The sequence below is a fragment of the Brassica napus genome, chromosome C4 (genome assembly GCF_020379485.1).
Source record: "Brassica napus cultivar Da-Ae chromosome C4, Da-Ae, whole genome shotgun sequence".
Classification (NCBI taxonomy): Eukaryota; Viridiplantae; Streptophyta; class Magnoliopsida; order Brassicales; family Brassicaceae; genus Brassica; species Brassica napus.
In genome coordinates this window covers 47,419,756-47,563,934 of record NC_063447.1, presented here as the reverse complement: position 1 = coordinate 47,563,934, position 144,179 = coordinate 47,419,756, and the positions used below count along the sequence as shown (strand labels likewise).

Below are 144,179 nucleotides of genomic sequence, written 5' to 3'. Positions count from 1 at the left end.
TACCTAAGAAGTGAGCTGCTTCATGTGCGGCAATACGTTCTTGATAATCAGGGAAGAATGTCGAAAACCCGGAAATGGCAGCTTGAAGAAGCCTACAAGCAAAAGGAGCAGAATATATCAATCTGTAACTTAGAGAACATAATGTTAGCAAGCATACAGTGCTTTAGTTGTTTTCTTACCCAGGTGAAACGCTTCCCACGGCCAAAACTACCAGTGAGATGCTCCCAACTAAGTAAGGCACAAAGAACCCCCAGTCCTGTCCAGGTTCAACAGTTGTTTCATAAGTCTAAGACCCATGTAGAATCTAACACAATCAACATAAACCATTGTCTTCAGGACATAGTTCTTGGTATAAAAACAACATCATTGTCCAGACAGAGTACTAAAAATCAATGAGATTGCAAAACCTCTTCTATCCGTATCATCAGAGAAGAAGAGATTTGAAGGGTTTACCCCGGGAAGTTGGCCGGCAAGTACAGCTATGAAACCGGTTGTTCCGACAACAGTGAAAAGAAAAGCAGCCTGCATTACAGGAATTCAATCAGAACAACCTCCATTACCATTAACATACACAGTCCAAGCCTTACAAGAAAAAAAAAAGATGAACTTACATCGTTCCTGACACTAGGGATGGCAAGAGTCTCTGCGTTTTTGATTCCTAGCGTTGTCAGCTCCCGAAGCGATGTCTGAAACAAAAAAAACAAAGACGCATGAGTTCTTCTTCACTCCAACTCTCATTCACTCATCCACTGAATATAAGGGTAAGCTTAGATAGAGAGATCGGATATACACCGTACGACGCGACATGTAAGGCTGAGAACTGTTGAGATAAGCATGAAATAGCTTAGAGTACAAGCTACCTAATCCTATTGTGTTTGAATTTATCTAAAGGATTAGGAAATAGAGTTGTGTTAATCCTAATGAGTTTAGGATAATTATAAAGTTATATAAAGAGATGCAAGGGTGTTTGCATATCTTATGAGTTTGAGAGCTTTAGTTTTTTTGAGTTATTTTCTAAAGCATTGAGAGAGTTTTAACAAAGCGTTCTTTGAGAAATATAGTTCTTTGATTCAATAATTGGTATCAGAGCATTCTATTGAGTCAAAGGAAATCATGGGAGATATCGTTGCAGCGAAGAGCAACATCAAGAGCAGTGGTACGTCCATTCAGTGTCCATTACTCAACGACACGAATTACACAGTGTGGACAATGAGAATGGAGGCGGCGTTGCGTGTTCATAAGGTCTGGGAGGCCATCGATCCAGGAGAAGCAAAAGGAGAGAAGAATGATGTTGCAAGGGCTCTGTTATTCCAGTCAATTCCAGAGGCGTTAATATTGCAAGTAGGAAACCTTGTAACTGCGAAGGAGATTTGGGAAGCGATAAGTACAAGACATGTGGGAGCTGATCGTGTACGTAAGGCCCGCTTGCAGACATTGATAGCAGACTTCAGTAGATTAAAGATGAAGGAGACTGATTCTATTGATAGCTTTGTTGGAAAAATTCGAGAACTATCAACCAAGTCTGCAGCTTTAGGACAAATCATTGAGGAACCAAAGATAGTTGAGAAGTTCTTGCAGAGCTTGCCAAGAAAAAAATATATACATATTGTTGCTGCGTTAGAGCAGGTTCTTGATCTTGATAAAACAGGCTTTGAGGATGTTGTGGGACGTCTAAAAGCTTATGAGGAGAGAATTGCTGAAGACGAAACAGAAAAACAAGAAGATCAGGAACAGAGCAAGCTCATGTACGCTAATGCTGATAGACCGACGCAGACACAAGAACGATATGACTCTTCAAGAGGCAGAGGCAGAGGAGGTCGTTATGGAAATCGAGGGAGAGGTCGTGGACGCCAATACTATCAGCAGAATGGAGGATATCAGAGAAACGGAGGACAACAGCAACAGAGTGGTGGCTATTATCAAGAAAGAGATGCATCCAAAGTTGTGTGCTTCCGTTGTGACAAGATGGGACACTTTGCTATGCATTGTCCTGACCGACTTCTCAAGCTACAAGAGACTAATGAAAGCGAGGTAGAGACAACACATGAGGCTGATGAGTTGATGATGAATGAGGTGGTATTCCTTAACGAACGCAACGTTATACCTAGCAAGCTCAATACCTCGTCCAACATTGATAATCTATGGTACCTAGACAACGGAGCAAGCAACCATATGACAGGGAATCTAGAGTTCTTCACCAAGATTGATAGAAGAGTGACTGGGAAAGTGAGATTCGGTGATGATTCGAGAATAGATATAAAAGGAAAAGGCTCAATCATATTCCTAACTAAGAATGGTGAACGCAAGGAACTTTCAGACATCTATTTTATTCCTGATCTTAGGAGTAATATCTTGAGTCTTGGGCAAGCTACTGAGTCTGGTTGTGAGGTGAGGATGAAAGATGATTGTCTACTCTTGTATGATCGTGAAGGGAGATTATTGGTGAAAGCAAAGAGAGCTCTAAATCGACTCTATAAGGTGGCAATGGAGGTTGAAAATACAAGATGTTTGCAGCTAGTACATCTAAAGGAATCATCAAAGTGGCATGCACGCTTAGGGCATATAGGCTTGAGTAACCTAAAGAAGATGGTGGACAAGAACTTGGTTATCGGAATGCCCAAGTTTGGAGTTGAAAAAGAAACCTGTGAAGCTTGCTTGCGTGGGAAGCAAATACGAGAATCGTTTCCACAAGCTAGCTCATATCGTGCTTCAAGGGTATTGGAGCTAATACATGGGGATTTGTGTGGTCCTATTACACCACAAACTGCTGGAAGTAACAGATATGTGTTCGTCTTAATAGACGATCATTCAAGATACATGTGGTCCATTCTCATGAAGGAAAAGAGTGAAGCTTTCACAAAGTTTAAACGATTCAGAAGCTTGGTTGAACAAGAGACGGGATTAAAGATTAAAACCTTTCGTACAGATAGGGGAGGAGAGTTTACAAGCCAAGAGTTCAAAGATTACTGTGAAAGCTCAGGGATTAGTCGTCATCTAACCGCTCCATATTCACCGCAGCAGAACGGAGTTGTCGAGAGAAGAAACAGAACGTTACTTGAGATGACACGAAGCATTCTAAAAGCTATGGATGTTCCAAATTACTTGTGGGGTGAGGCTGTTAGGCACGCAACGTACCTTATTAATCGCATTCCTACAAGAACCTTGGTACTACAAACTCCATACGAGAGCTACAGAGGAAAGAAACCGTGCATCGAACATATTAGAGTGTTTGGTTGCGTGGGGCATGTGAAAGTAGATAAACCACATTTGAGGAAGCTAGATGATAGGTCACGACCATTGGTGCATCTTGGGATTGAACCGGGATCAAAAGCATATAGGCTATTGGATCCATCGACTCGCAGAATAATAGTAAGCCGCGATGTCGTGTTCTGTGAAGAACAGAGTTGGAAGTGGAGAAAAACAGAGAAGGAGTCACATACGGAGATGGGTGTGATAGATTTTGCTAACAAGGAAGATAGGAACGATGACGCAAGTAGTGGGGTGAGTATTAAGGATGAAGAAAGCGAAGAAGATGAGAAGAATCTTGATCAACCACCAGAGATACTAAGACGGTCTACTCGTATCATCAACAAACCGAGTTATCTTGATGACTATGAGTTATTATGTGAGGAAGACGAGCAGTATGATTTACTATGTGAGGCTGAGTTCGAGAACCTTCTTATGCTTATCAATGAAGAACCGTGGAGTTATGGTGAAGCAAAAGAAAAGAAAGTGTGGAGAGATGCTTGCAAAGAAGAGATCAAGTCGATAGAAAAGAACAATACTTGGACATTAGTTGATCTTCCTTCAACCTGTAAGGCAATCGGATTGAAATGGGTTTTTAAGGTGAAGAAGAATGCCGATGGAAGCATAAACAAGTATAAAGCGAGGCTTGTAGCCAAGGGATACATTCAGAAACATGGAGTAGATTTTGACGAGGTCTTTGCACCTGTTGCTCGCATCGAAACAGTCAGATTGATCATAGGAATGGCGGCTTCACATCGATGGGAGTTACATCATTTGGATGTAAAAACTGCTTTCTTATACGGAGAACTCAAAGAAGAGGTATACGTTAAACAACCTGAAGGCTTTGTTGTGAAAGGTAGTGAGAATAAAGTTTATAAATTGAGGAAGGCGCTTTATGGGTTGCGACAAGCTCCTCGGGCTTGGAATGAGAAGCTTCATACGGTCTTGTGTGAGCTAAACTTTGAACGATGTCTTAAAGAACCATCTCTGTACCGGAAGAAGCAACACGAAGATCTCTTGCTAGTGGCTGTTTATGTGGACGACTTACTTGTGGCAGGGTCTAACATAGAGATGATTCACGAGTTTAAAAGAGCTATGGCGGCAAAGTTTGAGATGTCCGATCTAGGAAGATTGAGCTACTACCTTGGGATAGAGGTCATTCAACGAGAAGGAAGCATAATCTTGAGTCAGGAACGGTACGCTACTAGGATCTTGGAGGAAGCTGGCTTAATGGGATGTAACTCTGCGCATATACCCATGGATGCAGGAGTTAAACTCGGCAAAGCAGAGAAGGAAGAAGGAGTTGATGAGAGAGAGTACCGCAGAAACATTGGTTGTCTTCGGTACTTGTTACATACGAGACCTGATCTTGCGTGCAGTGTGGGAATCTTGAGCAGATACATGCACAATCCCAAGGTATCACACAACGTGGCTTTGAAACAGGTACTCCGTTACTTGGCAGGGACATTGAGCTATGGTTTGGTGTTTGAGGCAAAGTCGGATGAGAGTTTGGTTGGCTATAGTGATAGTAGCTACAATGTTGATCCAGATGATGGAAAGAGCACGACTGGTCACATTTTCTACCTCGGTGGTAACCCCATTACATGGTGTTCTCAGAAACAAGAGATCGTCGCATTATCATCATGTGAAGCAGAGTTCATGGCAGCGACAGAAACGGCGAAGCAGGCGATTTGGCTGCAGGATCTTCTCAACGAGGTGCTTGGTCGTCCCGGCAAGATTGTGGTGATAAAGATCGACAACAAGTCGGCAATAGCTCTGTCCAAGAACCCGGTTTTTCATGGACGCAGCAAACACATTCACACAAGGTTCCATTTCATTAGAGAATGTGTTGAAAAAGGACTTGTGAATGTCGAACATGTTGCAGGAGTAAGACAGAAGGCTGATATACTTACGAAAGCATTAGGAAGAGTTAAGTTTGTAGAGATGAGAAGTCTCATTGGAGTTCAAGACTTGAAGAGAGAAGATTTCAAGCTTAAGGGGGAGAGTGTTGAGATAAGCATGAAATAGCTTAGAGTACAAGCTACCTAATCCTATTGTGTTTGAATTTATCTAAAGGATTAGGAAATAGAGTTGTGTTAATCCTAATGAGTTTAGGATAATTATAAAGTTATATAAAGAGATGCAAGGGTGTTTGCATATCTTATGAGTTTGAGAGCTTTAGTTTTTTTGAGTTATTTTCTAAAGCATTGAGAGAGTTTTAACAAAGCGTTCTTTGAGAAATATAGTTCTTTGATTCAATAAGAACTCCATTTCTTAGCCCAACCTTCTTCACTCAATCGATCCAGAGCTTCCTTCACGCCACTACTATCTTTCTGCGTCAATTCAGAAACCCACTTCCAAGTTACGAGGATAGTTCATCTAGTTATAGAATTAATGGAAAAGGAGGGACCTTGTTAATGGCGGACTCGAGGGTACTCAAATCAACACCAGGAGAAGCAGAAGAAGAAGGCGAAACTGCTGCTTGAGTCGGAGGGTTTCGCGGACGTAAACAGAAGCTATAATGCCGGCGAAACGAAGCAATGCCCGAGGAAGAAACAGCTAATGCAACCATGTTTTTCTCGGAGTTTTACGAAACAAGAATTAGTTAATGCTTCATCGTCTTCTTCTTCTTCTCCCAGGAAGGTGAGGAAGAGAGCGCGTGGCGTCTTTCACACCACCGATCATGTTTTTCCGCCACGTCAGTGCTTTTAGATTACGGCAGTATCTCCGGTTTAATTCCAGTTTTCCATTTTTCAACCGGTTTCGTTAAAAAATCAAATCGAACCGGAAATATGTAAAAGTAGTGCAGTGTGACATTTTACGTACGAAATTCAAAACTGAAATCAAACCGCAATTCGTAAATACCACACTATTTTTATACTTTTGTATCGAATAAAATCAAATAAACATCCGAATATAAAAATATATATTAATAATAATTTTACTAAAAATATAAATAATTAATATTTTAAAATAAAATATGCAGTTTTATTAAAAAAAATTAAATATTTGGGACAAAAATATCTAACTAAATATTTTTATCCAAAATAATTTAAATAGTCTAATATTTTTATTTAAAACATTCAAATATATGCTACTTTATCTGAATTACTTGATACTTTACCTAAATTATTTTAAAAAAATCTGAACTAGAACTAAAATGAACCCAAATTGGCAAAATTGCTTATTTTACCAATTAAAACTTAATTTTCTCTTTTATTATCTAAGTCAAACCGAACCAAAAATTATTCAACAGAGCCGAACCAAAAAGTTTACGGTTCTTAAATTGATTCTAAGCTTTCCTTCACATAATAAACCGGAGCCGAACCAAACAGATACCGGAAATGTTCAGGCCTAAGTTCTCTCTCTCTCTCTTTAAAAATCTCGAGTCAGTGATCGACTAAGATCACATGGCGGCGACAACGAGTTCCAGCGACGATCCACCTGAACCGAAAACGCCTACGCAATTGATTCCGTCGTTACCAGACGACGTCGCTCTGAACTGCCTTGCACGCGTCTCCAGATGCGACCATCCAAACCTCTCTCTCGTCTCCAAGTCATTCCGATCCCTCCCCAAATCTCCCCTCCTCTACGCCATCAGATCCCTCGCCAACGCCACCGAAAACATCCTCTACGTCGCGATCCGCATACCGCCCGAAACAGGCGCCCGCTGGTTCACTCTCCTCCGCCGAGCCTCGACGAACTCTCACCTCCTCGTCCCCATCCCTTCCTGTCCTTCGCCCTCCCTCGTCGGATCCGCTTACGCTGTCGTCGGCTCGGAGATCTACGTCATCGGCGGATCTGTTAAAGACGTGCCTTCTTCTAGCGTCTGGGTTCTCAATTGCAAGTTCCACACTTGGCGACGAGTCGCGAACATGAGGGTAGGTCGCGAGTTCGCAGCGGCTGGTGTGATCGACGGGAAGATCTACGTGATCGGAGGGTGCGTGGTTGATAATTGGGCCCGTTCGATTAATTGGGCCGAGGTGTTCGACGTCAAGGCCCAGACTTGGGAGGCCGTGGCTAGCCCAGGGGTGGAGGTGCGTGAGAAGTGGATGCACGCGAGTGCTGTTATGGAAGGGAGAGTCTACGCGATGGCTGATCGAAACGGCGTCGTTTACGAGCCTAATAAAAGGGAGTGGGGCGTGCCTGAGAAGAGGCTTGATTTGGGGTGGAGAGGGAGAGCTTGTGTGATTGAGGATGTTCTGTATTGTTATGATTACTTGGGGAAGATTAGAGGGTATGATCCGAAAGAGAGGGTTTGGAGAGAGGTGAGAGGTGTGGAGTCGCTTCCCAAGTTTCTCTGTGGTGCTACTATGGCGAATAGGGGTGGGAAGCTTGCGGTTCTGTGGGAAGGGAAAGCTGGTAGTGGAGGTGCTAGGAGGATGGAGATTTGGTGCGCTGAGATTGAGGTTGAGAGGCGTGGAGATGGGGGGATTTGGGGGAAGATACTGTGGTCTGATGCTGTGTTTACGGTTCCTAATGACTCCGCCATTGTGAATTGCTTAGCGGCTACAGTTTGATTGATGATACATACATGTTTACTCTCTCTCTCTCGCTGAGCATCACCATACAGGTCTGTTTCTGATTGGCTCTGTTGTGTCTGTGAGTAAATATCTCACTGTGATTTAGAGTGCTTTGTCGGAAATGGTGGATTGAGCCAAGTATGAAACAACTGGCAAGTGTAATTTGGGTTTAAATCATCTTTTTTGCGTGTTCTTGTCCCATTTCGTTTGTTTTGTAATTCATGTGATAGTTTCTTTCAGATTCTTAATAATACCAGTAAGATTGGCTCGTTCATTTGTCTTGCTGCTTGCTCATCTTAAAAAAACTTTTATAGATAGCATATACTGAAAAAGAGCATTGTGGAGTTTTATATACATGTATTGCAGCATTGAATAAAGCATTATTTGTGGGTTTCCACATTCAAAATCAAACTCGTGTAAGCTTCAAAAGCCCAAAAAACTAGTAACTAAACAGGTCATCTTTGTATGCAAATCTCTCAACTTGCTCAATGGCCTGGCCATGAGTGATTGCTTTTTTGACTGGACTACAGATAAATGAAGAGAGAACTGGGGACTGGGATACTAGAGGTCGCCGTCGGGGATCTCCACTGTTTCTTCTTTTTCTAGAAAGCTCTGAACTTGCTCAAAGGCCTGATGATCAGTGATTTGTTTTGTTGAGTTTGATTGGACAGATTAATGAAGAAGACACAGAGAAAGGGCTCGACTTACCTCAATGGCGATTTCAGTTGGTGTGAGATCTGAGACGTCTTTGTATCCAAGCTTGACTGCAATATCTAACAATTGAAGTACAAAGAAAGAAATATCAAGTTACTAGCAGAAGTCTCTCAGCACAAAACAGAACATACTTTCTAAGGAGACTCTAGCATTTGCGTTTGTGTATGCTTCACCGCGCTCATCCCAAATCGTTGAAAGACGCTTGAAAGCCTGGAGAGAGAATAAAAAATGATGAATGATTTATTTAAGTATCCAAGGCTTATGATTTTGTACAACACAGTCAGGTGAGTACCACAGTGTATGCATCTCCTGATTCATCGTGTAACAGTGGCCGCGAATCAGTTCCAACAGCAGCGATTCTATGTGCTAAGGCTTCAAGAGGCACATCTAGCCAAATGCTGACTCCTTTGTTCATATATTTCCTGATAGTATACCATCAGATAACCAAATGCACTTAGAAGAGACCTGAGTTTCATATGTTTGTGACTTCAGATGGGATGAAGATAAACTCACCAGTTAATAGGTCTTATAACTGCACCTCCACCAGTTGAAACAACAACGTGATACATTGAAGAGAGCTTCTTTAGTGCATCAGTCTAGAAAGAAAGAAAGAAAAGTGAGATTTTTAAGCTTTTAGAAGAGCTTTGAAACATAAACCACAGAGATAAAAGAATTAGTCATAGAACTAAACCTCCTTTCCTCTAAAGAAACTCTCTCCATGATGCTCGAATATCTCTGCCACAGAAGCTCCATTCATCGCCTGCTCAATCAGAGTGTCACTGACACACATCCACAAAACTTAAAGAATGTTACAAATTTATAACATCACAATATTAACACAACTCGAAAAGCAGCAATATACATACCAGTCAAAGAAGGAATAACCGAGCACTTTAGACATTAACTTCCCAACGGTTGTTTTCCCAGAACCCATCATCCCTGTGTTCATCATTAAAACAATGAAATTACAAGAAAGTATTAAGAACTAAACCCATATGCAAAACAAAGAAAGGAACAGGCAAAGAAACTGACCAACAAGGTACATAGACCGTCCATTCAAATACGGTATAACCTCTTCTGCTTTTCTCTGTTAGAGAGGAAATTAACACAAATCTAACAGAGAAGATGATGTTTTATACAAGGTTTTATTAATTACTTGCCTTAAGGATTAGATCTTTATCAAATGGATGAACTCTTCCCGCCTCCAACAATACTACAAATAAAAATTAAAGATGGAATTTATTTTCCTTTATTTGAGACACTCAAAAGCTATCCAGATGTTTTCACAAGAACCTGAAGAGTTGTTGTCAGAACATGAAACCTCTGAAGAAACCGATCTCCGTTGATCATATCTTCTGTCAGGTTGCAAATGAGCCAAAGCAACAAGACCTCTGAACCTTTTCTCTTCCTTAACTCGCTGAGAATACCGCAATGATCCAAGCGGCTTCCCCTCAAACTTTCTGCAATCAACCCATGTTGGGTACTGAACCCTCTGAGCAATAGCTCCTTCCATATGCAAAACACTTATTACAAAGTATTCAAAATCCCTGCAAAAAAGCAATATTAACTCGGTTCAGCTTCCTTTGCAGCTACCAAACATCATTGTGACCTTTGTAAAGGAGGAGACTTTAGCTATAATTAAGGACAAGTATTGCTCTACAGGCATCAATGAATCTCAGCTTCCATCAAAGGAAGATTCTTTCTTTTCTTAAAGCAAAAAAGAAATCGATAAAGCTGTGGTGAAATCAATGGAGAAACAAAAAAAGAATGATTACCAAGTCAGAAAATTCGAGCTTTCTATGAATAAAATGATTATACAAATGAAATTGAGTAACGGAAGGGAAATAAGAATGAGACTTTTCCGAAACAAAAACATATAAAAGATCATAATTTTAATTAGCCCTAATAAACTCCATTACAGAACAGAAAATTATAACCGTTCAGAGTCGAGGATGAAAGACAAATTATAGAGAAAAATCAAAGGAAACAAAAGGGTTTCACCTGAATTCTCTCCCGCTGGCAGAAACGGACCTCTCTCTCTATCTCTCAGATTTAAGTTTTTTTTTTTGTTTAATTAAATAAGTGACTAATCCATTTGGGTGGACGAGTAATTAATACAGAACAAAGATGAGGGGGTTGGTGAAACCAGAAATGGTGCTGGCCTCATTAGTTGTTTTGACCACAAACATGTTTTTCCTTAATTATATTGTTTACATAATGGCTCCCTATAGTCAGTAAATGGGACATAAACAAAACATTTTTTCTAATACGATTTTTTTTAAAAAATTGGTCTAGACGTCCAACCAATCAGTAATCTCATATAAATCGTCTAACTACCGCATAACGATTCTTTGAACATCGATCACAAAGATTTTAGTCCGGAGCATGTAATTTTCTCATATCTAAAATCAGATCGCTTAATGTTAACTTCGCACAAACATGATATATTCAGATGTACATGCAACCTACTAACTAGGTAACTAGTTACTCGTGAATTTATATTTTTTTATTCACGAAAAAAAAAACAAGAATTAGGAAAGAGGTTGGTAGCTATCTATTCCAACAGCAGGTCTATTGCACTATTGAAAAGTTGGTGGTCGATGTTTCCGTCTTCGATGTTAGATTGCGACACGCTCCGTTTCTCACATGCTTTTGCCTTTGTCTGAACTACCCAAAACTTAATAGACACTTGCTTTGTCAATGAGTATTGACTTTTATATCTATGTGTATATTGAATATCAGAAAATATTAGGTTTACAAAATTTATTCCATGAATTTGACTCTCTTTTTTAATTATTTCTTAGTACATGCGAAAATGAATCCAGTTGGCAGTCAGTAGCTAAAACTAAAAAACGCAATGTACATCATATTCTCAAAAAGAAAATTATATGACATGGATCTGTTGAACTTTAGTAAAGAAGATCAAGAAAGATTAATAACACTTAGACATGGAGAGGAAGGAACTATGTACAGAGGATAAGATCATGAGCCAGTCGTGCAGGACCAGAGTAGCCGTTTGATTCAACTCATAAAGACAAAATCAACCTGCATTTTGTCGGCTATTGAACAAGAAGATAAGGACAAATTCATTAATGAAGTCCTACGTGGAAGAGCATTTGTAGTAGCACCCAAAGGGAGTCTAGGTCATGGTGGTCTTACTATATATATGATACATAATTCATAGAGATAGGCAGGAGTGTATGAAGAACACATTACAAAGCATAAACTTGTATTTTGTTCTTCGGGTAGAGTTAGAGATATAAAACGAGAGAAGCATTGTAAAAGGTTTTGGGGCTTTGGCATTCACTCTCTTATAACCTCTAATCTAGTGGATTCCGAGAGAGAGAGAGATCCCAGCCATACATAGAACCTTCGTTGACAGGTGTGAACTTGAGAAACTTAGTAATATTGTATGTGCCCTACTGCTCTTGCCATTTCTTTGTTCAGTTCTCGCTCTGTTTTCGGGCTTGAAGTTGAATCATCTGCTCTACTTCTCTGCATCGTGTTCTTGGTGTTTGATAGGAACATCTCTAATTATTAAAGGAGACGTCATGAGGTTGAAGTTTCTTCACAGGATCTTTCAAAATTACTTGTAGCGAGATTTCACAAACCTAAGCATATGTCATGCACAACTCCGGCATATCACTATCACTGATGCGAGTATACCATAGGCAGTATACCAAAAAAAAAATAGATGGAAAGACAAGCAAAACATTAAGAAAAAAAAAAATCAAGGCTGATGCTGAGGAAGACTAGCAAAACCAGTGGCAGTGGCGGAGGAATAAGAGCGGCATTCAATCTAAATTCGTCAATTCCATGAGGAAAATCAGCAGGAGGGTCTTGAAAGCAACTAATCAGGAGGATCATCTATTCTAAATTTCCCATAATTTTCTTTGGCCCCTTTGACTTGGTCTCATGAAAGCGATCATTCTCAGGTTCAACCTTGTGTTTTATCTCGACCACATCTTTCTTGAAACATCATACTTCGTATTCTCAACATTAGCCTACTGATAATATGATCGTCAGATTGAGCTGCCAACTCTTTAGGAACTGATCATTGTAATCATTTTAAGCTCCTTTTGACCCTAGCAAAATTAATGTCCGTCCAACGACGATGACCTTGCCGTTTGATATTTTTCTTTGTTCAGACCATGACTAACCCCAGTCTCTTAACTGGGGTTCTTAACTTCGGTTAAGAGACGGTTCTTAACTTTTCTTAGATCTTAACTAAGAAAAGTTAAGAACAGTCTCTTAAATAAGAGATATAAGAGCCGACTCTTAGCCGAAAAGTATAAAAAAAACAAAACACAAAAAATGTCAAATCATGAGTTAAGAACCCCGGCTAAGAGACCGGGGTTAATCATGCCCTTAGGGCATCATTATCGGGCGTCCTAAGGCCCGTCCTTAGTTTTTTGGGTCGAAAAATAAATCAAAAAGATTGAATAACATCACAAACGGACCTTAATTAAGATCTTTGGGCTTCGTCCTTAGGAGCGACGTGGCAGCGTCCAATTGGTCGCGAAATAGGGTTGGAAAAGTCGCATCGCGTCTTCTTTTTTCCAGCCTTCTCCCGATTCTCTTTTCTCCGCGGCGACAGCTTTGGCGATAGCTTCTCCGGAGATTTCAAGGACAAATCGACATCCCCAAATCGATCTGCTGCCTCATCCGACGCTTCTCGGCCGATTCAAAGCTATACGAGGTATGTGTTCCTCCTCCTTCATGGGATTTAGATGATTATGTTGTGATTCACTATTTGTAGCCTCCGTTTCTGGGATCCGATATGACCTTTAGATGATTTTGTTTTGATTGACGATTTGTATCCTCCGTTTCTTGGATTGGTTGCTTATGATGTGATGAATCGGATAGTCGTTTGTGATGAATCGGATTGTCGTTTGTGATTGTAAATGAAATAGAGTTAGGGTTTTCTTAATCTTGGTTCGTCTTCCTTGTATGCATAGAACAAATCTGACTGTTGTGGTTAATGCTTAAGTGAGATAGGTTTGATGCTTGATTTTATTTAGGATCGGTTTCTGTTGAATGGTTAATGAAAATGTGTTAATCAGTTGTTGGATTTGATTTCATATCATGCTTGATTTCATTTACGATCTATTGTTGTTTGTGAAGTTATATAGAGCAGTTTAGCAAATTCCTTGTAGAAACGCCTTAAGAAAGTGGGAGCACCATTTTCCGTCAATCTGGCTACAGATTTCGACAATACAATTGGTCGTCGAACGAGAGTTCGGAATAGACAAGCCCATCAAAAGTTAAAAAATGATTTGATTGAAAATATATTGACTAAATTTGGACATCTTCCAAATAACATATAAGTTTCTATTAATTGAATAAAATGTGTGTTTGCTTTTATTTATGATGTTTGTATGATTTTATGTTTTTAATTTATGTCTGAATGTTATCTTTTAGTTGAATAAAATGTTTGTAATTTGCTATGAATTGAATAAAATGTTTGTAATTTTTTTAGGTTTTCAATTTAAATGTTATATGTTTCTTTTCGAACACATCTTTGATATGAAATTATTTATTAAAATAAATAATTTATTTAACTGAGAGACAAAATAAGTCCTAGCTATAATCTACAACAATATTGTCCTAACTATAACAATACTAATAAAAAATTATAAGGACTCAAAAATAAGTCCCAGCAATAATGTTACTCTCAGGCATCTATTTAGTTCTCTAATTTGTAACATGTCCACGTCCTTTAACCCCATTTCTTTTTTTTCTTTTGCGCAAAACCATCAGAGCCGTGCGAGCACTAAAACAACTTCCCTAAGCGATACTATATTTTTTTTTATGAATCTACAATAATAAAAGCTATTGTAGTTTAGTGTAACAGAACCAAGAACAAATCATTTAACCATTTTTAAGGGGAAAAACAATTATTTCCATATTTTGTTTGGTTTCTTAAAGAAACCATGCATGTTTTCATTCTAATATCTGTTTTTAGCTTTTTGATTATCCATAAACTACTAACGATGCTATGTTTATAAAGTTGTTTTATATAAGATCTAATTAAGAGAATAAATCATAAGAAATGCTTAAAACTTTTAAAAAAATAGATGCCCTGAAACCAAGTTTTTTTTTGACATCTAATAAAAAAAATAAATCATAATAAATGCTTTAAACTTCTAAAAAATAGAACCAAGTTACAAAAAAAAAAAAAAAAGATGCTTTAGGCCAATGTTTTTTTTTTCGTCATGTAAGCACGCTCTGAAAACCACGATGATCACCTCCAAAATTTAATTTGTGACATGTCCACGTTTTTTCTGATAAGGAAATGTTTTTTAAAGACGGTCTAAAATCTTGAAATGTTCGGATAAAGATCGATGAGCCTTTTGGACTGGATTTACGTGGATCGGGCTCTTATACCGCATCAAATTCGGTAGGCTTCGAACCTAAAACAAATCAATGATATTTGGGCTGTATATTATTTATACATGAAAAGAAAAAAAAAGACAGCAAATGAGGGAAGAATAATGGGTTTTTTTGCAAGATTGACTCAAAATTCAAAGTCAAATCTAAAACTAACCCATGGTTTTCTTGAATTTTTCTTTTGTCCTATTCACCCCACAAGTTCATGATATTCACGAAAATGCCATCACATTTTTTTTATTTTTTTTTCCGAAAATGACATTTTTACTCTCTCACCCTCATCATCTTCAAATAATTACAAGATTGTCATTGTCTTCAATACCCCAACCACCATGAACAACCAATTTGAAGCTCTTAATGCACCTAAAATCGATTTACACTCTCTCTTTCTCACTTGTTATGAACTAAAAACAACATCTCTTTCACTTTGCCTCCATATTCATCCAAAAAACTCAAGCTTTTGATTCAAAATTTTTTATGGTTTATAGAGCCATTCAAGCATGCTATTCTTGGTGGGTTACTTTCGTTTGAGATTTTGGGTGGTCGGAGAAGACTCTGTGTGCTAAGGAAGTCATCTCACTAGTTTAAGGTATGAAACTGAAATTTTTTTCCAGATCTGTTTGTGTAGAAGACTTACCCGGAAGTAGTCTGGCTGTAGAAGACTTACGGGTAAGTCTTCTGGTCAAACGGACGACTTACTTTTAAGTCGTCATCTTTGTTTGTTAAAAAAAAATCTAGAGAATACCCTAGACGACTTATTGATAAGTCATCTAGGATAAATGGGTTAGTTTTGCATTTGACCGAATTGTGTCAGATATTTGACTTTTCCTGGACGACTTACAAGTAAGTCGTCTCCGAAAAAACAAAAATTTCAATATTTTATTAAATCTGGACGACTTATCTGTAAGTCGTCTCAGGTTACTTTTGAAATTGGAAAATAAAACTTAAATATTTAACTTTTCCCAGACGACTTACTCGGAAGTCGTCAAGTAAGACTACTTACTTGAAAGTCATCCAGGATAAGCAAAGTCGTCCAGATTTATTTCCTAGATTATGGTCAAATCTTGCTTATCTCGGACGACTTTCTTGTACGTCGTCTGCCTGGACGACTTTCAAGTAAGTCGTCCAGGTAAAGTTAAATATATAAGTTTCTTTTTCGAATTGCAAACTAACCTGAGAAGACTTACAAATAAGTCGTCTAGCTTTAATAAAATATTGAAATTTTTGTTTTCCCTGAGACGACTTACTGGTAAGTCGTCCAGGAAAAGTCAAATATCTGATACAATTTGGTCAAATGCAAAACTAACCCATTTATCCTAGACGACTTACCAGTAAGTCGTCTAGGTTTTTTTTTTTTAACAAACAAAGCTGGACGACTTACAAGTAAGTCGTTCTATTTAAAATTCAATTGCAAAAATGACCTGTTTGGACGACTTACTGGTAAGTTTTCCAGACAACTTACTGGTATGTCGTCTGCGTCAATGTTTAGTAAACTTTCATTTTTTCTATGTTTACTGATGTGTTTTATTTTGAATTTTTGTAGATGATGCGTCAGTTACATGCAGTGTATGGAGAATGGTTGTTGAAAGATTGCCGTTGGGATTTTGTGGTTGATAATGTCAAAGGAGCGAGAATCATTTTTTTGGGGGAAGGTTCGACACATGCTGAACTTCTTGCAATGGCTCAAGAAGATTATAACATGGACATGAGCATAGAATCTGTGAAGATAACCTACTCATTACCAGCAGAAATGATGCAGGCTCCAGACACCCCTCCTATTCATGTTACAAGTGATAGACAAGTTCGAAACTTGCTCGAGATAACCAAAACGCATGGAGTACGGCTTTGTGTATCAAGCCGTAGCAAGGTGGAAACGGTTTCAGAGTTCAGGGAAGCTGATGAAGCTGATGAATGTTTTGAAGATGATGATGATGATGATTTGGTTGAAGATGAAAATCATGATGGGGAGGAGGACGATGGGGAGGAGGATGCTGGTATCTCTATTGTTGTTGAAGCGGACGAGAATGGTGAGGATTACAGTGTTTATGGAAAGGTTGAAGATGAGGATGAGGAAGATGATGATATGTGTTTTGAAGATATCGAAAAGATTGAAGGAGGAAGATCGAATGGTAACAATATCTATGTCAACCAGAGTTTTGTTAGCAAGGATGCACTGCTTTCAGAGCTGCGGTTGACAGTAGTGAGGTTTAAGTTCTTCTTCAGAATATACAAGTCAACGAAAACTCTCCTCTTGACAACATGTCCGGTTAGTGGTTGTCAATGGAAGGTCAGAGCGAGTGTGAAACATGGGACAAACACGTTTTGGGTAACAAAGTATGTGGAAAAACATACATGCTCAGTGGGAGACCGACTCGCTCAGCGGAGACACTGTACTCCGAAGTATGTTGGTAGGCTTTTCATTGATCGTGTTGGAATCATTGATGGGTTGAATCCGCAGCATATCACTGATGCAATGAAGAACATGTTTGGCATGACGCTTGATTACACCACTTCATACAGAGCACTTTTATATGCACAAACATTGGTGAGAGGATCAGCAGAAGATGGGTATTCGCGTCTGCCATCATATCTCGAGCAAATCTCCTTAGCAAATCCTGATTCTATCACGGCTATAGAACTTGATTCTATCAATAGATTTAAGTATCTATTTCTCTCTTTTGGAGCTTCTATCAAAGGTTTTAAGTATCAGAGAAGGGTCATTGTGGTGGATGGGACTCACCTAAGTGGGAAATATGGAGGTGTTATGTTAGTTGCAGCCGCACAAGATGGGAATTTTCAGATATTTCCATTGGCTTTTGGGATCGTAGATGCTGAAGATGAACCTTCTTGAGAATGGTTTTTCACAAAATTGGCTAGTTGTGTATCTGATGAGCAGCCTCTGGTGATAGTCTCTGACCGGCACGCGGCCATTAAAAGTGCGTGTGATAAGGTGTTTCCTTGGGCAACCCGAGGAATATGTTATTATCACCTTCAAGATAACATTGTCAAAAAGTATAAAGGGAAACATCTCTTGTACTTGGTGAAAGGTGCTGCTTATGCTCATACGGTTTCAGATTTTGACCGGTACATGGCTGAGATACGGAGTGCAAACCCGGACCTTGCAACGTATTTGGAGAATGCCGACGTCAGCTTATGGTCAAAGGTTTATTGTCAAGGGGACAGGTACAACATAAAGACAAGCAACATCGCTGAATCTATTAATTCCGCTCTGAAGCGAGCTAGAGGATTTCCGGTTCAGTTCCTATTGGAGTTCATAAGGGAGAAGCTAGGAAAGTGGTTTTGGAAAAGGAGAGAAGATGCTTTGAGTCTCCCAACTCAACATAGTCGAGGTGTTGAATACTTGCTTGCTGTTCGATCGGAGATAGCGGATACGATGACGGTACAACCAATTGATGGATGGCGATTCTTTATGAAAGGTGGGAAAATGGACTGTGTGGTTGATTTGGAACATGGAAAGTGTGATTGTGGTGTCTATGCAGTGGAGAAAATACCTTGCTCTCATGCTATAGCTGCTGGAACATCTGTTGGTTTGCACTTGTATGTCCAGTGTACTCAAAGGATTTTCTGTTTGCAGGATACTCAGAGAATATATATCCTTGTGTTGGACAACAAGTTGAGGAACACACATTCTTTCCTCCGGATGTAAAACGTGGTCCGGGAAGACAGAATAAATCAAGATGGCAATCTTGGTAGGAGCTATGCAGGATGAGAGGACGCAAACCCCGGAAGCAACACATGGTTTATAGATGCTCAAAATGCAAGGAAACTGGTCATACGAAACCACAATGTAAGTCGTCCAGTGATTAGTCTTCCAGAAGACTTTCCATTAAGTCGTCCAGAAGGTCGTCCAGTTAGTCGTCCAGGGTTTTTTCTTCCAGAAGACCTTCAAGTTAGTCTTCCAGAAGACCTTCAATTAAGTCGTCCAGAAGGTCGTCCAATTAGTCGTCCAGGGTTTTTTCTTCCAAAAGACCTTCAAGTTAGTCGTCCAGTGATTAGTCTTCCAGAAGACTTTCAATTAAGTCGTCCAGAAGGTCGTCCAGTTAGTCGTCCAGGGTTTTTTCTTCCAGAAGACCTTCAAGTTAGTCGTCCAGTGTTCAGTCTATGTACTAAAAATTTGTGTTATGAACTTATCTGTGTCAACTTCTTTGTCAAATTGAACTACCAAACAAATTTGAGATGGTCTTGCCCTTTATATTATCCGAAATATAGTTACAAAAGGTCATTGCTCAGAAGACTTTCCAGACTACTTATAGTTAAGTCGTCCAACATTCCAGACGACTTAACTGTAAGTCTTCTGCGCAGAATATAGTTACAAAATAGGGATCAAGTTCAAATACAAAATAGGGATCAAGTTCAAATACATACATCAGCCTAATCTATCATACAAAATAAACTAAAGTGGCATGTTTATCACCCGTCATACGTACCCAGGATGTCATCCATGTCCTTGTTTTCGAACTCATGCGCGTCAGGAAGCTCTTAAAATATATCCACCGCCATCTTATCCCTCATACTCTTCCCGTAGGGCTTAGCAAAGTCTTTTTTACTAAACTCTATCCCAAGAGCATGACATTCAATGTACTTTAGAGTGTACACGCCACAATCACCAACTCGGGCCGGAGGTATATTGGTCGGTCTCTCATATGTGAATGGCTCCAGGCTGTATTGGGCACGTAGTTCGTCTGAGGAAGCGCACTCAACAAGCAGATAAGGGACCATGTAGAGAAAATGCTCCATTACCACATCGAGTTCTTCTGGGGAGTTACTGGAACAAATGCTGTCAAAGACGACTATGTGCCTCTTAGGGATCGATATCCACATAGCAATCCAATGACTGTCGGCGAAGTTTACTGGCGCATAGATATCATCAATATCCGTCCCCCAAACCTTGTTCGATTGGCAAAATGATGGTATAGTGCCTGCATAATAATTTCACGCCCCACCAGGAGTCTTCTTCCTAAACCGTTTTGATCGGGCTTCGAATCCTTAAAATCCTTGAAGTTGAATCTCCATTGCTGAGCAAAGAGATGATCAAGGAAGCACATTCTCTCGCTCCTGAAATGTTGTGGGTTAGTGTTGTACCTCTTCCTCAGCACATTAATCCAAGCATCAATATGCTGCATATAAAATAGAGTACAAGTCAGAAGATATCAGACGACTTAGTGGTAAGTCTTCTACGTAGACGACTTACCAGATGACTTACAAGTAAGTCGTAGACGAATTAAGTCGTCTACGTAGAAGACTTACCAGACGACTTACAAGTAAGTCGTCTACGTCATAGCAGAAAACTTACACAGTCTTCCAGCCACTCTAGGGAGGTTCAGAGGATTTCATACCACCAAGTTCTACTTTTACGTGGTTTTTTATCGACAGATGTTCTATAACAACTGCAAACACAAAATGTTGAAAAGCAATCAGGTTTTATGGGAAAAGCAAGCTATTATGGGAAAAGCAAACACTTACGGGCAAGATTTCAACCAATCAGCGAGCTCCTTCAACTTATTCTTGTCAATTGGTGCAAAAGGATTATAGCCTGGATAAAGCTTTCTGTTTGAAATGATCACTCTGGCCGTGCTGTTTGCCGTATAAGGAGATTTCTGTGAGGCAGCAAGTTTCCTTGTTCTATCACTCTTTGCACGGCAAAGTGCCAAAGCAGCATCCCTCTTTTCTAGATATCTAGCATCCTCCTTCTGTAAATATGAAACAGTGGATTGATTTTTGTCCAATAGAACAAGGCTCGGTTCTGGAGCTTTATCTTCCGAGGAACTAGCATCTGCGGGCACAGCTGCGGGCACATCTGCGGGCACATCTGCGGGCACATCTGGACCTTTAACCTCCGCCAAGATCTTCCTTCCCGCGTTCGTCCCATTGACACTTTCACTCTGCAATATACAAGATGGGTTTATACAATAATAACCAAAGATCCATTTCAAACAATAATAACCAATGAGTGTCTTCAAACATGAAACAAAATACATATATAAAATCCATACACTATAAACAAAGCACACATATTCTGACATACAAGAAACAAAGCAAATGCAACTTTTCAATTCTTATTCTTAAGACTTTGTCTAGTCAATCTCTTGTTGGGAGAGGATTTGTTACTAACCCCGGGTTCGAGCGTCGGTATAGGTGGAGAGGTAGTGTTTTGAGATGATGTCCCTTTCCGTTTTGTGGTGATACCAACCTTCTTCTCCACAGCTTCCACCATTTCCGACAGATACTTGATCTCCTTAAGGCACGTCCCAAACCCTTCCCTCATGGCATCAGCTATGTCCTTGAACATGGTTTTAATATCCTCTTTGGTCAACCCACCAACAGTCGTAGTCACCTCTTCACTAGCCTCTGCAGCTGCCTCTTCACTAGCTTCAGCAGGTGCCTCTTTACGAGCTTTCTTCCGAGGTCTTGGACTGTCTTCCTTCACTACCTTTTTCTTCGCTGGACTCACAACCGCCGGCTTTGTATTGACCCAAGTACCGGTGACTTCCCAGCAATCCATGGTCAACTTCCACGGTTTCTTCACAGACATGAGTTTAATTATGTTCTCCACGAGCGTGTCCTCAACATCAAACTCCCATTTTGAAAACATTTCACCAGTGTCCTTTTGAACAAAGTTGATCACCCTAGTCTGCAGTAAATAGAAGATATGAACTTAGATATTTGACGGATTAAGAAAGATGGAAAGAAAAGACTTCACAGACGACTTATAATTAAGTCGTCTGGAAAGTCTTCCAGCTGGACGACTTAGTAGACGACTTATAATTAAGTCGTCTGGAAAGTCTTCCAGCTGGAAGACTTAGTAGAAGACTTATAATTAAGTAGTCTGGATAGTCTTCCTAGACGACTTAATTATAAGGCTTCTACTAAGTCATCCAGCTGGAAGACTTTCGAGATGACTTAATTATAAGTCTTCTACTAAGTCGTCTAATTGGAACACTTATCAGACGACTTAATTATAAGTTTTCTGCGAAGTAGTCCAGATTGAAGTAAATACCTGACTGAGGATAGCCTCTTTAAACTGTTTGCGTCCTTTGCGACCCTTCTAAGCCAGTATCGGTGGAGACGAATTGCTTGGGAGAGGATTACCAAAAGTAGCACCCAATTCCAGAAGAGTTGTGTACACCCAGACCTGGAGAGCTTGCGCAAACCCATTAATAGTGTAACAACCCGAAATATCTCTGCCCTTCACAGAGTCCATCAGCACCTTAAACGCGACTCTCCCCCATGGATAATTCTCAAACCGTTCTAGCTCCATCACTAGCCTTGCCAGACTAACCCGTGTAGGGGTTGAATACTTTCTCCCTTCAATGTATCCAGTGAAGATGGCAAGGTACGCGAGCCGCTTGCGATCATCCCGAGACCACCCTTCGCATCTCTCAAGTGCTGCTATTATCTCCTGAGTAGATGGCCCAGCTTCGACATGAACTCCCAGCATCTCCCAAAAAGAAGTCAACTCCTTTGTAACAACAGAGTGAGGTCTCTCAAGGTCCTCGATGTACTCGCAGTTTAGACCAGTGAGGTGTTCAAACTTTAACAGTGAAAACCTCACAGGTTCTGGACCAACGAGACTCCACAGCTCATACTTCTTCTTTATGTCCAGCTGGAAACCGAGCATGTAGTGAACTAGCCTTGAAGCCCAATCAAATCCCAGCTCTTGGAACTTGATGAAAACTCCCAACTTCGACTCCTTCAGCTCTTCATATTCGTCATCATGAAGAGCTTTCTTTAAAGCAGCATGCAACGTCCAACAAGTATGATACGAAATGCTATGCACTGCGGGGGGGCTCTTCCCCTAATGTATATATCCTACGGGGGAGTTCTGGCATCTCCATTTTTTTTGCCTGCAAAACAATCAAAGACAACCATCTCAAAAATTCAAAGACTTATAATTAAGTCATCTGACAAGTTTTCCAGCTGAAAGACTTATAATTAAGTCGTCTGGAAAGTCTTCCAGCTGTAAGACTTTCCAGACGACTTAATTATAAATCTTCCAAGACTTCCAGTTTTATGTTCATATTTTCCTCAATCAATCACTCGACAGTAAGAGATATAACTTACCGGCGGCGGAGTTCAACGAGACGCCTCTGAGAGAATGCGCGCTAGGGTTTCCTCTCGGATCTTAAATAGAGGAAGCGGCTGTGAGAACGGTGGTGAGAACGACGGTGATAACGGCGGAGAGATAACCGGCGGTGAGAACGATGGATTAGAGAGATTCGACGGAAATCCTTCGAAATCGCCTTTGAGAGAAACGGCTTCTGATTTTCGATATACAGTGAAAAAAAAACCTTATATATGGCCGGTAAATAATCCGGTTAGGTTTAAAAGTACATTGTAAAATTAAAGGTTTGGTCCGGTTTGGACGACTTACTAGTAAGTCGTCTGTTGAATACTGTACATCAGACGACTTACTAGTAAGTCGTCCCAGACCCTAAATTTAACCTCTAAACTAAATTGACTAAATTAACTAACTAACCACGTTATAAACCCGTAGTTATACTTAAATAGTGTTTACTATACACAAAAATAAAAACACTTAGGTAAATTTTAAAGTTTTCAAAAAAACATTTATGAATTCCAAAATCTAACCCTAAGAACACATACAATACTACAACATATGTTAGCAAAACCTAAACCAAAGAATATCATGACTCAATACTTTCACTCATCTATGTTGAAAACAAATAACTTTTGTTATATCTTAATTTATATCTCTTAAAACATATGTCAATTACATGATTTCAATTTTTCACTTATCAAAATATTTTTTACAAATTTTTTAAATTATTTCTAAGTAAAACTAGTACAGACGACTTTCTAGTAAGTCGTCCAGGCAGACGACTTACGGGGGTTAGAAACGTAAAAAAAAATTGGTTTTTTTGTTTGTTCACAAGGGGTTGGTTGTAATTTCAATAGCCTTTTAGGTTACTTTTACATTTGATTTAAGTTTGGATTAACCTTTGTGTTTGAAATCAAGTTGTGAGTCATATTTGGCAATTTTCTCTTAGATGTAACCTCTTGCAAATATTTCTAAGAAAATTAGAAAACGACTCTAAATATTTGAGAAATTGAGATTGAGTGCTGGATCTGACTGTTATGAAAACACTGTGATTGATTGGTGGATCAATTACCTAACAATCCCCTTTTGAATGTGCACTCAGTTTTAATCTTCAAACAACATTGTTTCACTACAAACGAATCTTTCAGTTAGCCATATAGGATTATGGATTTGACTGGCAAATAGTAAGGTTTATATCAAAAGAAGTTTAGAACAAAAAAAAAGGTATAAAGTTTCTACCATTCAGCCATATGACAAACTCATTCACTACAAAATTCATATAACTAATTAAATAGCCGCAAATATTCGGAAACTCACTAACATCTTCCTGTTATATATGGTCTTTGCTCTTTCATCTAATATTTTAAAAGAATCTGGACGACCGACGACAACTGGTTGGTTCTTGTCCTCAAAACTTTGTGGTCAAGAATGTGCTTATGCCATTTCTAATTGACTCGTATAAATTAGATTGTACATTATACACCTACTCACTTTTAACAATTCGATATTTGAACTCAGTAGTGAATCATGTATGACGTTAGCTTATAATTTTTAATGATAGTTCTTGCAAATATTGCAAAGTAATATATTTTTAATTGCCATTCGTAATATACGGACACACAATTCTATACGACCAGCAAATCACAATTTCCAAAATTCAGTCAAATAAATTTGAGTTTATTGAATAGTCACATGTATGTGAGTTTAATATAACATGATACTAAGATCCGCGTCTTGCGCAGGATGAACGTTATATATATATATATATATTATTTTATGTATTATATGTTTTTATATTATGAAATAATAAATATATTTTGAATAATTAAAAGTCAGTAACTATTACATATATAATTAAATTAGTGCGCATATAAATCAGTTTTATTAATCCAAACAATTTTTTTTTCTATTTGATAGGATATATAATTAATTTAAATGATATTAACATACATAGTATATTTTTAATATTAATGTCTATAAATGATGTTTTCTACTCATATGGTTTTTTGATCATTTGTATCTTTTATAGCAAAAATTTTCAATTACTAATAACAAAATTTTCATTATGGGGATAATAGTTTTACTAATTTATAATTTTTTAAAAATTAAGTTGTCAATGTTTGTTCGAAGCTTTTATCAAAAAAAAATTGTTCAAAGTAGATTTCAAAATTAAAATATTTATGTATTTTATATGGTATATAGTTTAATTTAAAACGATATATATATATGGGCAATTCTCTCAAATAGCTCTTTTTTATTTTTAAATTTTTAATATTTATTTTTTATTTTTTAAAAATTTGAAACCATATCCCCAAAACTCCAGCCCTTAACTCTAAACCCTAAGTCTAGATTAGTTAACCCTAGGGTAAACTTTTTACCCTTTAGTAAAACTTTTTTTTTTGTAACATCCCTTTAATAAAACTTATTTTGGTCATTTTCTTCATTGAGAGCTATTTTTATGAAAATAAACTAAAAATAGCTATCCTAGGGAATTTCTCTCTCTCTCTCTCTCTCTCTATATATATATATATCTATTCATCTTAATAATTAATTAAATTAGACTTTTTACTTATATGATTTTGTATCATTTGTATTTTGTTATAACAAAAATTTTAAACCATGGATCACAAAATTTGAATGTGAGACTTTCAACAGTTTTAGTCATTTATATTTGTTTTTAAAAATTCAAAATATAACATACACAGAAAAATCTAAATTTTTATTATACGGTTAATGTGGTTGTTTAATTTATTTTAATAGTTTAAAACTAAACAAATATGATAGAATATACACTAATTTTTATCAAATCATTATTATTCAAAAATCATTAATTGATATATATATTTTATCTACATTAGGCAATTCCGTAACTTTTACTTAAGGAAATAATAAATAACACTAATAATAAATTTATGGTTAGTTTAATAAAAAATTTATTATATAATTAGATGAACCAACATATTTCTCTAATGGATCTAAGAATCATCTTAGTGATGACACATGACTACAAAAAGAAGTTGTAATGTTTCTCAATTAATATATAGGAAATATGAACCAAATGAAGTTACGACGTATATGACTATGATTTTTAGTAGAATATTAGATTTTTACATCAAATATTAGTTAACCAAGCCTAAAATACAATTAAGTAAAAGACAAAAATTGATTTTGGTTTTGTCAACCATATTAACCGAGAAGTTTCTTCAGATGACACGATGTCTAGTAGGCACAGCACTTCTCGGAGATTTGAAATTTATAGCGAATGAGTCAACGTGACTATGTCCAACACGCGACCGTTTATATATGGAAGATATTCAATATGGCATCACATTTTATCCTTACAAAACTCTCGCAACGGATGTTATACTGATCTTTCAATCATGTAAAAGTAGATATTTTATTGTAACAGTGAAAAGCACTGTGAAATATTCGTATTGTAGCAAGTAGCAAGTAGCATCGCCCAGATAGTGAATTCCCAACTTGTAAGTTGTAAAACACGCAAAGAATTGTTAACCTTCCTCCTTTTTTCTTTGTGGTCCAAAAGTATCAGACCTGAAATGATCATTTCATTAAAAATAGAACTGGTATTGTAGTAAATTGTTTATGTAAGAACCCCAAAATATAGAGCTTTATTAACAAACAAAAAGAACTGTTCTTTTATGTATAGTTAGTTGGTTTTTATCAAGATCGGACTCATATAATAAGTTAATAACCAATACTTTTTAAGGTGCAGAATGAAACTGCAACCACCGCGCGCTAATGTGAAATAGTTAACCTTCTCTTTATTTTTCCATGTTCGTTTACTCAGTATGTGAGATTCACCATCCATCGGATGATCGATGTGTTAATTTTGGAAGATTCAAACTACTTATTCACTAATTAATTATATATAAAATCACTACTTAATATTTTTATATGTTTTTGGCTCACTTAATATCAAACATCCATCGTTCTACAACTCTATCTCAAACATGTTTAATCAGATAATATTTTTTAAATAAGCAACCAAAAAGATAAATATACTTAGTGATATATATATAACCAAATAAATATCTTTTGGTTTTTTTACATTTTTTTTTGAAGAATACATGCATCATTTTTTTCTGCTATTGGGAGAATACATGCATCATTGATTATCAGAAATTAAGATTTTACAGAAACGTTGTCCAAACATCTGTTTTTCATCTTTTTTTTTCAGCAAACATTTACATACTTGTGTTGACTCTGTAAACCAAATCGGTAACTCCGCATCCATGTGAACGACGAAAGACGGTTGTTTCCTAGCACTGCGTGCTAAGCTATCCGTCCGTAGGTTCTCCATTCGGGGTACATAAACGATGTCTGAGTTGAAGAAACTTCTTTTTAAGTGCTTAATGTCCTCCAAATAACTTTCAAATGCTGGCCATTTTTCTGGTTCCGAAACCATCTATTTTTCATCTTTGTTCCCAGCTTCTCACTCTCGTTTTAATTACTATCGGTGTTTTGACTATTAATTGTCTTGTTTGCCATTTTTTGTTTATTATAGTCGTTTTGTTTCTTCTACTACTTGTTTTTTTTTTGTAACTTAGAAAAAAAAGGTTAAACTCGAGTTTATTAAAAATACAGACCTAACTCTTGGATGAAATGTGCATCCCACGGATAGACTCTCTTCCGGATATTCAAATGGACAAAAAGAAGTAGTCCATATCCGCGTAGAATGACTAAGAAAATGTAACTTAGTTTCGAATGACAGATAGATCGAACTTGAAATATGGTGATATCCCAAGCCGTACCCCTTGCCACTTGACCAGAAGCTCTGTTCTGCTACTTGTTTCGTCGATAACTTTTGTTAAAAAACTGAAAAGAATGTAAACACAACTCAAAAAGAGAAATAAACAGCTTAAGAAAACATAAGATAACGTATTCAGCCATAGTTGATGGATGAGGTGATAAGACTTGAATCAAAAGGTTTAAGTACTTTAACTTTAAAATATAAGCAGCCAATTGCAACTCTTTCACGCTTGTAAATTTCTCGCGCAAGATCAAGAAACGAGGAATATGCTATAAAGTAGGTCCTTCAAAAATGAAGTTTTCCACGTGGCAATCGCGAGCATCGTTGATCAGTCATGTGCCTCTCCACTCGGCCTACGAAGCACCAACGACAAAAGCCATATAATTATAAAATTATTTTTACTTAAAACTAATTAGCTCGGCTCCACGGCAATCAGCAAACGGAAAATGACGTAAGACGGTTGACGTCATCTCCCTGACGTCATTGCCTCCGACCTTATTAAAGTTAGAGGCTAAGAAGTAACCAGCAAGTTATATACACTACAAATATCACCATGCAATAAGATATTATAGCAAATACTACATCTCGACATTGGTTGCTAGAATATTCGAAACTTTATAATTCTAAAGTTTTGTTTATAAATCAAAATATTGGCAACATAAGGTGCGCGTCCTACATGGCTATAAAGAAAAGTCGCACTTTACATGTTTCACAAGCTTTTAAGAATAGTTTAGAATTTTGTTAAAGAGAGTTAATTAATTAACCACTGGCTCGAAAAAAAGAAAACTATCAGTGATGGTAAGTTGGTAACAATTTATTAAATTTCTTAAAATGTGATAGGTGCTTGTTTATATATTAATTTGGCGACGCATGCAAAGGTTGGTGTTTGACCATATATACTTCTTTTCTTTTAAAGACTACTTGCAGTGCCCTATAAGGCATTGAGTATTACTTTTAGAAATAAATAACCATGGAACTACTTGTCCTATAAGCATAAGATCCGTAAAAGATCTCTTTAAGTGTTAAATTTTTCATGTTATAATACTAAAACGGTTGTCACTCTTTTGATTAGGCCAAAGTTCGAAAGACTCAGGAGACATGGTCATATAGTAATTTCATTTGCAGCATACAGATCCATGATTATAAACAAATTGTCAACTACGAAAATAGTCATTCCTGCAATTCGATACATGTAGCATGAATACTCATGAATCATGATGCCTTTAAAACTGTATTTAAATATTTGACCACTTTCATGATTAATCAATATTACGATTTTTCTTTGTATCGACAACATTATATTACGATATCACTACAAGAAAACATGGAACATTCCGACGGCGACGAAATTCGTCGGAAATTTATGACGCATTTCTAACCTAATACCGAACAGTTTATTTTCGCATTCGTCGGTAATTTCCAACGAAATACCGACGAACATTACTTTATCGGTAACTTTCGATGAAATTCCCACCATTTTCCGAGGAAAGAATATATCTATTACGCGACATTTTTATATGTTTTCTATTTTTTTACTTTCGTCGGAATTTCGTATCGTCGGAATTTCATCGGACAATTCCTACGAAATTCCGACGAAAGTATATAACCGTTACGCGAGTGTTTTTTAAGTTTTTTATTTTATATTGTCGTCGGAATTTCGTCGGAAAATACCGACGAAATTCCGACGAAAATTTTTTAACCATTTTATTTCTGACGGAATTCCGACGAATATTATTACCGTTGACAGTTTCCGACGAATTTCCGACGGTTTGATGCTTTTCCGTCGGAATTCCGTCGGTTCTGTCGGAAAATTTCCTTTACAAATACGTGCTCTCCCTCATTTCCCTCATTCACAATTCATTCTCTCCTCATTCTCTTTACTACAATTCCAAAAAAAAAATCATGTCTTCTGGAAATTATTATCGTTTGTGGATGGATAAAACTCATTTGGATCCAAACACCAACTTGCTTACGGAAGAATATGCAGAAGGCATTGGAGAATTCATGCGGCTTGTTCAACAACAACCGGAAGCAAATACCGGTATGTTAAGATGTCCCTGCTCTTCGTGCAATAATAATCGGATTATAAAGGAATGGGATGTTTGGACTCATTTATATATGAGAGGGTTTACACGGAATTATAAGGTTTGGTATCTTCATGGGGAAAATGGTTATGAATCTGGTAGTACTAGCGAACCTCAGCCTGTTGATAGGTTAGAAGAACCGGATGTAGATTATGCTGTCGGTACTGAGCAGATGGTAAATGATCATTATAGAGGGGAAGAACCCAATGCAGAATCGAGGAGATTTTTTGACATGTTGGATGCAGGAAAACAGCCTTTATATAAAGATTGTAGAGATGGTCATTCACCCTTATCATCTGCAACTAGATTGATGGGTATTAAGACAGATTATAATTTGGCTGAAGAATGCGTGGATGCGATTGCTGATTTTATTAAAGGTGTTCTACCAGAGGATAATCTTGCACCGGGTTCATACTACGAGGTTCAGAAACTTGTAGCGGGTCTTTGTTTACCAGATCAGGTGATAGACGTTTGTATCGACATGCATGATCTACTGGAGAGAGGATGAGAACAGAGATAAATGCAAATTTTGTGGGAAACCTCGTTATTAGGATACGAGGAGAAGAGTTCCGGTGCCATTCAAAAAGATGTGGTATTTGCCTTTGACGGAAAGATGGAAGAGGTTGTATCAGTCTGAACGCACAGCCCAACCAATGAGATGGCATGCAGAGCACAGATGGTCAGATTAGACATCCTTCAGATGCAAAAGCTTGGAAACATTTCCAATCAACATATCCAGAATTTGCCCAAGAAAGAAGAAATGTTTATCTTGGATTATGTACTGATGGATTCAGCCTATTTGGAGACCATGGAAGACAATATTCTCTATGGCCAGTGATTCTGACACCGTACAACTTACCGCCGAATTTGTGCATGCGACGAGAGTTTTTATTTCTCTCCACTCTTGTCCCTGGGCCAGAGCATCCTAAGAGATCATTAGATGTCTTTCTTCAGCCATTGATACATGAGTTGCAACAATTATGGGTGCATGGTGCTGAGACATACGATATTTCGTGCAAAGAAAACTTTCAGATGCGGGCGGTACTTATGTGGACAATAAGTGATTTTTCCGCATATGATATGTTATCTGGATGGACAACACATGAGAGGCTTTCATGTCCATATTGTCAAGATAACACGGATGCTTTCCAACTTAAGCACGGAAGGAAAACATGTTGGTTTGACTGTCACAGGCGATTTCTACCATCCCGACCAACTTAAGCACGGAAGGAAAACGTGTTGGTTTTCTTAAATTTTTAGTTTAATTTTTTTATTTTTCAAAAAAAATTATATCTAACAAAAATTTTGTTTTTTAAAGGTTCAACAAGTCGAAAAATGACATTAGCAGGTGCATCAACCAGATGATGTATTCCATGCTCCGCAAGGGATATCCGACCTATAGTGTGATGCCTAACGACGAGCGCCATTTGTGGTTCCGTAACTTTGCGGTAATTTTTAAATTTTAATTTTTTTTTTGAGTTTTAATTTTTAATAAATATTATCTAACTTTTTTTTCTTGGCAGTAACATTTCAATTGGAAGTCAGGCCTCACGGAAACTGTTCGTTTAGCTTTCCACGAAAAGGTGACATAAACTTATACGAAGCAGATATATGAGTGGAAGCAGCTATGGCTCGCCGGAAAGACACCAAAATTCATCAACCCAACGGTTTGGTTAGATTTGCAGAATCATTGGGTGGACCAGGACACTATAGATAAATCCAACAAAAACTCAGCCACCCACAAGAGCGATTGTGGCGGGAAAGGCGTTTATGTCCACAACCTCGGTGCTTGCAGTATGTCTTCTAAAGAAGATGAACTTGTAAGTTATATATATATATATATATATATATATATATATATATTTCAATTATTTTTTTATATATGTGTTGATTAATATTGTATTTAGGGTTAAGCAAATGCGGGTAATCCCGTTGATCATCTCGAAGTTATGAAAGAGGCGTACACTAACAAGAAGACGGAGGAAATTCAGAATCTCGTAATCAAAGATGTCATAGACTTTGTGCAAATCCAGAAAGAAGCATTACTTGCTTCTCAGCCTATCTCAGATGACGATTCCTCTGCAGCATCCACGAACATGACCCGAGCTCGAATTAACGAAATGGTGGAAGAGGTAATTTTTTTTTATAATTGCATTATTATATTAACTTGATTATTATTATATATATATATATTTTGAAGGCGGTTCCAAAGAAGAAAGGTCGTTTGGTTGGTTTGGCTCGGCGTGCTTCTTCTTGTCCTTCCTCTTCACAAGCTCCGTTTGCTCCTCCTGATCTGATGATTATACAGCAGCTGCAGAACAAGGATGATCGGATTGTGGCGCTGGAGACGCAGAACGCCAGAATTCTTGCTGAATTAGCGGGTCAGAAGAAGACAAACGAAGAGATATTGGAGAAGATGAAATGTTTGTTTCGTGCTGAATTTTCTTAGTTTCTTTTTCTGTTTTTAAAACTTTTAAATGTTGTTTTAAATTATGCAAAACTTTTTTCTATAAAATTTTATATAAATTTGGTTTTTTAGATTTTTATTTTAAAGCAAAATAATTTTTTATAAAATAAAATTTATTAAAAAAATAATAAATAAAAAAGACCGACGGAAAATATATCGTCGGAAATTTGTCGGTTTTTTTCCGATCGACGTCTTCGTCAGAAATTCCGACGGCCTACGTTCCTCAGACATTTCCGACGACAATGTTTCGTCGGAAATTTTCGACGGCAATGTTTCGTCAGAAATTTCCGAGAGATGTGTGTCGTCGGAAATACTTTTCCGATGACAAATGTGGTCGGACATATTTCCGATAAATTTCCGATGAACATTTTCCCGACGAAATGTGTTGTCGGATTTGTGTCGGAATATCAGGCGTCGGTATCGCTCGGAATTCCGTCGGAATTTGCGACGAATCTCCGACGAACTTTTTTTTCCGACGAATCCATTCTGACGATTAGTTTCGTCAGAATTCCCCTAAACCGACGAATATAGCCGTCGGAAATCGCTTGTTTTCTTGTAGTGTATAAAGTACTTGGTATTGTAGTCTGTAGAAAAAAAGGTGAAAGCTTAAAATCATTAATATTGTTAACCAGAGCTAGGTTTTTGGTAAGATTTTGAAACCATTTTTTTGTCAAGAATGTGAATTTATTTCTGATGAAATAGCAAGGAGATGCAAGAAAATCCTGGATCTAAGCTGCATACAAGCAAATTCTATCTAAGAATCCCCAAAAAAGATTAAAAAAAAAGACTCCTAGAAAATATATTAGGTTTAATCCTAATCAAAAGATTTTGAAACCATCATCTATTGGTTCGCTTGCTAGCTAAATCCACTTAGGATCTAGCTTTTATCAAAAGTGATTAATTAGTGTAACATTATTGTCAAGGGACCCGTGACCTTAAACTCGAGGATTTGATTGGGACAAACTTCAAAGAAAATCTGTAAGACTTTTTTATAATCACTTGTACCCCGTTTCTCCATTAGTTCTGATAATTATGTTTTTTCTGGGAATTAAAACTCAAACCTCTCAGTGTATAAGCATTAATGAATCATTGGTCAATCCACTATACATGAGGCTTTCAAAATCTGTAAAACTTTTAAGATGTGAAATAGTAATAAATAATAATACTAACTAGATTTTGATCCGTGCGTCCGCCCGGGTATTTGCTTTTGTAAACGTTTAAAATTAAATACATACATTATTGTACTAATTAAATTAGAAGAGACTAATTAATTAAATATAACTGAGTTATTTTTATTATTCTAAAAATTTAAACGATTTTGATTAATTTAATTTTCAATAAACCAATAAATTAATCTGATAATTTAATCTATTTTATAGTTTTTTATGGATTGCAAAATTGAATTTTTGATTTTGATTTAAATTAAATGAAGGATTGCATATCTTCTAAATTTATTAGGTATCTAAATATTAGGCAATTTCGTAATAATTTTTATGGAAATTGCTATTTATAAGGTTAATGGTATTGGATAGTAATTATTGAGAAAAATTTAGGGTTAAAATTTATTTGTACTTCAGTTTTAATAGTTTAGATAAAGAAAAACACTTGTCGTTGTAGCAATTCCATTCAACAAGCTTCGTTGAATTTACGCGTGATAGTAGCCATAAATATTTATTTATCACTTATTTAAATGCAAAGACACTTTGGTTATGTTATATTATTTATTTGATTTTTTCCCTTAGATTTTGGTGTATATATAAACAGTATATCTGCTTAACAAGATCCCTCCTCCTCCTAGTTCAACAACGCCAAGAAACACTAAACAACATTCTTGAAAGAAAATGAACTACCCTTCAAACCCTAGCCCTAATTTCATAGATTTCCCTAAAACTTTCACATCCGATGATTATGATGATGCTTTTCAGATGATCATGGAACAAATCAGCCTCGAGGATCACTCACCCACCTTGAGTTGGACTTCATCTGAGAAATTACTGGCTGCAGAAGTCACAAGCCCCCTTCAAACAAGCCTAGTTACCTCACCTATGAGCCTTGAAATGTAAGTCAAAATTTTCTATCATACAGCTTAATTACCATATATGATAACAGTGATATATTTCAAACTATAATAATTTTATATAGAGGGGACAAAACTGATGAGATCAAGAAGAGGAAGAGACACAAAGATGGTCCGATTATTCACGTGTTTAAAACGAAATCTATTGAAGAAATTGCTTTAGATGACGGATTTAAATGGAGGAAATACGGCAAGAAACCGATAAGGGGCAGTCCATTTCCGAGGTAAATCATTGATTCTAACTTCATTAGGATGCATAATTATTTTTATATATAGTTACGATTTATCGACTCGTACATGCTTATATTTAAAGTTTATGACAACTTGAATAATAGGATTTGCATATGCCTTGTGCTATAGTTTGTGTTTTTGTCTTTGTTTTTTTGCTAAAAACTATAGTTTGTGTTGGTTTTGAGTATCGCAAATGAAATATGTCCACTTGATAATTAAGGAAGTATGCATCTCTTAAAGTGTGTGTATTAGTTAAGTGTCAAATAGCCAACTTGTTTACATGGTCGAGGCTCTGAGTTTTACAAGTTAATTACTGCTCTTTTTGCACTAAGCCACCGAGGTATGTCAAAATCAGACAAAACCTTGTTCATCGGTTTAGTAAGAAATAAAATAAAACCAAAGCCTAGGAGTTTCAGTTTCTCTGTGTTACACATTTATTCATTGTAGAAATTACACAACAATTTGTATGAGCTTGTTTCTACCTACAAAATTCGATTATATAAATATGATAAAGTGTGTTCCAAAAAAAAGAAGAAGATAAAGTTTCAATAATCATTATATTTATAATTAAGAATTAGCACCCCTCTATGAGTTTCGACTAATTAATAAGGTTTCTCATACACTATATAATATTGTTAGTGTTCCTTCTTCACAGGAGATGTTTCGTGTTCAAATACATGTTTCTATATGTATGTTTTTTTTTTTTTTTTTGTTCAACCTATATGTATGTTTATGTGTATAAAAGCCAACATGCAGATATATATACATATATATGCCATCAGCATATATATAATATATCTCAGTGTGTTTTGGTTTTATATATTCATGTGGACCATGTGTTCTAAATATACAATAAGTGTAAGGCATATAATATAATATATTAATTAACGTCTACTGAATATCTGTTAACTAAAATATTGTTCATATGCTCCAGTTTTATGTTCACTACTCACAAGTTGTTACTTAAGCTTATAACAATTAACACCATGGGAATATCATACTTAATTTCTTTGTTGTATGTTACCATTGATTTCAAGTGGACATATAAATGACGATATTGTTATCTGTAAGCTAACACTGGTTCAATTATTATTGGACCACACTATCTATTATATATAACTGATTATAACCAAACCATTATATTACAAATCATATAGAATCTGACAGAGTTTACTAAGCGATTTGTGTTAATTATTTGAAACAGGCATTATCACAAGTGTTCGAACCCCAATTGCATCGTGAAGAAGAAGATCGAGAGAGATACGAGCAATCCTGATTATGTGTTGACAACTTACGAAGGGAGACATAATCACCCAAGCCCTTCTGTGGTTTATTGTGATTCAGACGACTTTGATCTTACCTCTCTCAACATTTTGTCTTTTCAGACACGTACTTATAATTATTCACATTCAGCTCCGTGACCATACTTAAAAGTCTGTGTGTCCAGATGTGTATACAGTGTAAATATTCATCGTAATCACGCATCATATGTATCCGCTTGTACTTGGTTGGGTCGGTTTTGTAATGTACTGAATTGGGGGGTGGGTAAACTGGAAATCATCTTGTATGTGCATGCATTATGATAGTAAATGTTGTATATAAATATATTAACTGATTTGTAGATAAGACTCACTTAGTTCAGTTTATAAATGTCTTGGTATCTTTATTCTTTAAGTTAGCAAATTGAATGTAAACAAACAAAAAATTGGTGTGGGTAGCATACATATTATGATATTATGATGAAGGATTCAAACCGTTCATTTCAATTCTACCACAAATACTTCTTATGTAAATCATTTTAAACATAACTTGCACAGTATAACCAAGTGATGGTAGCCTAGTGGCAATCTCTTGGGGTTTTTGGTATGTACCCACATCAGTTCTGGGTTCGATTCCCTCTAGAAACTAAATTATCACTACTTGACCAGTCTGGGATTCGACTTCGGTCCAAGTGGTTTACATGGTGGACCATAACAAATGATTGGTCCAACTCCGGCATTAGTCGGAAGGTATTCCAAACTCGGGTCAGGCTGTGTGGTATGCTTTCGGGCTAGTCCACTTTGTAGCACTAAGAGCATCAGCATTAGTGAACCCCATCAAAGGGGTTCACAAAGTATTTTTTTATTATTATTTTTTTCTGTTTGATTTTTGTTTTTTTTTAAAAAAAAAAAATATTATTAATCGGACCAATCGCGGGCCGCCACGTGTCGTGGGGCCTGCGCTACAGTGATGATCCGGGTTCAGTGCAGTGAACTCCCAAGAGGCAGGTTCATTGCTTTTGTTTATTTTAATATTTTTTTTTTCGAAAACTGTGTGAACTCCCCATGGAGTTCACTGATGCAGATGTTCTAAGTGTGTTCTTCCCGGGCCGACCGGATCGGCCGATAGAGTTTATCAAAAAAAAAAACTTGCATGAGTATGGTAGTTAGAAAAGTGTGCTAGAAAATTGATTTCTATATATTACTTTCATACTAATGTTTACACCACCAAATGACTGCTTCTAGGAAACATAATTGCAAGTATGAAAGTAGTTTGTACAGAAAAATATCAATTTAGGATCTGATTGAAGATCTAAGCTTCATATTATATCTTTTCTGGATACATATTCCCTACATACAGTTCTGGTTATGGCATAAGGGTGCATTTGTACTAGGTCTCAAAAAACATCTGCACTTTTTGGGGCTTTTTAAAGTTGAGTCTTTTTTTTGCAAAATTCTCTTTATTATTCTTGCAAATCTAAAACCATTGCATACGGCCCACAAATAATAATGAGTGGGCCCTGTCAACATGCTTAATAGAAAAATGGGCAATAAATTATTTCCGTCCAAGAAGAAAACAAAAGAAGCTAGATACAACAGATTTGATCCAAAGCAAATAAAAAATATCGTGCGTGTGAAGCCATAAATATAAGGGAAAATTATATTTTAGACTAAAAAACAGATACATTGTCTCATAACACTAGTCACAGTGTAATTGTCTCATTACGTTAATACTTTCTTAATTGCTTATTATACTTTTAAATTAGCTTAATTACAATTTAAAAATTAATTTAATTTATTATATATGTTAAAAAAATAATAAATAAATTAAATAGAAAAGAATATTACTATTTCGGTTAGTATTTTTGTGTGCAAAATACGATTTTTCAAAAATGGTAACATAATATTTCCTAATATTTTCATAAATTCAATTCCCATATTTTCGGAATTGTTCATACTTATCCGTAGAATCTACTTACAGTTAAGCCGTTTAAAATATGTTTCTATAGGTTTTAGATTTTGATTAATGTGTAGATTGTTGGTTTTACATATTTTAGAAAGATAGATAAAGCGCAAAATGTGTATTTCAAATATTTTTAGATTACTGTTATTTCCGTAGATCACTTATTCTAATCTTAATAGATTTAATGAAAAATGTGGATGACTTATTCTAATTATAGTAGATATAATAAAAAAACGTGGATTTTATTTTCTACTTTGTAAAATGTACATTCTACCGTCCGTAGAACGAAATCTGAAATTTTTGTTTAAATATTTTTAGAACCAAAAAATACTTCTACATTGGTATATGTATTTACAATGCAGTTCCTATTTTTTCTAATTTTTTTGTTTGTAAAACTATTTATTTGATTTTTTTTATAAATTGGAAAAAGCTTTATAAAAATAGTATAAATTTGAGATTAGTCAAATAAGACGATATACCTCTTTTTTTTGTCTAAAAAAACAATTTTCTCTAAATAAAATCATCAACATGGAAATGAAAATATTAAATCCGTGTTCTATAAAACGGCTAAGAAACATATATATATATAAATCGTACGTATTAAATTGTAGAAATTTGCTTCAGTAATCATTTAATCTATGAATCACTTACCGATGATACATGTGTTACACAATATGACACGGACGTAGAGAGCTTATTTCCTTTTTACCTTTTTCTTTTAATCTAAGATAGGTATCCAAGGTCTCTTAGTCCACAGATCGACCTATCTACATCTATTCGAATGAACTATCGCTACAAGAAAACAGCGGCATACCGAGAGAAAAAATCGTCGGAATGTCGTCGGAATAACGTTATTCCTCGGAAATAACTCCTCGGAAATCCCTCAGAAATTTCCGACGGAATTCCGAGGAAATGAATTTCCAAAGAAACTCCGAGGACCACCAGTTCGTCGGAAAGGTCCTCGGAATATACCGAGGGAGAACTTCCTCGGGATATTTCGATGGACTTTCCGATGGTTCAATCCTCGGAAGTTCCGACGAAATGTTCCTCGGAATTTTCATCGGGAATTTCCGAGGAACGGAGCCCTCGGAAAATTCCGAGGAATGAGTCCCTCGGTATATTCCGAGGAAGGAGTCCCTCGGTATATTCCGAGGAAATGTTCGTCTGAAATTTCCGAGGGTTCATTTACTCGGAATTTCAAAAAAAAATTATTTTTTTTTAAAAAAATAAAAATTTTGAAATTTAAATTCGAAAATATAAAATTAAAATTAAAATTGAAAAAACATATTAGATAATATTCAAAGTTGTACAAATAAAAATAAAACATTCCGAGTTTTTGAAAAAAAAAAAAACTACGGGTCTTGCACGTTCGGGAACACCTCGTTTGGGTACACCTCGTTTGGGTACATCCTCTGCATCATCTCCATCATTTGCTGGTTCAGCCTCTTCTGTGCCTCCTAGCCCGCCTGTTGAGCCGCCATCTGGGTCTCCAACAAATATATGCGATCATCCTTGTCCTTCAACTGAGCCGTAAGTACTTCTGGATCAACAAAGGGCGGTGGTGCAGAAAAAGGAGGAACCGACCGGGTGCGACGACCCAAACCGACCAAACGTCCCTTCTTCTTTGGAACCGACTGAAATAGAAAATAGCCAAATTTAAATAATATAAAAAGATGATAAAATAAAAATCAAGAAACAAATGAATTGAACTTTAAAAAAAGAACTTACCGATTCAACGATTTCGTTGATTCGAAACCGGGACAAGTTGGTCGAAGCCGTCGAATCGTCATCCTCGGTTTGAAGCTGAGACACTTCGTCTTGCACCTGAGTTTGGACCAGGGTGACCACTTCCCTCACAAGACCGTCATCAATCTGGCCGGTCTTCTTATTGGTATACGCCATCTTCATTAGGGCGAGATCATCAACCGGCTCGCCATCATTTTCTTCCGCCTTGAAAAAAACATAAATTAAACAAACATTAGAAATTAGAAGAAATGCACAAAAAATAAAATTTCAAAACTTAAATAATTGAAGAAAAAACGGCTGAACTTACCTTGCGATCCCCCAGAGTGGCAATAGATTGAGCACCCAAGTTATGCTTGAAGACGCCCTTCCCTTTACGGTCGCTTTTGCGGTTGGTGGAATTGGTGGAAGAAGTTTCTTTCGTCACTTCCATATCCCAATGCGCACACAACTCCGTCCAGACCGTGTTGTACATCGACTTTGAGACCTTTTAATAAAAAAAAAATAGTTTAATAAATAAAAAAATAGTTTAATAAATTAAAAATTTGTTTAATAAATTAAAAACAACCTTGTTGATTTTCCACTTCTTCTTCCACTCGTGGATCTGCTTCCCATAGTTGCCCATAACTTTATGGACGAAGTGGTGATAGATAAAGAGCGTCTCATCGGAATTCCAGTTGAATTCTTGCTGAAAAAAAAATACAATTTGTAGAAAATTTATAATAAAGATTAAAAATATAAGTAAAAAATTAGAATAGTTACCGCAAACTGACGAAACCACAGATGCTGCTTCTCGGTTGGGAAGTCAGTGAAAGTCGGATGTCCCTTGTCGAGGGCCAAGTACATCATACGGTTGATCCATGCGCTGATCCCGTCCCCGGATCGGTTGAACATAATAAAAAGAACAAATTTTTTATAATGAATCAAATTTTAATATAAAAAAATACGTTTAATTACCATGTTTGACCCCGTCCATGTGGATACGGAGTGAGATAGGGAAGATGGTCACGACCGGGCTGTCGAACCAACTCCGCAACACTCATCACTCCCGGAGGACCCGGAGGAGCAGGAGCGGGTGCAGCAGCGGGAACGAGAGGAGCAGAAGCGGGAAATGGAGAGGGAGATGTATGGTAGGAGCTGTGGGGCGAAGCGAAATCCTGAATCTGGCTCGAATCCCGAGACTGGCTCCCCGTACCACCACGACCACGACGCTGTCGAGGCCGGGTCTGATCATCATTAGACCTGTAAATTAAAAAAAAAACATATTTAAGAATTAGTTCTAATAATTTAATAAATAAAAAAAACATATTTAAAAAATAGTTTAATCACAAATAAATAAATAGTTTAATAATTACAAAAATAGTTTTAATAAATAAAAAATAGTTTAATAATTACAAAAAATAGTTTTAATAAATAAAAAATAGTTTAATAATTACAAAAAATAAGTTTTAATAATATTAAAAATGTTTAATAAATATAGAAATTTATATTATATATATATATATATTTTTTTTTTCTAAAAAACAAAATCCCAAATAATAGTTTTTAATCACAAAAAAAGTTTTATAGATATTAAAAATGTTTAATAAATATATAAATGATTTTATAATGAAAAAAAAAAGATTTTATATACAAAAAAGGTTTTCATATTATATATACATAATTATCAATAAGGTTTTTATAACCACAAAATTAATAAAAACTAAAACAAAAATTACAAATCAAGTGAATACCATAATCAAACTCGATTTTACACAATCCTACCATTCACCCTAACAAAAATCTATAAATATCATTCCAAAATCATCAAATCTACTTAAAAACCTAACAAATCTAACCTAAGAGAGTGGGATAGGGTTCATACATGGGATTAGGGCGGATTCGCCGGAAATCGTCCAGAGAGAAGGGAGGAACGGCGGAAATCGCGAGAGAGAAGAGAGAGTTCGATCGGCGGAGAGGAAGAGAGAAGAGAGAGTACGATCGGCGGAGAGGAGGAAGAGAGAAATGGGGAAGAAGATCTAGTTTGACCTAATAAAATGAGGCGTCCGACGGAAAATGTCCGTCGGAATTTCCTCGGAATAATTAAATATTTCCGTCGGAATTTTCTCGGAAATCATTAATTCAATTTTCGCAAAATATTTGGCGGCTTGGTTTACCCGGTTAAATAAAAATATTCCGAGGAAACAGGGTTTGGGGTTTCAAAACGTCGATTTTTTTTGCCGTATTTTATTTCTTATACAATTGTAATGCATACCATTGAGGATTTTTTGTATAGATGATCATAAACCATGAAATAACAAAATTTCAAAAATAATTGTAAGTATTCCCTTTACCGTTTATTAAAGTGTATAAGTGTTTCTCTTATGTTGTGTGGTTTTCGTTCATGCAATCGTAAAAGTGTTTGTTATTGGGTAAAACACCAAAGTTTGACTTCATAATCTGGTTAAGACACTTAATGAAGGTTATATATGTGTTATTCAATCCGCAAAACGTTGTTTTCGGCTAAAAACCCCTAGTTCCTCGGAATTTCCTCGGAATATTCCGAGGGAATTCCGAGGAAACCCTTATCTTCCTCGGAATTCCGTCGGAATATTCCGAGAAAACCATGTTTCCTCACACTACCCACGGTAATTACCGAGGAAATTTCGAGGAAACAGGGTTTGGGGTTTCAAAACGTCGATTTTTTTTGCCGTATTTCATTTCTTATACAATTGTAATGCATACCATTGAAGATTCTTTGTATAAATGATCATAAACCATGAAATAACAAAATTTCAAAAATAATTGTAAGTTGGTGAGCAAATATGTTTGCAAATTACTACGCTCCTGCTCAGTAAGTCGACGGTCCTTTGGTTTTCCGCTAAGTCGTCCAACGTCTGTGAAAATGTCTGGAACCGTAACATGATATGTTGCCCGTTCGCCTCTATCATCATGCCGAGCAAGTCTTCTGTTTTTGGTCTGAACTTCTGCTGGAAAGTAGTACTCGGCAAAGTTTGAAGTTTCTTCATTGATCATCTGTGCGACTATAGAACCTTCCACCCTACTTAAATTTTTCACCATCTTCTTCAAATGGAACATATACCGCTCATACCGATACATCCATCTATACTGCACAGGACCACCAAGTTCCAATTCTCTTGCCAGGTGAATAACGAGATGCTCCATAACATCAAAAAATGAGGGAGGAAATATCTTCTCAAGGTTGTACTGAATCACGGCTATGTTAGTCTTCAAATTTTCAATACCTTCAAGAGTCACTGATCTCGTGCATAAATCGCGGAAGAAACCACTTATCCCTGCAATTGCTTCATGAACATTTCATGGTAATAGTTCCTTGAAGGCAAACGGAAGGAGGCGCTGCATCATTACATGGCAATCGTGGCTTTTCAAGCCAGTAAACTTTCCTTCCTTTCTGTCGATACAGTTACGCAAATTAGATGCGTAACCGTCTGGAAATTCCACATCGTTTGAAATCCAATCAAAGAACGCATCTTTTCCCTCTGCATCAAGTCGGTATATGGGAAAATGAGCCCTACCATTCTCATCAACATGAAGTTCTGAACGAGCACATATATCGACTAAATCCAGTCTTGACTTCAAAATATCTTTTGTTTTACCTTGAACATTAAGGATCGTGTTCATGAGATTGTCAAAAAAGTTTTTCTCAATATGCATGACATCTAAATTATTCCTTAGCAGATGATCCTCCCAGTATGGCAGATCCCAGAAAATACTTTTTTTGTGCCAGTTATGTAGGTCTCCAACAGCATCTACCGGAAAACGCTCATGTCCACCGACGTCTGGCGTCCTTTCTGCACCAAAATCTCTTAGTTGTGTCTTCAAATCTTTCCCACAAATTTTCGGAGGTGGACTGTCAAACACCCTCTTGTTCTTCGTAAACAAATTCCTACTCCTACGATATGGATGATCAGGTGGTAGGAATCTCCTGTGACAGTCAAACCAACACGTTTTCCTTCCGTGTTTTAGTTGGAAAGCATCAGTGTTATCTTGACAATATGGACATAATAGCCTTCCATGCGTTGTCCATCCAGATAACATACCATATGCTGCACTTATTGTCCACATTAGTACTGCCCGCATTTGAAAGTTTTCTTTACACGAAACATCGTATGTTTCAGCACCTTGATCCCATAGTTGTTGCAACACATATATTAGTGGCTGAGGAAACACATCAAGTGATCACTTAGGATGCTCTGGTCCGAGAACGAGAATCGAGAGAAACAAAAACTCTCATCGCAAGCACAAGTTTGGGGGTAGGTTGTATGGTGTAAGAATGACTGGCCATAGAGAATACTGTATTCCACTCTTGCCAAACGGGCTGAAACCATCAGTACATAATTCAAAGTAGACATTTCTTCTCTCATACGCAAAGTCGGGATACTTTGATTGGAAATGCTTCCACGCTTTTGCATCTGAAGGATGTCTGATCTCACCATCTGTTGAGTGCTCCGCATGCCATCTCATTGGTTTCGCTGTGCGTTCAGACAGATACAACCTCTGCAACCTTTCCATCAAAGGCAAATACCACATCCTTTTATATGGCACTGGAACTCTTCCACTCGTATCTTTATAACGAGGCTTCCCACAAAATTTGCATGTAACCCGCTGTTCATCCGCCCTCCAATAAATCATGCAGTTGTCGCTGCATACATCTATTACCTGATACGATAAACCAAGACCAGCTACGAGTTTCTGAACCTCGTAGTATGAACCAGGAGCTACATTATCCTCGGGTAGAATACCTTTTACAAAATCAACAATCGCATCCACACAGTCTTCAGCCAAATTATAATTTGTTTTAATGTCCATCAATCTTGTAGCAGATGATAAAGCTGAATGACCATCTCTGCAACCTTCGTACAATGGTTGCTTTCCAGCATCCAACATATCATAAAATCTCCTAGCTTCTGCATTGAATAAATCTTCCCCTCTAAAATGATCATTTACCATCTGCTCAGTACCTACACCATAATCTACATCCGTTCTAATTGGTTCTTCTAATCTAACCGCTGGCTGAGGTTCGCTAGTACTACCATGTTCATAATCAGTTTCCCCATGATGATACCAAATTTTGTAACTTTGTGTAAACCCACTCAAATATAGATGAGTCCAAACATCTCACTCTTTAATAACCTTTCTATTTTTACAATTAGAGCAAGGACATCTTAACATACCTGTTTTTGCTTCCGGTTGTCGGCGAACTAACCCCATGAATTCGGTTATACCTCGTTGGTATTCTTCCGTAAGCAATCTCGTGTTCGGATCCAAATGAGATCGATCGATCCAAGAACGAAAATAATTTGAAGAAGACATATTTTTTTTATGAATCAAATTCGTGTGTAAAGAGAGTAAGAGGGAGAATGAAGATATGGAGTGAATGAAGAGGAAGAGGGGTGCTTGTATTTATAGTTGAAATCCTGCCGACAGACCGAGGAAATTTCGACGGAATTCCGACGCCAACGGCTAGTTCGTCGAAATTTCCTCTTAATTTGTAAAATCCCCCAACGGCTATAATATATCCTCGGAATTCATCGGTTTTTTCCGAGGAATACATTTTTTCTCGGTATTCCATAAGAATATTCCGACGGATTGATATTTCCTCGGAATATTCCGAGGAAACCAAATTTTGTGTTTCCTCGGAATATCCTCGGAAATTCCTCGGGATATTCCGAGGATTTTATTTTCCGTCGGAATGTCCATCAGAATACCGCTGTTTTATTGTAGTGTATAAGCAATGGTATCTCTCTCTCTTCAGGCGACAAAACCCTACTCCATCTCCGTTGAAGCTGCCGCCTCCGCCGCGGTTTCGTCGCCATCTGTTCTAGTGAACTCAGTCAAAGAGATCTAAGCTCTTTTCACCTTTCGTCCTTATTCTCTTTCCATGGATTTAAAGGATTCTTCTCACGCTAATGTTCAGTGTGAAGAGGAACTCCATGATACTAGTGCTGTCTCCTCTGAAAAAATGTCTCTAGAGCCAGATCCCCGCTGGCCGTATCTAAAGAAGTGGTTGGTGACTGCCTCTCCTTCTCCTCAACTTCCCCGGTCCGTTCCTCCTCTTCTAAAATCAAAAACTCTTGAACCGGAAGAGGATGTACCGCAGCCATTAATGAACTCCTCTTGTTCTCCGGAATCGGGAGAGGAAATCATCACTTCCTCTAAAGAGATGGTCTCCTTGATACATAACCATTCGCAGATGACGGTTCAAGACCCTAAGAATGCTCGGGAGGGTATGATTGATCCTCAACAAATGTTACAACCTGACTCCAGCTTATCTCCAGCTACATCCTCGCCTTCTCCATCTCTAGGAGCCTGGACGATTCCGCTTAAGATGGCTTCTTTCAATTCGATGGGAACTGACAAAAAAAGGCAAGGGGCCATCTCAATCAAGCTTCTCGGACGACTCCCAGTGGCCTTGTTTGTCTAAGCAGGGGGATAGAAAGCTTCCAACACCTTCTGGCACTTTTGTTTCTGTGAGACAGTATGAGCCTAGTCCTTTTATCAAGGCTGCTTCCCAAGAATATCCATGGGCAGCAAAGATGAAATCAGTCTGCAATCTCAATAGGGTTACTTTCCCTGAATACTTGGAGGATGGAACCCCTAAGGTAACTGTTTCAAGTCATGTACTTCTTCAAGGAATTCAGAATCAAAAAGAATATGTGGTTGGTCAGTTCTATTGTTGCTCTGCGCCTGCTGGAGGTTTGATTCATGCTGTGGTAACTAGAATATGGGGGAAAAATGTCATATTTTCACAAAAAATTAGGAGAATCATCATACTTGTTTCATATTCCGGATGATGGTACTCGCAAGTTTGTTATCCAAAGGGGGATATGGCATGTTGATGACTGCTTGATGTTTGTTTCTGCTTGGTCTCCGGCTGAAACAATTATTTTACCAGAAATCAAGACTATCCCAGTTTGGTTGTCTCTCAAGAATATACCAAATCAACTCTACTCTTTTGAAGGAATCAAATGGATCGCTTCAGGTATTGGTGAGCCGATGCTTACGTACAAACCTTGGCTTGATCCTACTTTAATGGGAGAAGCAAAAATTTTGGTTGAGGTCAAGTTAGATAGGCCTTTTGCTCAGAGAGTAGCTATTGAGGATGAGAGTGGATCTGTCTCAATGGTTGATGTTGTGTACTCTTGGCTGCCTTCGAAGTGTGCAAGATGTGGTCAACTGGGCCATAAAGCGTCACGATGTTTGGGACAGCCGCTTGATCCAACTAGGAGCACCAAGACATCATCTCCAGTATCAAGAGATGTTGAATCAAGTGTTACTTTAGCAAATGAAGCAAATAATATGGTCAGGGACAAAGAGGACAGAGATGCTACTGTAACTGTCTCACACCCTCCAACTCCAAGTGTGGAAGCTACTTCTGATCCAATCCTGACTCTAGTAGCTACCATAAACAAGCCTATTGATAAGATCACCATTATTGAGAATGAATCAAAGATGGAAGCAAAGCAAGATACCACATTCTCACTAAAAGGAAAGGTTGAACAGAGCTCTCCAAATACTAACTCTGAACACTTGTCTACACACTCAATCACAGGTAATACTACAAGCAACTCTCACACACCTTTGGTTTCTTCAAAAGAAACTCCATTTTCTTCCAATCATGTCTCTACCAATTCTGCTCCAGCGGATTGTTCAATCCGCATTAGCTTATCAAGCTCTAAATTACTCACCAATCGATTTAGCTCTTTAATTTCATCTGACGAGTTGGACCCAAAGGAATATTTGTCTCCTCAAGGTAAAGTTTTTCTTCGGGAAAGACCTGTTAAACCCTCTACAAAGGCTAAAGAGATGCAGTTGCATTCCGTAGCTCGTGGACGTGGTAACCGCAACCGTGGTAATCGTGGTCGTAATAGAGGTGGTCGTGGCTAATCTAATTTGTGACGTCGTTGTGGAGGTCTGTCCTCTCCACCTGATTGAGTTTTCAAAACTCTTTAGTAATTCTCTATTTCTTTTCTAACTTTGTTAAGCACTAATATTGCTTTCAAACTTGTATGCTTCCAAACACTAGGTTAAGCTCTAGCTTACTCTCAATTTCTTTTCAAAAACTGTATGACTTTTGTCATAGTTGTACTGTCACTTGCATTTTAATAGAAAGCCTTTCTTTTTTTTTTTTTTTTTTTTTTAAACTATAAGCAATGGTCATATGTCCGCTTGGTCGCACAATTAAGGGTAGTGAAGCGCTTTCGAATCTATCATCACATGATTTATTTTTAACTGTTTGTTAAGTTTTTATGCTAATGTTACTTTTTCTTTTGGAAACTAGGTTTAACCTGTTCCATTTTTTTTAGTTGGACAAAAATCTGCTCTATAAGCTTTGTTTTGCCTAGTTGTTATTCAGTTTTAGAATTTAATAATACATAGTTTCTCTTATGTCAAAAGTTAGATAAACATATCAGATAAAACAAATATGATGATTTGACAGCTACACGTATTGTCATGTCGACGACTAAAGAGGAGATGAGAAGGAGTGAAGGCAAGCACGATCTGGTCGACAACTTACCAGCAATCAACGAACTCAAAGGACATTTCCCATTCTCAGTTATCATTTTTTTTTTTGATAAGTCTCAGTTATCTATTATCCTTAGGCCTGGGCATTCGGGTCGTCGGATCGGGTTTGGATCGGGTCCTTTCGGATCCGGGTCCTTTCGGGTCCGGGTCTTTCGGGTCTAAGAGTTTAAGATCCGATAGGGTAATTTCAGATTCTCGGTTCCGGGTCGGTTCGGATCGTGTCGGGTCCGGGTCGGATCGGGTCTTAGATAGTTAGACCCATTCGGGTAACTAGAATTTATCGGTTCAGATTCGGTTCGGTTTCGGATCGGGTTCGGTTCGGGTTCGATTTAAAAAAAAACCTAAAAATACAAAAACAATATCTGAAAATATTTATATATCTGAAAATATTTATATATCCTAAATATTCAAAATTTTATTCAAAATTTGTGTTTTTATTATATTAAAATGTGTATATATATTAAACTATGCGAGATACAACAACAATTTGTTGTTTCCTAGTGGTTGACCCCCATGCTCTCTAGACAAATAACCCGTTTTCGATTCCCTCTTGGTGCATTTTATTTAATTTACATTATTAATTCGGGTACCCATCGGGTTTCGGGTTTGGGTCGGGTCCAAGATCTGCGGGTCCTCTACAACAAGACCCGATAGGGTAATTTGATCGGGTCGGTTCCTACCCAAACCGGGTTTTTTCGGGTCGGTTTCGGATCGGGTCTTCGGGTCCGGATAAAATGCCCATGCCTAATTATCCTCTTCCTTTTTCAGACTTTTGCCTGTCAATCTTTTATTTCGTCTCTTATCAGAGATCCCAATAAATCTGACACTGTTATTTATTTATTTATTTTTTCATTTTTCTCCGTAAAAGATTATCACTTAGAAACCGACACAATTCCCCCCACCCCCACTGCGTGAAAATGCCTTTGTTAGTCATGAAATTTAAATACAATTCTTTTAAGAAATGACCTAATAAAAATAGGGAAATCGAGCCGTATGACAACGAAAAAGCATTATTCGGTACATAGTCAAATGCCTTAAATTTTCTATATACACATTATATTTTATGTAATAATGCATTTATGCTCTTGAAACTAACCGGTGCAACCTGTTGAGAATTTTTTTTTTTCAATTATTTACTGTTAAGTTACACGTAGCTTAATTATATTGACAATATCTATTTTAACTTTTTTGGTACATTTTGAGAAAGTGAAAGTCGAAAAGACTTTCCGTCGACGGTTTGCTCCACCTCCTCGAACTCTCTGTTTTGCTCTCCACCATCGGCGACGTCGTTCTTGTCTGCGTTTATTAGCCATCTCGAAGTGTATTGCGCATGGGATATCGTCTTCGCTTCTTAAATCTTTTGAGACAAGAGGTCGTTACAGTACAATCGGCGAGATGGAGCAACCTGAACTTCTTTTACTTCACATAGGTGATTCTTCGTATGAGAACTATTAAAACATTGTAAATTCTGGGTTTTGTGCCTTCCATTCTATTCGGCCAATGCTCTTTTCTCCTAATTGGGATATAGTCGGCGCAACTCAAGACATAGTTCTTAAATCTAACCCATCAATACTGTTGCATGTCGGATCTGGTAGGGTTAGTAGAAAGAAATGATTTAGGGTTGAACTTGTCCCGGTTGGTCTAACTCATCTGTATACTGTGAACTTTTGGGGAAATTATGTTTGAATTATGAATTCAAACTTTAGGGATTAGATCTATATTGGATTTCTATGCAGCATGAAATGGAATAGCTTGGATATTATGTTATGTTAAATGGAATGCTTTGTTAAATAGAATAATTTACACTACTTAATGTTATAGTTCTACTCAGTTGTACTATTTTTTGGAGTAAATTAGCAACCCGTATGAAGATTTCCATTCCATTCCATATTACTGTATGTTCTGTTCGATGCATATAAATACTATAATTGACGACTATGTTGATTTCCCATATTATTTGCATATCTCATCTGCTGACTTCACATATTATTTAACTATCTCAGGTTTGTCATAGATGAGTTGAGCCTTCTAAAATCTGTTTGCATAGGATTTGAACCAATTGGAAAGAAAACAATTAACAACTATTTCACTTGGTAACATATGTTTACATTTGTTATGTATTAGAGGATGCACATTTGGTGATGTTGAACGCATCCCAGTTTGGTAAAGTATTGTAGAAGGGGGCCCACACCTTCTCAGTCATGTTTGTGCATTACATTCTCTTCCGTCAGTTGGTAACTGAAAAAGACTTCGAACTATGGTGCCTCGTGTAGAGTGGAACAAAATATTGTAATATTTCCATGTTTTGCTATTTGGGTTGAAGTTTATATTTAAGTCTTGGGTTTAGTAATCAATGATTTTTGATTTAGTATGGAGGGTTTGGGTTCACTCTGGCAAAGCAGTAGATAATTCAATGTCAGCTAATAAAAATTACAGAATTTGAACAATCTCTCCTATCTTATTTTACCATTTTTTATTATGTGCGTATTTCATACTATTTTGAGTATATAGAATAGTACATATACACCACTCACTTGGTAACATATGTTTACATTTGTTATGTAAATGGACACAACTTTAATTTTAACATGGTAACCATTTTTCCATCTTTTTACTGCATTTGGTTAAACCATTTGTGCTAAATTAATCTTTTCAATTTGCTGTGTTTTGATATGTGATTCTTATAACGCCACGAAACCTACGACGTCATCATTTGTAAGATAAGGGAAATAGCAGAACCGGATGAATTGTGTGTTAAATACCTGACATTATATTACGACAAATCAATGTTATTTATCTAATTTACATTTGATATATGACTACTGTGCAAATTAACCCATAAAACTATACATATTGTTGGTAACAAACAAAAAAAACTACTTATAAAACAAATAAAGACAAATAGCGAAGTTGCACAACTTTATACACGTAATTTAACACAACTACCAGAAAAAGTACTTTGTACACGTATCCATTGACTTTTAATTCATGGCAGAAGAACATTCATATCCTCAAATTAACTGTTTTGCCGATAATTGTTAATGAATTGGCGACCAAATATAGACAATTTATTAAAAATTGTTCAGAAAAGAAAAGACAACTCAGTTCTCCTGTAAATGAAATGATTTACTTTGTCGTATATTACCTGTAAATTATATGATTTAAATAGGAAAAATATAGTATTTTTTTAATATTCAGTAAATTGGAAAAAAAAAACATTTTTTAGATTAGTATTCGCTGGCTTGGCCTAGCTATTTGCTTTTAGTTGGCGAAGGATTCACATGGCTTCTCTTCACATTAACCAATATCATAACACGTGATAACTGATAAAGAACCCTTTTTCTGTTTTCTCATATTATCTATCTCTTTCAAGAAGACAGAAGAAGAAAAGATCATCAAGACCGATCTCGTAGACTTTAATTTCTTTTCTTGTCTTCTGTCAAAAACCAGAAAGAAACTTTTCAAGCAGAAGAAACAAAAGAAGAATCTCATAGATTCGTGAGCTTCACGACGATGGAGTCTTTGAAGAACAGAACGTTGCTTAAGGTCATCGTCCTCGGAGATAGCGGGTAATCATTTCCCCAGACTTCTTTTCAAGAGTTTTCGAGACTTCTCTCTTGATAATGATACAAATGAATTATATTGTGATCATGTTCTTTTATAAGAAATAATAAAATAAACTTTCTCCTTTTGTCCTTTTAAAATCTTTATTTATGCAGGGTTGGCAAAACTTCATTGATGAACCAGTATCCTCTTTAAATCTTACCGTTCAAACTTATACATTGGTCTGATTTCTGTTGAAATTTCGGTTTGTTTTATGCTAAATCTCTAAATTTTCAGCGGTCTTTGTAAGAAACCCTAACTTGTGACTTAAGATACGTGTACAAGAAGTTTAATCGACAATACAAGGCCACTATCGGAGCAGATTTTGTCACCAAGGAGCTCCATATTGAAGACAAAGCTGTCACTTTACAAGTAAAATTTATAAATCATTCCTTGTTTCACAAGTAAAACATTTTTCTATTCAGAAAATATTATAAACTTTTTGTCAAAAAATATCTTATAAAAAACTCTGTTTGTAGATATGGGATACTGCTGGACAAGAGAGATTTCACAGTCTAGGAGCTGCGTTCTATAGAGGTGCTGATTGTTGCGTTCTTGTCTACGACGTTAACAATCTCAAATCTTTTGAAACACTCAACACTTGGCACATGGAGTTCCTCAAACAGGTTTTGCCTTAATCATTCATTTTCTTGCGAGAGAAGTTAGAGTTACCGTGCGTTTATATTCAAATTTCTGATGGATTCGATTCCTTTTACTGATACCTTCCAGGCAAATCCTGTTGAACCTGAGAAATTTCCATTTGTTTTGATTGGGAACAAAACCGATGTAGATGGTGGAAACACCCGAGTTGTAAGACTATATTCTCTATGAATCTCCTCTTTAGACCCACCAAAACGCTTAACTTCAGCAATTTTGCTTATGCAGGTTTCGGATAAGAGAGCCGTTGAATGGTGTGGTACGAAGGGAAACATACCGTACTATGAAACCTCTGCAAAGGAAAATATCAATGTGGATGAAGCTTTTTTGGGTGTTGCACACAAAGCTCTCTCCAATGAACATAAACAAGACTACATGTGAGTTTCTGTGCATCAACTTTGATTCATAGACACATCTAACTCTTCCAACTTTTCTCCGACATATCTAACTCTTCCAATTTTTCTTAAGGTTTCATGTTTGATTATTTTGTCTTTTAATTTGCAGATATTCCAGAGATTTGTCTGCATCTGTTACAGACATTCTTGAGGAGCCGTCAAGACCAGGCTGTTCTTGCTGATTCATAAGTAACACATCTGATCAATAATATCGATTCGAAGCTCTTGTCTTTTTATTTAATCATATGTTGGTGTATATCAATTATTGCGGTTTAGTAACAAAATAACTGGTACATGCAACGACCTGAGTGTTTTGATTCATGTGTAGCATTCTATTTAATTTTGTTCATGTTATTGTTGATACATTCAAACAATCAAAATCATTTGGAACATTCGATCTATTGGTGTTCCATTGTTATTTATTGGTTTTCTCTTAAAGTTGTGAAGTTGTTGGGTTTTTTTTTGTTGTTGGTTTATTTCAAACCAATCAGTCAATCAATCTCTCCTCATCTATTCATTACCCCAGTCTGATCTCATCTCATTGTAATGTGCGCTCTTCACAACTCCTGATAGTTGATTATGAATAACTAGGGCAAACCCGCCCTACGGGAGGCCGGGTGAATAAATGAAATGATGTAGGTTTTTATTATTTTCACTGGTGGGCTGCATGTAGGTGATATCTAGAGATTATGGACTAATGTTAATGTGTTTAAGAGATGATGTAGGTTTTGTTTTTTACTTTGCCATTGGCCGAACGTACTATATATTAATATTTGGTTGTGGCAGAGTCAGAGTAAAAGAAAATGAGAGAATTTAATCTATTAATTGAGGTTCATATTTATTATCTACCATATAAAAGTTTATGTCAGACGATTCGTTAAAACTAAATATCCTAAATTTACTCATATATAATACTTTCTTAACAGAAACAAATAAATAGTATACTTCTAAACAATAACATTCCTAAGAAAAGCTAAATATATTTTATGCTATTTTTAATTGTTTATCATGTTTAATCTAGACTAAATTATATATATATATTTTACTAATTAGTTTTAAAATTAAAAAGTACATTCCAGTTCTTTTGTAAATTATCATATTAATTTTTTTACTAAACAAAATAAAAAATAATTTATCGGTTGTAAGATTTTATGTTTGATTTTTGTAATGAAAATAAAAACACCAAACTGAAATATGATATATTAGAATAAAATTATATTTTAAAAATATAATATAAATAATTTAATTTAGTCACATACAAACATTTCGAGCATAAAAATTTTTAAACAAAAATTAATAAAATTTGTAATAATTCATGTAAAAGTAATGTTTAAATTAAACTATTAATATGATGTTGCATTTTTTAAAAAAATAAAAAATAGTATGTGATTAATATATAATATTTTCTTAACAGAAACAAATAAATAGTATACTTCTAAACAATAACATTCCTAAGAAAAGCTAAATATATTTTATGCTATTTTTTAATTGTTTATCATGTTTAATCTAGAATAAATTATATATATATATATTTTACTAATTAGTTTTAAAATTAAAAAGTACATTCCAGTTCTTTTGTAAATTATCATATTAATTTTTATACTAAACAAAATAAAAAATAATTTATCGGTTGTAAGATTTTATGTTTGATTTTTGTAATGAAAATAAAAACACCAAACTGAAATATGATATATTAGAATAAAATTATATTTTAAAAATATAATATAAATAATTTAATTTAGTCACATACAAACATTTCGAGCATAAAATTTTTTAAACAAAAATTAATAAAATTTGTAATAATTCATGTAAAAGTAATGTTTAAATTAAACTATTAATATGATGTTGCATTTTAAAAATAAAATAAAAAATAGTAGGTGATTAATATATGATTAGTACAATTTCATCAAAAAAACATCAAATATAAGACTTTCAAAATAATATTATATACTTAAAACTGATATTAAATGTATATCTTTATAAATTATTTTATAGTTTAAATATTATTTTTAATATATATATATATATATATATATGTATTTGCACGTACGCGCGGATTCAAATCTAGTTAAATATTAAAGTAGAGTTTGCTAGATCAATCTCATGAACATATTCGAAGTAAAAAAAAAAATTCGAAGTGGTTTAAGTTTTTTGGTATTTATTAATCTCGCGTCTTTTTTTCTTCATTGCTTAAAAGTTTGATCTGAGGAAAAACATTCATAGGTTTGCATAAACTTAAATCACTCGTATAAGAAGTCAAACGGCATTCATTAGATGGTTAAGAAATTATTTATTTTAAAGAAACTTTACCAAATGCTACATATTTTAAAAATTGATGCCGAAACATTATTCAAACAGAAAATAGTGGGTAGAGAGACTTCATGATCTTCGCCTATGCGACCCGTGCCTTCTTGCCAACCTTGGAAGTTGCTGTTGCGGGAGGCTTATTGGTGTGGACACCAGTTGAAGTAATTCCTATAGTTGGTGCTTCCTCACAGTCGTCACCATCAGTGTCCACCTTAGTAAGCACTGAGATATTCCCAGGCATATCATCGCCATGATCATCGTTGCCATCCTGTTATTCTTCATTATTTCCATACTACAAAAGGACCAGAATGAAATATAATTTAAAACATATATGGGCAACGAACTCAGAGAGTGGCAGACGGTCACGTTCGTTCAAGATGCGTGATATAGTGAAGGTTTGGTGATTGGCAGCGAAATTGTAGCTGCTTACTCTGACCTGGAAGGTGCAAGTCTTGCCAACCATTTGTGCAATAAAAGGGGTAGCTGTGTGTCCTCTGGATTTTCTCCCTCTCCAGCCTATGTCTCCAATTAATGAATTACAAATGAATAAATCAATAATTTGAGGATGATGGTGGATAATGATATGTGTTACGGTAGGCACGTACCAAGATATGCATTTTTCCCATTGAAATCAACAAATAGACTTTCAGCAATCTCATCAGCAATTGTTGTTTCTACACGATCCATAAAATAAAATGTTTAACATGTATGTTAGTTGCTGATGTGTCTATGGGACCTCATTTTAGGGTCCAACATACCGAAGGAAACCAACTGCATTGGTGTTACTGCAGGTTGCCAAGTAAAAGATGAGACCGTCCGCTGAAGCTTCTTTGTACATCTGGAGCAAGAGACATAGCACCAGCCTTTATCCATATTAAATCCAGTGACCTTCATGGGGCCAGACAAATTCAACCTCTACATTTTACATTAACATAATCACATGCAAAATACAATCATACTAAATATTATTGTACAACCTGAGGCTGGGAGTGAGGATAAACTCGTTTAGTTCAGCTATGGTCACATGCTCAACCTTGGATTAACCCCTCAGCAGTGAAGCTGATGATGTGTTCCCAGTGTCTTGAGAGACCAGCCTGTAATGATGGACAGTAACCCGTCAGAGCATGTAGTGGATAAGTCATAGAACAAAACAAATCTGGACGTAAAAGTGAAAGAACTACCAAATACTTACTTGTAAAATAGGTTTCCTCTGCATTAGTCTCCTTGTCAAAATAAAGTTGTCTCCCAGATGTGGCATTCAGGAACAGACGCCTGCAAATCAATAGTGTTGTAAGTGTTCCAAGAAGCATTAGGGTCGATCTTAGTTAAACAATACAGAGAATATGTGACAGAGTACCTCTTACTATTGTGGGACTTATGCTAGCCGTCCAGGTGGCTATGGAATGATACAGCATCTGAGTCAAACATACTCAACGTCCCAGAAACATCACTGTGAGGAAAAAAACAGTGTAAGGAATGCTCAACATTTATTTTTTTTATAGATGTGAGCTCAGCGATTTATTCCTGAAAAGGATTATCATTTTAAGATCTTAAATGTTGCAATGGTGAGTCTGTGAGAAACTGCTAGTAAGTGGATTACCTAGAAGCTGGGTATTTGTGTTAGCTAGGCCAAGCAGCTGATTTTGATTTCGAAACCTGAAGTGTTCTTCTGGAATTGAGGAAACCGGTTCGGTTAACTAATCAAAACTGGTTGAATCACTCAACCATATCAATAGAGGAGAGTCCGACAGACTAAAATTTTGATTACACCTAGTGACATCAAAGCCGCTCAAAGAGAACATAGAACCCGCCTTTAAGTGCCGTCTGTAGGTGGTGAGATGGTGAACTTCCTGGCATGAGTGTCGCCTGAAAATGAAAAAAAAACATAAGCAACAACAGGATTCGAAACCACTCCGAAAAAGGAAAAATTGAATTTCGCAAACATTTTTTGGATATATATGAGCCTAACGCAGCCGTGTGTTCAAAGAATACAATGGACATGAGTTTTAAGAACTGGGCAGAAAATTATAAAAAAAAAAACCTTAATCAACATCCTGATTCGAAACCATTTCCCAAAAATAAAAAAAACGTTATTTGAAAACAACCGGATTTGGCAAAATATGAACGAAAGAACAGTTTGCTCTGAGAACATATTTTTGATAACTATGATCCTAAATGCCGTCGCGGAATCACCTTGGAGTCGAGGAGGAGCATATCCACACCGATGAGCTCACCACCGCGTTTGACGTTACTAAGAACCAAGTTTTGATTGTTGTAGGATTGGTGAGGATGATGATTATGGAACGAATACTGCCTTTTTATAGGTAAAGTTTCACCGACTTGGAGAGAGTTACGAAGTATTGAATGAGATGGTGTGGGTCCAAAGAGTAAAGATGGCCGTAAATGACGATGAGCCACTTAATTATGTAACATATCATAGGCGTTGAATCGGAGACAGAACGACATGAAGGAAACGAACAGAGAGATTTGATACAAATATTTGATACAGAAAACCTCCTAGAACCTCCATGAGAGTTTGACCTAATCGGATTTTAAGAAATCGATTGAAGAAGACGACCTTTTACCTTCTTTTTTTTTAACAGAGCAAATATTGTGTCTCGTAGCCCACAAATAAATAAAAGATGTTGCAGCCCAAAGAAAACCAAACAATTGTAGATCGAGGCCCATTAAAAATACACGCAACAAAATAATCAAAACGAAAACTTAGGACACGTGTCAGCTCCTAAACACATGAATTATCTATGTGGAATCCGAGGTGGCGCTCTCACAGGAGAGAGAACCTTACTTTATAATAATAGATTTGATTATTAACATTTAGGCTCTGACTGTCTGGTATCTCCGGCGCAACAAAAAGAAGTGAAAAATTTATTACTCTATATTACGCTCTGACGTGTAAAATTACATTATTCTATATTTACTCTGCTTACTATTGAAACAGTAGAAAAGTAGACTCATTGTTACGCTCAGAGAGTAACTCTTCTTTTTTATTTTCCCTCTATTTTTTATTTCCTCTCGTTTCTACTTTTTTCATCTCTCATTTACTCAATAAGACCACCTCCATTGTTTAGAGCCTTTAATGGGTTCTTAAAATTATTTTAATAGTTAATTGTGTACTTTATGAAGTTTAGAACTCCTATTAATATAATTAGTTGTGTGAAGGTCCAATGGGAGAACCCCAATGAGGTTCTTAAATTTTTTTTTTTTAGAAATTTAATTATTAAATTTAAATATTACAAAACTTATTAATTATTGGATTTCATAGCGTTTACACAAATCTGACATAAAAACGTATGAAAATAAAAATACAAATTGATAATTAGAAATTTTAAACAAACATGAAAGAAATGCATAAACGAGAAAAAGCCGATTAATTTGTGTAGATTAATTGAATTTGTTCATAAAATGGCTAATCAAAAACCTGTTAAATCGTCCCTTAATTAAATAGTAGTAAAATTACTACAAGATAAATTATTTTTTAGCAAATTTTGTTTTAAAAGATGCATGGTTGATAGATAAACACTACATAAAACAATCAAAGCTCATATCTAAGAAACTTTTGATAAGCCAACGGGTTAACACACCAAATATATGAAAAAGTTTTGCCCACTGTGATATCCCCACACACAACATTACCCAATCAAATATCAATCGACACTCAGTTACTAAAAATGCCTCAACGTTGTTACAAACTCACTTTCCAACCCACAACCAAATTGAGATTTATCCTAACATCTTTCTATATCTCCCTCTTCCTTGTTTTAATATAACAACAACTCAGTTTCAGAGCTCTCCCTCCAGCTGTCTCTTTGTTGATTTCATCACCATCTATGACACATCCAAACATTCAACAATTACATGACGTGACCAAACACAATCTTTACATTTTTTCACTGGATGGGTGGTCAGAGAAGTGGCTACTTACGTTAAACTCCATGTATGAGGTGCACATTGAAAGCCATTGCTGATCCATTAGCTTGAATGCAATGCAATATAGAAGGTCAAATGCAGATTCATTCTCTGCTTACAAACGCAAACACCCAAAATCCAATTAAAACACCCATGTGTGCAATTAATGCATTTCAATCTGATGAAGTGGAACCGAAACTTTCCAGAAAGGAACTTCAAAAAAGTTGCCCCTGTTCGAGGTTTTACTGTATTTTTTTCAAATGATATTATTGTTAGTGAACCTCTCTGATTATCTCAAAAATGGTACTCATGCAAATAGTGTTTGAAGTCATTAGCGCTGAAACTGCAGCATTGTGGTATGGTAACATTGACTCAACACAGAAGCTCATCTCCACAGGATTTCTACAATCATCAAATCAAGCGATGATACATAAGGCTACAAAGTTTGACCTTTCTACTGCTTCGGAAAGTCCAATACAAATTAAGTATGAATAGAGATCAAATCAGCTAAACGGAGACTAACCGGAGAGGTGAAAGCGGTGGCTCGAAACGGCCAGTGGAAGCAGCAGCGACTCCCGCAGACAAAGCGGCTCGAACCATCGATCTTCGGTGAAACAAATCAGAATCGTCTTTGAATCCAGAGAGAGAAGATGGGGTGATCGAGATTGGATCCCCTTTGTAACCTGACGAAGATCGAGATCAGAATCGAATCGAGAGAAGACGTGATCGACATTGGAGGAGGAAGAGAAAGAACTGATTTTCGGAGGAGGAGGAGAGAGAGCCATAAATGTGAGGTTCAATACACAACTGACACGTAGGGGTCCTTATCAACCCTACAAATCCCACGTTAAACACCGGTTCTGTTATTTTTATTCCTTTTTCATTTATTGTTTTCCCACTTTTCGTTAACACCCCCTTTAGAAGACGCCGATGGAGCTGCTCTAAGCAACCGGTCACACTTTTAGAGAAACAATTACATTTTCTCTTTTTGGTTTCTTTCATTATTAAATAACTAAATTCAAACACAAACACATGTAAGCATTATTTTATATTTGGAATAAATGATAAGTACAGAGTTAACTAATTGTAAGTGGCTTGTCACCACCCATCTCTTGAAGCTGTCTTGGATTCAAATGCTAACCTAGTATAGGTTTAAAATATTTCGACAAACATTTATTATGGGCAAATCTTCCAAAAAATTTTAAATTTTTTTTTATTTGACAAAAATAGCACAAAAAAGAAAAAAAATAACAAAAAATTTCATTAAAAAAATAAATGACTCTTCTACTCTTACTTTATAGATATATACTAGATATGAACCCGTGCGTTGCAACGAGTTTTGTTTGATGTTTTAATTTAATAAAGAAATAAAAGTAATAAATCATTTTATTATACTTTTAGGATTGTCTGTGCATATGTTGTGTGAGACTTATTTTATAATTAAAAACTCGTTTTTACACATAAATTCCAGTTAATATTTATATTTTATAAGCATGGTGCATAAGTGAATTTTTATCAACTTTCTACTTAGTGCTAGAGAAAACACTAATACCTATAACTTTAAACCCAACCCGAATTAAGAATTAGAATGAAAAAAAAATTGAAAGTTAAATAAGGCCAATCGAGTCAATGACAACATCATACACTTTCTTATGTAATAATTTAATATTTTATTAAACTTATCTGATGCTTAATAATTTTCTTAATTCATTATTTCTTAATGATATATTTCCATAACAACATTTTAATTAAAAATGAAGTAGAAAAATGTTACATAGTAAAAACAAAAATGTAATAAGATGGGGACGAAGCTTGATTTTTTTAACAAAATACATATAAAAATCACTTCGGTGACAATAATAATAATCTATTTCTTATGACCAAACATGAAAATACATATCAAACATGTGTATGATCTTTGTATGACCAAACACATAAAAATATCAATCATGACAACATCCTAATTTTTTATTTTTGTTAATTAAATAGTTTTAACATCATACTTGTCATCGAATTCTTTTATTAATTATTATTAAATAATTTTAAAATTTTATTTTTGTTTAGATTGTTTTTAAAAAGTGCTCCTTTTCATTTACAATCAAATATATATATATCAAATACTATTTTACATTTATTTGTTTAGGATTTTAGGAAAGGAAAATTAATATCATATAACTTTTTACAATTATCTTCTGTTTAAAATTTTAGAAAAAATAAATTGTTATCAAATAAATATTCCTAGTTGACATATATCAAAAGATAAATCAAATAATAGAGAGAATGAATAAATATAAGTTTATCAAATAATTATTTCTAGTTACTATTAGAAAAATTAAATTGTTATCAAATAACAGTTGCATACAGGGCGCTCCTTTTTCGCCCAAATTAAACTTATGCATATACAAACTCAAAAGCAAACTGCACACTGACAACCAAATTTTTATTTAAAATTTGTAAAGTCGAACGTTTTTATTTATATCTAAGTAAAAGACATTTAGCCTAGAGAAAAGAAAGTCAAAACAACAAAAAGCGTGTGTTTTGATGATATCAACATGTGTAATATGATATTTTATGTGCATAAGAGGAAGGTCTAGAACTTCAGGGTGAGAACAGAGTTAGAGATGCCAGCTTGGTCGATGGTTTGGTCTAAGTCAGTCGTCAGTAGTTTAGGAGCAGACGACCCCATGATGAGTAGTTGGTAGTCTCTGGAGGCATCTGGTCTAGCCGCGTCAATGAAGTCTCGAACGTCTCTGATGGTATGGTGAGTAGTAGTGAACCGGGAGACAATGGGTGTGCCGTCTGCTAATATGACCTTGATAGAGGTCGTTGGCGCTGTGGGATTCATTGATGGTGTTGCTTCTGTGGTCAGTGAGTCGGATGAAGCTGGTGGAACAGAGTCTGGCTCGGCTAGAGTTCTTCCCACACCTTGGAATGAATTTGAGGAATCCTGTTGTTAGAGATCTAAGAAGCAAAGAGCTTTCAACATTTCAGTAAGAGAACATATAAGCATTATAAGAGAGAAAAAGTGATGTATAATGAGTGTGATAAGGACACGCCGTTTGCCACCTGGAGAATCGAGTGCACGTGGTGACTCCAAGCTTTCTACGACCTTGAATCGACATGGAAATCTATGTTTATAATCAATCCAAGCTAAACTGGAGAATTAAAAGCACAAAATTTGAACTGAACAGAAAAAAAAAAGAAGATAGTAAAAACCTCAAGAAACTCTGCACATTGGGGATCATCCAATGGCCATAATATATTATCATCATCGAAAGTGTAACCATTCCTATAAAGAGTGACAGTGCGTGGGATCTCTTGAGGAATAACCGAAAGAATTTCGCTTAAGCTTCTGAACTTTAGTCTTCTTGGTAATGATGATAGATCTCTTTCTACATCATCTGATTCCATAGGATCTTCGTTCCTAAAATACAAAACCTTTTGTTATCATCTAAAAGCAAGATGGTCGCAAGACTCAACATAATCGCATATTCGCTTTCGAAACTAAAGATTCATCTCTTGAAAGATTAAAAAGAAACTTACTCTTTTTCATCTGAATCGCTGAGGATGTTCCCATCGCGTTCCATCGCCTCCCTACTAAATGGATTACGAGCTGAGCGAGGAGAGAAGACACGAGATGGAGACCGTGGTGATCGCAACCGTATCGGAGAAGGAACATTTGGCCTGGCGGCGGCGGCGGCGGCGGCTGCTGCGACTACGGCGTCTCTGAAGGCGGAGACTGCAGCGGCGATATCCCATTGATGAGCTTCAAGAATGAGGATAGCGACTTGTTCCGAAGAAGATGTGATCTCAGTAGTAAAGGAGCTGATCATGTTGGGGAAAGTCACACGGTGCAGCGGAAATAGTAATGGTCGTGTTCCCCTGACCTTGTGTGAACCTGTGAAGAAAATACTTCGACGATGGCAGAATATAGTATAAGCGGAAACGTAAATGAGACAATCACAATTTTTACGTGGAAAACCTCCTCAATGTGAGAAGGAAAAATCACGGGACCGTAGTCCACTCAAAAATCCACTATATAAATGGTATGAGTACAACCACGTACTCCCTGTTCAACAGCCTGAACAGAACAGAGAGTCTAGCTACAAATAGCTATCTCCAACACAAACAACAACAACAAGAGAGCAACACAAAGCTTCAAAACCGGCAGCAACCAAACGATCTCAGCTCACAAAGATTCCGGCTTCCAGAAACTAATCCAACCGTACAAATCCAAGATAAACAAGTCGACAATACCTCTGCCAAATTTCAACTCAAGAAAAGAAGATTTCACCGTTGGATTTACCAAACACCCAAGACTGCTCTGCTGAAGAACTATGGCGACCAGCTTCAAGAAAACCCAGACAACAGAAGTTCCAACCGTTGAAATCCAAATCCCTTCAGTGAACCTCTAACCCACTGACTGAAGAAGCTTCCCACAAAATATCAGCTCGATCAGGATCCGTTTGACCCTCCAAATCCAGTCTTGAAATCACCTTACGAGTTTTCTCCTTCTCACTCTTTTTCTCCTTTCTCTCTCTTGTTTCTTTTTGTCAAAACTCTATTATTGTGAGTCTACAGTGCAAAGGGTCATGAGAATTATTATTATGTCTCATGCCCACTTGGTTCTCCCCATCTAGGAGGGACCCAACAAACTCCCCCTCCGACTAGATGGAAGAAACATCCATTCCGGCTATCTCTCGGCATACCTCAAGCTTCCCCCTCGGCAATGACTTCGTCATCATATCAGCTCCATTATCATCCGTATGAACTTTCTCAAGTTCCACTTCCTTAGAAGCAACCACATCACGTATCCAATGATACCTCCTCTGAATGTGTTTTGACTTCGAATGAAATGTAGAATTCTTCCCGAGACATATAGCGCTTTGACTATCACAAAGCAACACATACTTTTCTTGCTTGAAACCGATCTCTTCACAGAAGTTCTTCATCCACAACAGCTCTTTACAAGCTTCAACTGCAGCAATGAACTCTGCCTCAGTGGTAGATAGTGCAACACACTTTTGCAACCTTGACTGCCATGCCACAGCTCCACCCGCAAATGTTACCAAGTAACCCGAAGTAGATTTGCTAGAATCAGCATCTCCCGACATGTCAGAATCAGTGTAACTGACAAGCAATGACTTCTTACCTCCAAATGTAATCTTCAAATTAGAAGTCCCTCTGAGATATCTCAAAATCCACTTCACAGCATTCCAATGTTCTCTTCCCGGATTGGAGAGAAACCTGCTGACAACTCCAACGGCGTAGGCTAAATCCGGTCTTGTACAGACCATGGCATACATCAAACTACCCACTGCAGAAGCATACGGAACCTTCGCCATATCTTCCTTCTCCGCATATGTCTTCGGACTTTGTTGACTGCTCAGTCTTAAGTGTGGAGCAAGAGGAGTACTCAACACTTTAGACTTGTCCATGTGAAACCGCTTAAGTACTTTTTCAATGTACTTCTCCTGAGATAAGTGAATCAGCTTCTCACCTCTATCCCGAATAATTCTCATACCAAGAATCTGTTTCGCTGGACCCATATCTTTCATGGCAAAGGACTCACTGAGCTGCTCTTTCAACTCCTTAATTCTGTCCATGTTCCTGCCCACAATCAACATATCATCGACATACAGCAACAAGATGATAAAATCATCCTCACCGAACACCTTCACAAATACACAATGGTCTGAATCAGTCTCTGCATAACCATGCTCCCCCATAACAGACTTGAACTTCATGTACCACTGCCTTGGTGCTTGCTTCAATCCATAAAGGCTTTTCTTCAAGCGGCAAACCAAATTTTCTTTGCCCTTTTTCACATAGCCTTCTGGTTGTTCCATGTAGATCTCTTCCTCCAAATCACCATGAAGGAAAGCAGTCTTCACGTCCATTTGCTCAACCTCTAGATCAAGGCTCGCTGCCAATCCAAGTACAACCCGAATGGATGACATCTTCACAACAGGAGAAAAGATTTCATCATAATCAATTCCCTTCTTTTGGCTGTAGCCTTTCACAACCAATCTAGCCTTGTGTCGAGGTGGCAAATTATCATCCTCATGCTTAATTCTGTACACCCACTTATTAAGCAGAGCCTTCTTGCCCTTAGGCAATTCCACCAACTCAAAAGTATGGTTCTCCTCAAAAGAATCCATCTCCTCATCCATGGCTCCAAACCACTTATCCTTGTGTTCATCCTCCAAAGCTTCATCATAGCTTTTAGGTTCTCCCCCATCAGTAAGTAATACATACTCACTAGGTCCATACCTTGTCGACGGTTTAAGACCTCTCTCGGATCTTCTAACAATAGTAGGTTGGTTCTCAGCAGCTGGTGTCTCACAATGATCGTCACCATGATCACCACTACCATCTTCATGTGCGGGAGCATCTGCACTGGGTGTATTATCCTGAACTTCAACCTCAACCGATGTAGAAGGAGTAGCCTCTGTATCGATCAAACCCTCAAAAATCTGAGTTGGCTTTTTGGACTTGTCAATGTCCTTAATCGTTTGATCTTCCATAAACACAACATCTCTGCTCCTTACGAGCTTCCTCTCAACGGGATCATAAAGTCTGTACCCGAACTCATCATGACCATAACCGATGAACACACACTGCCGCGACTTCATCTCAAGCTTCGATCTATCAACCTTTGGGATATGAACAAATGCCTTACACCCAAAGACCCTCAAGTGACTGTAAGAAACATCCTTACCAGTCCAAACCCTCTCTGGAACATCACCATCCAATGGAGCACTTGGTGACAAATTCAGCACATGAACCACCGTGTTCAAAGCTTCTGCCCAGAAAGTCATCGATAAGCCTGACTGTGAGATCAAACATCTCATCCTCTCGACAATCGTCCGATTCATCCTTTCAGCCAACCCATTCAACTGTGGAGTATGAGGTGGCGTGAACTGATGCCTTATTCCATGCTCTTTGCAATAAGCATCAAATGGTCCAAGATACTCTCCACCATTATCACTGCGGATACACTTCAGCTTCTTCCCCGTTTGTCTCTCAACCAATGCCACAAAGAGCTTGAAATATCCCAGCACCTGATCCTTCGTCCTCATAGGAAATACCCACGACTTCCTTGAATGATCATCAATAAAAGTCACAAAATATGATGCGCCGCCAAGAGATCTTGTCTTCATTGGACCACACACATCTGAGTGTACCAAATCCAGTACCTCGGGTTTCCTAGAAGGTGCGGAAGACTTGAAAGATACCCTGTGTTGTTTTCCCGCAAAGCAATGCGAACACTTTTGTAGGTGCAAACCAAAGATTCCTGGAATCACCTCATTCTTAGACAACACATCCATTCCTTTCTCACTCATGTGACCGAGTCTCTTATGCCATAGCTCCATGGCATTATCATTCTCCACCGCATTAACAACATCTTTGGAGACCTTAGCCTGCATCCAATAGAAAGATGAAGACTTCTCACCTCGAGCCACAATCAAAGAACCGCGAGAGAGCTTCCATTTACCACCACCGTGCAAACTAAAATAGCCCTCATCATCAAGTCTTCCCGTCGATATCAGATTCATCCTAATATCAGGAACATGCTTAACATCCTTAAGCACCAGCCTAGTACCAAGACTAGTCTCCAAGCAAACATCACCAATGCCAGCAACCTGAGCCATCGCATCATTCCCCATCTTCACAGAACCATAATTACCCGTAGTATAGGTAGAAAACAAATCCCGCTGTGATGTAGCATGAGTAGTAGCTCCACTGTCAATCACCCAACTGGTGTCCTGGCATGCGACATTAATGGCATCACCCTCAAGAAGAATGAGAAACTGATCTTCGGTGAGAGTCACCCGATCCACCTTTTCTTCTTGATTTCCTTGCTGCTTGTTTTTCAACTTCCAGCAATCCTTCTTCATGTGCCCTTTCTTATGACAGAAATAGCACTCCATATTTGCAAATCTATTAGACTTGCTCCTGCTCCTGTTCTTGTCTCTCTTGGGATCTCTACTTGTACTTCTCCCCCTTGACTCAGTAACAAAAACATCTGAACGCAAACTGCTAGCATTCAACTGCCTTCTTGCTTCCTCATTAAGAACACTGTTCTTCACTGAATCCATCGAAATAACACCTTCCGACGCGGAGTTACAAAGAGACATCCTGAAAACCTCCCAAGAGTCCGGTAAAGTACCGAGAAGCCACAGACCGTGAATCTCATCATCAAACTTGATGCCCATATCAGACAACTTGTTGAGCAATCCCTGAAACGCATTCAAGTGATCTGTCATCGGAGTCCCCTCCTGATACCTCAGCTCAATCAACTTCTTGATCATGTACATCTTGTTGTTTCCGGTCTTCCTAGCATATAACTGCTCCAGCTTCTTCCACAAAGAACGAGCATCCGTCTCAGTCTCAATATGATGCAACACATTATCATCTACCCACTGCCTTATCAACCCACACACTTGGCGATGCTGCAACTTCCACTCTTCATCCGTCTTCTTCTCAGGTTTCTGCTCCTCGAAGACTGGAACATGGAATTCTTTAACAAAGAGCAAATCCTCCATCTTGCCCTCCATAGATGATAGTTAGCACCATTCAAGCTTATCATCTTGCTCATATTTTCCATCTTTCACACAAGCAAATAACAACCCAAAGTTATCAAAACCAAAGCTCTAAAACCAGAAGCTCTGATACCACTCTGTTGGGGAAAGTCACACGGCGCAGCGGAAATACTAATGGTCGTGTTCCCCTGACCTTGTGTGAACCTGTGAATAAAATACTTCGACGATGGCAGAATATAGTATAAGCGGAAACGTAAATGAGACAATCACAATTTTTACGTGGAAAACCTCCTCGATGTGAGAAGGAAAAACCACGGGACCGTAGTCCACTCAAAAATCCAATATATAAATGGTATGAGTACAACCACGTCCTCCCTGTTCAACAGCCTGAACAGAACAGAGAGTCTAGCTACAAATAGCTATCTCCAACACAAACAACAACAACAAGAGAGCAACACAAAGCTTCAAAACCGGCAGCAACCAAACGATCTCAGCTCACAAAGATTCCGGCTTCCAGAAACTAATCCAACCGTACAAATCCAAGATAAACAAGTCGACAATACCTCTGCCAAATTTCAGCTCAAGAAGAGAAGATCTCACCGTTGGATTTACCAAACACCCAAGACTACTCTGCTGAAGAACTATGACGACCAGCTTCAAGAAAACCCAGACAACAGAAGATCCAACCGTTGAAATCCAAATCCTTTCGGTGAACCTCTAACCCACTGACTGAAGAAGCTTCCCACAAAATATCAGCTCGATCAGGATCCGTTTGACCCTCCAAATCCAGTCTTGAAATCACCTTATGAGTTTTCTCCTTCTCTCTCTTTTTCTCCTTTCTCTCTCTTGTTTCTTTTTGTCAAAACTCTATTATTGTGAGTCTACAGTGCAAAGGGTCATGAGAATTATTATTATGTCTCATGCCCACTTGGTTCTCTCCATCTAGGAGGGACCCAACAGATCATATTCTGGCGAATCTCCTCCGTCGTTGGCGGAGGCTTATGATCATCATCACCCATCGCAAGCTTACTTCTTCTTCTGATCTTTCTTTCGTTCTTTCCTTCTGGCGTATCTTCTCAAACTCTCTCGCCTCTGAAACTTTCCGTTATATAACCAACTTCAAAACGCGCGTATTCGTCTCTTTTGAAGAACTGAACGCTGCGTTTTATATATTAAACGCAAAATCACTAGTTTAGGTTTTAAATTTGACAAATATACAATCCAAACGATACAATACTCTTATATTGCATGCATGCAATCAGAGCCGGGCCCCATTCTTTTTGTTATTTTTTTTGAAAAAAATATTTGTATAGTATCAAAAACTAAACATGAAAAATTATACAAAACGAAATGATGTAAATATAACCAAAATATAGAAACAAAAAACTGTACATTTAATTTGTACACCTATTTATCAAAATTTTCAATATCTTAATATATATTATGTTAAAAATATATTTTTATGAATCAATGTATAAAGTATTTCTTTATAAAAAAAATGTATAAAGTATTTCTTTATAAATATCAGATCTAGCCCCACTAAAATATTTCATTCTAAAAAATATTACACTAGATGCCACTTTCCTAGAATAAAATAAATAAACGGGACACTCTCTCTCTTCTTTCCTTTTCTTTTTTTAATTTGAATTTTTTTTTTTCGTTTTGTTATGACCTCTCTTTGAAGAGTTCATCAAAAGTGTTATTTTAACCCTTTTGTGTTTGTTTCTTTTGTTGTAAATATCTTTCGCTCGGCGAATCTCCTCTTCCGCTTGTCGAATTAACGCTTTGCATGGCGACTTTTGATGTATTTGTTGGTTCAAACAGGGTTGTTCTTCAAGATTTTGTTTTGTCCATGTCTCGAGTCGATTAATAATCATCCGATCTATATGACTGGATCTTTGTTTTATACTTGCTCTCCACTTAGGCTTAATTTTATCCCGTCAAATCTTTGATCAAAGACCTTCTTCATCGTTTACTCTGATTTCTTTTTTACGAGAGTCAATCTTTGCTTTCTTTATGTAGCCATTCATGGCGTTCAAGTAGAGCATCTCTGAGAGAGAGAAGGATGAGATTGATGGGTACAAAGAATCGAGTATGAAGGAGATTCAGGAGAATCGGCGTTGCTTTCAACGGTCCGGTAAAGGGTCTTGATTCGATTTGATTCGAGGTCCCTTTGCTCAAGTATTTGCGGTTAAAGTTGGTTTTGGGTTTGCGGGGTGGCTTTAGACACTACAACGGTGGTGATTAGAGAAGAACGGAGGTGGAGAAGATGAAGTTTTGCATGGCGAAGAAACTATACGGAGGTCTAGATTACCGTTTTCTCCGTGAAGGACACGTGGTGTCCCCAGAGACTTCTTCTTCGGGTTTTGGGCTGATTATAATATTTTATCTGGGCTTTTATGTAATAATCCAATACCGATATGTAAAATGCCCATTGGATCAATTTCTAATGAAACAATGTTGACAAAAAAAAAAATATCACTTTCCTAGTTTATTATTATACTATAGAATAGTTAGTAGTTACTTTTAATCAATCTCAATTTTCAGCTATAAACTAACTAAATAAACTTGTAATTAAGTATCTATTACACTAATTAATAAACTTGTAACTAAATAATTAGGTTATTTTTTTTGGTCTATATAAACTAACTAAATAAACTTGTAATTAAGTATCTATTACACTAATTAAACTCTTAGTTTTGACCTAATTAATTTTTATTTATAATTTTAAAAGTCTAAGTAAAAGACTTTTAGCCTAGAGAGAATAAAGTCAAAACAAAAAAAAAGCGTGTCTTTTGATATCAAAATGTGTAATCTATCTTATTAAATTTAAAGTACGAATTAACCCTTAAAATAACTTTTTAATTATACCTAATGCCATTAGAAACTAACTAATCCTAATTTTTAACATTAATGATTTTTTAAAAAAACTTCCTTAAAAATACAATCAATTAATTTAAGGGAAATCTTGGATAAATGTACTTCAATAAGAATATAATTTGAAAAATACACCTTTGTTTAAACTTTTTGAAAAATACACTTATTTATATATAAATTTACCAAATTGCCCAATCTTAATATTTCTAAATTTCTATTAAACCATTTAAAATAATAATTTTAAAAAAATCGTTAGAGAATATTTTGTTTAATATACTACACAATATCTTTCCCATATCTTCTTAATATATCTTAAATGTATTTTTTATTATTTTGAAAAAAAATAAAAGAACGCAAGACGCATCTCGTCTTCTTGAACCATGGGTTATTTTTCATCAGTACTACCAAAAGTCATACTTGTGTGCGGCATATTCAGAGAGCTTGCTCAAGATGTGAATGTTTTGGAGAATAATCAACAGTTCGAAAAAAGCACGGAAACAAGTTTGCTCAAGATGTCATCGTACATGACACAATCGTGCCAGTACGTTGCGACTTTGGAATTTGATGTTTTTATGTTCTACATTTTTTTCTGTTCTAAACGCTTTTTCTGCAAAATTTGGTTTTGGTTACTCTAGGTTTTGATAATTGTTTTAGTTTTTATTTTGTAATAAGGTTGATTATTTTGAACTGATGTCGTTTGTTTGCATTGAGAAGCCACTTGAACTACACAATGTTTTGGGTAGACAATCTTGTTTCTTCGGAAGTCTCGTTTAATTTTTGGAAGAAAGAACAACACAGTTGTTTTGTTTCAAATGATAATGCCACTATGTTTATTTGTGAAACTAAGAATGTGAAACCAATGATAACTAGTGTTCTTCTTTTTTTCATATTCAAAGTAAAACAAAATAAACACATATTTGAATATCATGTTAGAAGAACTTACTTGGTCTCGGCTTCAAAAAAGAATGAAAATTTTGTATAGAACGAGACGTGACTTGTGTTTATATAAAGTTAAAAAAATAAATTAAAATCTATATAAACTTCATGATAATTATCTTAAACATATATTTATCTTAAACACATATTTATCATAAACATAAATAATTATAATATTCTTATTAATTTCGAATTTATATATTAATTATTGAAATATCAAATTGGGGTAAAAAAGTAAATTCACATTAAAGAAAGTGTAGTTTTCAAAAAAAATAAAGACAATGTATTTTTCAAATTTCAAATCCTAAATAGGGTATTTTGCAAATTATCCCTTAATTTAATTTATTGTTAATATTAATGATTATTTCAAATGACAATATATCTTAATAAATCATTGGGGAATTTATATGTTTATCACTTTCATGGTACTACTTTTCATCTTTACTGCTACTAAAGGGACATTTTCAAAAAATATCTTCTTTATTAAGTGAAAAAATACACTTATACCCATGTTATCTATATATATAATAAATCATTATTTAAATAAAAAAATATATATATTTTTTATGTTTTCGAATTATACTTTTTCAAATTTGAAATTTTTTATAAAAAAAAAATTCGATTGTTTTTTTTCAAAATTTTTTTTTTGAAAATCAAAAATTATGTTTGAAACTATTTCTTAAAAAAAATTATATTTTTAAGTATTTATTTATATATTTATTAGAATCCTAAATTTTACATTCCAAAAACCTTACCCACCTTCAACTTTAAACTCTAAGTCTAGATTAGTTAAATCTATGTGTATAAGTGTCTTTTACCCTTCAATAAAAGTGAGGGTAAAAGTGGTTAGTGTAAACATGAAAAGTGGTAATATGAATGTGGTATTTGTGGTAATTTCCCTAAATTCTTTCTTAAAGTAAACACTTAATTAATTTTATTCATAATTTATTATTATATATATAAATTAATACAAATAATATGATACACAAATATAAATTCATTTTTACCATTTCGTAAATATTAAAAAAATCATTTTTGCCTATAAAAAACAAGTAGTCCGTTTATATCATAATAATTACTATTTTCAAAGTTTTAAATATTAATGCACATGAATAATATAAAACTGACATAAAAATAAATGACAATTCAAATAATCACATACTTATTGTATTACTAATAATTTTGTAAGCCTAAAAATCCGAAGATAAAAAACAAAATTCCGAAGTGCATAATTTGTATATAATAAAAAGTCAAATAACATTCAATACAATAATACTTCCATGCCAATATCACAATATTCATGTACAATAAACATATTCGGTATGTTTTTAAAAGTTAAAACAAATAGCACCACAAATGTGCGGATCAAAATCTAGTATCTATATTATTAAAACTGATATACATTTTGATACTGTTTGAAAACAAGGATATCGGTATAAATGAGAATTATTTGGAAACATAGATAATAGTATAAAAACGAAGTATAGTGTTCTTTTAGTAATTTCATTAATATAATTATATTAATTGTCTTTCCATATTTCACTCAGTTTAACAATTTCATTAATTATATTATCTTAACAATACATCACATCATTAATTATAGGGGTTTTTGCCAAAACTAACCCACAACTTGATTTTAACCCCAAACTTATACCCAAACTTGAATCAAATGCAAAACTAACCTAAAAGCCTAGTGAAATTACAGCTCAGCCCCTTGTGACCAAAAAAAAAAACAGAAGTCATTTTTACGAATATAGCCCTAGTAAATCGTCTGAGTCGTCTGAGATGTTGGAAGTCGTCTGGACGACTGAAGTGTAAGTCGTCTGGTACCGGTTTATTTTAAAAATAATTTATAAATCTTGTAAAAAAATATTTTGATGCGTGAAAAATAAAAATCAAGTAATTATAAACAGTTTTAAGTGATATAAATTAAGATATGATAAAATTGATTTGTTTTGAAGATAGATGAGTGGAAATAGTGAATCATGAAATACTTTGGTTTAGGAGTTTGGCAAACATATGTTGTAGTATTGTATGTATTGTTAGGGTTAGAATTTGGAAAACTAAAATGTTTTTTTCAAAAATTAGTTTTCACCTATATGTGTTTATTTATGTGTATAGTAAACACTTTTCAAGTTTGATTTGATTTTATGAAGTCTTTAATTAGATAATTAAGTTTAGGGGTTATGTTTAGGGTGTGGACGACTTATATTTCAGTCGTCTGTTGAATAATTTACTCTGACGACGTATATTTTAGTCGTCTGTTGAATAATTTACTCGGACGACTTACATTTCAGTCGTCTGGTGAAGAAATTAAAATAGATGACTTACATGTAAGTCGTCCAAATATTCCCGCCTAAAATTTTTAAAAAAAGTTATTTTCCCGCTTAAATAATTTAAACCAGACGACTTACTTGTAAGTCGTCTGGAAAGTCTTCTATTTTAGTTTCCCGCTAAAAATATTTAATTTCCCGCTAAAAATATTAAACTCTTCTGGACGACTTACATGTAAGTCGTCTGTTTTAATTTCTTCACCAGACGACTGAAATGTAAGTCGTCCAGGAAGTCGTCTGAGTAAAAAATATTTAATTTAATTGGATTTTTTGTCTCCCTATATAAAGAAAAATTTACACATTCTCTCTCCTCCTCTCAAATGGCTGCAACAAAAATGTAATGTTCATCATTCTAAAACTCTCCAACCTCTCTCTAATCTCTTTGACCTGAAAACACCAAACTTTATATGAATTTTTCAGTTTTGTCTCATGTATTTCTTACTAATCTATCTCTTTTACAGGTTTTTAATCAAATGGTACTCATCTTCCATTAATTTAAAGGTAAATCTATAAATTTTATATATGTATTTTTGTGTGTTCTATAAATGTAGATTTATCTAATCTTCCACTCATTTTCTCTATTTTTAAGTCATTTGAACGTTTTTGGATATGCAGGTTTTTCAGATCTGGATTTGATATGCAGGTTTTTCAGATCTGGAAGACTTCTTGGACGACTTACCTGTTAGTCGTCTGGAAGTCGTCTGGAAGTCGTCTGAACTTCTTGAAAGTCTTCTGACAAAGTCGTCTGGACTTCCAGGAAGTCGTCTGGACTTCCAGGAAGTCGTCTGGACTTCCAGGAAGTCGTCTGGACTTCCAGGAAGTCGTCTGGACTTCAGGGAAGTCGTCTGGACTTCCAGGAAGTCGTCTGAACTTCATGGAAGTCTTCTGACGAAGTCTCCCTTTCATAATAGATCTGAGCGTTTTGGTAAGTTTTTATGTCGATTTTTCTTCATTTGGGAACTTCTTGTTGTATAAAGTTCTTACTTTTTTCCCAAACTAAAACTCTCCAAACCCACTCTAATCTCTTTGACTTGAAAACACCAAACTTTATATGAATTTTCCAGTTTTGTCTCATGTCTTTCTTAATAATCTATCTTTTTTGCAGGTTTTTAATTAGATGGTACTCATCTTCCACTAATTTAAAGGTAGATCTATTATTTTTAGATATGTATTTTTGTGTGTTCTGTAAAGGTAGATTTATCTAATCTTTCACTCATTTTTTCTGTTTTTAAGCCATTTGAACGTTTTTGGATATGCAGGTTTTTCAGATCTGGATTTAATATGCAGGTTTTTCAGATCTGGAAGACTTCTGGGACGACTTACCTGTTAGTCGTCTGGAAGTCGTCTGGAAGTCGTCTGGACTTCTTGGAAGTCTTCTGACAAAGTCGTCTGGACTTCCTGTAAAGTCGTCTGGACTTCCTGTAAAGTCGTCTGGACTTCCTGTAAAGTCGTCTGGAAGTCGTCTGGACTTCTTAGAAGTCGTCTGGACTTCTTAAAAGTCGTGTGGTCTTGTCTACTCAAGTGGAATCCAAGCTTGTCTTTGTAGAGGAATGATCTATAATAGTTTTGTTTGTGGTCTGTTTTGTGAATTGCATGTCTACTCTTTTAGTTGTGAATTTTTTGTAAAATCAGTAATAATGTTTTCCAAGATGTATTAAATGTGCTAACAATGTGTTTACACATTTACAAATCAATGAAATAATAGACTTCAGTAGCCTTTTTCTTATCTTTGGATCTCTCATATGCAATAATAAACTCCAATGGCCTTTTTCTCATCTTAATAAACAAGAATGTTGGTAGCTTTATATTGATACAACATTTTAAAAGTATTTTAACCCTTCTTCCAACTCATAACAATAGTCATCATTATTGTCTATAACAATAATACTTAAGAGATGGAAACAAACAATAGTAACTAGTCAAAGCATATCATATTTTATTATAAGTTTGCGTTGAAAAACTTAGTCAAATTTAGTAAAACTAAGGGAGAGAACATATTTTGTAAATATGAGTTTTACATATCTTGAAGTTACTTATCACTCTTAAAAATACAAGTTATTCAAAAACTAACGTAGAAGACTTAAAAACTAGCGGAGAAGACGCGGACGACTTCAATCTAAGTTGTCCAGACGACTAAACTATACGTCGTCTGGTCAACACAGAGGTTATTTTTGCAATTGACTTTGAAATCTGTTATTTCGGACGACTGAAAAATAAGTCGTCTACTATTGTTTGGCTAAAAAAAAAACTCCAAAAAAGCTAGACGACTTACATTTCAGTCGTCATAGGTTAGTTTTGCATTTGACTGGATAATTTCAGAAGTTTGACTTTTCTGGACGACTTACATTTCAGTCGTCTAGTGAAAATTAAAATAATAATATTTTTTAAAAGTAGACGACTTACAGTTAAGTCGTCATAGGTTAGTTTTGCAATTGAAAAAAAAACTTCAAGATTTAATTATATACAGACGACTTATAATTCAGTCGTCCACGAGACGACTGAAATGTAAGTCGTCCAGGATTTACGAGGTTTGACCAGAATCTCAGAAAAAAATTCTGGACGACTTACAAGTAAGTCGTCTCGTGGACGACTGAAGTATAAGTCGTCTGTGTATAATTAAATTTTGAAGTTTTTTTTTCAATTGCAAAACTAACCTATGACGACTTAACTGTAAGTCGTCTACTTTTAAAAAAATATTATTATTTTAATTTTCGCCAGACGACTGAAATGTAAGTCGTCTGGGGAAGTCAAACTTCTGAAATTGTCCAGTCAAATGCAAAACTAACCTATGACGACTAAAATGTAAGTCGTCTAGGTTCTTTGGAAAATTTTTTGAAACCAAACAAAAACAGACGACTTAACTTTCAGTCGTCTCAGGTTACAGATTTCAAAGTCAATTGCAAAAATAACCTCTGCGTTGACCAGACGACTTCCAGGTAAGTTGTCTACAGCCAGACGACTTCCAGGTAAGTTGTCTACAGCCAGACGACTTCCCAAGTAAGTCGTCTAACGAACAGATCTGGAAAAAAACTCGATGTCATACCTTAAATTGGTGAGATAAGTTCCTTAGCATACATAAGGCTTCTCCAAGCACACAGAATCACAAACGAAAGTAACCCACCCTGAATCGTTAGCTTCTATGACTCTATGAACCATAAAAAATTTAGAATCAAAATCTTGGGTTTTTTTAGCTCATTGTGGAGAGAAAGTGAGAGATATGTTGTGTTTAGTTCACAAGAATGGAAAAAGAAGAAGGGTAAATCAATTTTGGGAGCATTAAGAGCTTCAAATTGGTTGTTCATGGTGGTTGTGGTATTGATGACAATGACAATCTTGTAATTACTTGAAGATGATGAGGGTGAGAGAGTAAAAATGTCATTTTCGAAAAAAAAAAGAAAAAAAAAATTGATGGCATTTTCGTAAATTATATGAACTTGTGTGGTGAATAGGGCAAAACCAATTTTCAAAAAAAAGAAGGTTAGTTTTGTGTTTGACTTTAAGTTATAGGTCAATTCTGCAAAAAGCCCTTAATTATATTACTATAATAATAATGCCGATTTTTATTTATTAGTTAATCAACATTAATTTTGTGCCAATTTTAAAATCAAAAATGAAAAATAACTGGATTTTTCATATGGTTAAACGTTCTATTTAGTTTGTTTTATTAAAACTTTTTATATTTTAGTTTCAGTCGGTGGAAAATTATGTAGCCAAAAAATAACTCAAAAACATAGTTTGGTGAATAAAGTAATAACTTAAATCAAAATAATAAAAATGTGTTACATTTATTATTCACTCCGTATAATTATTTTACTAAATAAAAAACTCTATATATTTCACTTAATTTAGCCAAACACATAGAAAGAGTCATTTTTATTAGTTTATAAAATCTGTTAGGCATGAACATTGGATATCCATTTAGGTGTGGATTATTCTTTTCGGGTATCATTATTTTTTTATTTTGAAATTAGGCTCGCTTGAATATTATAAATTTACTGTGGATTTTGAGTTGGGTCATTCTGGGTTTTGATGAGTTTGGTTTTTATGTATAGGAACCTAAAAATATCTAAATAACAAATGTATTTGAAACGGATTTGGATATTTGTACCAAAAATAAACATATTACCCGATTCAGTCCATATCTTTTGAATAAAATTATTTATATTACGATCAATCTAAAATATATAAAAATAATTATGAAAAAAAAATATCAATGTACAAAAATGTAAGAACCCATATCCGCGGATGCGCAGATCAATCTCAATGTCTAACTCCAACAAAATCAGTGTAAAACATGTTACTAATCAAATTACCAATCAAAGAAATTAAATGAAAAGGTTAAAAGTAATTCATGATTGGTTTTGAAATATGAATTATAATCTTAATCCAAACTTAATGGATTGTAATTTATGTCACCAATCAAAAATCTAGAAGTATATTTTGTATTAGTTTACTTAGGCATGGGCGTTCGGGTCTTCGGGTCGGGTTCGTACCGGTTCCTTTCGGGTCCGGGTCTCTCGGATCTTAAACATTTAGACCCAATAGGTACTTATAAATTTTCGGTTTGGATTCGGGTCGGTTCTTTTCGGGTCCAGGTCGGTTCGGTATATAATTAAAATTCCTGTAAAATATCCGTATTTTTGGGTCTGTATGGTCCGGAAGAAGTTCAGGTATTTAGGATCTGTAAAAGGCATGAACTACCCAAACTCCATCAAATTTAGTCGACATTTATCATATATATCTAAAATTTCACAAAATAACTTAAATTAAACCATTAATAATTAAAATAAAACATTTTTTAACTCTAAATTTTACATTTTAAAACTTCATATTACTTAAAAATGTTACAAAATAAATAAATAATAACACGTATTGTTAACAAAAAATATTTTAACTAAATTACATATATATATAATAGAACACAAAAAATCATAGCTTTGGATATATATGTTTTTAAGGTCGGTACAAATCAGTTCTTATCAAGTTGGGTCTATTCGGGTCGGTTCTTTTCGGGTCTAGGTCTATTCAGATCAGTTCTTTCGGATAAAAGAAATTTAGACCCAAAAGGTACTTGTAAATTTTCGGTTTGGTTTCAGGTTTGGTATTTTAGGGTCGGTTCCGGTTCGGGATCATGTTAAAATTCCTAGGCCTAAATTTGGAAAAATGGCTTATTCCCCTATGAACTAATTGTTCCCGGCTTTTTCATACACGAACTTTTAAACCATGTCAAAAACCATGAACAACACGAAAATGGCTTATTCCCCTATGAACTAGTTTTTCTGACTTTTTCACACACGAACTTTTAAATCATGTCAAAAAGCACATGAACAACTCTATTTTTGGGATTACATACACAAACTATCTATTTTAAACTAATTCCCCTAAAACTGTAAACGGTGTAATTTAAACGTTAACTTGGTTTATGACAGGTGGAAAGCCGGTTTAATTTGGGTTGATAAAAAAATACTATGTCGTTTTATTCTTCTTTCTTTTTTGTTAATTGCTTTTTTTTATCAGGAATCGTTTTACACTTCATCATCAGTTGGGAATATTGCGTCGATTTTATAATTCCTTGTGGCAATACATGGAGATTGTAAGCTAGTAGTTGCTGCTTTTCTTTCTTTATGCATCATGTAAAACATTTTATTCTTCTCCAGAATAATAAATTTTATCCACACTTGATGACGAAGAGTAAAACTATTTGTGAAAAAGAAGAACAGTTGACAAAAAAAGAGAAGAAGGATAAAACTACGTAGTATTTTTTTTATGAATCCAAATTAAACCGGCTCTCCACCTGTCATAAACCTATTTAACATTTAAATAACACCATTTACGGTTTTAGGTGAATTAATTTAAAAATCGATAGTTTGTATATGTTATTCAAAAAATAGAGTTGTTCATGAACTTTTTGGCATGAATTAAAAGTTCGTGTGTGAAAAAGCCAGGAAAAACTACTTCATAGGGGAATAAACCACTTTCTTGTTGTTCATGTGGTTTTTTGGCAAGGCTTAAAAGTTTGTGTGTGAAAAAGCCGGAAACAATTAGTTAAAGAGGAATAGGCCATTTTCCCCCTGAATTTACTAATGAAAGTTGTAAATGGTACGAAATGGGCTGTCTCTGTGTATGTAACTTGCCCATTGGGCTTTCAGAAATGAAAATTTGGTTCGACGGGGAAAAAGAAATTGAAGTATTTTAACATAGGGATAAATCTGAGCCGTTGATCTAGGCTGTACAACGATGAAGTTTGACTCCGTAAAAGAATAACAAAGTAGTCTAGTCTGTCCATCAAACAACACCCTCCAAGTGCTCTCTCAGATAGGGATCTCAACGCAGCAGCAGCACAAACCCTAATTTCGAGAAAGAGGAGATTCGATTTCTAAAAAAATGGCGTACGCTTCTCGTTTCCTCTCCAGATCTAAGCAGGTTTAGTCTCTCTCCGCTCGCTCGATGCATTTCAATCATCTTCTTCGGTCTGCTTGATTCCTTCTTTACTTTCCCCCGATTTATGCGTTTTTACGTGTTTGGATGTGATGATTAGAGAGTGAGGTGCTGGATTTGATATATTCATCACCGAAACACATAGATTTGATTCAAAGTTTGATGTTTTCTTTTTGTGTGTCGAATGATATATTCTTAGATAAACGATTCCTCCTTTGCTACTCGTTGTTGATAGTTCGATAGATGATGTTATATGTCTCTCAATACGTTTATTATTTCATTGATTGACTAGCTGCTAACTTAGCTTACCATCATTACGCAGCTACAAGGGAGTTTAGTCATTTTGCAGCAGCACCATGCTATTCCCGTCCGCGCTTTTGCCAAGGAAGCTGCTCGTCCTACTTTTAAAGGAGATGGTTCGTCAACAAACTCTGTATAAAAAATCATGCTTCCTTTTTTTTGCTTCTGAAAACATATGCTTTCTTTTGTTTAGCCGTTCCTGCTTTTGAGTTTAGCATGTTGTCTAGTTGAGAAAATGTCAAATTCACTTTCTCCATTTGGAATTTGTAGAAGTACTTACTCAGCACCCAGACCATGATCGCTAGGAACTGTTGTACTGCAAGTTATCTTGTGAAGAAGCTGTATTATCTCTTCGTCTATTCCGCTGTGTTTTTTAAATCTGCAGTGTGTAGATGTGTGTGTTTAGAGTAAGAACTGAGAGCATTTTTTTTTTTTTAGTTATTGACTAGAGTCTTGCATTTTTTGAACAGAGATGTTGAAGGGTGTCTTTACGGAGATCAAGAACAAATTTCTGGCTGCAGTTGATATTCTCCGTAAGGAGAAGATCACCCTTGATCCTGAAGACCCTGCTGCGGTCAAACAGTATGCTAATGTCATGAAGACCATCAGGCAAAAGTAGGGCCTCTTCTTTACCCCTTCTCTAGATGTCTGTTATTTTTCTTGATTGTATGTTGCTGATTTGTTTTTGCTTGGTATGCTATGCGTTCTTGCTTGTATGCAGGGCAGACATGTTCTCCGAATCTCAACGCATCAAATATGATATTGAGAACGAGACTAAGGAGATCCCAGATGCTCGTGCTTACCTCTTGAAGTTGAAGGATATCCGCACCAGGTAAGTGTTCGACCTTGGATGAGTTTCATTACCCTCTTTTGGATAGTATTGAGTTAATAATTCTTGTATCTTGCAGGAGGGGGCTTACTGATGAGCTTGGTGCTGAGGCCATGATGTTCGAGGCTTTGGAGAAAGTTGAAAAGGATATAAAGAAGCCTCTCTTGAGAAGCGACAAGAAAGGAATGGATCTTTTGGTTGCTGAATTCGAGAAAGGCAACAAAAAGTGCGTTATCCCACTCCTCAGCCACCCATAATACTAAACAAAGAACAACTATATCGGTTAGTTATCACAGCTAATGAAATTACATGTTTGCAATATCAACAGGCTTGGGATTAGGAAAGAAGATCTTCCTAAATACGAGGAGAACTTGGAGCTGAGCATTGCTAAAGCTCAGTTGGATGAGCTGAAGAGTGATGCTCTTGAAGCAATGGAATCTCAGAAAAAGAAGTAAGTCTTCTTTTTGTGTTGTCATCTTCAATATTTGCTTATTATAAGACGAGTATGGAACTTGGGATTTTGATTGTTCAGGGAGGAGTTCAAGGATGAGGAGATGCCAGACGTGAAATCGTTGGACATCCGTAACTTTATGTAAGGTTTGATGATGATCCTAAGAAGAAGCATTTTGAGATTTTCTTGCAAGAAAAGCAGAAGAAAGATCTCTCTCGCTCTTTTTTATTGTTCCCTTTTGTTGTTTTTGGTTAATAAGGTCGGTCTCTCACCATGGACTCGAAATATAATACCAAATGGTCTTAACTTTCTTTCTGGTTATTAATACGCTTGTGATTTTTAGAAACAAACGTGGGTTTCATGTTTCTGATAATGGTGATATAAATGAAACTCGAGATTACATTTAAATAAATAAAATGTTTCGTTAAACCGTTCTGCAAAATGTTCTGGTTTTTCTTCTGAATTATACCAATCCAAATTATTGATTTAAAAAATATAAATTTGGTTGGGAACTTTCAATTAGACTCTGGGCGTCTCTACTACTTTCTTATTGAAGATCAGAAAAAAAAAAAAAGAAAGTAAAGTTGTTGGACCAATCATGACTCAACACGTGGCTTGATTGTGAACATTTATAAAGGGTGAGACTACCTTACCGTTACTGCTGTATTTTCTTCGTAATGTCGATTTCTCTGAAAGCACCTTCTCTTCCTGGAACGAGATCATCCGCTAACTTCTCCAATCGGTTTGTCACTGGTCGAGCGGCTTTCTCTCCGGTCCAGAAGCTTCGTCCTTCCATAGATGGCACAACATTACCCCGACGGAAACTGAGTTTCCGCACGCGAACGGTTGTTCAATCGGTTTTGGAGACAGAGAGGAGTACCAAGACGGAGAAGCCAGTGAGATTGGTTGCTCTGGTCGGGAAAGGACAAGTAAGCCCACTCAAATCCACCTCCTGGCACGAAGTTATGCTCCACACTGTACGTGCTTCTCTTCTATCTTTGATTACTCTTTTAACTTTCTGTAATCTCATTTTACAACCCTCACATCTTTCATTAACAGGCAAGAAGACTAAAATGGGTTGATGAAGGTTACGAAATGCTCGTCTTTGATGATGGAATCTTACGATCAAATGATCAAAGAGCTATGAATCTGAAGAAGGAACTGAACCGGACTGATATCTTGGTTGTTGTTGCTGTTAACAACTCAGAATCTGTTAAATGGATTCAGACGAACAGCAAGAACATCAAAAACGTGATTTGTTTCGAGTCTTCTCCAGATTTGATGAACAGGCTCGGAGGCACTGATTTCAAAACCGGTGATACAGACAAAGAAGGAACGGAGGTTGTGAAGACAGTGGGAGATGCTTGGGAACGCCGCAACTCTGATGACATACGGTTCTGTTTGCTTGTCATCATCAACGCTTACGTTAGACCAGTTCCCGTGTTGCAGAACCTGAGATCCAAAGGGTTCTCGACGCTTGGTTGTATGGTTAAAAACTGTGGACCTCAGATTCTGAACTGTCTCTTGGATCCGAATTGTCGGAAAGCTCTTCAGTGTTTGAACAAATGTAGTCCTGTGGACCAGGTGTGCAGCTACAGATGCATTGCTTCTTACGAGAGTCCGTACTTTGAAGCCTTCTCTCTTTGTGTACTACAGAAACACAACTGTCTAGAGCTAGATGCAAAGATCCCTGAAAAGCCTTATGTGCCTCCCATGACGAGTTTTCGAGGGAAGGAGTTATGTCATGAGACAGCAGAAGACCTTTTTGTTGGATGGTTAGGGGACTTGGACTGGAGCTGGCGTGTCGCGGCTGGACAAAACCCGGCTTATGATCAGTTCCCGTGTCAGTACCAGCTTTTCTACAGAGGTAAAGGGAAGTCATCGTTTTGGTACGAACCTGTGTTTCAGGTGAGGACGCTTGAAGGGAAGCTGGTGTGGAGAAGGAGAAGATACTCGGTTAAGAGAGGAAAGACTCCTGCAACGTTCCGTCTCAGTGTTTTAGACAATGGTGTGGTGTCAAACGAGTTTTGGACTATTGTGGATGTGTGTGATGATCTCAGTTGGGGACTGTTCCATTACAATGGAGCGGCTCGTGTTGCGGGACAGTCTTACACCGGAGCTGTGCTTGTGACACCTGATGGTTCGTACCCGGCAGAGAAGGAGAGGGAAAGATTGCAGTCAGCATTGGAGAAATGTGGGATTAAAGAGTGGGAGCTCTTTGCTGTTGATAACTGTTCTTGTGAGAATCCTCCTTTGGGGATACCTGAAGGCTCTAGACTGCATTCGAAAATCAGCACCATCAAGGAACCGGACTCGGTTCAGGGCGTAGAGATGTAAAACCTAGAGATTATATGAGATATCAAATAGAGTAGAAAGTTATGAGATTATCAACTTTTTTTACAAGTTATGTAACTTGCATACATGTACAAAAATTTAATCTCAAGACAAAAGCACTCTACTGTTTTTGTCTGACAAAGTTCTAGTCCAAGTCGTGTGGAGAATAAATCTGTGAAGCCACTTCATCAGTCTTAAGTTCTCCAGTCCTAGACATGAGAACTCTATATATCCGCTTAGAACCAACTATTCCTAAGTTTGCGTCTTTTCCTGTTAACCCTTCTAATTTCAAGTCCTTTAGAAGCAACTCCTTCTCTTGTTCCGATTTGTTAGGATCCATATACACCTTAAGAAGAGACTTCATTGTTGGATATTTCTTCCCCACTGCTACCGCGTATCTTGGCTGCACCTTTGGTATTGCTATTAACGCTTTTAACCTATAGATCAAACACGCCACGGGTGATTTAGATCGACTAAACAACAATAACAACATTTTTTAGTGGTTTTAATTTATACTTTACCATGGACTCTTCTTAATCAAATGCTTGTCAACAGAATCCATGGAGGCTACAATACCTTCAGCCTTTACTGATAACCAAGATGACTTTTTCCTGTGCATCAGTTTACAGAACCAGGATTAGTTTTTACCTAAAACCAAGCAGGAAAATACAGAGAAACACAATCGCCAGAACCATACAGCCACACGTATATGTATCAAGTTCTACTTCCACGTAGTGTTGAGCTCTCAGGGTCGGCGCCATTTAATTTACTTCACAGACACGTAAGATTAAGTCTACAAGAAAATGCCTAACCTTACAGCCCACTATTCATGATCATCTTTTGATCGGTTTCTATTCAAGAGATTAACTGATTTGAATTTTTTTTTTGGGGGGATATAAACAACTATAAAGCATCATATCAAGATAGATGATTAGTACCTGAAGTGGCAAGAGGCCAGACTGCTCGTTAAACCAACAACATGTGCAGCCACCTCAGGCCCATCTATACAATGCCTGGAATGCACTCTATCATAGTGCGTTGTTAACTTTGCAAGCACCTGTATTACACATCAAATATCACAAAGGCAAGTATGTTTAAGAACACTAAGAAAAGAGCAATAAACCCTACATATGGTCGTGTTAAGTACCGTAGTACCTCATCAATAGGAGGTCGCTTCCAACCATTGGATTTTCCCACGTTATAATCTTTCTTTTCCCTAGAAAATCAGATTATTCAGCTCCATGATGGAAAGCTTCATGCAAAACAAATTTACCTTATCTCAACCTTTTTTCAACGTATGAAATCAATTTATTTGTGAGGTAGCACACTGTATAAGATGGGTATTGGTCCCGAACTCTCGAGACGTTTTCTAGAAGTCTTTCATTTGCAACAAGATTGCAAAATTCTTCAGCCTCGTGCACAAGTAAAACATATGGAATCTTCTGCAACAGAGAAAAGAAGATGCAAATCAGAAAACAACAGAATACATCAGATACATATAGTGAAGTCCCTTCAACCCTTCACACAAGGGATATATTTCTTTTCTCTTTTAAATATTATATAGTCAAATGACTCTGTAATAAGCAATATATCATTTTAAGGTTTTAAAAAAATTATAACAGAATCACATAGCAAAATAAATTTTGATAAACAATGCCCATTTGCTGGAAATGAAATACAGAATAGAGCACGTTGAACAATAAACGGTCCTTTCATTAAGGCTATTATGAAATGAAGCTAACAACACCAAACAGTTTGATGCATAAGTGAAAGAAAACGCAAAAGTTCAAATGACATTTCACATGCTTATCCTCACAAGAAACAAGGATAGAGACTAGATTGGGGGTATTGATAAAAGTTGCAAGTTCTAGGTTCTAAGATCACATGTCCTCCAAAATATTTCAGTGGTGAGACTCAAGACGCAAAACATATTAAATAACATTGGCACGATTCTACTGTACCGTACCTGAGAAACATCCTCTGGAAGTGTCGTCATTGTCCACACAATAGAACTCTTGATTGGATTAGAGATTACACGGTACGTAATGCCTTTCTCAGCGAACAGTGTGATCAGAGGTGCTATATCAACAGTACATCAAAAGTAATCAGTCTCTATACTAATCTATAGCTAGCCTTGAGAGAAAAGAATAATCCAAAGAATGGAGAAAGTCTTTTACCTCCAAGGGCTCCTTCAACCAACTGAAGATCAATCTCAGCGACGATAGATTTAAGCGCCAACTTTCCTTTTCCCCGTTTCTGCATTTCCTTGTCCAACTTCCTTTTCTCAGCTTCTTCTGCTCTCGAGGCAGCTCTCTGTAATTTCTCTTGCTGCATGACGGAATCTAATCAGCAGTTGGTGGAAAGAACAAAAAAAAAGAAGGTAAAAATGACACTCACTTCTTTCCTTAACTTTTTTTCCTCTGCGGCACGGATTCTTTCATCCTTTGACAACCGCTTTCTTGGCAATGCGTTACCAGAAAGAGATGGACTTTTAGAGCCGGATGTCTGCTTTTGTCGACTCATTTTCTCAACACTTACGTCTTCATTCTCTTGGTCAGAATCGACCTGATTTTTCAAAAATCAATAAAACAGAAGACACAAGCAAACGTTTTCTTTCTTTAAAAGAGGCAGATAAAGTGTTACCTCAATAGCAACTTTGGGAAGTGAAGATTGAGAACTGGGTCCCCGCAACCAATCAGTACTATTATCTAAAAGAAATAAATCAATCAACAAGTGATTTATAACTCTACTATTCCTAAGCATATCATTATTGTAATAACAAGGGGTAAAAGCTCTCCTCACCAGAATCAGAATCACTGGTAAGAGGCTCCAATCGACAAGGATGCTGCAAAGAATCAACATGTATGGTGGGCCCATACTTGTTCGAAGTCTCAGCTCCAGCTCCAGGAGTGTCTTCAGAATCCGAGTCAAGAGATATCACTCCTTTACCTAATACGACAATTCCAATATTTACAGAGAATCATCATCACGAATCACAAACATAATTGCAAAAATTGAAGAGGCTCATCCTAATCGCAACCAGAGACAAACCCTAACTGTTCAAAATCAACACTCACCGGCTAAAATTTCTTCACGGCGCCGCGAAGAGGAGCCAGCTGCGGAACCAAGGGGACATCTGACGACGGTGACGTCATCGTCGTCGTCGACGAGCAGAGGAGAAGAAGAAGAAGCTTCGGTTTCGACGGTAGGGGTGGGAGGAGGATTCTTTCGAGGCCTCTTGTTGGATGGGAATGGAGGTGGAGGAGTAGCATCATCGTCGGAGATGAAAATCGGATAACTCATGGAGAAAGAAACTGAACTTGGCAAAAGAGTAGGGAGTACGATTCGAGTGAGAGTGAAGGCGGGACAACCATCGATTAACTTTTTACTGATAAAAAAAAAACCCATTGATTCGTCGAGTCTAGGCTTTGTTTGGCTACGCAGTTTATCCTATTCTGCCTCTGAGATCGCTTCTACTTCGATTAAAACCGGTTTGGTTAACTGCCAATTCCTGGTTTTGATTTTTGGTTATTTCTGTTTCCATAAAATCTTTCTGAATTAAACCAAACAAAAATTGGTTTGCCTCGGTTGAATATATATTTTTAATTTGATTTTTAACCTTTTTTACGGAATTGAACCAATTTTTTTATTATAGGTCAAAATCTGGTTTAGTTTAGTTAAAAATCAGATACTTCAGTTAGATTTAGTTAAATTTGGATATATTTTCGATTGTAATTTGGATAATCTGGTATAAATAGTTATAATTTGGTTATAATTTTATTAAAAAATTAAAACAAATTTACCAAACTAAACCAAACTGCTAACAGGATTTGAACCAACAATGAATATTTTGGTTGGGATTAATTTCCGCAGGCCTACCTGCAACATATCCGTTGGATATTTTTTAAAAATGAGAGACTAACCTGCTTTAGTTTTGGTTGGGTTTATTATTTGAATAAATTAAAGATAAAGGCCCTCTCCTTGAATTGGTTGGTGATCATAAAAAATTGTTGATAGAAGCGTACGGAACACGGTAAGTTCGATTCCCATCACTCTTATGACACGAGGGGATGTCCATGTGGTTAGCTCACGTACATGAAAAGCTTCGAAAGACCCACACATCGCATCCATCTAGTTTTTGTATCTCTTCAGAATTAGCGTCATAACAAAGCATATATATGTGCACTTGTTGTAAACAAAGTCTTTTTTTAAGTTGTGAAACACATAAAAACTATTACATAGGATGTGAAGTATATTGATATACAAAGACATTGCCCAAATGAAACGTGATCAGATTAACATAGAGTGATGATTAATAGTTTAAGATAAACTGTGTATTACAAATATCCTTTTCGTTTTGCACCCATCTTAGTACTTTTGTTGCGCTCTTTTGAGAGCTTTTGTGGTGGGAAGGGTACCAAACACTATGTCCCATAGCGACGAAGTTACTCCATATCCCTTGTCCTGAATCCTGAAGTGATGGTTCAAATGGGATTTCTGCAGATATCACAAAAAAAACAACAAAAACCCATAAACCTTTTAATAATGATGTGTAAGGTCTTGTATGTATACAAAAGAGAAGAAAACTTGGCCTTGTTTAACCTTGAGGCTTTTGGTTACTGGTATAGTTGGGTTGGCATGGTGAAGGTAGTAGTGAGTAAGATCGTACATCACATAGCCGAGCAGGCCGCCTCCAAACAATGCAGGTGCGGTTGAAGGAGTTGCGATTAGCTTCGCAAGGTTCCAGAGCTGGGACATAAGCAAAAAGATAAAACGCATTAAAAAGGTTTTATTTTTAAAACAGGACAGTAAGTATATACATATGATCAAATGCTTACAGGAAAGCACATAATAGCTGTTAAGGCAGGAGGAAAGACGAGTCGAAGGTGGTCCATTGGGTGCTTGTGATGGTATCCGTGAATAAGATAGTGTGCCGTGTTTCCCCTGAAAATGGCTCCACAATAACATTAGCATCTAGTTGAAGAGGATTCATAGTGACTGCTAAGTATATAAATGTTACACACAGAGAAAGAAAGTGTGTGTGTGTGTGTGACGAACCAGTAACTCTTGGTCTTCATGTGGAAAAGGAAACGGTGAAGACAGTATTCTATAAAAGTCCAGATAAATATTCCCAAGGCAACCAATGAGACAATTTCTGGGAATGAACAGCCCATGCTTACTGACATGGAGATACACCAGACAACAACTGGCAACCAAATGACAGGAACCGCCCACCAAACTGTAAGGGTCAAGAACTGTTTCATTGCAAATATGTCAGACCATGGAGGATCAAGGGCTTATCTAATACTCTATCCGTTTCATAAAGATAGACTTTTTAATATTTTCATACATATTAAGAAAACACATTAAACTACCATAATAAATGTATTGTTTTCTGTAGTTTTCAATTTTCAATAACTTTTAACCAATAGTAATTTAATAAAGTCAATTAATTTTCTTGAAATTTACAATTTTTTCATAGAAACACAAAAAATACATCTTTGTGAAATAATTTTTTTTCTAAAAAATCTATCTTAATGGAACGAAGAGAATATATTATTGCTTATTATTGAAAAGTTCATATGATAAATTGAAAAAAACAAATTGATATATACCTCCCAAAAGTCACTATGGAAAAACCGAGGGCCTTCCTTGGTTACAATAGGTTGGTGAACCCATTCGTCGTAAGCTTCTCCGAGATGACCAACCTGTCAAACATTCAAAGCAATACCAAGAGGGGGTTGACAAGGGAATACAGCTTTGATTAGCTCTAAGAAAGAAAAAAAAACAATCTTGTGTGATTATGGTCTCCAGCCAATGTTCAGATCATATACTACTTAAGTTCTTACCTGGAAAGCAAGGGGCTTGTCAAGATCCACAGTGAACCCTTGAGCAACCATTTTGCTGATCTTTTACACAACTGAAAAAAAAAACGGATATAGACGATCAAAAAAAGCCACGTTGCAATAGACGCATGGTGACATAAATAAAACACCTATGTCAGTTATGAGAGCATCTTCATCTCAAATATCTGACTGGGAGGAGAGAAACTCACTTATTACTTTTCTTGTTTTATTATTCTTGAGAACTCCTTTTAGATATTGGAAATAAGGGTGCTCTAACAGGCCTAATATATATAAATAGTGTTAAATGCTTTTTCAGCTGAGAATTTGCTTTTCATTAGCCAGATTAGAGGCTGAATCTTATACATCACTTCTCTATTGTTTGTTAAGATAGTAGTTAAACTTTATTGTTCTCGAATATGCAAATCACGTACGAAACTATACTACTGGCCTAACTGACCGGGCACACGAACAAAAAAAATGAATATGAAAACCTTGCAAGCACAAAAGCAAGTGTTAGTTAAAAATACCCAAAAAAATGATACAGCCCGTCACTTATTCTCCTCTAAGGACCCCACCACCATATACATAAGCAGATACTATCCAAAGAAGGCAATTCACAAGTTAGCAGCAAGTACAGATCACTAGCTCCCAGGTTCCAAACATCAGGGCATGGTTGATTTTGAGAAACAAAATGATATCTAAAATATTCTCAGACAAGAAAAATTAGGGAACTCTATAGCTTAGTCGACGTACTTCTCATTGAACCATTGACTTTCATATCCAAGAAAACAACTTACATGGAATTGAAATTTATGAATATAAACCAGAAGGAAACGAAATATGAATTCAAAAGCACCTAAACGACAGAGAGAGAGAGTAGAAATACAACAGAAGCAACAAACCTAAACGACAGATGTTGGATCTAAGTGACTCTGACAAACTGACAGCCGTCGGAAGAGTAGAATACCGCCGGAGAGTATAGGCACACTTCTATTTGTGGTTTAACTTGTGCTTGTGGTATTAAATAGTGGCAAGGTGGGTGATTGTTTTTGGTAATACCGCTATAATAAATTTATAGGAATTGCGATAAACGAATAAATACGTTGCGATAAACGAATAAATACGGTAACTACTAAACTTCATCAATCCCAATAATATTTATAGATTATCTTATAGGTTTAAGAACGCCCACGTTAAAAATCCATCCTTGAAAAGCTTGAAGCGAAAAGTCATAGCAGAGCATTAAATAAGCAAACCTACCATGCATACAGAATTAATGATGGCTACAAGTGACCCAAGGAGGACGAAGATAACAATTCTGCGATGGAGAGTGTTGTCGGAAGTGATGATAGATTTTAAATTTTTACTAATACACAAAACGAGTCAATGTATAAACCGATAGTAGCAAAATTTCCTTTTAGTTTTTTATTTATTTGAGATATCATTCACTTTCCTTACTCTCCAAACTTTTATACACATTAACACTGTATGGAAATAATTGTTAGTTAACTAGTTGCTTAATTGGTAGAGCATTAGCATTAGCACTATTAGAGATGTGTGCCATTAAAAATATTAAATTTTTTAAGATATTCATTAAATATAATAATATCAAATCAACTTCTCATTAATTTATTCATAATATTTTTAATATATTTTATTTTGAATATAAATATACTGTATTTCATTTTATAACAGGACTTGTTCAAAAAAATTATAACAAAATCTTTTAAAAATTTCAAATATTTATTTTGTTACAAAACAACTCTTAGTTTCATAATTAGTGTATTTTTATTAATAAACGAAATTTTTTTTGTTATTTTTATAAATTTTATAATCGTAATCTATTTTATTAAAACAAAAATACTATATGTAACTAAATATGATAAAATTATATTCAAATGACAAACTAAACCTATTTTGATTTCATAAATATGAAATGCATTCATTTAAACTGAAAATAATAAACTATCATATGTCGCCATGATGAATAAGAATAATTTCACTTTATAATACATTTATACAAAAAAAGAGAGAAATAGTTAACCTATTTTAAATTGTTAAATCTACAATTATATATTATCTAAAATGAGTAAACATAAAAAATTAACAATAATTCCCATTTTTGAAATATACGTCAAAATTTAGTTAATTTCATTGCTTTCAGTTTTTGAATAGTTAGAAACTTATTAAAGTGTGCTGTGTGAAAATGTTCTAAAAAGTTAGGTCTTAATGTGTGTAAATGCACTGCTTGTGATGAGGACATAGAACCACAAATGTCAACGCCCAAAGACATACACCCACAACTAGAATATCGATATCAAGTTATCAACTATCAAGAGAAGAATTCAACCAAATGTGGAGTATTTAATTAATCAGAAAGAAAAGAATAGTTCTCTCCAAAAAGGCACACCAACTCAGGACTAGTCAAATAGAAGTCTTAAAAGAAGTTAAACTTAAAGACAAGGAGATGAAACAAAGCTTCAAGACCAACCAAGACGAAGCATATGTTATATAAGACGGTCCAAGGTTTTATCCAAATCTTTTTTCGATTTCTAAAGGAGAAACAATAACTTATCTTCTTATTTGGCCAAAAACAATAACTTATCTTATTTACCATCACACCGAAGAATCAAAGCTCACCGTTTTGATTATTACCTTGTGATCATAGAGACTATTAAATCACACTATTTGGTTATTACCCTATCACAGTCTTGGGAATCCAAATATCAAAGCAATAATTATTTACCAGATGTAGAAGAGCAACCACGACTAAAAGCAATTGAATGTCTTTATCTAAATTATTTCTTGTAAATCTTTGTCATTCAAATTCAAATTTATTTTTTAACTGGCTTTCATATTAAAAAAACACTGAAACCAGAAGATTTACAGAGATAAAAAAAAAAAAAAAAAGTACAACTTGAAAGTAAAGCAAAAAGGGACACCAAATCTGAAATGAATCAACCATATACGGGGATAAACAGCAGTGTACAAGAGGGATTCAAGTAAAATGGTACGACAACACCTATTCAGCTGGAGAATGGTCAGATACACAGACAAGTCGCGAGAGCAACTCCGGGCCTTACACCATGTTCAACTTTCGGATTGTTATTAATCGAGAGAGGAGCCAAAGCTACCTCACTCTCACCCACAATTATACAACTACTGACTACTAAGCACATAAAACTGGGCTGCAAAGAAGACAGTCATGACAAAGGTGGAAGAGAACATGTGTTGAAAAGAAAAGGAGATCTCCTGTCAGAGCAATCAACTGACGCCATGTCACTGGGATGAAGGAACGCCTAAGCACGCCATCTATGTGAAGCTAGAGAGCACTGAAGACCTGCGAAGCTAACCAAGCTCCAGACGTACTCCTAACTATAAGAACTAGAGCGTGTTCTTTTCTTTACCTAGAGCAAGCGAGGATTGCCGGAGATAGACGGATACCACACACGAATGAAGAACTTGATAACCACCACCAGCAAAACCGAAGGGAGGGGAAGGCAAAGGACGAAGAGGAGATCGGAAAGCCACCGCCTGAGAACCATTCACCGAACGGCAGAAAGAACCAGAACCACCTCACGTGCTGCCGGAAATCAATCAATGACACCGCCACATGAGAGAACCCTCGATGTACTTGTGTATATATATTGTACAAACACATATCAATAGAATCATTCAGTCATCATCTTATAACTTCCACGTCTCCCAACACCTCGTCGAAACACCAGAGCAACACGGCATCAAAAGGAACCATATTCCAGGACCCTAGATCAGAAGATCCAAAATCAATTGGACGCTGTAGGGTTTCAAAGATCTCGGAGAGGGATAGAAGGAAGAAGAATAAACAAAAAAAAAAAAACAGAAAAGGAGAGAGGGAGGAGCCACCCACGGCGTGAGGAAAACTGTCGGAGAAAAGGCGTTGAATTACGACAGAGGAAGCCGTTTATTCAAATTCTAGTTAAACATCACAAAATCTCTAATTTGTTTTATTTTAGTTAATATTTTAGTGTTGTTCGATTGATTGCCGCAGCGTCTGTGGCTCATTTGATTGACGCAGTACTTGCGTTTGGCCGCTGCGGCTAAACGCTGCGTCTTGCGTCTATGAATTTTGAACGCCAATTTTATCAGCATCTTGACGCAGAAAGCTGCGATCAAAGACGTAATTTACGCATTTATCCTTACAATATTTCATTATTTACTAAATAACCTAACTCTAATCTCAGTTGACGCAGTTTCTCTCGACGCAGATTCCATCTCGACGCAACTTCCATCTCTGTCCATAGACGCATCTCGATCTCGGACATCTCAAGCTCTATCTCTCTCTCGATCTACCCATCTCCGAGCTCATCTCATCTCGAAGCTCTCTCTTCTCCATAGCATCTTGAGCTCGACCAAAGCCATCTCATCCTTTTCTCGCTGAGGTATTGTCTCTGTTCTAAAGCATTTGAGTTTCAAGCATCGTTGATGAATATGTTGTGTGTTTCATCTCTGCCAATGGTTGGTATACGAGCTTGGTATATGCGTTGTGGTTGGTTCTAGTTGGTAAAGACATGTTTTTTGTACGTATATAAGTGTATATATGATGAGAGGTCCTTAGTGGTGTGATGTGTATGTTTGTGTTATGATCCATTGTTTGGTCTTAGTATTAAAGATGATTGTTTGTGTTCCATGTTTGTGTGTGTGTGATGATTCCCAAAAAAATATTATGATCCATTGTTTGGCTGTGGATTCTCTCGGTTAGTTTGTGTGTGGGACTGTTTTAAACGCTGGGCTCTGAAAGCTTAAAGCCAGTAGAAGAACAGCAAAGTGAGTTCAGAGACTTGGAAAGGAACAAGTAGTAGTGACATCTTTTGTTGTTTATAATGTTTGGCTTGTAGTTGTTAGTCTTTACTTAACTATAAAGACTAACAAGGACTTTACACTTTATGATATCTTAACAGTCTTGATGAAATGGGCAGGAGGCTAAGAAACCAGATATTGAGAAGTGCTTAGAGGTTGTTGCCACTTTGGAAGCAAGGACGGTACTGGTGAGGTTCGTTGTTAATTTTTGGAGATACAGTTTAAGAATAATGCTAATACCTCACACTGGTTTGATACAGTTTCACTCTTAGTTTTTTCTTTTTTATAAATTCAAGTTAAAGTGACTCATGATAGGATTGAATGCATCTGTTTCTCTTAAGTTTTTCAAGGCCTATATGGAGCAGTAGTGTTATGGAGCAGTAGTGTTATGGCTGCATGAAAATCATGATAACATCTCTATGTTTGATGTTTGGATCAGACGATTGAATCTGACTTATGTTATGTTTTCTCTGTGTGAGTATGTTAAGCTTTCAAAGCAAACAACGGTTCAAGCAACAGAAGTGGCGTCAAGCTTGGTGGAGACAATACAAGGAGCTTGCAGGCTAGGAGGTTGCTTCAAGGCTATGGTTTTGATGGGTATATGATCAAAGAAAAGACCGGGTGTGCAGTTATTTGTTGGAGATCGACCTCTATACTCAGTATCTGCTTGGAGATGCAGGAAGTGAAAGAAGATGAATGATATAAAAACTTGTGTGTTCTCTTTTGTTTATGAGAGCAGGGTCCCTTTCTTTTGTTATACATAGGGACACAATGTTGTTGTTTTGTGATTGTGACAAATGCTTCTTGCTGCCTCTGCATATATTGCTTCTTTGAGTATTCAGCAGTGTATGTGTTTGTTGGTTCATTTAGGTTTGGTCCAGCTTATACGAAAACCAGTCGGTTCATATTCTTCAGTCATGGTCTCAAAATTCAAAACTGTTGCAAAAAAAAAAAAATTGACTTTCTCTCAGCATATGATTATGTTGTTAGTGTTAAAAACTAGTTTGGTGTATGTTTGGATAACAATGAGGGCAAATGCACTCTCCAAAGAATGTTTGATGTATATAATACGAAAAAGGTGAGTAATGTTACAAAAATGGTTACAAAGATAGTTTTTTATTTATTTTAGTATATGATTTATGACAAGAAAATGTTGTTGCATTTATATACTTGACTAAAAATTTATTATAAATTAAATATAATATTTTTATGGATGTGAATATATTTAAAGTACATTTTATTTCTTTAAAATATAATTTTACAAATTAAAAAAATTAAAATATGAACCAAATGAAAATTACGTCTGCGGCAACCAAACGAACAAAACTAAATCTACTTCATGTGTCTGCGTCAGCGTCAATGTTCAGCGTCTTCGAAACGAACAACAATCTGCGGCTGCGGCTGCGGCTGAGTCTGCGGCAGCCAAACGAACAACAACCAAACGAACAGACGCAGCCGCAACCGCAGACTCAGAAAGCCGCGGCAACCAAACTAACAACACTTTTGATTTCGCTATATAATTAATGTACTTTGGCTCATGTATTTACAACTACATATGACTATTATATTAAGTCTTAATATAGTAGTCATATGAACTTAGGTTTTATAAGACTCAGCCTTGATAAACAACCTTATTCAACCTAAGTTCATATGACTACGATATTAAGTCTTTTCGCATCTCCGTAATTCTTCACCTTTTTATACTAATAAATTAGATTGTGTTATGTTCTTAACACTTGCTTCCCAATTCAAGGAGATCGCGAGTGATTTCATCTTCTGTCTTCTTGGCTTTCAAGGTTCATCCATAAGCCTTGGGCACCCTAAATTCAATTTTCTTTCCTCGTTTCCATTCCCTTCCTAAACCATTGGAAAGAGAGTTACACAATCAATACAAAATTTCAATCTTGATCCATCCTAATTTATCAACTGATCAAGCTGAACAGGTAAACTTTTAAATACCAATTCGATTTTTAATCTTCATTTACAGTCAGTAAAGAGTAAAGACACTCATTTGAGACCATTTTGGATTGCTGAATCATTCTCTAGAGGATTTATATCTATCTTTACTCTCGTCTTTTTTTTTTTTCCCGTCAAAGGTTTTTAATATTTGAAAGAAACAGGCCAAGCCCAGTACAAAATATTAGCAAAAGCCCAACAACTATTAGAGCACCCAATTTTCTCAAATGGGCTAAACCCTACGGCCCAAATCGAGAAAACCCTAGAGACCAAGCGGAAATGAAATCTGCCGCCTCTCAAATCCCACCTTTGGTAGCTTGTACACGTGTTGCCATCCTCATCTATCTTTACTCTCGTCTATCTTAAGGATTTTTAACTGATTTATAAATTATTAAAACAAGTCCCTAAACAGTTTGGTCTTCAATAAATGTACGTCAATTGAAAGATAACCTTTGAATATTATAAACTTGATAATTGGTTGACTTCACATTTAATGGAGAAGCTGAGTTAGATATGGACCTTTGGTTTTAATTTTTTATAGACGACTTAGATCTCGGAGAAGACTTCAAAACCCAAATTAATTTTAAAATCAAAACCAAGAGCTGAGTAAGGTTGTTTATCTTTTGGCTCATGTATTTACAACTACAGTTGTAAAAGCACTAGTTTTGATTTTCATTTTCCTTAAGAGCTAGAAGCTACTTTATCCACGGATTATGCGGACGAGCACATGCTTTTATGGTCAGAACTCAGAAGTGTCTATTGACTACTTCAATTGGATATGTCCATTGATATAGCGTATAATCCTTATGCCTATCCTTTTATCTTTTATTTATTATCTAAGAAGCATTACAACATTCGAGATATGTCATGTGTCATCATCATTATAATTTTCAGATTTTTTAGATAAATATATTGGTTTATCTAAATATATAATATAGTTCTCATAAACTAATCATAAAATTAATTATTAAAGTACAAAAAATATTGTTCATTCTTTTTAAAATAGAAGCTACGAAATCAACTAGTGTGATCAAAACATATATAACAATTAATAATTTTAAATAATAAAGATTTGATAAAAATTTATGTATTCTCTATAATGTTTGTTTAATTTTATGTTGTTAAAATAAATTAAAAAATCACATTCACAATAAAATTTAGATTTTCTCGTATATGTTATATTTTGAATTTTTTAAAATGAAGATAAATTACTAAAACTATTAAAAGTCTCACACTAAAAATTTTGTTATCAAGGGTTAAAATTGTTTGTTATAACAAGATATAAATGATTATAAAACTATATAAGTAGGAAATTTCATTTAATAGACTTTCAGATTAAAATATATATTTATTTTAATATCGTATAATTAAACTATGTACCATATAATAATACATGATAATATAATTTTGAAATTTGCATTGAAGAATACTGCTAGCTTAATAATATAATTTTAAAATTTGCATTGAGTTTTTAAAATGATTATAAATTATTAAAACTATTAAATTCTTACATTATTATTTTTTTAATAAATGGTTTTAAAAATAGATAACCATATACAATTATATATAACCATATTAAACATATGGTTATTTAATAGATAACCATATTAAAAATAAAAAAATTGATTGTTTTGATTTGTATGATGTCCCTACTTAATTATATACATAATATTTTTGACTTTTTAATAATATATATATTTTATTACTTCATAATATGTAAAACATAAAATAAATAATAAGACGTAAAAATAAGTTGTATACATAATGTTCATTCTGGCAAGACGCATATCTTTAACCTAATGAGCTCAATATGAGATTTACTTTTTTTAAAAAAATGTTTATAAGCATTAAGCCCAACCAAATAACCATATTGGTTACAGTTCAATATGTAAAATTATATATATATATATATATATATTAAAGTAAATATATAAATATTATTTGTAATTAGTATATAAATATTATATATATATATGAAACACATAGGCACTGAAAATATTAAATTAAATATAAATTTTGAAATTACAACGTGTAACATATTTTATTAAGAAATGAAATGTATTAAAATAACAAAATAATTTAATGAAAGACTATTAAAATTATTAATAATTTAATTCATTATATTTTTGTTGATATGAAACCAAAACTTATGATTTTAATATTTTCATCAATATTATATTATAAAACAGCATAATTAATTCAAATAAAAGTATAAAGAATGTAAATGTAAACATATATTTAAAATCCATATTATTATTTGAGAAGTGATTTTGCTTACTTGTCATCTTCTCCATTATTTTAGGAATAATTAATATTTCAAATAATTTTAATAAATAGTTTGTATAATTTTTATATAATTTAGTATTAGAAGTTTTTTTTTAATGATTATAACATAAACCACATTTGTATTTGATATAATCTTATTTATTCTTATTTAAAAGTGAAATTTTCTTTCTTGCATGCCATTAAAATATAAATATATTTTCTATAGTATTATCTAATAATTCATTTTGTTTATTTGTAAGTTTCTCCATAATTTACGAATAATCAATATAATTTTAATAAATATATTTCAAAATATTTATATATTTTAATAATAAACAGTTTTGAAAATATTATGGTAATTACAATGTATAGTTCACATAAATATTTGATATTATCTTATTTATTATTATTTTAAAAATAACTTTTTCTTATGTGCTTTTAAAATATTAACATATATATTTCTCTAGGTAAAATGGATTATCTATTGTTTTGAGTTATGTTAACATTAACTAATCAATCGAAAGCTATGTGTCTAAAGAAGACACATCTCTTAGTAACATAAATATATCTATAAATTCAGATAATTTTAAAAAACTTCAAGATGATATTTTCATTTTGTGGCTACGTATTTAGACTCTGATGAACATAAAAATCATTTAAATTGCAATCAAATTAATATCCGTAGGATTCACCAAAAAAAAAAAACTACTCAATCATGTAATACTTGACGAAAGGGTATTTCCTCCTATAGATCTTACTTATAATGCCAATTATGGTTTTGTTATTCTAAATTTATCTTATATGTTATTTTAAAATATTAATATACTTTTTCAGTGTCCTTTTTCGATGATGATATGTCAATGTTCGCTGGTAACCTCCTCTACGCTCCAATGACATTTTAAAATTTTAAATGATTACATTAAGGTAATTGTTAATTTAAAAGTGGCACAACGGCAACTAATGTATTGTCGTCTCAAAAACTATTTCACTTATGATTTATTTGGAGAATCTGAAAACCAAGATATAATTTTTCTTTTAAATAAAACACCAATACATTGATACATATTGCAGAACAAGTAACTGCTGATGTACGAGATGGTTAGAAGGATTCCAAGACTTGGACCAAGGAGCCTCCAATAGGATCAACAATAGATGTACACCTCAAATCAAGATCTCGATAATCATTGGTTACACCCTCTTGAGGACTTTGCAAAATGCAATCTCGATGTAGGTTTCAACAAAGATACAAGACCGGGAATAGGTGGATGAATAATATGCAACCACGAACGACAACCTCCCTATTGAGATTTAGGGAAAACAAGTTTCTCAAGCACACCACTGGAAGTTGAAGCTAAAGGGTCATTGATAAAAATAACACACATGTAATATGGGATTCAGGTCAATCATGGCCGAAAGAGATTGTACAATCTTAATTGATACAATATGCAAGAAAACGAAAAAATCTCCATTTAAAATCTCCATTTTGATGTCTATGTGGAGTAAAAAAATCTTAGAACCTACTTTTGTTTCACCAAGATAATAAAAAATGTCATAGCTCATTCCCTTACAACTTATAGTGATCTTAGCTTCGTCTTATATACCTATCAGCTGTTTCCGCCATGTTATGTAAATTCAATTATTTTTTAAATATGAATTTAACATAAAACTTCTCAACAAAAACAAAACCAATCAAAACTAGACAAATATCACTATTTTGCAATCTTGAAAGAAACTTTGCGAAAGTCAATGTGTGTAATCAGTGAAGTGAAAATAAATATTTTCAAAATAAATAATCATGCATAAACAATAAGAAAAAGAAAATCCACACAAAAAGCAATTAAGATTTGGTTAAATAAAATCCTATAAAACTTTCAACCACTACAAAAAAGATGATTTAACATCATTTATTTTATATTTTTGAATCACTTATGAATGATGTAAAAGAAATTTGTATCATTTTATATAAATGACTCTGAAAGTGGTGATGCAAATAATTTACATCATTTTATTAATAATTGATGTTAAAAATTTGAATATTTGCATCAATTTTTAAGTGATGTTAAATACGTATCAATTGCAAAAAATGATATTAAAACTTACATCAGTTTAAAAAAAAATGATGTTAGTGTTAACATCAATTAAAATAATTGATTTCAATTATTTATTATTTATCAATTATTAAAATTTAAAAATATTAAAATTCCGAAATTATTTTAATGATTATATTGTTTATAATTTTAAATTCAAATATTATTAATTATTCTTATACAGTAAATAAATTTGTCAATAAATAAAATATAAAAATTAATTGCATTGACTCTTTCTTATTCTTTTCCACTGAAAGTATAATTTGACGAGGAAAAAAAACTAAAGAAGCTTTACAGATAAATCAGTAAAATAGACGAATTTAGAGAAAAAATAGTTAAAAAGAACTGATCATGATTTTCTTCTATCTAGATTCTTCTTTTTTCTTCTTGTTCTTTGAATTTTATTTTCATCCTCAATCTTCCATCATGGCGTGAAGCTTGTTGCTCCTACTTTTCCAAGTTATACCTCGGACAACATGAGGCAGTCCTGTACTCTTCATCTTCAGACCACGATTCTGCTTTCATGTACTCTAGACACGACAATACTCCAGCATCGAACCCAATTGCTATTGAAACCTGACAAAACAATAGTACCAATCTTTAGGAAAAAGAGTTGCCACATAACTAAGATTTATTCTAAAGTTCAAATCTGTTTATAATACCTTCAAAATACCAAGAACCCTAGACACATCATGTCTCATCATCTTATTCCTTAGATATTATCATCATTTTTTCTTTAAACACCTCATTGTCATCACAATTTGAAATCTCGACAATGTACAAAAACAAATATATATAGAGAGACCGGAGATGTTAATTCAATTTAAGAAAGAAATGAATAATATTTGTTGAAAAATTTAAACTAACAAAAAGCTTAAAATTGAGAGAAGGAGAAGAACTCATGAATGAGGATCACGATAGAGAAGAAGATTTTTGATTGAGGTAAACAGTTATAGAATAAATACTAATTGAATTAAAGAAAAACAGACCAAAGCCAAAGAATATATCAGTAACTACTTCACGTAATTTTTGGATTTTGAAGTTTATAATAGTTTTTAAACGGATTGGTTTTAGTGGGTTGTTTTATTTGGTTTTGTGATTGTTACATCAGTTCTTGTAACTGAAATTATTTAACATAATTATATATGATATATAAAAAAAATTATTAGGATCGGTTTTATTTAGTATCACCTTAATAAGTGATGTCAACAGCAAAATAAACACATCATTTATATAATTGATATAACTTTATATAATAGTATCATTTTTTGTTAAAGTGATACAACTTGCAACAAAAATATGTCATTTTACTGAATTGATGCCAGATAATTTAATAAAACATCACTTTCTTATAAATGATGCTAACCTATATATATTTGTCTCATTTACAAATAAATGATTTAAAATAGAATCACTTTATTTTGTGATATAAATTAAGTGATACAATTCACTTCTTTTTTGTAGTGAACGAATAAAAATATTAATTTAATAATTTTATCCAATTTGATAATTTATATAAATACAATACTAACCTTAAAATTATAATTCATTTAGTATATATATTAGTCCTCACAAGGTCAGACCTCGCTTAGTTTTACGTTAGTTAGTGAACCAGTGTCATCAATTTGTTCGCTTTATCCAGTCCATAGATCTCTTATGGTTTATGTCAGTTTTTATATGGGTTAAGGTTTTTATATTTGATTGAAACATAATCCAACTACATGTCGCAATTCAACCTACCCGATCCGTCCAATCTTTATAACTTTCTGTTTCTCGATTTCACTTTTTTGTTTGGGTTGGGATATCAATCGATTGACTATTACTTTAGGTAGGCATGATGTTCGAATATCCGTTAGGATCAGTTTTGTGTGTGTTTTGTGTTCAGCTTCTTAGATCCCATTAGAGTCTTATATATGTTTGAATCAGGTTCAGTTAATAAAATTTCGAGTACTTGTATACTTCATAATCATGTCTAAGATCCATTTTGGATCCGAACTCATTTCGGGTGTTTTTAGATATCATATCAAAATAAACATCATGATATTGAATATTTGAATTATTTATTTAGGTTTCGAATACTACTTCGGATACTTATTAGAATATCTAATCTATCAATTTATGGTCATTTTTATCTACTATTAACAAGTTATAGTAAGATCATTTTAAAAAAATTAGTTAACATGACATATTTGAGTATTTGCATTAATAATAAACCAACTATAATTTTTTTTTTAATTATAACAAAATCTGTTGAGAAAGAATCTAGAAAATCTTACTAAATTTTAAATATGTTTGTAAGATAACACATTAATTAATTTCGTAATTAGTATTATAATAATATTATAAATCAATGTTAATTAAAAATTTATTCTAAAACAAAAAAAATTATATACTATTTTTTTACAAATTTTATAATTATATTCTCTATTATATAAAAATAGAAGTGATTTATGAATTAAATATGACAAAATTATTAAATAGGTAAATTAACAAAAACAAATAAATTGTTTCATTTAAATAAATTATCACTCATCATTAAAATGAGTTTATTCGTAAATTATATAATATTTTTATACAAAAATAAATTATTAACATAGGTTAAACTTTTATAGCTATAACTAAATATTATATTTTTATTTATTTTGAAACACTCAATAATATATTGTTTACAAATTTTCATATACAGAAATATAATAGTATATAATAACCTTTAGTATATATACTATTTAAAATATGTTATTACAAATTATATATGAAATTTCAATTATTCATTTAAAATATTAATGACAAATCAAATTTTAATTATAAAATTTTAATTATTATTTTAATTATAACAAAATATGTTGAGATTTTTTTTTGAAAATATTACCAAATATTCAAATATTATTTATAAAATGGTGTATTAATGTTGTAACAAAAAAAATACAAAATTCATGTAATCTTCCAAACTCAAAAATAGTTGTGTAATTTTCCAAAGTTTTGTTTGACAAAATATACAATTTTAAACATAAATATTCAAACCTAAAATGATGATATTTCAAATCTTACAAAAGATAAAATCATAGATAATAAAGAATAAATTTTTGATATATACCACAAAAAATAATATATATATATATATATATATATACTTTTGAAATCTTAATTAAAAAAAAAAGAAAATTAATATCACAACATGCAAAAAATATCATATATCAATAAAATTCACTAAAATAATATGACAGATATTACTATGTTTAAAATTTACTAAAATAATAGGGCTATATTATTTAAACAAAATAATGTTTTTACTTATAAATCTCGTAAAATAATAAAATGATATATGTTAAAGTATAGATTTTTTTAAAAAACATGTAAATATAAATTATCTTAAACATATATATTTTCTATAATATAAAGAGTCAATTTGCTCTATATACCCAAAAGAGACCATAATTAAGAAACTACCCAAAAGATGATGTAAATTAACAATCACTGTAGCAAATTTAACTTAAGTTGACTATTTTACCCTTCTTAAAAGAACACATAATAGAGAAAAACCTTTCTTTCCATCTCTATCATTTTTCCTTTATTTTGGGGATCATCCCTCTTACCATGTTCTCTTCTCTCATCTTTGATCAATAGTCTCTCCTCAAATCACATTCGCCGATCTTTTCTAAAAAAAATTCAACCACCATCAATTCCATTTACGTTGTCAATTACACTTCGACCTCCTCCTTGCCAACTTGTCTTTGCCACTGAAACAGTAATTCTGTATATGATGAAGGCATTATGAATTCCAGTGAATCATGGACTCAAAGAAAAACACGCCTCCAGAACTTTCTCGGAGCTATGAAACATCAACCCCAATTGTGATAACAGATTCGTCCCCAATTTGTGAATCTTCTTATTAGACTTTCTAAATTGAAAATCAAAAGATAAACTAAGGATTGTGATGATTGATTGTTGGATAGCAAATCGGTAATTTGCAACTTGTTTCCATGATAAAAAGCACAGTATATTCATGAAGCTTAGCTTATATTTCTAGTACGGTGAAAGCACTTAAGATCATACAGACAATAGTGGAGGAGAATTGATGAGGGTGAAGCCAATTTTTTTTGTTTATGGTTAAAAATGATACATAGGAAGCTATAATTAGAGAGGAAAAATCAATAAGAAGTTGCTAGAGAATATAATGATACGTGAGAGAGAAAGGAGAATATAGAGAAGGATAAAATGGGAATATCAAAATGTTAACAGTGCCAAAAGCAGTAAAAATGCATTTACTTAACTATATGTTTTTGTGTGTATATAGAACATAAATACTCTAATATAAAATATATAAATTAAATACAAACATATTTTGAAGGAGGTTTTCTATTTGATTATTTCAGATTGTTATTTTACTTTAGCTAACTCGAAAATATTTTCGCAAGTAAAAAATAATAATAACAAACTAAAATGTATTAAACAAATCACTATATATTAATATTGCCGAATAAGAAATATAAACAATAATATTATAGAATTACACAATATATAACACTAAAATGGAAATATATATTTAAAAAAATTGTAACTATATCAAATAGATTTATAAAATTAAAAAATATTTGCACGGTCGTGCGGGTCAAAATTTAGTTCATGTTTTAATTTTGGGATTCTGGGTACCCGCTAAGATTTAGGTTGGATTTGGATACTCATAACTCTAAATACGGCCCTACATAATTCATATCGAGTCTATTACGGATCTGAACTCGAGTTCAGATACAAATGTTCAAGCCTCTCTTCATGAAATTCCCAAACAAGCTCTTCCACATCCCAGTCGAGTCTCAGAATTTGTAGGTCCTTGAGCAGCGGTTAGATTTTTTTTTTTTTGAAGAAAAACAGCGGTTAGATTTTGGTGCTCTTGAACAACCATTGAGTTTAGGGGAAGGTGGAGAGCACTTTGTGCTACAAGTTTGTGCTACAAGAAAACTGTAACCCGCTTAACACAATTGAATCAAACCGAACCAATCTATACTATTATTTATGAAGTGATTTAGCTTATTTGTCATGATTTCCATGATTTTTGGTAATTTTGTTTATTTGTCATGTTTTAATTAGGTTTAAGCTGAGTCATTATCTATAAATAGTTTTAAAGTGATTTAGCTTATTTGTCATGATTTCCATGATTTCAGGTAATTTTGCTTATTTGTCATGTTTTAATTAGGTTTAAACTGAGTCATTAATTTATAAATAGTTTTATTAATAGTTTTTAGCTGAGTCAATAATTTATTAATTTAAATAATACAACTATAAAATATGTAATTAGATATATATAATTATTTTGATTTTTCTTATTTGTCATGTTTTTATTAGGTTTTAGCTTAGTCATTAATTTATTATTCGTTTTTAGCTGAGGTCATTAATTTATTAATTTAAATGATATAACTATTGGTCATTAATTTATTAATTTAAATGATATAACTATACATTTTGTAACTAGATATATAATTATTTTATTTTTTTCTTATTTGTCATGTTCTCCTTGGTTTAAGTTAATTTTGCTAATTTGTCATGTTTTATAAGTTTCTAGCTATTCATTAATTTATTATTAGTTTTAGTTGAGTTATTAATTTATTAATTTAAATAATACAACTATTTCAAGATTTGTAATTAGATACATATATTTTTTTTAAAAAAATTGGAACTTTGACGAGTTATGATCAATCCTTATTATTCTATTTTAAAATCATATTTGTTACTGGATAATTTTAAATTATATTCGTTACTAAATGTGGAACATAATCTATCTTTTAATATAGTTTATAGCTTAATGATAATCTAGATAATGTGTAAGTGATATTTATCTTAGTCTAGGTTGTATTATAGTTATAGTAGTATATAAATGCTAATACATAGAATTATGATGCCGACTTTATCTTAGTATCCATTTTAATAATCTATTATTATAATTTCCCGACTCTATGCTATGATTGTATATATTCTCATCATGCGTTTGATGGGAAATACACAAAAAATTTACAAAATTTCATCTTTAAATAATATGAAACACTTCAAACGTTGTATTTTGGAAAAAGAAACATGTTTCACTTTTTCTTATTGGAGATATTGAGTCGGCAAAATATTGCTATAAAATTAGAGTAAAGGTGTTGATACTTTAGAATCATGAAAAAAACAAAATTTGTTTCAACTGAATTGGTGTTGGTTGATATCATCGTAAATATCAATTTATTTCATTATTGATTCACATTAATTATACGATTTGGTGTTAGTCAATTATTTTGAAATTTATTTTTTACGGAACTAGGGACTCATGCTTCTATTGATAAATGTTCTTTTGGCGACTTGTCTTTTGGTAATTTCCGATCTAAGTTATGTCAAGGAGATTATTTTATTCTATATAATTTCACTTCCGGTGATTATACCATAAAATATTAAACGTCTCCTCTGCTTTTTAAGATTAATTTCTATAGAACAACCAAAATCATACCTTGTGATGATTTTTCAAAAGAGTTAAAAAATAATTATTTCATGGAATTTAAAGAAATATTGGGGCGTCAATATGAAAAGGAATGTTTAGTCGGTGTATTTTCTATATCATATTTTGTTTTTATTGATGTATTCAATTTATGATATGTTTGTTCACAAGTTCTTCTTTCTAATGTTTTGTGTGTTTAGATATTATTGGCGAAGTTGTGAATGTTGAACCTTTAAAATATATCATTGCAACAGGAAAATGTTTAACTAAGTTAGAATTAATTACTATTCGTGACACAATGTAAATTTTATTTGGAGTTTAATTTAATATTGCTTTGTTTTTATGACATGACGCTTATTTAAAATTTTTAATATTCAGTGATACATGTTTAACATGCACATTTTTGGTATGCAAACCAAGTATCATATTTTTTTAATCCAATCCTGAAAATTACAGTGATATGTATTATTGAGTTTTATTCAAGTTCTCTGCATAGTTCTATATGGTCAAGAACTGTACTCCTTCGTATTGAGTACGCTTACCCTTAACCTAAAAATTTTAAAACTAAACTCTTTAATATTAAAAAAAAAACTTGGGATTGAATTTCCAGATAAAAAAATCATGTATAAACAATAAGAAAAATATTTCCACACAGTAAGCAATTGAGAATTGGTTAATAAAGACCAAAAACACACAAAAAATATTTATATCTAATTAAATACATTAACATAAAATTAATATAATAGTAAAAAAATATTAAGAATATATATTAGCTCGCACAACCATTGAGTTTAGGGGGAGGTGGAGAGCACTTTGTGCTACAAGTTTGTGCTACAAGAAAACTGCAACCCGCTCAACACAATTGAATCAAACCGAACCAATTATTAAATGTTCATGAAACAATAATTCATTTTTCATATTGTAAATAATCAAACAAGTAATAAAAGGAAAATATAAGCCTTAGATAGAGTGTCCACATATGCGAAAATAATCGGCCATTGAAAAACTATATTTTCGCCATGTCACCACCTTTATTTGTTTTTTCAAAATGATCCTTTAACTTTTTACTCAAACAATTATAACCGAAAATATTTTTTAGTGAAATATATTATTTATATAAATATAAATATAATTATATTTTTTATTTACATAATAGTTAGTAAAAAAATATTTAGTGTAAATAATATCATAATTTTATAAAATACTACAATAAATTGGATTGATTTTCAAATTTCACAAATAAAAAGTATTATTTGTATACTTAGAAAAGAATATATCAAGAATATTCTTTTTCAGGAGAGAAAATAGAAAAATACATCGGAGGCAAATCTATCTCTATTGTGAAATTCTTCTATTTTAGAGAAAAAATAGAGGAATACATTGGAAATGGTCTAAGGCATGGCCGACGTAAATGATCGACGTTGAGATTTCAGCTTTTCTGATTTTTACTATTCTAATGTTTCAATATAATATGAATATTATATTTGCTTTATAATATAATGGTTTAAAAGTATTAAAAAGAGGATATAAGCCTTAGATAGAGTATCCACGTAGGCGAAAATAATCGGCCTATGAGAAACTATATTTTTGCCATGTCACCTCCTTTATTTTTTTTACAAAATGATCCTTTAACTTTTTACTCAAACAATTATAACCGAAAATATTTTTTTAGTAAATATATTATTTATATAAATATAATTATATTTTTTATTTACATAATAGTTTGTAAAGAAATATTTAGTTTAAATAATATCATAATTTTATAAAATACTAAAATAAATTGGATTGGTTTTTAAATTTCACAAATAAAAAGTATTATTCGTAAATTTAGAAAAGAATATATCAAGAATATTCTTTTTCAGGAGAGAAAATAGAAAAATACATCGGAGACAAATCCATCTCTATTATGAAATTCCTCTATTTTAGAGAAAAAATAGAGGAATCTCTAAAATAGAGGAATACATTGGAGCTGGTCTAAGACATGACCGACGTGAATGATCGACGTTGAGATTTCAGCTTTTATGATTCTTACTATTCTAATGTTTCAATATAATTTGAATATTCCCTTTGCTTTATAATATAATGGTTTAAAAGTATTTTTTTGTTTCACTATATAAATTGATTTTATATTTCAATGTAACTTTATACTTATTGGATATTGTGTGACCAATTAAATTATGTAGATTACTATGTAATTAATTAAATTTATATATTAAATGACAGTTTTCTAAATTAATAACTTTTAAATATTACAGATTTTAATTAAAACTGGAGGATATAAGCTTCATATAGAGTGTCTACGTAGGCGAAAATAATCGGCCAATGAGAAACTATATTTTTTCCATGTCACCTCCTTTATTTGTTTTTACAAAATGATCCTTTAACTTTTTACTTAAACAATTATAACCGAAAATATTTTTTTAGTGAAATGTATTATTTATATAAATATAATTATATATATTTATTTACATAATAGTTTGTAAAGAAATATTTAGTGTAAATAATATCATAATTTTATAAAATGCTAAAATAAATTGGGCTGGTTTTCAACTTTCACAAATAAAACATATTATTTGTAAACTTTGAAAAGAATATATCAAGAATATTCTTTTTTAGGAGAGAAAATAGAAAAATACATCGGAGACAAATATATATCTATTATGAAATTCCTCTATTTTAGAGGAAAAATAGAGGAATACATTGGAGATGGTCTAAGGCATGGCCGACGTAAATGATCGACGTTGAGATTTTAGCTTTTCTGATTCTTACTATTCTAATGTTTCAATATAATTTTAATATTCCCTTTGTTTTATAATATAATGGTTTAAAAGTATTTTTTGTTTCACTATATAAATTGTTTTTATATTTCAATGTAACTTTATATTTATTGGATATTGTGTGACCAATTAAATTATGTAAATTACTTTGTAATTGATTAAATTTATATATTAAATGACAGTTTTCTAAAGTAATAACGTTTAAATATTACAGATTTTAATTAAAATTGATTACATTTTGAAACAAATAGAGTAATCTATAAACTAACTATATATAGATATGAGGACAAAATTGTAAAGTGGTCTCACCTTGAATTTCTCTTATTCTGTGAATTCTTAATTGAAAGGAGATAATCAACATCTAATATTATGTTACTCTCAATATATTAGAAATGGTAGAGCCGTAAATCAATTAAGGATGATGTAATGAAGACATAAAGATGTATTTCCAGTTATCATAAATATAGAATCAATTGACAACAACTTAATTATGTCCAGCGTAGGACAACAGAGAAGAGTTTTCATACCTTCTAATATTATAATATCTCACTATATTATTTGCTAAATCAATTTTCTCTAGCACAAATACTCACTCCATTCTTGGAGTTTAAGCTTTTCTATCTGATGATATTAGTAGTTTGATCCAAAAAAAAAAGAAACGGTCGAACTGTACATTGTAATTGGAGAAAGAAAACAAACAAAAATCAACCGAAGACTTTTAAGGTATATGAAACAAAAATTGGAAATAGCAATTCTTTGCAATTAAAGAATAAGACAATAAAATTGTAAAAATACAAAATAAAACAAAAAATATACACAGAAAAAAAGATTTAGTAAAATAAAATCATAATATAATTTCCATAATTGATACTGCTCAGTTACACTAAAAAGTCTAAATTTACAACATACACAGTTTTATTTACATCTTTAAACCTATTATATAATTAAAATGATTCTAAAAAAAGTGTCAGCATGAAGAGTTAGAAATATACGATAAAATATAATACATACATTATCACTGATCACTAAAAATTCATGTTAGTAGTAATAAAAATGAAATGACAACACATTTATTAAAACCATAGAACGACACGCAACAAGGTGTTATTAAATATGCAAACTACAAATTAAATATGCTCAACGCAAACACACATAAAATTGAGACGTCATATTTAGATATATTTAAATAAATAATTTTAAATATATTATATTCTTGATAATTTTAAAATTACTTAAAAAGAAACTAAATTATTAAAAATTAACATACAAATAAACTAAAGCAATATTTTGTAACGTTAAAATAATAAGTTAATAAAAAAATATATTATGTTAATAACATAGATTTTAGATTTTAAAGACTTCTAATTCATGTAATATTACAGAATTCAAAATTTGTTCATTACAATTAATATTTTACCATTAAATATATTAAAATAATATTCTAGATCGATATTCAATTGTCAGTTTTCAACTATTACACATAAAAAAATATTATTAAGTATGCTTTTTTTTTTTGAAAATGTGGTTTTATATTTTAAGTAGGTTATTGTAGTACTTTTTCTTTTCGTAAATTTATTCGAGATGAGATTCCGATCTTTTAAACTAAGATAATTTATGTTCTATAGATAATTATATTTTTTTTACATAACTCTAAAATCTCGGACTTGATTCTTCATATTTTATTAGTTAATTGTGTTACATATACTTCAAACTAAAAATAAAAAATAAAAAATTAAATTTAAAAGTTAGTTATATATAATTTAATATACAAAAATTTATTTACAAATAAAAATAATAAATATAACAAATTTAAATATATTATGCGTGGAGAAAGGATCTAGTCTACGCGGAGAGTTTTTGCTCTCTACTAAGCTTGTCCACGTGTGCATCAATGTGGGGTTCACGTGTGTATCATCGTTTTCTGTTTATGTCTTCACGGGCTTTGCATTTTGGCTGGAAAATCGTCTAGGGTTGCGTACCTCATCTTCCAGATTCTTCGTCGACTGAGACGCTCCCAATTCCTAACTCCTAAGTTTCGTTTTTCAAACTCGATCTCTTCGACTCCTCCACGTTCACTACCGATTTCGCGATATGTCTTCCTGTAACGGATTCTCTAGCCTAATTTATATAGAGTTCCTTGAAGGTAAGCTATCATTTGCTTCAAAACTATTCTCCTCAACTTTTCCCCTTCGGGCTCTGTGTGTATTTGAATATTGAGTTTCTTTTTTAGCTAAAACCAAATTAGGTTGTAGTTTAATGGTTTTTCATCTTGATCTGATTTTTGAATTTTGATTCTGTGGGTTTCCAATTGATTTTTGATCCAATGAAATCGTCTTTAATTGTTTTATTTTTACAGGAGTTGGTCGATCGATATGATTTCTACCCGAACTAAATTTTCGTCGTTGACTGAGGATGGTCCGGTCGTGTTAATGCAACTGGAATGAACGGAAGGATGAAGAGAACTGATTCCATTGAGTATGTCTTGCTATCTGTTTTTGTCTTTTCTTTTCCTTTACAAGAGAATATATAGTAGAGTTTTGCCAATTAATACTTTTTTTATGATTGCACTCAATGCCACTGATTGTTGCAGACAATGAGTTAGAGGCGGGAGATACAGACACAGGAAGAGGCAACTCTTCCTGTGAGACGCCTTCCAATGTAAGTGTTAATGACTCTGATCTCGCTTTCATATCAACTGTGCGGCGGTTTTGTATCTTCTAATCATATCATATTTAGTGGCAGCCAAAACCCAGAAAGAGGTGTTGTGAGATGGCCCAGCTGGATTAGGAAGAATGTCTAGCAGCCGCAGCTAAAGTCGTTGTTGCTTAGATTTATGCAAGAATCTTTTTCCGGGAGAGGTGTTTACGTTTGGGTAAGAGGTTAGAGGCTTCTACGAGTGTAGGACAGGAGTCAGAAGACAAGGTGATGGTTACTAACTAATCCCACGACTAGGAAAAAGTATAAGCATAAGGCGATCGGTCATGCCGGACATGTTATTGATCCTGGCCGTATGCGAGGAAGATGAATCATTCTATATCTATCAGTAGCTTAACTCTCTTCACATCCAATACAATGTGTTTACAGTTCTCTTTATCTTGACTTTGTTGTTGTTGGTTGTTTATCTAATGAATAAGAAATCCAAAGTCATGTAAAAATTAAGTTCCAACAAATGATTACCGAGATTGTATGTTATAGTTACTAATATGTGAATATGGTGAATTCTATGAATGTTATAATCATACGAAAGCATTCAGCCCGAACTTCATTGCCACACCCGAGGAGCTCAACACCGCATGTAGCAAGTGTTTTCACTTCTTTTGGTGTCTGAGTTCATTGAGATGATCATGGGTCTCAACACAGTCGGCCCCCGTTGAGGAGTTCATGTTATTTTTATTTCCAGTTTTTAATGTTTTTATTTTCCCTAATAGTTGTGTTATCGACTTTCTTCTCGAAAGTGACCAGGAACACTAATTTCACAATTCCAGTTGTTTTTTTTTTTTTTTTTTTTTTTGTAATCCAGGGTTCCCCGCTTCGCGGGTCAATCCCTGGACCCGGTCAGGCAGCAGGCCAGCTTCACCCGGGAGGTTTTTCCCTGAGCCCGAAGGCCCAGTACCCGCTTTAGTGTCCAGATGAGGCAGAGTAGTTTCCGCATGGGGGAGATCGAACCCGGATGGTGGTAGCCACCACAGGTCCGTCTTTCCACTTGGACTACCTCGTCCGGACACAATTCCAGTTGTTGCTGAGCGTAGATCCTTTGTTTCATGTTTTCCTATTTCTATAATTAAAAAGGCAATGAAAATTGCCAACAAGAAAAAAATAATTACATTGCCTCTGTTTTAAAACACGTTTGTTCGACCACCTCTGCTATGCTGCCTATACTATTCACACAAAAAAAAACGAACCAGTCCTCTAATCTGATGCCAGTCTATTTAGGTCCCTGATTAAAACACCCACATTTTTCTTCATAAAATGGTGTAATCTACGTTCAACGTGCTCCACATCGCAGCCCGACTGGCACAGTTAACTCTTATTGACATAAACGGCGTCGTCTACAGTTATAGTCTAAATAATCTATGTACCTAACCTACCAAAAACGTGAAACTGATTGAAGAATTGGTTGCATGCATAAACCCCTCTCTATTTTAACGAACATTTATTTAGTTGGTGAAAGTAAATGGAATTGGTTAATATTTTAAATTAAACCCCACAAATTCCATTCAATCTTCATGGTCTGAATCTATAAGTAATTTGTAAAAGAGACCTTTTGAGGCTCCGTAGAGCGTCCACATCAGCGAAAAAAATTCTCCCGAAATATGACATGTGGCATTATTACTTAAAAAATAGAAAATAAATAATAAGTAAATTTGCAATATAAGAAAAAATATATAATAAGTAAATAAACAATATAATAAATAGAAACATTGCATTAAACAATAATAAGTAAATATACAATATAAGGAAAATAAATAATAAGTAAGTATACAATAAAGAAATTAAAAAACTAAATTAAAGATATATCTGAAAAAAGTATAGTAGAATCTATACTAATAAAAGAAACCTTTTGAGGCTCCATAGAACGTCCACATCAGCAAAAAAACTTCTCCCGAAAGATGACATGTGGCATAAAATATAGTTTTACAACATAAAAAATGGAAATACTACATTAAACATATGTAAGATTACCATTTTACAAAAAAAAAAAAAATGTAAACATACAACATAAAAAAATGGAAAAACTACATTAAACATATGTAAGATTACCATTTTTCACTAAAAAAAAACGGTTTATCTCCATAATGTAACATTACTATTTTGTAGAAAAAAAACATTATATATAATTTCGAAAATAATCTATACTAATAAAAGAGACCTTTTGAGGTTCCATAGAGCGTCCACATCAGCAAAAAAACTTCTCCCGAAAGATGACATGTGGCATAAAATATAGTTTTACATTTTAATATTACTAATTTTCAAAAATTATAAATAATATGTAAACATACAGCATAAAAAATAGAAAAAAATACATTAAACATATGTAAAATTACCATTTTTCACTTAAAAAAAACGGTTTATTTCCATAATGTAACATTACCGTTTTATAAAAAAAAAAAAAAAACATTATATATAATTTCGAAAATAATAAATATATGTAAACATACGACATAAAAAATGGAAATACTACATTAAACATATGTAAGATTATCATTTTACATTTTTATTTTTAAAAAATAAAATGTAAACATACAACATAAAAAATGGAAAAACTACATTAAACATATGTAAGATTACCATTTTTCACTAAAAAAAAGACGGTTTATCTCCATAATGTAACATTACTATTTTGTAGAAAAAAACATTATATATAATTTCGAATATAATAAATAATATGTAAACATACAACATAGAAAATAGAATTACTACATTAAACATATGTAAGATTACCATTTTACATTTAAAAATAACAATAATATGGAAACATACAACATAAAAAAAAAAGGAAAAACTACATTAGACATATGTAAGATTACCTTTTTTCACTAAAAAAACGGCTTATCTCCATAATGTAACATTACCATTTTATAAAAAAAACATAAATATAACTATTTGACTATTTGTCCAAGTTCTTCTATTAAACATTGCCGTTTTACATTAAAAATGGAAAAAAACATTAAGGTGATGATAGTTTCAATAGTTTTTAGTTTTAGTTTTTGGTTTTTAGATTTTAGCTTTTGGTTTTAGATTTTAGTTTTTGGTTTTTGGTTTTTAGATTTAGATTTTGGTTTTTGGATTTGCATATTTTTTAAATTTTTTCAAAAATTAACTAATACATTACTTTAAAATAATATAATAAAATAGAAATAAATATTTAGATTTTACAATTGAAATTTATCAAAATGCTGTGATTATTATTTTAAAATAAAATACAATAACATATTTTAATTATTATATTTTTATAAAAAATATATTATAGTAAAATATAAATCATAATATATATATAAAATTACACAAAAATAAAAATATTAAATTTTGAAACTACTTAGAAATTTTTCTTATATAGATTATTTATAATTTTTAAAACTTGAATAGAAATAGTTTTTCTTATATAAATATTATAAATGATAAAAAAATAAAAATACATAAAATTTTGAAACTAATTATAAATTTTTTTATATAAATTATTTATATTTTCTTAAAGTTGAATGACAATTTTTTTTTTTTTTTTTTTACAGCAAACATTTACAGACTCATGTATACTCTATAAACCAAGGTGGTAAATCTACATCCATGTGCACAACGAAAGACAGTTGTTGCCGAGCACTCTGTGCCAAGCTATCCGCCCTTTTGTTCTCCGTCATAGGAACATGAACAATTTCTGAGTTGACAAAACTTTGTCGCAAAGTCTTGATATCTTCCAGGTAGCTTTCAAATGCTGGCCATTCCTCTGGTTCCGAAACCATCTTCACCAGTTGAGAACAATCCGTTGCAAACGTAACTTGAAACTGCCTTAAATTTCGCATACATTCCATCGCCCAAATCAATGCCTCCATCTCCGAATGAAGAGGTGAGAGGGATGCCCTTACATTTCGTGCTCCCAATAAGCCATCAAACCCTGGCAGCGTGCTATGCCATCCTTGTCCTGAAAAAAGATCCTTATCTTTCCAAGAACCAACCGTGAAACACCATCGTCCTATGGTCCCTATATCAGGCCGTACCTGTACTTCCTGTACCAATCTACGATCTTTAATAACTTGTGCCTCAGCCCACAATGTTGATTCCACTTCTGCCAATCTCAGCATGTCTCTTGGGTCCATATCTAAATTACTGAACACTTTGTTGTTCCGACCCTTCCAAATATACCATAATATCTATGCAAACTGGTGATCCACCATTTTTGGATTAAGTCTCCAGAATAGATGATCCATATTAGCAAAAAGAGAGCCAATTGGGAAAATGTTTGGATTTGATGGGATCTTGGATAATGCCCACACTTGACGTGCTGGAGGACATTCAAAAAACACATGGTTTATTGATTCCTCTGCACCTGAATTTTATAATTCAGGATTATATAATATATTTTATTAATAAAACATATTATGTTTTTATAATTTTTTGTTATTTTTAATGTGACTAATAATTATTAAAATTATTCAATTGTTTTATTTATAGAAACTAATAACTAAGTTTTAAAATTAAATAATATTATTTATAAAATATATAAATTTATTTACAGATATGAAACACAAATTAAAATATTTCACATTATTGTTTAAATGATATCTAATGTACAAAATATTTTATGATAATTTTAATTTTTATGAAAATAGTATTTATTAATTATTAATTAATTATAATGTAGTAGTTTCTACAAAAAAAATCAAAATTCGTTTTTCTTCATAAACTGGTTCAACTTTTCAAAAGTTGGTTTTATAGTTTACAGAACTTTATAGGTGATGAATTTAATTTATTAAATTCGTTTTTTACTTAAAACTAAGTTTTCTTAAAAACATACTGAGTTATAAATATCAATGTTGGATTGGTGAGTATAACATGAAGACAAAAATATAAATATTTCATTTTCAAGATAAGAAATTCAGCTTTTATTCAGTTACTTAATATATAATATCTTAAATTATTTTTTTAAAAATATACATAATTTATATATATATATATTAATCTTCCAAACTTAAACTATTATATTATATATGAATAATGTTTTTAAATAAAAATAATTTCTGATTTAAAAAAAAATAAAAAAAACAAATGGTTATTTTCAAATAATGGATATAATTTACATTATACTATCATTTAACAAGTATTAGATACGTTTTGATATATCATTATTTTCTATTTCCAGAAAAAATAAAATTTTCAACATCAATATCGTCTAGGTTAAGTATACTAACAGCACAAATTCAAACATCACAAAAAATATTTACATAAACATTATAATACAATAATTTAATCAAAAATTACAATTCAAAAAAACAATATTCAAAAAAATAGTTATATACTTAATATTTAAAAATCAAAGATATTTTTGCTAAAATTGTACTTACCTGGCCAAGGAGATCGACCATCTTTTTACGGATCGATCGATTGTTGAGCATGTGGACGATCCAAAAATACTCTACAGTTTAATTAAATATCTAAAATATTTATTCCAACACTCAACAGATAGTTTTGCTAAATATGATAACTAGACAGCCAACAAAATTACAAAAAATATTTAAATAGTAAAAAATATGTTAATTTAATGTGTTAAAATTTAAAAATAAATTTTAATTATGACATGAATCTTAACATTTATATAAATATATATCATAACCTAAATATAAATAATTTAACAACTTAAATTAGAAAAAAATAAAAATCCCGGGCGTAGCCCGGGTTAATCCCTAGTCTATACTAATAAAAGAGACCTTTTGAGGCTCCAGGGTACGTCCACATCAGCGAAAAAAACTTCTCCCGAAAGATGACACATGGCATAAACTATAGTTTTACATTTTAATATTACTAATTTTTGAAAATTATAAATAATATGTAAACATACAGCATAAAAAATGGAAAAACTACATTAAACATATGTAAAATTACCATTTTTCACTTTAAAAAAAAGACGGCTTATCTCCATAATGTAACATTTCCGTTTTATAAAAAAAAACAAAAAACATTATATATAATTTCGAAAATAGTAAATATATGTAAACATACAACATAAAAAATAGAAATACTACATTAAACATATGTAAGATTACCATTTTACATTTTTATTTTTAAAAAATAATATGTAAACATACAACATAAAAAATGGAAAAACTACATTAAACATATGTAAGATTACCATTTTTCACTAAAAAAAGGCTTATCTCCATAATGTAACATTACCATTTTATAAAAAAAAAAAAAAAAAAAAAAAAATATAACTATTTGACTATTTGTCCAAGTTCTTCTATTAAACATTGCCGTTTTACATTAAAAATGGAAAAAAACATTAAGATTTAAACATCTATCTTAAAATAAAAAATATAGATACTAACTAAATATAAAGCATAAAAAAAGAGAAATACTTAATATATAGAAAAATAAATAATAATTAAATATTATAAATATATAAATATATGAATTATATATAATAATAAGTAAATGAACAATTTTTAAAATATGGAAAGAGTACATTAAATATTAAACATCTATCTTAAAATGTAAAATATAGATACTAAGTAAATAAAAAGTATAAGAAAAAGAAATACACAACTTAAAAACAATGGAAAATATATATTAATACTTAAACATCTATTTTAAAATGTAAAATATAGATATTACGCAAATAGAAAGTATAAGAAAAGAAAATACAAAATTTAAAAAAATGGAAAAAATACATTAGTATTTAAACATCTATCTTAAAATGTAAATCTATCTTAAAATATAAAATTATTAGTAAATAGAGAGTATAAGAAATAGAAATACACGATGTAAAGAAAAATAAATAATAAGTAAATATATAATATAAGTAAATACGCAATTTAAAAATAAAAAATTACATTAAGATTTAAAAATATACCTTAAAATTTAAAATATAGATATTAGTTAAATAGAAAGTATAACAAATGGAAATATACAATTTAAAGAAAATAGAAAATGTACATTAAGATTTAAATATCTATCTTAAAATGTAAAATAGAGATATTAAGTAAATAAAAAGTACAAAAAATGGAAATACATATACAGGAAAATAAATAATAAGTAAATAATGTAATCCTTACTAATAAAAGAGACATTTTGAGGCTCCATAGAGCGTCCACATCAGCAAAAAAAACTTCTCCCGAAAGATGACACGTGACATAAAATATAGTTTTACATTTTAATATTACTAATTTTCGAAAATTATAAATAATATGTAAACATACAACATGAAAAATGGAAAAACTACATTAAACATATGTAAAATTACCATTTTTCACTTTAAAAAAAGACGGCTTATCTCCATAATGTAACATTACCGTTTTATAAAAAAAAAAAACATTATATATAATTTCGAAAATAATAAATAGGGACCTTTTGAGGCTCCATAGAGCGTCCACATCAGCAAAAAAAATTTCTCCTGAAAGATGACACGTGGCATAAAATATAGTTTTACATTTTAATATTACTAATTTTCGGAAATTATAAATAATATGTAAACATACAGCATGAAAAATAGAAAAACTACATTAAACATATGTAAAATTACCATTTTTCACTTAAAAAAAAGACGGCTTATCTCCATAATGTAACATTACCGTTTTGTAAAAAAAAACAAAAAATATTATATATAATTTCGAAAATAATAAATATATGTAAACATACAACATAAAAAATAGAAATACTACATTAAACATATGTAAGATTACCATTTTACATTTAAAAATAACAATAATATGTAAACATACAACATAAAAAAAATGGAAAAACTACATTAAACATATGTAAGATTACTATTTTTCACTAAAAAAAACGGCTTATCTCCATAACGTAACATTACCATTTTATATATAAAAAAAAAAAAATATAACTATTTGACTATTTGTCCAAGTTTTTTCAATTAAACATTGCTGTTTTACATTAAAAAAAGAAAAAAACATTAAGATTTAAACATTTGTCTTAAAATATAAAATATAGATATTAACTAAATATAAAGTATAAGAAAGAGAAATAATCAATATATAGAAAAATAAATAATAATTAAATATTATAAATATATAAATATATGAATTATATATACAATAATAAGTAAATGCACAATTTTTAAAATATGGAAAGAGTACATTAAATATTAAACATCTATCTTAAAATGTAATTATTGTAAAGGTCAAAACAACAAAGTTTTTAGCAATTTGGATGTTGATCCAAGAGATACGCTTAAACTAGCAGAATTATAATCAACACTTTGGACGGAGGCACATGTAACAAATAATCAAAGGGTTGCAAATCAAGTACATGAAAGAATTGTACCAACAATACCAGAAAAATGGTGTTTCATAGATTGCTCATGGAAAGATAAAGAACAATTCTCAGGACAAGGTTGGTACATCACTTTAGCGGGTTTTGATGGATTGCTAGGGGCACAGAATGTCCGGGCAAGTCTTTCACCTCTTCATTCGGAGGTAGAAGCGCTAATTTGGGCAATGGAATGCATGAGGAATTTACTGCAATTTCATGTCACATTTGCGACAGACTGTTCTCAATTGGTAAATATTGTTTCGGAACCAGAAGAATGGCCAGTGTTTGACAACTATCAGGAAGACATTAAGCTGCTAAAAAGAAGCTTTCTAAACTCAGAGATCGTTCATGTACCTCATACGGAAAATCCAAAGGCGGATAGTTTAGCACACAATGCTAGGAAACAACCGTCTTTCGTCGTTCACATGGACAGAGTTACCGGTTTGGTTTACAGAGTCAGCATGAGTCTGTAAATGATTGATGTAAAAAAAAGACATAAAAATATTAGTATAAAAATAAATAATAAGTAATATTATTATGATATTTTATTTTTATTCTAATATTATAATAGATTTATAATTTAATATTATGTAATATTTTAATATTATTGTTAGTAATATTAATCATATAGAAATGTTATATATTATAATAATTAAATATAAAATATAAGAAAATAAATAAGAAGTAAATATAGTATATAAGAAATAAAATATTATACTAAATATATATCGTAATATTATGATTGATATAAAAGCAAGAAATTTAGAATAAATAACTATACAAAATAAGAGAAGATAAACAGTAAGTAAATATAAAATATAAAAATAGAAAAACTAAATTAAACATTTATCTGAATTAAACATTTTTAAAGAGTAAAAATACATTTATGCTATAAGGTTAAGTTAGACTTGGAGTTTAGAGTTATGGGGTGTAGTTTTGTGGATATGATTTCAAATTTTTAAAAATAAAAATGAAATATTAAAATTTTTAAAATAAAATGGGCTATTTTGGTCATTTCCTTATTGATGACTATTTTTTGACAAAAACTGAAAAACGACTATTTGAAAGAATTGCCCTACAAATTAAGAAAAATTAATTAATAAGTAAATATCTAATATAAAAAATGGAAAACTATACGAAACATCTATATGAAAAATGTATAGTTTTCTGTTTTTTTAAAAAGAAATAACTATTCACACAAACATACAATTTAGAATTTTATTGTTGTTCAGAATACAACGTCCAAATGAATAGCTATATAGTTAACATTTAAAAATCAAAATAGCTCTGCGCGTAGCGCGGATTAACTATTAGAATAAAATGCGTCCACCTCAGCGAAAAAATTCTCCCAAAATATGACATGTGGCATTATTACTTAAAAAATAGAAAATAAATAATAAGTAAATTTGAAATATAAGGAAAAATATATAATAAGTAAATAAACAATATAAGAAATAGAAACATTACATTAAACAATAATAGGTAAATATACAATATAAAGAAAAATAAATAATAAGTAAATATACAATATAATAAATAGAAATATTACATTAAACATCTATCATAATATTATCATTTGATATAAAAAAAAAATTAGAATAAGTAAATATACAATTGATAAATGAAAAAAATAAATTAAACATCTATAAAATAATCTATACTAATAAAAGGGACCTTTTGAGGCTCCATAGAGCACCCACATCAGCGAAAAAAATTTCTCCCGAAAGATGACACGTGGCATAAAATATAGTTTTACATTTTAATATTATAAATTTTTGAAAATTATAAATAATATGTGAACATACAGCATAAAAAATGGAAAAACTACATTAAACATACGTAAAATTACCATTTTTCACTAAAAAAAAAAGACCGCTTATCTCCATAATGTAACATTACCGTTTTATAAAAAATATATATATATTATATATAATTTCGAAAATAATAAATATACGTAAACATACAACATAAAAAATGAAAATACTACATTAACCATATGTAAGATTACAATTTTACATTTTTATTTTTTAAAAATAATATGTAAACATACAACATAAAAAATAGAAAAACAACATTAAACATACGTAAGATTATCATTTTTCACTAAAAAAAAATGGCGTATCTCCATAATGTAACATTACTATTTTGTAAAACAAAAATGGCGTATCTCCATAATGTAACATTACTATTTTGTAAAAAAAAACATTATATATAATTTCGAAAATAATAAATAATATGTAAACATACAACATAAAAAATAGAAATACTACATTAAACATATGTAAGATTACCATTTTACATTTAAAAATAAAAATAATATGTAAACATACAACATTAAAAAAATGAAAAAACTACATTAAACATATGTAATATTACCATTTTTCACTAAAAAAAAAGGCTTATCTCCATAATGTAATATTACCATTTTATAAAAATCATAAATATAACTATTTGACTATTTGTCCAAGTTTCTTCTATTAAACATTGCCGTTTTACATTAAAAATGAAAAAAACATTAAGATTTAAACATCTATCTTAAAATATAATATATAGATATCAACTAAATATAAAGTATAAGAAAGGGAAATACTCAATATATAGAAAAATAAATAAAAAGTAAATATTATAAAATATAAATATATGAATTATATATACAATAATAAGTAAATGCACAAATTTTAAAATATGAAAAGAGTACGTTCTTTTGAGGCTCCATAGAGCGTCCACATCAGCAAAAAAAACTTCTCCCGAAAGATGACACGTGGCATAAAATATAGTATTACATTTTAATATTATTAATTTTCAAAAATTATAAATAATATGTAAACATACAGCATAAAAAATGAAAAAAACTACATTAAACATATGAAAAATTATCATTTTTCACTTAAAAAAAAAACGGCTTATCTCCATAATGTAACATTACCGTCTTATAAAATAAAAAATATTGTATATAATTTCGAAAATAATAAATATACGAAAACATACAACATAAAAAATGGAAATACTACATTAAACATATGTAAGATTACAATTTTACATTTTTATTTTTAAAAAATAATATGTAAACATACAACATAAAAAATGGAAAAACAACATTAAACATATGTAAGAATATTATTTTTCACTAAAAAAAACGGCTTATCTCCATAATGTAACATTACTATTTTGTAAAAAAAAAACATTGTATATAATTTCGAAAATAATAAATAATATGTAAACATACAACATAAAAAATTGAAATACTACATTAAACATACGTAAGATTACCATTTTACATTTAAAAATAACAATAATATGTAAACATACAACATAAAAAAAATGGAAAAACTACATTAAACATATGTAAGATTACTATTTTTCACTAAAAAAAACGGCTTATCTCCATAACGTAACATTACCATTTTATAAAAAAAAAAAAACATAAATATAACTATTTGACTATTTGTCCAAGTTTTTTCAATTAAACATTGCTGTTTTACATTAAAAAAAGAAAAAAACATTAAGATTTAAACATCTATGTTAAAATATAAAATATAGATATTAACTAAATATAAAGTATAAGAAAGAGAAATACTCAATATTTAGAAAAATAAATAATAAGTAAATATTATAAAATATAAATATATGAATTTTATATACAATAATAAGTAAATGCACAAATTTTAAAATATGGAAAGAGTACATTAAATATTAAACATCTATCTTAAAATGTAAAATATTGATATTAAGTAAATAGAAAGAAAAAGAAAAAAGAAATACACAACTTAAAAACAATGGAAAAAGTATATTAATATTTAAACATATATTCTAAAATGTAAAATATAGATATTACGCAAATAGAAAGTATAAGAAAATGAAATACATAATTTAAAAAAATGGAAAAATACATTAGTATTTAAACATCTATCTTAAAATGTAAATCTATCTTAAAGTATAAAATTATTAGTAAATAGAAAGTATAAAAAATAAAAATACACAATATAAAGAAAAACAAATAATAATTAAATATATAATATAAGTAAATACGCAATTTAAAAATGGAAAATTTCATTAAAATTTAAAAATATATCTTAAATTTTAAAATATAGATATTACGTAAATAGAAAGAATAACAAATGGAAATATAAAATTTAAAGAAAATGGAAAATGTACATTAATATTTAAACAACTATCTTAAAATGTAAAATAGATATTAAGTAAATAAAAAGTCCAAGAAATGGAAATACATATACAGGAAAATAAATAATCAGTAAATAATGTAAATATATAATATATGAATTATATATATAATAATAAGTAAATACACATTTTTTTTTAAAAAATGAAAAAAATTAATTAAGCATTAAACATCTATCTTAAAATGTAAAATATATAATATAAGTATACATTTCTTTCCTCGCCGAATCAGGTATTGGTTCATGTTGGTTTAGTATTGTTTTTGGTTTATTAACCGTTTTAGGATGATCCTATTGTAAATATAATTTAAGTTGGTTTAGCATATATTATGCTTAAAATAACTTAAATTAAATAATAGTAATATTATGCTTAAAATATAATTTTAGAGAGCTTTCAAAAATAGTTTACAGAACATTATAGGTGATGAATTTAATTTATTAAATTCGTTTATTACTTAAAACTAAGTTTTTTTAAAAACATACTGACTTATAAATATCAATGCTGGATTGATGAGTATAACATGAAGACAAAAATATAAATATTTCATTTTCAAGATAAGAAATTCAGTTTTTATTCAGTTACCCAATATATAATATCTTAAATTATTTTTTTAAAAATATACATAATTTATATATATAGATTAATCTTCCAAACTTAAACTATTATATTATATATGAATAATGTTTTTAAATAAAAATAATTTCTGATTTAAAAAAAATTAAAACAACAAATGATTATTTTCAAATAATGGATGTAATTTACATTATACTATCATTTAACAAGTATTAGATACGTTTTGATATATCATTATTTTCTATTTCCAGAAAAAATAAATTGTTAAACATCAATATCGTCTAGGTTAAGTATACTAAGAGCACAAATTCAAACATCACAAAAAAATATTTACATAAACATTATAATACAATAATTTAATCAAAAAATACAATTAAAAAAAACGATATTCAAAAGAATAGTTATATACTTCATATTTGAAAATCAATGATATTTTTGCTAAAATTGTACTTACCTGGCCAAGGAGATCGACCATCTTTTTACGGATCGATCGATTGTTGAGCATGTGGTCGATCCGAAAATACTCTATAGTTTAATTAAATATCTAAAACATTTATTCCAACACTCAACAGATAGTTTTGCTAAATATGATAACTAGATTGCCAACAAAATTACAAAAACATATTTAAATAGTAAAAAATATGTTAATTAAATGTGTTAAAATTTAAAAATAAATTTTAATTATGATATGCATCTTAACATTTATATAAATATATATCATAACCTAAATATAAATAATTTAACAACTTAAATTAGAAAAAATTAAAATCTCGGGCGTAGCCCGAGTTAATCCCTTGAATTAGCTATATAACTAATTCACATAGAGCGTCCACATCAGCGAAAAAATTCTCCCAAAATATGACATGTGGCATTATTATTTAAAAAATAGAAAATAAATAATAAGTAAATTTGAAATATAAGGAAAAATATATAATAAGTAAATAAACAATATAAAAAATAGAAACATTACATTAAACAATAATAGGCAAATATACAATATAAAAAAAAATAAATAATAAGTAAATATACAATATAATAAATAGAAATATTAAATTAAACATCTATCATAATATTAACATTTGATATAAAAAAAAAATTAGAATAAGTAAATATACAATTGAGAAATGAAAAAATCGGGACCTTTTGAGGCTCCATAGAGCGTCCACATCAGCGAAAAAATTCTCCCAAAATATTACATGTGGCATTATTATTTAAAAAATAGAAAATAAATAATAAGTAAATTTGAAATATAAGGAAAAATATATAATAAGTAAATAAACAATATAAGAAATAGAAACATTACATTAAACAATAATAGGTAAATACACAATATAAAGAAAAATAAATAATAAGTAAATATACAATATAATAAATAGAAATATTAAATTAAACATCTATCATAATATTATCATTTGATATAAAAAAAAATTAGAATAAGTAAATATACAATTGAGAAATGAAAAAATAAATTAAACATCTATAAAATAATAACTGAATACCAAATATAAGAAATCAAAATATTATACTAAACATTATCGTATTAAACATTATCTTATTAATAGAAGAAGTAAATATAAAAGATAAGAAAAATAAATAATAAGTAAATATAGTATATAAGAAATAAAAATATTACATTAAATATATATCGTAGTATTATCATTGATATAAAAATAAAAAATAAGAAAAGATAAACATTAAGTAAATACACAATATAAAAATGGATAAAAGTAAATTTACATTATAAAAATATTACACTAAACATCAACTATAATATTAGAATAAGTAAATATAAAATATAAAAAAAATAAATTATAAGTAAATATACAATATAAAGATACAAAAAATACATTAACCTTAATCTGAAAAATATATAATAATGTAAATAATAAGTAAATATATAATATAAGAAATATAAATATTACATTAAACATCTATCGTAATATTATGATTTGATATAAAACAAAACAATTAGATAAATAAATATACAATATAAGAAATAAAAAAACTACATTAAAAGTCTATCTGAAAATGTATAGTTTAACATTTTATTATTTTCAAATACTTTTGTAAGTAAATATACAATATAAGAAAAATAAGCATAGAATATAAGATAATATTTTTATCACATTAAACATCTATCATAATATTATCATTTGATATAAAAACAAGAAAATTAGAATAAGTAAATTTATAGTATAAGAAAAAAAAGGTAAAATACAATTAAGAAATGAAAAGACTAAATTAAACCTATCCCTGAAAAAATGTATAGTAAAATAAATAATAAGTAAATATACTATATAAGAAATACAAGTATTATATTAAACATCTATCGTAATATTAGAATAAGTAAATATACAGTATAAGGAAAAATACAAAATAAGTAAATATATAATATTAGAACTGGAAAAACTAAATTAAACATCTATCTGAAAAATGTATAGTAAAATAAATAATTAGTAAATATAGACTATAAGACATAAAAATATGGATCATTTGTTTTGGAGAGTTAATCCAAAAATGGAGGATCACCAATTTGCGTGGATATTATGGTATATTTGGAAAGGTCGAAACAACAAAGTTTTTAGCAATTTGGATGTTGATCCAAGAGATACGCTTAAACTACCGGAATTAGAATCAACACTTTGGGCAGAGGCACATGTAACAAATAATCAGAGGGTTGCAAATCAAGTGCATGAAAGAATTGTACCAACAATACCAGAAAAATGGTGTTTCATAGATTGCTGATGGAAAGATAAGGAACAATTCTAAGGATAAGGCCGGTACATCACTTTAGCAGGTTTTGATGGATTGCTAGGGGCACAGAATGTCCGGGCAAGTATTTCACTTCTTCATTCGGAGGTAGAAGCGCTAATATGGGCAATGGAATGCATGAGAAATTTACGGTAATTTCAGGTCACATTTGCGACAGTTTGTTCTCAATTGATAAAGATGGTTTCGGAACCAGAAGAATGGCCAGCGTTTGATAATTATCAGGAAGACATTAAACTGCTGAAAAGAAGCTTTCTAAACTCAGAGATCATTCATGTACCTCAGACAGAAAATCAAAAGGCGGATAGCTTAGCACGCAGTGCTAGGAAACAACCGTATTTCGTCGTTCACATGGACAGAGTTACCGGTTTGGTTTACAGAGTCAGCATGAGTTTGTAGATGATTGATGTAAAAAAAAAGACATAAAAATATTAGTATAAAAATAAATAATAAGAAATATTATTATGATATTTTATTTTTATTCTAATATTATAATAGATTTATAATTTAATGTTATGTAATATTTTAATATTATTGTTAGTAATATTAATCATATAGAAATGTTATATACTATAATAAGTAAATATAAAATATAAGAAAAAATAAATAATAAGCAAATATAGTATATAAGAAATAAAATATTATATTAAATATATATCATAATATTATGATTGATATAAAAGCAAAAAAATTATAATAAATAACTATACAAAATAAGAGAAGATAAACAGTAAGTAAATATACAATATAAAAAATAGAAAAACTAAATTAAACATTTATCTGAATTAAACATTTATTAAAGAGTTAAAATACATCTATGCTATAAGGTTAAATAAACTATACTTAGGGTTTAGAGTTATGGAGTGGAGTTTTGTGGATATGATTTCAAAGTTTGAAAAATAAAATAGAAATATTAAAATTTTCAAAATAAAATGGGTTATTTTGGTCATTTCCTTATTGATGACTATTTTGTGACAAAAACTTAAAAACGAATATTTGAAAGAGTTGTCCTACAAATTAAGAAAATTTAAATAATAAGTAAATATGTAATATTAAAAATGGAAAACTATACAAAACATCTATATGAAAAATGTATAGTTTTCTGTTTTTTTCTAAAGAAATTACTATTCACACAAACATACAATTTAGAATTTTGTTGTTGTTCAGAATACAACGTCCAAATGAATAACTATATAGTTAACATTTAAAAATCAAAATAGCTCCGCGCGTAGCGCGGATTAACTCCTAGTCTATACTAATAAAATGGACCTTTTGAGGCTCCGTAGAGCGTCCAAATCAGCGAAAAAAATTCTCTCCAAAGATGACACGTGGCATTAACAAAAAAAGATACATATAAAGAAAAATAAATAATAAGTAAATATATAATATAAGAAATATAAATGTTACATTAATAAAAGAGAGCTTTTGAGGCTCAATAGAGCGTCCACATCAGCGGGAAAAAATTATTCTAAAAGATGACACGTGGCATTAACAAAAAAAAAATACATATAAAAAAAATAATATGGAATATGGAATCTATACGAATCTATACTAATAAAAGGGAGCTTTTGAGGCTCCATAGGGCGTCCACATCAGCTCTATACTAATAAAAGGGAGCTTTTGAGGCTCCATAGGGCGTCCACATCAGCGGAAAAAATTTATTCTAAAAGATGACACGTGGCATTAACAAAAAAAAATACATATAAAGAAAAATAAATAATAAGTAAATCTATAATATAAGAAATATAAATGTTACATTAATAAAAGGGAGCTTTTGAGACTCCATAGGGCGTCCACATCAGCGGGAAAAATTTATTCTAAAAGATGACACGTGGGATTAACAAAAAAAAAATACATATAAAAAAAATAATATGGAATATGGAATCTATACTAATCTATACTAATAAAAGGGAGCTTTTGAGGCTCCGTAGGGCGTCCACATCAGCGGGAAAAATTTATTCTAAAAGATGACACGTGGCATTAACAAAAAAAAATACATATAAAGAAAAATAAATAATAAATAAATATATAATATAAGAATCTATACTAATAAAAGGGAGCTTTTGAGGCTCAATGGGGCGTCCACATCAGCGGGAAAAATTTATTCTAAAAGATGACACGTGGCATTATTATTTAAAAAATAGAATATAAATAATAAGTAAATTTGCAATATAAGGAAAAATAAATAATAAGTAAATAAAAAATATAAAAAATAGAAACATTGCAATAAAGAATAATAAGTAAATATACAATATAAGGAAAATATATAATAAGTAAATATATAATTAAGAAATAAAAAAAAACTAAATTAAAATTATAATGCAGACATGAATTATAAAGAATATTACAATAAGAAAATATAAAACATATGAAAAATAAAGAATAAGTAAATATACAATATAAGAAATACAAAAAATATATTAAACATCTATCTGGAAATCCTTACTAATAAAAGGAACCTTTTGAGGCTCCATAGAGCGTTCACATCAGCCAAAAAAACTTATTCCGAAAGATGACACGTGACATAAAATATAGTTTTATATTTTAATATTACTAATTTTCGAAAATTATAAATAATATGTAAACATACAGCATAAAAAATGGAAAAACTACATTAAACATATGTAAAATTATCATTTTTCACTTAAAAAAAAGACGGCTTATCTCCATAATGCAACATTACCGTTTTATAAAAAAAAACATTATATATAATTTAGAAAATAATAAATATATGTAAACATACAACATAAAAAATGGAAATACTACATTAAACATATGGAGCGTCCACATCAGCGAAAAAACTTCTCCTGAAAGATGACATGTGGCATAAAATATAGTTTTACCTTTTAATATTACTAATTTTCGAAAATTATAAATAATATGTAAACATACAGCATAAAAAAATGTCAAAAAATGGAAAAACTATATTAAACATATGTAAAATTACCATTTTTCACTTAAAAAAAAGACGGCTTATCTCCATAAAGTAACATTACCGTTTTATAAAAAAAACAAAAAACATTATATATAATTTCGAAAATAATAAATATATGTAAACATACAACATAAAAAATGGAAATACTACATTAAACATATGTAAGATTACCATTTTAAATTTTTATTTTAAAAAATAATATGTAAACATACAACATAAAAATGGAAAAACTACGTTAAACATAAGATTACCATTTTTCACTAAAAAAAAGACGGCTTATCTCCATAATGTAACATTACTATTTTGTAAAAAAAAAATATTATATATAATTTAGAAAATAATAAATAATATGTAAACATACAACATAAAAAATAAAAATACTACATTAAACATATGTAAGATTACCATTTTACATTTAAAAATAACAATAATATATAAGCATACAACATAAAAAAATGGAAAAACTACATTAAACATATGTAAGATTACTATTTTTCACTTAAAAAAAGGCTTATCTCCATAATGTAACATTACCATTTTATAAAAAAAGAAAAAAACATAAATATACCTATTTGACTATTTGTCCAAGTTTTTCTATTAAACATTGCCGTTTTACATTTAAAATAGAAAAAAACATTAAGATTTAAACATCTATCTTAAAATATAAAATATAGATATTAACCAAATATAAAGTATAAGAAAGAGAAATACTCAATATATAGAAAAATAAATAATAAGTAAATATTATAAATATATAAATATATGAATTATATATACAATAATAAGTAAATGCACAATTTTTAAAATATGGAAAGAGTACATTAAATATTAAACATCTAGCTTAAAATATAAAATATAGATATTAAGTAAATAGAAAGTATAAGAAAAAGAAATACACAACTTAAAAACAACGAAAAAAGTACATTAAGATTTAAATATCTATTTTAAAATATAAAATATAGATAATACGTAAATAAAAAATATAAGAAATGGAAATAAACATTTTAAAAAATGGAAAAAATACATTAAGATTAAAACATCTATCTTAAAATGTACATCTATCTTAAAATGATAGTAAATTATATAAAAATAGAAATACCACATTAAACAAAAAAAAATAAAAATGTGTAGTTTTACATCAAAAAAGTCCCTATAAAATTCATTATTCCCCTTACTAATAAAAGGAACCTTTACTAATAAAAGAAACCTTTTGAGGCTCCATAGAGCGTCCACATCAGCGAAAAAACTTATTCCGAAAGATGACACGTGGCATAAAATATAGTTTTACATTTTAATATTACTAATTTTCAAAAATTATTAATAATATGTAAACATACAGCATAAAAATGGAAAAACTACATTAGACATATGTAAAATTATCATTTTTCACTTAAAAAAAAGACGGCTTATCTCCATAATGCAACATTGCCGTTTTATTAAAAAAAAACATTATATATAATTTCGAAAATAATAAATATATGTAAACATACAACATAAAAAATGGAAATACTACATTAAACATATGGAGCGTCCACATCAGCGAAAAAAACTTCTCCCGAAAGATGACATGTGGCATAAAATATAGTTTTACCTTTTAATATTACTAATTTTCGAAAATTATAAATAATATGTAAATATACAGCATAAAAAAATGTAAAAAAAATGAAAAAAACTACATTAAACATATGTAAAATTACCATTTTTCACTTAAAAAAAAGACGGCTTATCACCATAAAGTAACATTACCGTTTTATAAAAAAAACAAAAAATATTATATATAATTTCGAAAATAATAAATATATGTAAACATACAACATAAAAAATGGAAATACTTCATTAAACATATGTAAGATTACCATTTTAAATTTTTATTTTAAAAAATAATATGTAAACATACAACATAAAAATGGAAAAACTACGTTAAACATATGTAAGATTACCATTTTTCACTAAAAAAAAGACAGTTTATCTCCATAATGTAACATTACTATTTTGTAAAAAAAAAATATTATATATAATTTAGAAAATAATAAATAATATGTAAACATACAACATAAAAAATGAAAATACTACATTAAACATATGTAAGATTACTATTTTACATTTAAAAATAACAATAATATATAAGCATATAACATAAAAAAATGGAAAAACCACATTAAACATATGTAAGATTACTATTTTTCACTTAAAAAAAGGCTTATCTCCATAATGTAACATTACCATTTTATAAAAAAAGAAAAAAACATAAATATACCTATTTGACTATTTGTCCAAGTTCTTCTATTAAACATTGCCGTTTTACATTTAAAATAGAAAAAACATTAAGATTTAAACATCTATCTTAAAATATAAAATATAGATATTAACCAAATATAAAGTATAAGAAAGAGAAATACTCAATATATAGAAAAATAAATAATAATAAATATTATAAATATATAAATATATGAATTATATATACAATAATAAGTAAATGCACAATTTTTAAAATATGGAAAGAGTACATTAAATATTAAACATCTATCTTAAAATGTAAAATATAGATATTAAGTAAATAGAAAGTATAAGAAAAAGAAATACACAACTTAAAAACAACGAAAAAAGTACATTAAGATTTAAATATCTATTTTAAAATATAAAATATAGATAATACGTAAATAAAAAATATAAGAAATGGAAATAAACATTTTAAAAAATGGAAAAAGTACATTAAGATTTAAACATCTATCTTAAAATGTACATCTATCTTAAAATTGTAGTAAATTATATAAAAATAGAAATACCACATTAAACAAAAAAAATAAAAATGTATAGTTTTACATCAAGAAAGTCCCTATAAAATTCATTATTCCATCAACATCAACCTCACACTATCAAGGAAAACTTCAAAGCACTCGAGCAAAATAATGGTTCTACCATCAACTCTTGCCGTCCCAAAAACCTTTAATGACCTTGAATGAGGTTTTTTATAACAACGAACTTTTTGTTAGGTGGATTCATTGTTGGAAAAACCGCAACTTCCAAAAGCCAAACTTATTCATGGGAATTGAATTGCTTTTCATAGACTCAAAGGTATTCTTACAAATTTAAATTAATCTAATCCATAATTTTATTGTTAATATTTATACTAACTCTTTCATGATCAAACCATTACAGTTAATAACCATTCAAGCGTTTATCCCGGAACACTTCTTTCCTCGCCGAATCAGGTATTGGTTCATGTTGGTTTAGTATTGTTTTTGGTTTATTAACCGGTTTAGGATGGTCCTATTGTAAATATAATTTAAGTTGGTTTAGCATATATTATGCTTAAAATAACTTAAATTAAATAATAGTAATATTATGCTTAAAATATAATTTTAGAGAGTTTTCAAATATAGTTTACAGAACATAATAGGTGATGAATTTTTTTTTTGTCAACAATAGGTGATGAATTTAATTTATTAAATTCGTTTATTACTTAAAACTAAGTTTTTTTAAAAACATTCTGAGTTATAAATATCAATGCTGGATTGGTGAGTATAACATGAAGACAAAAATATAAATATTTCATTTTCGAGATAAGAAATTCAGCTTTTATTCAGTTACTCAATATATAATATCTTAAATTATTTTTTTAAAAATATACATAATTTATATATATAGATTAATCTTCCAAACTTAAACTATTATATTATATATGAATAATATTTTAAAATAAAAATAATTTCTGATTTAAAAAAAAATAAAAACAACAAATGTTATTTTCAAATAATGGATGTAATTTACATTATACTATCATTTAACAAGTATTAGATACGTTTTGATATATCATTATTTTCTATTTCCAGAAAAAATAAATTGTTAAACATCAATATCATCTAGGTTAAGTATACTAACAGCACAAATTCAAACATCACAAAAAATATGTACATAAACATTATAATACAATAATTTAATCAAAAAATACAATTCAAAAAAATAATATTCAAAAGAATAGTTATATACTTAATATTTGAAAATCAAAGATATTTTTTCTAAAATTGTAATTACCTAGCCATGGAGATCAATCATCTATTTACGGATCGATCGATTGTTGAGCATGTGGTCAATCCGAAAATACTCTGCAGTTTAATTAAATATCTAAAACATTTATTCCAACACTCAACAGATAATTTTGCTAAATATGATAACTAGATAGCCAACAAAATTACAAAAAAATATTTAAATAGTAAAAAATATGTTAATTTAACGTGTTAAAATTTAAAAATAAATTTTAATTATGACATGCATCTTAACATTTATATAAATATATATATCATAACCTAAATATAAATAATTTAACAACTTAAATTAGAAAAAAATAAAAATCCTGGGCGTAGCCCGGGTTAATCCCTAGTAAACACAAATTACAAAGCTTGTGTGCTCAAATCTCACATATTAAAATTTTCAGACCATGAAGATTGAATGGAATTGCAATAAGGGCCGATATTCATGACAAACCCAATTGCAATAACACTATAAACTTAACCTGACGCCCACAATGGATTTTATAAATGGCCCAAAACGAACTTCTAAATTTATTGGGCCTAACTGAACTTAACTAAACAAAGGTCCGTACTAGAGGGTCCAAAAAGCTAAGCCTCACAAATCACTGATCGAATACTCATTTACGCCCACTAACTAAGTTGTTTAAAGTAAATGGAATTTCCTTAATATTAAAAACTCGACGTCCACGGTTTCTATCCAACATCTTATATATATAAAGTTGAATTGTGCTCAAAGCACAGCCCTCCACGACACAAAACAGGGTGGGACTTTTGCCGACACGTGTCAGCAAAAGTAGTGCGTCTGTCTCATGTCACGGGGTTGTGTACTCTATCTTTCTTCTCGCGCGTCATGGGTTATCACGAAATCGTAAGGACCTATATTTGTCAGAAGAAGCAAATAGGTTGGGCTTCTGTATGATTAGTTTAGGCCCAGAAGTGTTTAGGGTTATTCTTCTTCTGCGTCATTCTTCTTCTTCCCTCCTCCACGCTGCAGAGAAACCATAGAAACCGTAACGTCCCAGAATCTTTACTCTTACATTTATTCTGAGTTTTCCATTCAATAATCCACTCTTCATGCATTATGATTTCGATCTATCTCTTCGTTCACCCTGAAACAGGCTCGAACTCCATCTATAAATATCGGCGCTCACTTCCCTTCACATCGCATCTGAAACGATTTACTCAAACATACGATCTCCTAGAAGCAACATATTCAGATGGCGAATTCATACACTCTGCTTGCGAATTTGAGAGCCGGCCGATGCTCTAATACTGCTGAGGTCCGCTTGCTGAGGTTCTGGGAGGCCAGAAATATCAACAAAGGAGGGGAGCTGATGAGTATTGAGATGCTGCTCATCGATGAGGCTGTAAGTGTTCTTCCCAGATTTTTTTCTGTTTTATGAATATGTTAGATAAGTTTATCTGTTTATGAATATGATATATAGATTTTATCTGGTTTAGGAGGGGAGCTGATGAGTATTAAAGCTTTATTGGGCTTATCTTTACCCCTCGAATGTTCTTTATACTTGATGTTTGAGGTGTTTTAGTACAGTTGTGGGTCTGACCAAACTGCACCATCAGGATAATTACTTTAATTTCCAAAGGAAGTTGCGTGATCAAAAGTATTCTTTGAAGAGGTTATAATATAAGATGGAGTACAAGGAAGATCTACACAGGAGGCTACTACGCTAGACCAAGGTTTCTCATTATTGGATACACCGGATTGTTTCTCTTTATCAAGAGAGGTTACTGTGGAAGAGAATTTTGCAGAGATTGAGCTTTATTTGCTTCTCTTCAGGGGTGCGGTACCGAGAGGTAAAGTCTTAACTCCATGTTCTTTGTTCAAAAATGACTTTCCATGATTGCTTGAGATAACAATATCGTTTAGGTCTCCATCCACCTTTTCTTTTTAAATTGCATCAGTATTTGCATTCACAAAAAACCATACTCTTCTTTCGAAGATCTTCAAACATCCAAGTTCATGAGTGCTCTCTTTTATAGGTGAGACCAGCTTCCTCTTCTCACGAAGCTATAAAGTAACAAGATATATAATTTGAGAGAATCTTAAGCATATATGTTTAATACGATTCAATACTTCTAATCCTAAAACTACTCAAGACCAGCCTCCAAAGCAGATTATAATAGAATTAAGCATAGACTCAGATTCTCGAAAAATCACCATGTTTTCATCCTTATTTTACCCAATATTTTTATCTGCTTCCATTTGATATATTTACCTCCCCACCTTCGATTTTTCTATGTAAACTTCCTTGGCAAGGCCTTCGTGCAGGTACCAGAAATCTGAATTATGGCATGATCAGTGAAAGAGAAAGCTTACACATGTCGAGGTAATAGTTACTGATTTGTTTTTACAGTTGTATTGAGAAACTTGTGTGGAATTAGCCAAAGATGTTTTCTTAAAGGTAGTAGAAGAGTCCCTCACCAAAAAAATTCATTCATATATACAATCTTCTTCTCCATTGGCAGGTTCACTTAAAATCATTCCACCTGAGTTCACATCATACTTTCTCTATGTACGACGATTGCAGTGTGAAGCCAAACCAGATATTCATACCCAAAGCGGCTTTTCAGGGATCTATTTGTTTGACGGTTGGGAGAAATCTATATTTCTGTAACTTTCACGTATCATATGCTCGAAGATTTTCTCATTAAAAACAACTCTTTCGATTCTTTTGTGCACTCAAAACAATTTGTTTCTAATGTTATATATTTGCAGGTTATTTGTTGCATATGCACTTTGATTGGACATTCTTGAAGTATCAGCAGTTTTGACTCCAACTCCAGCTCCAGCTCCAGCTCCAAACCAAGAGTAAGTAACATCTATATTAAGATTAAAGCGTTTTATTTCATTTTAAATCTTCAAGAAAATACCTTGACCATCATCTTTGTATTCCAACAATTAGTCTTACACCAGCTCTGAATCCTCCTATCCCATCTGGTGAGAAACCAGAGAAACCTTCGGGAAACCAATAATTGTATCACCTGCATATGCGTAACTGTTAGCATATTATTCTTATCCATGGAGCTCTTTTTGAATATTTATGTAAATGTCATTTTTCTAAACCGTATTGCAATCTCTTGAGGAGAAAATGTGTGGTGGATTATGAAAAATTTAGTGGAATCTGTGGTATATTTGGTTGGCATGTAATATACAGTGACTTCAGTTCCTCAAGCATACTCTTAAATGGTGATTTTTTTATCCGACTTTAGGCTTCCATTAGAAAGACCTCGGTGACATACACACGTCCCAACTGCAGTAAGTATTGAATACATATTTACCTAGGGTTATTTGTGCTTTTGTTTAGTGGTTTGCATTCAATTATGTTCTGTTATATGGTTTACATAGTTTAATTTAGATGATTAAATATTTAATTTTTCGCCTTTTTGATCTTATTTCCGTTCATTTACTAGAAAGTTGGAAGACACAGCTACACATCTCATGGATACGTTCAAACATGCTATTTGCGTTTAAAAAGTGATTTTTATAGCTTCGATGTTGTGATCTACGCCAAACTATTGAGAGGAACAAGCGAGCCACTGAATTGGGTGAAATAGTATGCTTCTGATAGTCCACGCTTCAGCATGATCATTGACAGCCTATGCAACAACATCCAGTGCTGTAGGGAAAGGAGTTATTTTTATTTCTTAAATAGAGCAATAAAGAGAAGCCTATGGTGGAGACTGTAGTGAAAAGATTAATGAAGATTATCAAAACAAACGATATATTTTTCTCTAGGTTACGTCAAAATTAATTTGAACACTAATTTTATAATTAATCAAACTCAAACTAGATTTCTTTCTCTCAAATTTTGTAGTATGTTTTTTCTGTGTTTTCCAATCAATAGGGTTTTGCCTCACAACAACTAACGAACCAAATATTTAGATTATGCAGAGAAATCTTAAAAGAGTATTTGAAATGCAAGAAGGGTGCCAAGATCATATAAGTTCAAAATACTTGGCTTTCTCAGCAAACTCACCTATCAAAACAACCACTTTCTCTCAACGTAATTTGCATTTTCAGATCCGCCAGTCACTGTTTAGCATTGTTTTGATGTAAAGGTAAATCAATTTTGTTCAAACAGAGAACTAAAGTAACAGTCATTGTAAAAACATTTTAGTTATTGAATTAATTTAACATTAATTTTTAAAAGTCTTAATGCAAATGGTTATGTCCATCCACTACAAGAAAACAGCGGTATTCTTACGGACATTCCGACGGAAAATGAAATCTTCGGAATATCCCGAGGAATTTCCGAGGAAACACAAAATTGGGTTTCCTTAGAATTTCCTCGGAATATACCGACGGAATTCCGAGGAAATATCAATCCGTCGGAATATTCCGAGGAAATTTCGAGGAAAAATGTTTTCCTCGGAAAAAACCGATGAATTCCGAGGAAATATTATAGCCGTTGGAGAGCCGTTGGGGGATTTTACAAAATTCCGAGGAAATTCCGACGAACTAGCCTTTTCCGTCGGAATTTCCTCGGTCTGTCGGCAGGATTTAACTATAAATACAAGCACTCCTCTTCCTCTTCATTCACTCCATATCTTCATCCTCCCTCTTACTCTATTTACACACGAATTTGATTCATAAAAAATATGTCTTCTTCAAATTATTTTCGTTCTTGGATCGATCGACCTCATTTGGATCCGAACACGAGATTGCTTACGGAAGAATACCAACGAGGTATAACCGAATTCATGGGGTTAGTTCACCGACAACCGGAAGCAAAAACAGGTATGTTAAGATGTCCTTGCTCTAATTGTAAAAATAGAAAGGTTATTAAAGAGTGGGATGTTTGGACTCATCTATATTTGAGTGGGTTTACACGAAGTTACAAAATTTGGTATCATCATGGGAAAACTGATTATGAACATGGTAGTACTAGCGAACCTCAGCCAGCGGTTAGATTAGAAGAACCAATTAGAACGGATGTAGATTATGGTGTAGGTACTGAGCAGATGGTAAATGATCATTTTAGAGGGGAAGATTTACCCAATGCACAAGCTAGGAGATTTTATGATATGTTGGATGCTGGAAAGCAACCATTGTACGAAGGTTGCAGAGATGGTCATTCAGCTTTATCATCTGCTACAAGATTGATGGGCATTAAAACAGATTATAATTTGGCTGAAGACTGTGTGGATGCGATTGCTGATTTTGTAAAAGGTATTCTACCCGAGGATAATGTAGCTCCTGGTTCATACTACGAGGTTCAGAAACTCGTAGCTGGTCTTGGTTTATCGTATCAGGTAATAGATGTATGCAGCGACAACTGCATGATTTATTGGAGGGCGGATGAACAGCGGGTTACATGCAAATTTTGTGGAAAGCCTCGTTATAAAGATACGAGTGAAAGAGTTCCAGTGCCATATAAAAGGATGTGGTATTTACCTTTGACGGAAAAGTTGCAGAGGTTGTATCTGTCTGAACGCACAGCGCAACCAATGAGATGGCATGCGGAGCACTCAACAGATGGTGAGATCAGACATCCTTCAGATGCAAAAGCGTGGAAGCATTTCCAATCAAAGTATCCCGACTTTGCGTATGAGAGAAGAAATGTCTACCTTGGATTATGTACTGATTGTTTCAGTCCGTTTGGCAAGAGTGGAAGACATTATTCTCTATGGCCCGTCATTCTTACACCATACAACCTACCCCCAAACTTGTGCTTGCGACGAGAGTTTTTGTTTCTCTCGATTCTCGTTCCCGGACCAGAGCATCCTAAGAGATCACTTGATGTGTTTCTTCAGCCACTAATATATGAGTTGCAACAACTATGAGCTCAAGGTGCTGAAACATACGATGTTTCGTGTAAAGGAAACTTTCAAATGCGGGCATTTACTAATGTGGACAATTAGTGATTTTCCAGCATATGGTATGTTGTTTGGATGGACAACGCATGGAAGGCTATCATGTCCATATTGTCAAGATAACACTGATGCTTTCCAACTAAAACACGGAAGGAAAACGTGTTGGTTTGACTGTCACAGGAGATTCCTACCACCTGATCATCCATATCGTAGGAGTAGGAATTTGTTTACGAAGAACAAGAGGGTGTTTGACAGTCCACCTCCGGAAATTTGTGGGAAAGATTTGAAGGTACAACTAAGAGATTTTGGTGCAGAAAGGACGCTAGACGTCAGTGGACATGAGCGTTTTCCGGTAGATGCTGTTGGAGAACTACACAACTGGCACAAAAAAAGTATTTTCTGGGATCTGCCATACTGGGAGGATCATCTACTAAGACATAATTTAGATGTCATGCATACTGAGCAGAACTTTTTTGACAATCTCATGAACACGATCCTTAATGTTCAAGGTAAAAAAAAAGGATAATTTGAAGTCAAGACTGGATTTAGTCGATATATGTGCTCGTTCAAAACTTCATGTTGATGAGAATGGTAGGGCTCCTTTTCCCATATACCGACTTGATGCAGAGGGAAAAGATGCGTTCTTTGATTGGATTTCAAACGATGTGGAATTTCCAGACGGTTACGCATCAAATTTGCGTAACTGTATCGACAGAAAGGAAGGAAAGTTTACTGGCTTGAAAAGCCACGATTGTCATGTAATGATGCAGCGCCTCCTTCCGTTCGCCTTCAAGGAACTATTAGCACGAAATGTTCATGAAGCAATTGCAGGGATAAGTGGTTTCTTCCGCGATTTATGCACGAGATCAGTGACTCTTGAAGGTATTGAAAATTTGAAGACTAACATAGCCGTGATTCAGTGCAACCTTGAGAAGATATTTCCTCCCTCATTTTTTGATGTTATGGAGCATCTTGTTATTCACCTGGCAAGAGAATTGGAACTTGGTGGTCCTGTGCAGTATAGATGGATGTATCTGTATGAGCGGTATATGTTCCATTTGAAGAAGATGGTGAAAAATTTAAGTAGGGTGGAAGGTTCTATAGTCGCACAGATGATCAATGAAGAAACTTCAAACTTTGCCGAGTACTACTTTCCAGCAGAAGTTCAGACCAAAAACAGAAGACCTGCTCGGCATGATGATAGAGGCGAACGGGCAACATATCATGTTACGGTTCCAGACATTTTCACAGACGTTGGACGACTTAGCGGAAAACCAAAGGACCGTCGACTTACTGAGCAGGAGCGCAGTCATTTGCAAACATATTTGCTCACCAACTACGAAGACGTTCTTCAATATGAGAGGTAAATAAATGAGCTTACAAATTTTTATTTTAACAAGTTGAAATTTAAATCTTAATTAATTACATTATTGTCATCATATACAGGATTTTCATGGTAGAAAAGCGGTTCGAGTATAGATACGCCACAGAGGACGAACTAGAAGAAATGAAGCAGAGAGAATTTACTGGATGGATGTTTACTTATGTGAGTGCTTTAAACAAATTAAAATATATTTTATCACATATTTATATTAATTCACATTTATTGATATAACATATATATATATGTGCTATTAATAGGTGTCTGCTGGTTTGGCCAGAGGTGAAACATTTGACGATTGGATACGTGATATGGTCGTTGGACCAAACTTTGTTGTGAAGTCATATCCGAGATTTTGTACTCGAGGATATGCATTCAAAACTCAGAAGAGGAGACGTTCGAGTATGACTTATGATGCTGGCGTTTGTTCTGCATCAGGAGATGATGTATACTACGGACACATACATGAGATTTTGGAAATCAAGTATTTGGGCATGTTTGGATTGCACTGTACTATTTTCTATTGTGATTGGCACGACAACACTCCAGATCAAGGTGTGAGAACAGATGCATTTGGTGTTACATCAGTAAATTCGAGGCGAAAGCTGCAATATTATGATCCTTTCATTCTTGCTTCTCAGGCCGATCAGGTAATTAAATGTTAATTATTCAGAATGATTCATCATCATGTGTATTAATTTATAAATGTTACAGGTTTGTTATATCAAGTACCCCCGGGTAAGAAACAGAGATGATCCATGGGTTACTGTTACAAGACTCAACCCGAGAGGCCGAGTTCAGGGAAATTCTGAGCTGGAAGACCCACTACAACCAAGCACATTCGGCAACTTAAGTGCAGTAGAAGATTTAGCTGGAGTTGGCCTTGTAGTCGATTTAACCGACTTCGGAGAGGAAGCCGTCGTTCACGTAGAGGATGAACCAGTGATTGGAGAGTTTCACCAAGATCCAGATTCAGATTCATCTGGTGATGATGACTCGGAAACAGACTACCATTGATTTTTTTTTTTTTTTCTAAGAAATACCGAGAAAATTCCGAGGAACACTTGATATAACCTCTTTCCTCGGATATTAGTTATTTGGTTTATCTAGCAAGACAAAGCTGAATACGAATTACAAACTACTCAAAACACAACCAAATAAAACGAAGAAACCATGTAAAAGAAATACGAACTCATAATTAAGAAAAAAAATAAAAATAAATAAGTTCAAAATTA

At 32.8% G+C, this 144,179-nt stretch overlaps 11 protein-coding genes, 4 long non-coding RNA genes and 1 pseudogene across 21 annotated transcripts in view; 10 read left to right on the top strand and 6 right to left on the bottom strand.

The window, feature by feature from the left end:
* Window positions 1-5,920, bottom strand: part of LOC106375913 — a 6,778-nt gene extending 858 nt beyond the window's left edge. Inside the window, exons 1-7 of one of the 2 annotated variants that reach the window (XM_013815929.3) lie at window positions 5,657-5,920; window positions 5,512-5,579; window positions 793-820; window positions 612-686; window positions 454-522; window positions 180-256; window positions 4-92 (exon numbers count right to left, since the gene is read on the bottom strand). In XM_013815929.3, the coding sequence (XP_013671383.2) occupies window positions 4-92; window positions 180-256; window positions 454-522; window positions 612-686; window positions 793-820; window positions 5,512-5,579; window positions 5,657-5,818 (568 nt within the window). In that variant the 5' untranslated portion in view covers window positions 5,819-5,920. Of the gene's footprint in view, window positions 1-3; window positions 93-179; window positions 257-453; window positions 523-611; window positions 687-790; window positions 821-5,511; window positions 5,580-5,656 lie in introns of those variants that run through there. The other variant, XM_048756293.1, reaches the window with a different exon arrangement.
* Window positions 5,921-6,562: 642 nt separating this feature from the next.
* LOC106375911 (F-box/kelch-repeat protein SKIP6-like) lies at window positions 6,563-8,043 on the top strand. Its single transcript, XM_013815926.3, has one exon. The coding sequence runs from the start codon at window positions 6,657-6,659 to the stop codon at window positions 7,764-7,766; it is 1,110 nt and encodes a 369-aa protein (XP_013671380.2). The 5' UTR covers window positions 6,563-6,656; the 3' UTR covers window positions 7,767-8,043.
* Window positions 8,044-8,063: 20 nt separating this feature from the next.
* On the bottom strand, window positions 8,064-10,627 carry LOC106375912 (shikimate kinase 1, chloroplastic). 3 transcript variants are annotated; one of them, XM_013815928.3, is made up of 11 exons: window positions 10,485-10,627; window positions 9,777-10,030; window positions 9,644-9,696; window positions 9,516-9,570; window positions 9,350-9,422; window positions 9,175-9,262; window positions 8,997-9,079; window positions 8,776-8,905; window positions 8,615-8,693; window positions 8,478-8,542; window positions 8,064-8,399 (listed from the first exon to the last, which is right to left on the bottom strand). In XM_013815928.3, exons 2-11 carry the CDS (start codon window positions 9,994-9,996, stop codon window positions 8,331-8,333), a joined length of 915 nt encoding a protein of 304 aa, XP_013671382.1. In that variant the 5' UTR covers window positions 9,997-10,030; window positions 10,485-10,627; the 3' UTR covers window positions 8,064-8,330. The 3 variants fall into 3 exon arrangements, with proteins under 3 accessions (XP_013671382.1, XP_048612249.1, XP_013671381.2); XM_048756292.1 differs by lacking the exon at window positions 10,485-10,627 and adding an exon at window positions 10,259-10,410 and having other exon boundaries at window positions 8,478-8,533; XM_013815927.3 differs by lacking the exon at window positions 10,485-10,627 and adding an exon at window positions 10,259-10,402.
* Window positions 10,628-29,705: 19,078 nt separating this feature from the next.
* Window positions 29,706-32,257, top strand: LOC125586125. Its single transcript, XM_048755942.1, has 5 exons — window positions 29,706-29,765; window positions 29,870-29,983; window positions 31,416-31,628; window positions 31,842-31,940; window positions 32,009-32,257. The coding sequence occupies exons 1-5, from the start codon at window positions 29,706-29,708 to the stop codon at window positions 32,255-32,257; spliced, it is 735 nt and encodes a 244-aa protein (XP_048611899.1).
* Window positions 32,258-34,037: 1,780 nt separating this feature from the next.
* LOC106374426 (probable WRKY transcription factor 59) lies at window positions 34,038-36,437 on the top strand. The gene is made up of 3 exons (XM_013814456.3): window positions 34,038-34,334; window positions 34,418-34,576; window positions 35,788-36,437. Exons 1-3 carry the CDS (start codon window positions 34,117-34,119, stop codon window positions 36,002-36,004), a joined length of 594 nt encoding a protein of 197 aa, XP_013669910.1. The 5' UTR covers window positions 34,038-34,116; the 3' UTR covers window positions 36,005-36,437.
* An 8,866-nt stretch (window positions 36,438-45,303) lies between these two features.
* On the top strand, window positions 45,304-47,456 carry LOC106373105. The gene is made up of 4 exons (XM_048755941.1): window positions 45,304-45,393; window positions 45,463-45,987; window positions 46,049-46,265; window positions 46,330-47,456. The coding sequence occupies exons 1-4, from the start codon at window positions 45,304-45,306 to the stop codon at window positions 47,454-47,456; spliced, it is 1,959 nt and encodes a 652-aa protein (XP_048611898.1).
* Window positions 47,457-51,355: 3,899 nt separating this feature from the next.
* Window positions 51,356-53,188, top strand: LOC106374425 (ras-related protein RABG2). Its single transcript, XM_013814455.3, has 7 exons — window positions 51,356-51,664; window positions 51,815-51,841; window positions 51,971-52,070; window positions 52,178-52,324; window positions 52,428-52,508; window positions 52,584-52,732; window positions 52,860-53,188. The coding sequence occupies exons 1-7, from the start codon at window positions 51,609-51,611 to the stop codon at window positions 52,930-52,932; spliced, it is 633 nt and encodes a 210-aa protein (XP_013669909.1). The 5' UTR covers window positions 51,356-51,608; the 3' UTR covers window positions 52,933-53,188.
* Window positions 53,189-55,793: 2,605 nt separating this feature from the next.
* On the bottom strand, window positions 55,794-56,427 carry LOC106374869. Its single transcript, XR_007322816.1, has 3 exons — window positions 56,250-56,427; window positions 56,035-56,151; window positions 55,794-55,945 (listed from the first exon to the last, which is right to left on the bottom strand). It is a non-coding gene; the product is annotated as an uncharacterized LOC106374869 (long non-coding RNA).
* Window positions 56,428-61,309: 4,882 nt separating this feature from the next.
* LOC111208149 lies at window positions 61,310-62,871 on the bottom strand (annotated as a pseudogene).
* Window positions 62,872-79,879: 17,008 nt separating this feature from the next.
* LOC106376931 (probable ATP synthase 24 kDa subunit, mitochondrial) lies at window positions 79,880-82,123 on the top strand. The gene is made up of 7 exons (XM_013817063.3): window positions 79,880-80,099; window positions 80,437-80,530; window positions 80,885-81,029; window positions 81,136-81,246; window positions 81,323-81,469; window positions 81,572-81,694; window positions 81,776-82,123. The coding sequence occupies exons 1-7, from the start codon at window positions 80,061-80,063 to the stop codon at window positions 81,837-81,839; spliced, it is 723 nt and encodes a 240-aa protein (XP_013672517.1). The 5' UTR covers window positions 79,880-80,060; the 3' UTR covers window positions 81,840-82,123.
* A 216-nt stretch (window positions 82,124-82,339) lies between these two features.
* On the top strand, window positions 82,340-84,170 carry BNACNNG13890D. The gene is made up of 2 exons (XM_013817065.3): window positions 82,340-82,671; window positions 82,754-84,170. The coding sequence occupies exons 1-2, from the start codon at window positions 82,372-82,374 to the stop codon at window positions 84,029-84,031; spliced, it is 1,578 nt and encodes a 525-aa protein (XP_013672519.1). The 5' UTR covers window positions 82,340-82,371; the 3' UTR covers window positions 84,032-84,170.
* LOC106376932 (crossover junction endonuclease EME1A) lies at window positions 84,059-87,511 on the bottom strand. 2 transcript variants are annotated; one of them, XM_022695130.2, is made up of 11 exons: window positions 87,106-87,511; window positions 86,831-86,977; window positions 86,672-86,736; window positions 86,426-86,593; window positions 86,206-86,356; window positions 85,995-86,107; window positions 85,313-85,467; window positions 85,184-85,244; window positions 84,967-85,085; window positions 84,550-84,639; window positions 84,059-84,465 (listed from the first exon to the last, which is right to left on the bottom strand). In XM_022695130.2, the coding sequence occupies exons 1-11, from the start codon at window positions 87,434-87,436 to the stop codon at window positions 84,174-84,176; spliced, it is 1,692 nt and encodes a 563-aa protein (XP_022550851.2). In that variant the 5' UTR covers window positions 87,437-87,511; the 3' UTR covers window positions 84,059-84,173. The 2 variants fall into 2 exon arrangements, with proteins under 2 accessions (XP_022550851.2, XP_013672518.2); XM_013817064.3 differs by having other exon boundaries at window positions 85,313-85,470; window positions 87,106-87,439.
* Window positions 87,512-88,214: 703 nt separating this feature from the next.
* On the bottom strand, window positions 88,215-91,049 carry LOC106376935 (dihydroceramide fatty acyl 2-hydroxylase FAH1). 2 transcript variants are annotated; one of them, XM_048756291.1, is made up of 8 exons: window positions 90,777-90,969; window positions 90,084-90,155; window positions 89,878-89,948; window positions 89,644-89,736; window positions 89,087-89,283; window positions 88,867-88,972; window positions 88,631-88,777; window positions 88,215-88,525 (listed from the first exon to the last, which is right to left on the bottom strand). In XM_048756291.1, exons 3-8 carry the CDS (start codon window positions 89,926-89,928, stop codon window positions 88,397-88,399), a joined length of 723 nt encoding a protein of 240 aa, XP_048612248.1. In that variant the 5' UTR covers window positions 89,929-89,948; window positions 90,084-90,155; window positions 90,777-90,969; the 3' UTR covers window positions 88,215-88,396. The 2 variants fall into 2 exon arrangements, with proteins under 2 accessions (XP_048612248.1, XP_048612247.1); XM_048756290.1 differs by lacking the exon at window positions 90,084-90,155 and having other exon boundaries at window positions 90,777-91,049.
* A 3,156-nt stretch (window positions 91,050-94,205) lies between these two features.
* Window positions 94,206-95,319, top strand: LOC111201966. Its single transcript, XR_007322815.1, has 3 exons — window positions 94,206-94,295; window positions 94,815-94,906; window positions 95,202-95,319. It is a non-coding gene; the product is annotated as an uncharacterized LOC111201966 (long non-coding RNA).
* A 16,831-nt stretch (window positions 95,320-112,150) lies between these two features.
* Window positions 112,151-113,465, top strand: LOC106374870. Its single transcript, XR_001275128.3, has 4 exons — window positions 112,151-112,404; window positions 112,618-112,736; window positions 112,852-112,919; window positions 112,998-113,465. It is a non-coding gene; the product is annotated as an uncharacterized LOC106374870 (long non-coding RNA).
* Window positions 113,466-136,409: 22,944 nt separating this feature from the next.
* LOC111205122 lies at window positions 136,410-139,550 on the top strand. Of its 2 annotated transcripts, XR_007322814.1 has the most exons (5): window positions 136,410-138,076; window positions 138,216-138,338; window positions 138,466-138,558; window positions 138,960-139,005; window positions 139,161-139,550. It is a non-coding gene; the product is annotated as an uncharacterized LOC111205122 (long non-coding RNA). The 2 variants fall into 2 exon arrangements; XR_002657536.2 differs by lacking the exon at window positions 138,960-139,005.
* The last annotated feature ends 4,629 nt before the right edge of the window (window positions 139,551-144,179 follow it).

What these genes read in the sequence shown, in the direction of transcription:
- LOC106375911 (XM_013815926.3), top strand. Translation starts at nt 6,657, where the DNA reads ATGGCGGCGACAACGAGTTCCAGCGACGATCCACCTGAACCGAAAACG.
- LOC106375912 (XM_013815927.3), bottom strand. Translation starts at nt 10,371, where the DNA reads ATGATCTTTTATATGTTTTTGTTTCGGAAAAGTCTCATTCTTATTTCC. An exon ending in TGCTAGAGTCTCCTTAGAAA is followed by an intron (nt 8,543 to 8,614) that starts GTATGTTCTGTT and finishes TTCAATTGTTAG; the next exon opens with ATATTGCAGTCAAGCTTGGA. An exon ending in CAACTGAAATCGCCATTGAG is followed by an intron (nt 8,400 to 8,477) that starts GTAAGTCGAGCC and finishes ACTGATCATCAG; the next exon opens with GCCTTTGAGCAAGTTCAGAG.
- LOC125586125 (XM_048755942.1), top strand. Translation starts at nt 29,706, where the DNA reads ATGCAGAAGGCATTGGAGAATTCATGCGGCTTGTTCAACAACAACCGG. An exon ending in ACAACCGGAAGCAAATACCG is followed by an intron (nt 29,766 to 29,869) that starts GTATGTTAAGAT and finishes CGGAATTATAAG; the next exon opens with GTTTGGTATCTTCATGGGGA. An exon ending in CTGTCGGTACTGAGCAGATG is followed by an intron (nt 29,984 to 31,415) that starts GTAAATGATCAT and finishes TATACGAAGCAG; the next exon opens with ATATATGAGTGGAAGCAGCT.
- LOC106374426 (XM_013814456.3), top strand. Translation starts at nt 34,117, where the DNA reads ATGAACTACCCTTCAAACCCTAGCCCTAATTTCATAGATTTCCCTAAA. An exon ending in TCACCTATGAGCCTTGAAAT is followed by an intron (nt 34,335 to 34,417) that starts GTAAGTCAAAAT and finishes AATTTTATATAG; the next exon opens with AGGGGACAAAACTGATGAGA. An exon ending in AGGGGCAGTCCATTTCCGAG is followed by an intron (nt 34,577 to 35,787) that starts GTAAATCATTGA and finishes TATTTGAAACAG; the next exon opens with GCATTATCACAAGTGTTCGA.
- LOC106373105 (XM_048755941.1), top strand. Translation starts at nt 45,304, where the DNA reads ATGGTATCTCTCTCTCTTCAGGCGACAAAACCCTACTCCATCTCCGTT. An exon ending in TTTCGTCGCCATCTGTTCTA is followed by an intron (nt 45,394 to 45,462) that starts GTGAACTCAGTC and finishes ATGGATTTAAAG; the next exon opens with GATTCTTCTCACGCTAATGT. An exon ending in TTGCTCTGCGCCTGCTGGAG is followed by an intron (nt 46,266 to 46,329) that starts GTTTGATTCATG and finishes ACAAAAAATTAG; the next exon opens with GAGAATCATCATACTTGTTT.
- LOC106374425 (XM_013814455.3), top strand. Translation starts at nt 51,609, where the DNA reads ATGGAGTCTTTGAAGAACAGAACGTTGCTTAAGGTCATCGTCCTCGGA. An exon ending in ATGGTGGAAACACCCGAGTT is followed by an intron (nt 52,509 to 52,583) that starts GTAAGACTATAT and finishes TTGCTTATGCAG; the next exon opens with GTTTCGGATAAGAGAGCCGT. An exon ending in GAACATAAACAAGACTACAT is followed by an intron (nt 52,733 to 52,859) that starts GTGAGTTTCTGT and finishes TTTAATTTGCAG; the next exon opens with ATATTCCAGAGATTTGTCTG.
- LOC106376931 (XM_013817063.3), top strand. Translation starts at nt 80,061, where the DNA reads ATGGCGTACGCTTCTCGTTTCCTCTCCAGATCTAAGCAG. An exon ending in TTGAAGGATATCCGCACCAG is followed by an intron (nt 81,247 to 81,322) that starts GTAAGTGTTCGA and finishes TGTATCTTGCAG; the next exon opens with GAGGGGGCTTACTGATGAGC. An exon ending in TTCGAGAAAGGCAACAAAAA is followed by an intron (nt 81,470 to 81,571) that starts GTGCGTTATCCC and finishes CAATATCAACAG; the next exon opens with GCTTGGGATTAGGAAAGAAG.
- BNACNNG13890D (XM_013817065.3), top strand. Translation starts at nt 82,372, where the DNA reads ATGTCGATTTCTCTGAAAGCACCTTCTCTTCCTGGAACGAGATCATCC. An exon ending in ACGAAGTTATGCTCCACACT is followed by an intron (nt 82,672 to 82,753) that starts GTACGTGCTTCT and finishes TTTCATTAACAG; the next exon opens with GCAAGAAGACTAAAATGGGT.
- LOC106376932 (XM_013817064.3), bottom strand. Translation starts at nt 87,436, where the DNA reads ATGGGTTTTTTTTTTATCAGTAAAAAGTTAATCGATGGTTGTCCCGCC. An exon ending in CCGTGAAGAAATTTTAGCCG is followed by an intron (nt 86,978 to 87,105) that starts GTGAGTGTTGAT and finishes TTGTCGTATTAG; the next exon opens with GTAAAGGAGTGATATCTCTT. An exon ending in GGTTGAAGGAGCCCTTGGAG is followed by an intron (nt 86,108 to 86,205) that starts GTAAAAGACTTT and finishes CTGTTGATATAG; the next exon opens with CACCTCTGATCACACTGTTC.
- LOC106376935 (XM_048756290.1), bottom strand. Translation starts at nt 89,928, where the DNA reads ATGGTTGCTCAAGGGTTCACTGTGGATCTTGACAAGCCCCTTGCTTTC. An exon ending in ATGAAGACCAAGAGTTACTG is followed by an intron (nt 88,973 to 89,086) that starts GTTCGTCACACA and finishes AGCCATTTTCAG; the next exon opens with GGGAAACACGGCACACTATC. An exon ending in CAGTAACCAAAAGCCTCAAG is followed by an intron (nt 88,526 to 88,630) that starts GTTAAACAAGGC and finishes TGATATCTGCAG; the next exon opens with AAATCCCATTTGAACCATCA.